Source organism: Oncorhynchus tshawytscha, linkage group LG04 (genome assembly GCF_018296145.1).
Source record: "Oncorhynchus tshawytscha isolate Ot180627B linkage group LG04, Otsh_v2.0, whole genome shotgun sequence".
NCBI lineage: Eukaryota > Metazoa > Chordata > Actinopteri > Salmoniformes > Salmonidae > Oncorhynchus > Oncorhynchus tshawytscha.
In genome coordinates this window covers 16,722,921-16,867,099 of record NC_056432.1, presented here as the reverse complement: position 1 = coordinate 16,867,099, position 144,179 = coordinate 16,722,921, and the positions used below count along the sequence as shown (strand labels likewise).

At 41.5% G+C, this 144,179-nt stretch overlaps 5 protein-coding genes and 1 long non-coding RNA gene across 10 annotated transcripts in view; 3 read left to right on the top strand and 3 right to left on the bottom strand.

Annotated features, from left to right (window-relative positions):
• The window catches only part of fibcd1a (fibrinogen C domain containing 1a), a 99,538-nt gene extending 95,208 nt beyond the window's left edge, over positions 1-4,330 (bottom strand). Inside the window, exons 1-2 of the mRNA XM_024417061.1 lie at positions 3,815-4,330; positions 3,537-3,619 (exon numbers count right to left, since the gene is read on the bottom strand). Of these exons, the coding sequence (XP_024272829.1) occupies positions 3,537-3,608 (72 nt within the window). The 5' untranslated portion in view covers positions 3,609-3,619; positions 3,815-4,330. The remainder of the gene's footprint in view (positions 1-3,536; positions 3,620-3,814) is intronic.
• Positions 4,331-71,557: 67,227 nt separating this feature from the next.
• Positions 71,558-76,475, bottom strand: LOC112248215. Its single transcript, XM_024417060.2, has 6 exons — positions 76,191-76,475; positions 75,379-75,525; positions 74,530-74,595; positions 73,856-74,065; positions 73,547-73,693; positions 71,558-72,508 (listed from the first exon to the last, which is right to left on the bottom strand). Exons 1-6 carry the CDS (start codon positions 76,305-76,307, stop codon positions 72,356-72,358), a joined length of 840 nt encoding a protein of 279 aa, XP_024272828.1. The 5' UTR covers positions 76,308-76,475; the 3' UTR covers positions 71,558-72,355.
• Positions 76,476-81,478: 5,003 nt separating this feature from the next.
• Positions 81,479-98,731, bottom strand: slc2a6 (solute carrier family 2 member 6). Of its 2 annotated transcripts, XM_024416314.2 has the most exons (12): positions 98,577-98,708; positions 98,446-98,454; positions 98,170-98,323; positions 97,781-97,890; positions 87,741-87,837; positions 86,726-86,825; positions 86,401-86,612; positions 86,161-86,310; positions 83,187-83,295; positions 82,767-82,943; positions 82,489-82,634; positions 81,479-81,858 (listed from the first exon to the last, which is right to left on the bottom strand). In XM_024416314.2, exons 1-12 carry the CDS (start codon positions 98,621-98,623, stop codon positions 81,697-81,699), a joined length of 1,473 nt encoding a protein of 490 aa, XP_024272082.1. In that variant the 5' UTR covers positions 98,624-98,708; the 3' UTR covers positions 81,479-81,696. The 2 variants fall into 2 exon arrangements, with proteins under 2 accessions (XP_024272082.1, XP_042176312.1); XM_042320378.1 differs by lacking the exon at positions 98,446-98,454 and having other exon boundaries at positions 98,577-98,731.
• Positions 93,181-107,452, top strand: LOC112248216. 2 transcript variants are annotated; one of them, XR_002953202.1, is made up of 3 exons: positions 93,181-93,192; positions 103,334-103,337; positions 107,317-107,452. It is a non-coding gene; the product is annotated as an uncharacterized LOC112248216 (long non-coding RNA). The 2 variants fall into 2 exon arrangements; XR_006083197.1 differs by lacking the exon at positions 103,334-103,337 and adding an exon at positions 100,365-100,368.
• Positions 107,453-110,693: 3,241 nt separating this feature from the next.
• LOC112249657 (serine/threonine kinase-like domain-containing protein STKLD1) lies at positions 110,694-117,176 on the top strand. 2 transcript variants are annotated; one of them, XM_024419441.2, is made up of 18 exons: positions 110,694-111,037; positions 111,231-111,317; positions 111,421-111,465; positions 111,679-111,753; positions 111,995-112,099; positions 112,212-112,282; positions 112,406-112,521; positions 112,619-112,734; positions 113,366-113,499; positions 114,099-114,229; positions 114,416-114,493; positions 114,941-115,057; positions 115,174-115,314; positions 115,629-115,757; positions 115,877-116,005; positions 116,505-116,633; positions 116,708-116,848; positions 116,934-117,176. In XM_024419441.2, the coding sequence occupies exons 1-18, from the start codon at positions 111,023-111,025 to the stop codon at positions 117,023-117,025; spliced, it is 1,851 nt and encodes a 616-aa protein (XP_024275209.1). In that variant the 5' UTR covers positions 110,694-111,022; the 3' UTR covers positions 117,026-117,176. The 2 variants fall into 2 exon arrangements, with proteins under 2 accessions (XP_024275209.1, XP_024275210.1); XM_024419442.2 differs by lacking the exon at positions 111,679-111,753.
• A 3,191-nt stretch (positions 117,177-120,367) lies between these two features.
• LOC112248213 (formin-binding protein 1-like) lies at positions 120,368-141,450 on the top strand. 2 transcript variants are annotated; one of them, XM_024417055.1, is made up of 17 exons: positions 120,368-120,607; positions 122,045-122,160; positions 125,099-125,155; positions 126,067-126,214; positions 127,449-127,511; positions 127,596-127,700; positions 130,376-130,390; positions 134,553-134,681; positions 135,021-135,167; positions 135,969-136,157; positions 136,604-136,786; positions 137,199-137,213; positions 137,989-138,098; positions 138,203-138,335; positions 138,698-138,825; positions 139,212-139,348; positions 139,723-141,450. In XM_024417055.1, exons 1-17 carry the CDS (start codon positions 120,578-120,580, stop codon positions 139,899-139,901), a joined length of 1,884 nt encoding a protein of 627 aa, XP_024272823.1. In that variant the 5' UTR covers positions 120,368-120,577; the 3' UTR covers positions 139,902-141,450. The 2 variants fall into 2 exon arrangements, with proteins under 2 accessions (XP_024272823.1, XP_024272824.1); XM_024417056.1 differs by lacking the exons at positions 136,604-136,786; positions 137,199-137,213.
• The last annotated feature ends 2,729 nt before the right edge of the window (positions 141,451-144,179 follow it).

Below are 144,179 nucleotides of genomic sequence, written 5' to 3'. Positions count from 1 at the left end.
AAATGGTGAATGACTGATCCTATATCCACATCTGATCAATTGATCCTATATCCACATCTTGGATCAATTGGCTTATACAATAAGAAGCTAATGCAACAGGCGCAAACATAACAACCCAGCATTTCCATACTGTCATGTGCAGACTGACGACAGTAACGTGGGCGTACTGGGACATCTTAATAGGTCCGACCGTGCAGCAAATGGGAGCTGGCAGATTGTGGGCTAGTCAGTGGATGGGCCAGTGGCAGGACAGGATGCTCTAATGAGCCATCTCCCAGAGATAACTGTCTACTAGACATTACGAGAGGAGGGGGCCCTATTAATATCTCCGCTTCATGTTTCCCTGTAAGCAGACTCCCTCAGCGTCTGCTTTCTCAGTCCAGTCCCCAGCTGAACACATACACACGCGTGCGCGCACACACACGCCGAAGCCATCGTCATCTGCCATCAAGTTACATTAGTTTGGTGTAAAAGTAACCCTGTGGCATTCTTATTGATGTAGAGAAATAAAAACATCCCTTTAAGGTGGGAATAAAAGTTCCCATTTCCAGGTACTGTTACTACTCATTAACCTTGAGCTGTCTGACTTCATTGAAGTGTAATTATTATTATTATTCTACATTTGTTAGGGGTGTGTAATTATGTTTTCTGCAGATATCAAACTTCGTCAACATTGTGCTGCTCACTGAAGTTTGCCGTGTTCACTCATGTCATTATCATGTCATTAAAATCCACAGGCTAAATGCTACATATAAAATTCTAAATTCTGAAAAACTGTTATACATTTTCTTAGCAGACGGTCATGTGATGATGAACAAATTCAATACTGGTCAAATGGCTGCTGTCATAAAACAGAATATATTGGTCAAGGTAGACTCAGTAATATGGCATTATATACAACCGGGCAACTTCCTGCTTACAGCCGCTGTTCGTTCTCCCCAAAGTGGGCATGCCCCAAGGGAGGGAGCAAATTGGAAGAGCAAATGCTGTCTTGGTAGATTTGAGGTCTGTTGTTGTTGATGTCTGCAGGCAGGAAACCACCCTGTTGTGTGTATGATGATGTTATATGGCTGAGTATACCTTTAAGACATATCAGGATAGGAGACAATAGCTAGGATTGACTGACGTGACAGAGAGCACATGAGAACAATATGTAGGCTACCTGTGAAACTACAGCATATAATACAGTACTAATTCCTGTGGAGTACTTTTTATAGGCCTAACTACTGCACTCTGAGAAAGAGCGAGCGAGAGAAAGCGAGAGAGAGAGAGAGAGCGAGAGAGATGGATGGATGGATTGATTCCCTTTCTTCTCTCATTACGCCAAAGGAAGGACAGACAGTTATCAGGTGTGTGTGTGTGGAGTGTCTGTCCGTCTGTCTGTCTGTGTGCGTCCGTGCTCCCTGGTCTGCGGTCAGTGTGTTAACGTACCATCAAGGCCACTTATGGAGTTAAATTCAATCTTACTGGGCCTCATAAGGCTGATAACTTCCATCCAAGAATCTACTCTCATGTCTGCCTCTCGACTGCTATACTTAATTTAGTCCAACGCAGTGATGTAGTGGAGGGTAAATGCAAGTAAACACAGTTTACCAACAATTATTTTTGCTTGACAGTTTACCAACTTTTGCGGAAAGTGTAGGGAGTGTTACTTTTTTCACTGCGACCGGCGATAAGAGTTTACCAGTCTATTTTGTTTTATCACTACATCACTGGTCCAATGTACAGACAGTCCATGTGGAACTATCCACAGCCATGAGTCCAAAAGCTTCACTAGCCTTCCCCGTCAACTCAGCATGCCCTAAATGCATGGTCATTCACTTTACTGGTTCATTTCCTGTATCACTCACAGGATATACTGTAAAGGTGTTGAAGAAGATCTGTCCACAAAATAAACACATTGCTGGCTAACAATATGTGCCAACTGCTGCAGCATTCCAGAAATGCTCATATTGTAGATAGGCTTACAACACTTGGTCACAGCAAACAGTGAGGAATGGAGGCAGACTCTATAAGGCAGAACGGTAATCTCATCTCCTTCCTCTCAACCAAGGCCAGAGTTTCCAGTTAGTTTTAGACGAGCATTCTTTACAACAATTTCAGTTTTACATAAAGCCTTGTAGCAGTCAACCACACAGTGATAATAAATATAGTTATAAACTGGGTGGTTCAAACCCTGAATGCTGATTGGCTGACATATCAGACTATATACCATGAGTATGACAAAACATGTATTTTAACTGCTCTAATTACTGGTAACCAGTTAATAATAGCTTATAATAGCAATAATAGTTTATAATAGCAATAAGGCACCTCGGGGGTTAGTGGTATATGGCCAATATACCACAGCTAAGGGCTGTATCCAGGCACTCCGCGTTGCGTTGTGCTTAAAGACCAGCCCTTAGCCGTGGTATATTGGCCATTTACAACACCCCGTGCCTTATTGCGTAATTATAATTAGGCTTAATTATAACATAGTTATGGGCTATATTTGTACTGCCAGAAGAGAAGAGAGTATCATGCCAACATGATTCATCTCAGACACTAAACTACATTTAAACAATACTACTTGACAACCCTAGCCCAACCTATGCACGCCATTCCACAATGCCAAATACTCCGCTGAGATGGACAACTAGCAGAAAGAAGTGCTCTCACTCATTCACAGTGACTGTTATAAATCAATTTAAATACAATTGTATTTGTCACATGATTCGTAAACGTAGAGTGAAATGCTTACTTCCCAACAATGCTGATAGATAACATGATAAATAATAGAAAACTAGAAAAAGAATAACACGAGGAATAGATCCACAATGAGTAACAGTAACTTGGCTATATACAGTACCAGTACCGAGTATACAGTTAATAGGTGACATAAGGATCACATCACAAAGGCATTCACAGGCAATATTTAAAAAATGCAGATTTGCAGCTGGCTCATGTTGCAATAGATGCACAAATCGTAGAGTAACTGGACCCGACAATGAAAGGTCAACATATTTTTATTTCTAAATATGACAAGCTAAGGGGAAAAAAGCCCGATGGTAGAGAGGGCTTCAATTTCTGTTTCTCCATGGATCATTTGGACATCTTGCCATTTGTCAATTAGAAATCATCATCAATTCATGCGCTCCAATAACAATTGATGAATAGATTACAATAAATGAATGTAGGAAATTAAATAAATAGGCCTACACCATTATGGATCTACCAGCAAATCATATATTATTGGAATTTAACACTCAATTCACATCATATTACCATAACTTTAAAGTCGGACCATGAGATAAACCGTATGTGATAGGTAGGCTATGGTTTTCGTAAAAAGGCACATTTAGTTCCCACGAAATAAATGGTCATTCGTTTTCTATGTGTAACTATGTGCAATAGTTATGCAATACTATGAGCCACTAAAATATTAATGCTATTTTATTAAATACTTTCTGGTACCTGCAGGCTTTTCACCTGCTTTTTTTGTTTGCTTTTGTGGAGAGCAGAGCAATGAATGAATACTTGCAGCATGCAATGCCTACCTGAGATTTATGCTGATGTCCATCTTCGAGTTCTGAAACACTGTTCATGATTTTCCATCGATCATTTACCATTCTCTGAAAATCTTAAAATCCGAGATTTGACATCATTTGTAAAGGGAAAGTGTCAACCAGAGGGTTTATGTTGTTTGAACTATTCCAATAAGAAGGGGAAAAGGTTTACACATAAAAACTACTTCAATCACTGCACAGATCTCTACAATTCTAAAGGAGGTCCAGATGGGAATCTAGTAGTACAAACATGTTGATATCATACATACTTGTAGGACCCCCTGCAAAGAATAGTTGCTTTGAATTTTCGCAGTTAGGAAATTGCTATAACGTTCCTTCGTGTTACTAAAAAACACACATGCACTTTGACAGTAAGCGTTCAATGCGTTGCAGATTCTAATGAATCAAAACTTCACCCGCGTTATTCAGAACCTAGAAGAAAACCTGCTTCTATTTCCTCCGTTCTGACTCAAAATTACACGTGTCCTGTCGAGGTTTTACGCGTGGGCTATGTACGTCCTTCTTAAAAAGTGAAAGAGCTCGGGCAAGAGATAAAACCGCCTCTGGTTTCCCTGGTTGACGTTGATAAACATGAAGCGGCTCTCTGATATGATTCAACGCGCAGTCAGATTAGCAACATATTGCATTGGGCAAGAGCGCCTCGACGTGAAATCCAAGCTTCAGTGATTCCCCTTCGTCGTGCGAGTGCGCGCGCGTGTATGCGTGTATTTTGTATTTTTTTTAACCTTTATTTAACTAGGTAACTGTGAGAGAGGCTGTGTGTGTGTGTGTGGTTGTGTGTGTGCGCGCGCGACTTTGCATGCGTGCATGTGTATGTGTGTGTTACAATAATGCCTGTCTGTAGTCTACCTGCATGGGTTTTATGCACCGTTTCCCCTCCCTCTGAGATGATGCAGGTAATTAATTTCATCTCAACATTTCCACATGAGAATAAGGAGGAAGATAGCTTGTTCAACATTGCCCTTATACCTGTCATTAGCCTACATGGCGTTATACTCAGGGGCAGACTTAGTGATTTGGACGCCCCGGGTACAGGCCAGTCGAAGAGCTGTTCGGTAACAGCTCTTTTCGGTGAACGAATCAGATGAGAATGAAACAGTTAACTGAAAATACTTGAAATGCCGTTCACTAGTAAAGGTCTTTGCATCAATATAGAAGACAAGGAGGCAGGAAAATTGATAAGAGACAAACTATTACTCTTGGATATTTATTCGATATGATGAATAATATTCATAAATATAATATGTATTGTCTGATTCCCTCTTAGGACCTGCTTAGAGTGCTGGAGGTGTGTGTGTGTTAGAGTTCTTATCAGGCCTGAAAAATAGAGCCTGTATTACCCAAGGCCTATGAGCTGAAGCCCGAGCCCTGGTCCGACACATCACAGAAATGTAAGCCAACCCGAATAAAAGCCAGATTTCCAGAAAACTGCCTATCCTGCAGTCAAATGGCATGTTATTAATTGTTTTCATAATTTCATAATTAATAAACATAATTTCACAAAACCTGCCGAAATTCCGGTGTTTCTATGTCAAATGTTATTGTTATATTATAAAAGTTTGGACACACCTACTCATTCAAGGGTTTTTCTTTATTTTTACTGTTTTCTACATTGTAGAAAAGTAGTGAAGTCATCAGAACTATGAAATAACACATATGGAATCAGGTAGTAACCACAAAGGTGTTAAAACTTTTGATCAAAAACAAATCTAAATATAGTTATGTTTTAGATTCTTCAAAGTAGCCAGCCTTTGCCTTGATGACAGCTTTGCACACTTTTGTCAATCTCTAAACCAGCTTCACCTGGAATGCATTTCCAACAGTCTTGAAGGAGTTCCCACATATGCTGAGCACTTGTTGGCTGCTTTTACTTCACTCAGCAGTCCAGCTCATCCCAAACAATCACAATTGGGGTGAGGTCGGGTGATTGTGGAGGCCAGGTCATCTGATGCAGCATTGCATCACTCTCCTTTTGGTAAAATAGCCCTTACACAGCCTGGAGGTCTGTTGGGTCATTGTCCTGTTGAAAAACAAATTATAGTCCCACAGAATGCTGTGGTAGTCATGCTGGTTAAGTGTGCCATAAATCACAGACAGTGTCACCAGCAAAACCCCCCCACACCATCACACCTCCTACTGCATGCTTCACGGTGGGAACCACACATGCGGAGAACATCCGTTTACCTACTCTGCGTCTCACAAAGACACGGCAGTTGGAACCAATAATCTCAAATTTGGACTCATCAGACCAAGGACAGATTTCCACCGGTCTAATGTCCATTGCTTGTGTTTCTTGGCCAAGTCTCTTCTTCTTATTGGTGTCCTTCAGTAGTGGTGTCTTTGTAGAAATTTGACCATGAAGACCTGATTCACACAGTCTCCTCTGAACAGTTGATGTTGAGATGTGTCTGTTACTTGAATTCTGTGAAGCATTTATTTGGGTTGCAATTTCTGAGTCTGGTTACACTAATGAACATATCCTCTGCAGAAGAGGTAACTCTGGGTCTTCCATTCCTGTGGTGGTCCTCATGAGAGCCAGTTTCATCATAGCGCTTGATGTTTTTTGCGACAGTACTTGAAGAAACGTTAAGTTATTGAAATGTTATGTATTGACTGACCATCATGTCTTAAAGTAATGATGGACTGTCGTTTCTCTTTTCTTATTTGAGCTGTTCTTGCCATAATATGGACTTGTTTTTTTACCAAATAGGGCTATCTTCTGTATACCACCCCTACCTTGTCACAGCACAACTGATTGGCTCAAATGTATTATTAAGAAGGAAAGAAATTCCACAAATTAACAAGGGACACCTGTTAATTGAAATTAATTCCAGGTGACTACCTCATGAAGCTGGTTGAGAGAATGCCAAGAGTGTGCAAAGCTGTCATCAAGGCAAAGGGTGGCTACTTTGAAGAATCTCAAATATAAAATATATTTTGATTTGTTTAACACTTTTTGGGTTACTACATGATTCCATATGTGTTATTTCATATTCTGATGTCTTCACTATTATTTGACAATGTAGAAAATAATACAAATAAAGAACAAGCCTTGAATGAATAGGTGTGTCCAAAGTTTTGACTGGTACTATATATAAATATTATTATTATTAATATTAAGATGCAATACTCAAAACTGTATATCTGACATAGTACATGTGTCTTAGAGACCATAACCATGTGTGTGAGGTGTATACCTTTGTATACCTTTTCTTGCAAGATTGTCCTGCTGGCAAGCATTGTAAGACTTGGGAAAAGCAAGCAATTACTAAAGGTGCTGAATTAAGAATCACATTCCTTTAAAAAATGTACCCCGATTTTAGCAGAGATGTAGATAAATATATTTTGTTTCTTTAAAAAAAGAACCACCAGTCAGGAGGATACAGACAGATCAAGAGGTAGGCTTAGATATGCAGAAGAATAGACATATTTTGTTTACATAGATTGAAGCATAATAATTATGGCTCTAGATTGCAGGTAAAAGCTGTTTCACGTGTTTGAAAAATGCAAAATTCTCCAACTCCTAAGATTTTTGGTCCTGCTCACTCCGGCAGAGGATTACTGTAGATGTATACCAGTTATTCAGTTCAATGTTATATAAAGGTTTTGTCGCAAGTCTGAAACAGAAACTTTCACGAACATGTGATGTAAGACCTTTCACAGTCTCACAAACACCACAACTCCATCATGCATTCTTTTTTTTCAAGTCCTCTTCAACACAACCAATCAATTGATCATTCTATGTGAGGAGCCTTCATGCTTCGAGAGGCAGAGGCCTGTAATCATCTGGCAGAATGAGCAGGGCTGTCAATGAAGCAGTCGTCTGATTTTTAAAGTGGCCCTTAAAATGGAGGGAAAAGACTCTCTAAAGTTAAAGCACCAATAAAAAACTGCATGGAGAATAAGAGAATATGATACACATCCCTGAAAGGAGAATTTGTCGATGGAATTTTCTTTAAATTGTTCTATTGTTTGGACTAGAGGCTAAAGGAAAGATTTTCAGATTCTTAAATGGAAAGTAACTACTTATTTGGTACCCCATTCCTTTGTGTGGTGTGAAGGAATTGAGTTCTAAAGTCTGAATATTTTTAAGAAAATTAATTGAATCAGTCAACTAATCATGAATATATATTTTTGTACCTGCTGTAGGCTGGCCTATTATTTACATGGATGGTAAAACAAAAGGTGTTTTATTCTTGTTCTTGTGATAGGATGCCACTGCATTGAACTAAGACATTGGTAGTATCTATTATTGATGTCCCTTGACTTTACTCACACATCAACTGAAAACTTTTAAAAGATTATCCGAGGCTGTGCGACCGGATCGGCAAGAACCTCTATACAACACCGGTGACCAGCTTGTTGTCGTGCTTCCCGAGGGCAGTAGCTTTAGTTAATTGCCATGTCACTGTGACATCCAGATGGTGACCAATATTACAGGTAATTTCTCCCTCACCCATCGAAATAAACAAAATGTATTTTTACAGTTTCAACTAGTGGCCTGCTGTTGTTTTCAACACTTTGACATTAGCTACATCCCTTCTAGCCAAGGGAGCAGCAGCTATGTAAAGAAATTGTCTATAAAGTAGCACTTTGTTTTGTGGAGCCAGGTTCTTTATGGTGGTGGTGGTCTGGAGGTTAGCGAGACAGACTAATAAGTGGGGGGTAGGTGCCACCTACTGCCGTTGTGCCCTTGAGCAAGGCACTTCAGCTTCTCAAATGTGACGATGGACAATAAAGTTGTATTCTAGATAAAGTATTACAAACTATCTCTGGATATCCTTATAGCATTGTTATACTGTAGCATTGTAAAGTAGCTTAATTTTGCTCAAACCCTCTTGGAGTGTGGTGCTTGATCTATCGACAAGATATTCCTATTTCATGACTTGGAAGGACTTTGCTGCTCCAACTTACAGCATATTCAGAAACCCCACAGTAATAACACTGAAACACCAAGGCACTCTTACCAGACTTGAATAAATTGGCATATCCATATTAGAAAGCAGTCAAGAAGAGTGAAGATGAGAGAGATGGACACTTTCAACATGAAATGCACTGATCGATTGCCAAAGTGTACTTATGTCAGAAGACGTCCTTGCATCACGGAGATAAGATAGGGGATCATGGTCCTCTTAGAGTTCTCTCAGATAGCAACTGGTAGACTAAACGATGTATCAGCAATCATTAGGGGTCCATCATCCATTCAGCAGACAAGATGTCCTCTCTAGACTCTATTCTCTTTGATCAGATCAGTGTGATTGCTGATAAGGGGCACAATTAAAGGATGAAAGAGCAGAAATGAAAACAGGGTGAGCCTTTGTTTTGCACAATGTATAATGAGAGCCCACAGGAGGTCCTTGATATGAACGACCAAACAAAAGAGCAACCAGCCAGTGCATTGGGTTGAAGTGGTGGTCAAAAATAAATTCTGACACTATTCTAAGAAACTCATGGATAGATTTACACAAGTTAGGAAAATGGCCACGTGGTGAGTTGTATGTAATACCCCCAACATATCAACTAATTTCCCAAACAATATCTTGAATGACTGCCCAACAAGAGGGATGTAATTCATTTTTCTCCTCTCGTTAATAATATAATTATGAATTACTCAGTGCATTTAAAAAAATCATAAGACCAAATATCACACCAGCATTTACAGAGGCAGTTGAGAAGGGAGTTCTACAGTGAGTAGAAAGACAGAACTATAGAGAGGGCAGATACTGTAGGTAAGGGGAACACCAGGAAGCACTCCTCAGCCTTGACAGCACCGAGGTAGCCTCATTGAGCCACATTTCATCCTCTACACCTCAGTGGGTCTGTAAATAGGCAATTATTTCAGAAGCAGATACTGCCAAGGATTTGCCTTGACAGCTGCATTGCGTTTAGCCGGCGTACTAATAACAAAATAGTGTCCGTCTCCACAATCAGTGGGATAATTTGATAAATTGGAATGACCCAAGACTCACAACCGCCTCCTCACTATAAAGGCTTCTGTCTGGGGTTTTAATAAGACACCAAATGCATTGAGAACAGAAAGGCACTTTCACATCCATTTTTCATTAATCCACCATCACACACCATCAGATGAACACAAAGAGAAAAAGAGGACAAGAACAGTTCAATTCTGACTAAGTAAAAGGGACGCTCCCAAACTTTTGTATAATTTCAGTCAGTAGTTTTGAAAGTGATGCTCACAGGCCAAAACGGGTCCCAGTTTGTTGTGTACTACGTCATCCCATTGTTTACTATATTATCCATGTCATATGATATGTTTAGTCCTGTGATACATTTTTTGGGGGGGTGGGGGTGCAATTTGTATGATATGTTACGAATCCAATTTGTACAATATGTTATGAGTTTGTTGTGCTTAAAGTGGAACTGACAGCATTTTAGCAATATGAAATATTACTTACAAAATCGGTTCATATACAGTACAGTCGTGGCCAAAAGTTTTGAGAATGACACAAATATTAATTTCCACAAAGTTTGCTGCTCCAGTGTCTTTAGATATTTTTGTCAGATGTTACTATGGAATACTAAAGTATAATTACAAGCATTTCATAAGTGTCAAAGGCTTTTATTGACAATTACATGAAGTTGATGAAAAGAGTCAATATTTGCAGTGTTGGCCCTTCTTTTTCAAGACCTCTGAAATCTGCCCTGGCATGCTGTCAATTAACTTCTGGTCCACATCCTGACTGATGGCAGCCCATTCTTGCATAATCAATGCTTGGAGTTTGTCAGAATTTGTGGGTTTTTGTTTGTCCACCCTCCTCTTGAGGATTGACCACAAGTTCTCAGTGGGATTAAGATCTGGGGAGTTTCCTGGCCATGGACCCAACATATCGATGTTTTGTTCCCCGAGCCACTTAGTTATCACTTTTGCCTTATGGCAAGGTGCTCCATCATCCTGGAAAAGGCATTGTTCGTCACCAAACTGTTCCTGGACGGTTGGGAGAAGTTGCTCTCGGAGGATGTGTTGGTACCATTCTTTATTCATGGCTGTGTTAGACAAAATTGTGAGTGAGCCCACTCACTTGGCTGAGAAGCAACCCCACACATGAATGGTCTCAGGATGCTTTACTGTTGGCATGACACAGGACTGATGGTAGCGCTCATCTTGTCTTCTCCGGACAAGCTTTTTTCCGGATGCCCCAAACAATTGGAAAGGGGATTCATCAGAGAAAATTACTTTACCCCAGTCCTCAGCAGTCATATAATATCGGTCATATTCAGTGGGTCTTGGAGGTTCGTAAATTTATCAGTTATTCTGTGCTCTGGCACACTCAAGCTCTGAAATTGGAGTAGATAGCTAGCCATAGTGAATTTGCGACCACGAGAGATATGCTAACTGGATAACAGTTGTTCAGCATAGCTAGCTAGCAAAGTAATTCATATTTCTTGCTAGCTAACCAAATGACAAGTGCATCTCTAGCTGTGTAGCCAACGAAAAACAATACGAGGGGAAAAGTCACTCACTCACCCACTCCACCAATGATATGACGTCCTCCATACGCTAGCATTTTAGCCATGTTATGACTGATTTGTGATCATAGCCCTTGCTAGTTTGTTTGTATTGACATTCCCAGCCTTAGTTACATTCGTTCATTTTTGTCCAAAATATTGAGTCATTGAAACTGAAATAGTACATCCCGAATGGAGGCAGAAACATAATGTACCAGGCCAGCTGTGATTTACAACCTGATAGCAATATTTTTTGGACTACCAAGAAATGTATTGGGTAATTATATTAACCATGCATTGAACTGCATCCATCTATTCTGCCAACAATTCCTTAGTTTACATCATGAAATGTTGAGTCAAATATAACCTATTTTTAAAACCTCTTGTAAAGTTGTTTTTTAGCATAAACTGGCAATGTTATATTTTTCACGGATTGTATGATTGTCTGTTTGTTTCATACCTGCAAAATAGTTAAAACGCTGTCAGTTCCACTTTAAGATCCTGGGCTGCATCTTTAGTACAGAATGTGTGTCCTGGTTGCCTTCGAGCCCTGTCTTCATAATGTCAGCAAACCAATCACACTGTCCAGTAAAATGGTTTTATCAGAGAGAGAGGATGTCACTGTTACTTTTGGAGGTAAGTGTAGAGTACAATCCAGACAACAATATTATTGGTGTGTAGGATCATTAGGTGTCTTGTGCTGAGGACTAGGTCAAATCAAATCAAAGTTTATTTGTCACATGTGCCGAATACAACAGGTGTAGACCTTACAGTGAAATGCTTACTTAAAGGCTCTTACCAATAGTTCAAAAAAGGTATTAGGTGAACAATAGGTAAGTAAAGAAATAAAAACAACAGTAAAAAGACAGTGAAAAACAGTAGCGAGGCTGTAAACAGTAGGGAGGCTGTATACAATAGTGAGGCTATATACAGTAGTGAGGCTATAAAAGTAGCGAGGCTACATGCAGACACCGGTTAGTCAGGCTGATTGAGGTAGTATGTACATGTAGATATGGTTAAAGTGACTGTGCATATATGATGAACAGAGAGTAGCAGTAGCGTAAAGAGGGGTTGGCGGGTGGTGGGTGGCGGGACACAATGCAGATATCCCGGTTAGTCAATGTGCGGGAGCACTGGTTGGTCGTGCCAATTGAGTTAGTATGTACATATGTACATGAATATATAGATAAAGTGAGTATGCATATATGATAAACAGAGAGTAGCAGGTGCCATGAACATTTGGTGAATAGGAAAAACCGAGCAAAAATGCTTCCAGTTGCAAAAACACAGCTAGAAATGTGGTCACGGGAATGCACATTAAAACAGTTATATTTTATGCTTTAAAGCTTTGAATGCTGTTTATAACATTTGACATGTTTTAATAATGTGTCAAGATTTATAGCCTTGTGTTGATCACACAAGTTACATAATATGTGCTATGTACTGTATGTGGAATATGAACAATAGACTTGGATTGGAATTGGCTTGAACCACCCACATCTTTCACATAAAAGACAGAGCAAGTAACTACAGTACAACCAAAAACGATTAAGGAGATGCATTTGCTAACAGGTCTCTTGATGATTATTTTTAGTTTCATTTCTGATATTATGTTCTATTTCCATCTGCGGTGAGTGGACACAGAAGTCTCAGCTTGGCATAAATTTATGAACTCGCATCAGGCTCATTATATGGTGAATAAGGCCTTTCATGTCCGTTCCAGTTTCATTCATTGGAACAGGGACATTTTACTACTCCATGTGGGTCATCTCACTGCTAAACACTCACAAATGCTCGAATAACAACAGCCTGAGAAACGCTCTCATTTTCCAAATCTCAAAACGACCTTAATGTGTACGTGTTAAGATCCCGGACTGCATCTTTTCTATAGTATCTACAGTGATTTGTCAGTAGTTTGGGGGGGGGGGGGGTTGACAGGTTTGTGAAATGAGGATTATGAATGTTTGTTTTTGGGGAGACTGTACAGTACCAGTCTCTTGGGTATCATCATAGACATGTACCTTTATGCATACATTTTAGCTCATACTAGAAGGAAGGTGAGTGTTTGTCTTTTTTTGATAATTATTAACATACAGATGGGGTTAGCACATGATCTATCTCCCGCAGATGGAGATGAAGACAATGTATTAAAAGAAAAAGAGTGACAATCAGACAAAGAAGGTAGAGAGAAGAAACCAAGCAGAAGGGGCTGCTTCGGAGCCAGTGAATGTTGATAGAGGATTAATAGTAGAAATGTAGTGATTTTCTTTCGATTGCTTTGGTGATTTCGTATTGTTTACATTGCTTTGTGGAGGCCCATAAACGGCAGCAGTATCTATTGCATTGTCACTGTGTTGATACATGAAAATTAGAAAAGGCCCAAGACAGTGGATGTTCAGTCAAGTAGAACGCCATTACGGCTGAATGTTTCCTCGAAGCCTCATTATACGATATGGAATGCATAAACAGCCCTGATTATGATTGGCAACGGTGAACAGTAGCGGTGCGTGGGAAGCCAAGACAGAAAAAAAGCCATATTACAACCTATGTGTTGTGATAATTGTGTTGTTTTCTCTATAACCTGTTAGTTCATATGAATTACCACAGTGATATATAGTCCTAAGGCCAAGAGCAATAAGAAGACACAGTGGCAGAATAAATTAAACCACACCTGTGTTTCATCACAAAACCGGAGATAAGCCTATGTCCAGTGAAGTCCACAAAGCATATTGCATGTAATAAACAGCTACATGACCTACAGCATGGTCAAGCAAGTTAATGTTACCGCAAGTCCCAAAGAACTGGAGCTGCCTCCACTATTCCATCACCATTTCAACTTCAACATTTCAACATCATCAAATCACCATTCGTGCAAGTAGAAAAGACATGTTGACTCACTCTACTTATAGAGAAATGTCAATGCCATCCTACTCTCCTTCATGTTTACGAAAAGGTCTATGACTCTGTCATACAGTACAAGCTTTCATTTTTTGTGTCCTATGCTACCTGGCTAAAAGGCTTTCTCGCTAGCCTAATTTCCTTTCATGGGCAAAGTTAGCTAGTTAACATTAGCCTTCTACATCTAGCTACATATTGAACTTCCATCCTCTCAGGCCAGGGGTACAACAATGTATGAATTTATGTATGGGTCAGAATCGCTGTTATAATCATTGTCCAGTACGGAGAATGTTTATTGGCTATTATTTTATATTTTTATCACATACAGAGACAGAGGGGTGCTGTTTCGCTCGCTCGGATGCTTATGAAACACAGAGAGACAAAATATAAATGATTTTCTATGTTTTTTGGGGGTTTTGTTGGCACATTTTGGGGGAATCCTGGCTTCTCTTGGCATCCCTGAATACACACCACTGATGGTGAATGAAACCAATCATAACCTCAGAGGGGCTTACAACTTTGACCCAAGAGGGACAAACATTTATTTAAAAACAAAACGTAAGCAAGGGCTTGGCAGATCCTGTTTGGAGTGTGTGTCCTTGAATCTGCTGCACATTGACAAAATACCATTACAGTTGACTAGTTGGCTCAGGACCCACTGGGCACACACTGGTTGAATAAACATTGTTTCCACATCATTTCAATAAAATTACATTGAACCAACATGGAATAGAATTTGAGTTAATGTCTGTGCCCAGTGGGGAGACTGCTGCCAATGAGAGAGTGGGAGTGTTCCAAATGCACACATACTACAAACGCTGGCAAAGCATTACCATATTTTCAGTTACATTGAGTGAATAAAGAGCAATCTTGGACTGGAAAAGGCATAAAATGAAATGCATATCTATGTTTCCCGCATATACATTTTGTCACTGTCTGATAAAAACCTTGTTACTAAATTTCTGCCGATGTATTATTATTTTTTACATTTGTTGAAAGCAGTAACTCCCCTCAATGTACTCTGAACATTTCATGACTCTAGGAACAAGAAAATACAGTGAGTTTCGAAATTATTGACACTCTTGATAAAGATGAGCAATAATGCCTGTATAAAATAATACATATACAGTAAATACTGAGCTATGTTGTATGCTCCAAAAAATTGTAGAATTATATTATTTTACACCAATACAATTGCTCACACTTATACATTGATGTGGATGCTACCATGCTTATGGAATAAATTGTGAAAAATTATGAGTGACAAGGTTTCAGGTGGTCAAAGATCATATCTCCAAGACATACTAACCTCTCACCATTAACAATAACAGGGGAGGTTATGTCTTGAGGGTAGGATTTTTGAACCTCTGTAACTTTCTCACTAATCATTTTTCACGATTCATTCAAAATTATCCATAATCATGGTAGCATCCACATTAATGTCGATGTGTTTAGAAACAAATTATATTATTATTCACAATAAAAGTGACTCGAAAATGCAGAGTTACAATCTTGATGTTGTCATTGCGTGCTAGGAATATTGGACTAAATGCTAAACTTTTGTCTACTTTATGTATAAGTATCTTTAGGGGTGTTAATCAATTTGACCCTAAGTTTTTGAGACAAAAAACATTACTTGTAAAACTAAATCTCTTTCTCTGAACAATTGTATTAGTATAAAATAAGTGTGAATATACTCTACAGTATATTCAAATTAGCTTCTGAAGTTTCATAATTGTGTGCTCGTTAATGGGAAAATATGTACATGTTTTTCAATTTCTCGAAAAGTTTCTGTTTTGGAGATAAAAGGTTTTCATCAGACAGCAACGATTTGTTAATGAAAATAGCCAAGTCAAAAAAAAATGGGGATGGATTTCCATTGGTTGGTCTCGACTAGAGCACCTGGCTGGAGTCCACAGGGAGTGGTCTAGTGGAATGGACTGAGTCACTGAGAGACAGATGGAGGCCCCAGATGGAATCCTTGTATTGACTGGACATTCAGCGGGAGGGTCAACTATTGGTAATACTGCTGAACCTGATGGTGATCACTTGCGGTGATGCCAGAGGAGAGAGCGAATCAGAGAGTATCACAACAGTGGAAGCAGCAGCTCAATAATGTGAAAGGTTTTGTCATCTCAAAATAACCCACAGACGTTACCTTAATGGATTCCCAGGCTGACTATACCTCTCCAAAAGCTCTGGGGTGCAGACAGAAAAGGTTCATGCCTTCAGGAACTGGATCAGAAGAATAGACACTTGCTGCTTTGCTTATTGGAGTTGACATTTGCTCCCTCGCCTCTCTTATACAGTAGTGTGAAGTCAACCATCCTATCAGTTATGAAGACATTTCAAAGAATCAAATCAAATCCAATTGTATTTGTCACATGCACCAAATACAACCTTACATTGAAATGCTTACTTACAAGCCCTTAAACAACAAATGCAGTTTTAAGAAAATAGAGTTAAGAAAATATTTACTAAACTAGCCAAGTAAAAAAAATCAAAAATAAACAATAAACAATAAAAGAACAGTAATGAGGCTATATACAGGGGGTACCGGTACTGAATCAATGTTAGTCCAGGTAGTTTGTACATGTAGGTAGGTGTAAAGTGACTATGCATAGATAATACACAGAGAGTAGCTGCAGTGTAAAAAGAAAGGGGGTTGTCAATGCAAATGGTCGAATCAAATCAAATCAAATCCAAGTTTATTTGTCACTTGCGCTGAATACAACCTTACAGTGAACTGCTTACTTACAGGCTCTAACCAATAGTGCAAAAAAGGTGTTAGGTGAACAATAGGTAAGTAAAGAAATAAAACAACAGTAAAAAGAAAGGCTATATGAGGCTATAAAAGTGGCGAAGCTACATACAGACAATGGTTAGTCAGGCTGATTGAGGTAGTATGTACATGAATGTATGGTTAAAGTGACTATGCATATAGTCCGGGTGGCCATTTGATTAATTATTCAGCAGTCTTATGGCTTGGGGGTAGAAGCTGTTAACAAGACTTTTGGACCTAGACTTGGCGCTCCGGTACCGTTTGCCGTGTGTTAACAAAGAGAACAGTCTATGACTTGGGTGAATAGAGTCTTTACAGTACATACACAGCCTAGTATGTACTGTAGGTCCTGGATGGCAGGAAGCTTGGCCCCAGTGATGTACTGGGCCGTACGTACTACCGTCTGTATTGCCTGACGGTCGGATGCCGAGCAGTTTCCATTCCAGGCGATGATGAACCGGTCAGGATGCTCTCGATGGTGCAGCTGTAGAACGTTTTGAGGACCCATGCCAAATATTTTCAGTCTCCTGAGGGGGAATAGGAGTTGTCATGCCCTCTTTACGACTTTCTTGGTGTGTTTGTACCATGATATTTTGTTGGTGATGTGGACACCAAGGAACTTGAAACTCTCGACTCACTCTACTAAATCCCCGTCGATGTGAATGGGGGCGTGTTCGGCCCTCCTTTTCCTGTAGTCCAAGATTATCTTCTTTGTCTTGCTCACATTGAGGGAGTGTTTGTTGTCTTTGCACCACACTACCAGGTCTTAGACCTCCTCCCTATAGGTTGTCTCTTCATTGTCGGTGATCAGGCCTACCACCGTTGTGTCGTCAGCAAACTTAATGATTGTGTCCTTTGAATAAAAGGTAATCATACAATGAACTCGAAATAGGAAGCGAAAGCATGGACATCAACATGCAAAATGCAGATTTGGTTAAGAGGGGAATACTTGAAAGTAAATAAGCGGCTAAATTGAGTGGGAGTTTATTAATCCACAAGAGATGGCATGCCACTCAATCACACAGGCTCACTGTGTTGCTCCTGCTGCTCTTGTTCGTGGAGCAAGGCAATTCCCATGGTGAGATTTCAGTGGGCACAGAGCCCTGTGTAAGGGCATGTTAATGACAAAGGCTGGGAGGTGACACATTTCGTCCCACCATTTATGTACAATGTATGAAGTAATTGATTTCTCCCTCAAAATAACAACTGTTTTCATGAAATGCTATATTTTATGTATATATATTTTATAGTGCATTTGAAAAATATTCAGACCCCTTGACTTTGTCCACATTTTGTTAAGTTACAGCCTTATTCTAAAATTGATAAAATTGTTTAAACTGAACTATCACCTTTACATAAGTATTCCAACCCTTTACTCAGTACTTTGTTGAAACCTGTAGATCTTTATTATTTCTGGTCACAACTTACAGACTTGTTTACGTGCTGCTGTGCGTTTTGTTGCCAACCTTACTTTGCTACCTTACAACTTTATGGTTTTTACTTTTTAATTACCATTTCTATTTTTATTTTTTACCTCACTCAAATTTTTTTCATTCAACTTTTTCACTCCGGACGTTCATCAGGACCTCCAACAGCCGAAGCTAAGTAGTAACATTAACATGATGCCTTCTAATTGCAGTCACTGTACTCATAATATACATGAGAACGATCGCCTTACAGTGAGGATAGCTGTGCTGCAGGCCCAGCTTCAGACGCAATCGTTAGGCAAGGGTAATTTCAGTGGAGGAAAAGATGAAACAGCGTCTGTGCCACCTGTAAGTACAGATAGTAACGTTAGTATAAATCCCCTCCCACAGCCGGACAACTTTCTCATGGCTTCTGGAGGGAAATGCTGCTGTAGGAATGCTCAACTGGTGTCGCTCATTCAGCTGACAGAAACGTTCAACCGGTTCTCCCCATTAAGCAGCGAGTTGGAGTCAGAGGCCGAGCCTTCTCTGGTCTAAACTCCTCCCGTTACGGGGTCTGAGACGTCCCACCATTAGCTCTGACAATTTGAAAACACTAGTCATTGGCGACTCCATTACCCGCAGTATTAGACTTAAAACGAATCATCCAGTGATCATACACTGTTTACCAGGGGCAGGGCTACCGACGTTAAGGCTAATCTGAAGTTGGTGCTGGCTAAAGCTAAAACTGGCGAGTGTAGAGATTATAGAGATATTGTTATCCACATCGGCACCAACGTTGTTAGGATGAAACAGTCAGAGGTCACCAAGCGCAACATAGCTTCAGCGTGTAAATCAGCTAGAAAGATGTGTCGGCATCGAGTAATTGTCTCTGGCCCCCTCCCAGTTAGGGGGAGTGATGAGCTCTACAGCAAAGTCTCACAACTCAATCGCTGGTTGAAAACAGTTTTCTGCCCCTCCCAAAATATAGAATTTGTAGATAATTGGCCCTCTTTCTGGGACTCACCCACAAACAGGACCCAGCCTGGCCTGCTGAGGTGTGACGGACTCCATCCTAGCTGCAGGGATGCTCTCATCTTATCTACGAACATAGACAGGGCTCTAACTCCCCTAGCTCCACAATGAAATAGGGTGCAGGCCAGGCAGCAGGTAGTTAGCCTGCCTGCCAGCTTAGTGGAGTTTGCCACTAGCACAGTCAGTGTAGTCAGCTCCGCTATCCCCATTGAGACCATGTCTGTACCTCGACCTAGGTTGGGCAAAACTAAACATGGCAGTGTTCGCCTTTGCAATCTCACTAGAATAAAGACCTCCTCCATTCCTGCCATTATTGAAAGAGATTGTGATACCTCACATCTCAAAATAGGGCTACTTAATGTTAGATCCCTCACTTCAAAGGCAGTTATAGTCAATGAACTAATCACTGATCACAATCTTGATGTGATTGACCTGACTGAAACATGGCTTAAGCTTGATGAATTTACTGTGCTAAATGAGGCCTCACCTCCTGGCTACACTAGTGACCATATCCCCCGTGCATCCCGCAAAGGCGGAGGTGTTGCTAACATTTATGATAGCAAATTTCAATTTACAAAACCCTCCCCGGTGTTTTCATCTTTTGAGCTTCTAGTCATGAAATCTATGCAGCCTACCCAATCACTTTTCCTAGCTACTGTTTACAGGCCTCCTGGGCCATATACAGCATTTCTCACGGAGTTTCCTGAATTCCTATCGGACCTTGTAGTCATAGCAGATAATATTCACATTTTTGCTGACTTTAATATTCACATGGAAAAGTCCACAGACCCACTCCAAAAGGCTTTCGGAGCCATCATCGACTCAGTGGGTTTTGTCCAACATGTCTCTGGACCGACTCACTGCCACAGTCATACTCTGGACCTAGTTTTGTCCCATGGAATAAATGTTGTGGATCTTAATGTTTTTCCTCATAACCCTGGAATCGCAACAAATAATCTGCTCAGACCCCAACCATGGAGCATCGAAAGTCGTGCTGTAAATTCTCAGACAACCCAAAGATTCCTTGATGCCCTTCCAGACTCCCTCTGCCTACCCAAGGACGTCAGAGGACAAAAATCAGTTAACCACCTAACTGAGGAACTCAATTTAACCTTGCACAATACCCTAGATGCAGTTGCACCCCTAAAACTAAAAATATTTGTCACAAGAAACTATGTCCCTGGTATACAGAAAATACCCGAGCTCTGAAGCAAGCTTCCAGAAAATTGGAACGGATATGGTGCCACACCAAACTAGAAGTCTTCCGAATAGCTTGGAAAGACAGTTCCGTGCAGTATCGAAGAGCCCTCACTGCTGCTCGATAATCCTATTTTTCCAATTTAATTGAGGAAATTAAGAACAATCCCAAATGTCTTTTTGATACTGTTTCAAAGCTAACTAAAAAGCAGCGTTCCCTAAGAGAGGATGGCTTTCACTTCAGCAGTAATAAATTCATTAACTTCTTTGAGGAAAAGATCATGATCATTAGAAAGCAAATTACGGACTCCTCTTTGAATCCGCTTATTCCTCCAAAGCTCAGTTGTCCGGAGTCTGCACAACTCTGCCAGGACCTAGGATCAAGGGAGACACTCAAGTGCTTTAGTACTGTATCTCTTGACACAATGATGAAAATAATCATGGCCTCTAAACCTTCAAGCTGCATAGTGGACCCTATTCCAACTAAACTACTGAAAGGAGCTGCTTCCTGTGCTTGGCCCTCCTATGTTGAACATAATAAATGGCTCTCTATCCACCGGATGTGTACCAAACGCACTAAAAGTGGCAGTAATAAAGCCTCTCTTGACCCAAACCTTGAGCCAGAAAATATTTAAAAAACTATCGGCCTATATCGAATCTTCCATTCCTCTCTAAAATGTTAGAAAAAGCTGTTGCGCTGCAACTCACTGCCTTCCTGAAGACAAACAATGTATACAAAATGCTTCAGTCTGGTTTTAGACCCCATCATAGCACCGAGACTGCACTTGTGAAGGTGGTAAATTACCTTTTAATTGCGTCAGACCGAGGCTCTGCATCTGTCCTCGTGCTAATAGACGTTAGTGCTGCTTTTGATGCCATCGATCACCACATTCTTTTGGAGAGATTGGAATCCCAAATTGGTCTACACGGACAAGTTCTGGCCTGGTTTAGATCTTATCTGTCGGAAAGATATCAGTTTGTCTCTGTCAATGGTTTGTCCTCTGACAAATCAACTGTAAATTTCGGTGTTCCTCAGGGTTCCGTTTTAGGACCACTATTGTTTTCACTATATATTTTACCTCTTGGGGGATGTCATTCAAAAACATAATGTTAACTTTCACTGCTATGCGGATGACACACAGCTGTACATTTCAATGAAACATGGTGAAGCCCCAAAATTGCCCTCGCTAGAAGCCTGTGTTTCAGACATAAGGAAGTGGATGGCTGCAAACTTTCTACTTTTAATCTCAGACAAAACAGAGATGCTTGTTCTAGGTCCCAAGAAACAAAGAGATCTTCTGTTGAATCTGACAATTAATCTTGATGGTTGTACAGTCGTTTCAAGTAAAACTGTGAAGGACCTCGGCATTACTCTGGGCCCTGATCTCTCTTTTGACGAACATATCAAGACTGTTTCAGGGACAGCTTTCTTCCATCTACGTAACATTGCAAAAATCAGAAACTTTCTGTCCAAAAATGATGCAGAAAAATGTATCCTTGCTTTTGTTACTTCTAGGTTAGACTACTGCAATGCTCTACTTTCCGCCTACGAGGATAAAGCACTAAATAAACTTCAGTTAGTGCTTAATACGGCTGCTGGAATCCTGACTAGAACCCCCCAAAATTATCATATTACTCCAGTGCTAGCCTCCCTACACTGGCTTCCTGTTAAGGCAAGGGCTAATTTCAAGGTTTTACTGCTAAAATACAAAGCATTACATGGGCTTGCTCCTACCTATCTTTCCGATTTGGTCCTGCCGTACATACCTACATGTACGCTACGGTCACAAGACGCAGGCCTCCTAATTGTCCCTAGAATTTCTAAGCAAACAGCTGGAGGCAGGGCTTTATCCTATAGAGCTCCATTTTTATGGAATGGTCTGCCTACCCATGTGAGAGACACAGACTCAGTCTCAACCTTTAAGTCTTTACTGAAGACTCATCTCTTCAGTAGGTCATATGATTGAGTGTAGTCTGTCCCAGGAGTGTGAAGGTGAACGGAAAGGCTCTAAAGCAACGAACCGCCCTTGCTGTCTCTGCCTGGCCGGTTCACCTCTCTCCACTGGGATTCTCTGCCTCTAACCCTATTACAGGGGCTGAGTCACTGGCTTACTGGTGCTCTTCCATGCTGTCCCTAGGAGGGGTGTGTCACTTGAGTGGGTTGAGTCGCTGACGTAGTCTTCCTATCTGGGTTGGCGCCCCCCTTGGGTATCTCTATAATACCTCAGGATCTTATTCTGGGGAGATCTTTGTGGGCTATACTCGGCCTTGTCTCAGGATGGTAAGTTGGTGGTTGAAGATATCCCTCTAGTGGTGTGGGGGCTGTGCTTTGGCAAAGTGGGTGGGGTTATATCCTGCCTGTTTGGCCCTGTCTGGGGGTATCATCGGATGGGGCCACAGTGTCTCCTGACCCCTTCTGTCTCAGCCTCCAGTATTTATGCTGCAGTAGTTTATGTGTCTGGCGGCTAGGGTCAGTCTGTTATATCTGGAGTATTTCTCCTGTCTTATCCGGTGTCCTGTGTGAATTTAAGTATGCTCTCTCTAATCCTCTCTCTCTCTCTTTCTCTCTTTCTTTCTTTCTTTCTTTCTTTCTTTCTTTCTTTCTTTCTTTCTTTCTTTCTTTCTTTCTTTCTCTCGGAGGACCTGAGCCCTAGGACCATGCCTCAGGACTACCTGGCATGATGACTCCTTGCTGTCCCCAGTCCACCTGGCCATGCTGCTGCTCCAGTTTCAACTGTTCTGCCTGCGGCTATGGAACCCTGACCTGTTCACCGGATGTGCTACCTGTCCCAGCCCTGCTGTTTTCAGTCCTTGGTACATACTTCTTTTTCTTTTGTCTGAGCCGTTGAATTGCGTCTGTTTGATTGCCTTATGGAGGGCTTAACTGGACTGTTTGTATTCAATCATATTCCCTGTCACCTTGCCGTGATTAAATGCGGTGGTTGGCGCTTTCAGTTTTGCACAAATGCTGCCACCTATCCACGGTTTTTGGTATGGATAGGTTTTAATCATCACAGTGGGAACAACATCCCCTATACACTTCCTGATAAACACAGTCACTGTGTCAGTGTATATTGCAATGTTATTCTCAGAGGCAACCCCGGAACATGTCCCAGTCATGGATTCCGATTGGCCAGACCAGCGTTGAGTAGTCCTTAGCATGGGTACTTCCTATTTGAGTTTCTGCCATAGGAAGGGAGGAGCAAAATGGAGTTGTGATCAGATTTGCCAACGGGAGGGCCTTGTAGGCATTTCGAAAAGTTGAGTAGAAGTGGTCCAATATTTTTCCAGCACGAATACTACAGTCAATGTGTTGGTAGAACTTCGGTAGCGTTTTCCCCAGATTTGCTTTATTAAAGTCCACAGCTATAATAAATATGGCCTCGGTCCAGTGTAGTTCCTTGAGAGCTGTCGTGGTATTGGCTTGAGGGGGGATATACATGGCTGTGATGATAACCAAAGAAAATTATCTTGGGAGGTAATGCGGTCGGCATTTGATTGTGAGGTATTCTAGGTCGGATGAACAAAAGAACTTGAGTTCCTGTACGTTACCACAATCACATGAGTAGTTAATCATGAAACATACACCTCCGCCTTTTGTCTTCCTGAAGAGTTGTTTATTTCTATCCGCACAATGTATTGAAAACACAGCTGGCTGTATGGATGGGGACAGTATATCTGGAGAGAGCCATGATTCCGTGAAACAGAATATGTTACATTCCCTAATGCCTCTCTGGAAGGAGATCTTCAACCTGAGTTTGTATCCTTTATTGTCCAGGGACTGAACATTAGCATGTAATATACTCCGAAGTGGTGGATGGTCTGCACGCCTCCTGAGTCGGACTAAAAGTCCATTCCGAAGACCTCTTTTCCGCAAGCGACATCTTGTAGCAGCCTCTGGGATAAGTTCAATTGCCTTGGAAGGTACGAACAAAGCATCATAGAAAGTGAATGTCATTCTAGTTCTGTGAGAGATACAGGTGCGCTTCTCTCTCTCTCACCAAAGAAAAGGAAATACTGAGCCACCACAGCATGATTCTGGTCAGCACGACAGTGTGAAAATGTTTTCATGCTAATCTCAATTACAAACGTATACTGTAGTAGCTGTCAAGTGTGATGAACAAATGTGTTCCAAAAACATCAATATAATATAATAAGTATAGCTGTATGAAGAGGAGATGGTGGGTACCGAACTTGATTAAACTCGTCTTCTGGTAGTAAAACCACCTTGTGTAGGTCGATGCCCTTAGATCGCAAAATCTACCAAACTACCATATGGATGTTTTAATTTAATTTTAAACCCTGTTTTAAAATCTATTTTGCATGAAGAAACAACCTGTCATTCATCACAAACTTTGTGAATATCTGGGTTTTCCCTCTTCACAATGCAGAAAGACTCCATTTAATCAGTGGACACCACTCGTTTTTATTACAACACACCTGTCATAATTGTTTTCTTTACTAAAGTAGAGGTTTATTATTTATATTGCTAAAGGTACTGCATAGGTGTAAACATTTCTTTTTTAGCAAGAGATAGCACTTGTATAGCCTAAGAAAGTAGCAGAAATGCGCAGAAAGTAGTTTTAAATGCATTTTATTGAAGGGAAACAATTTTTTTGGGCAACATAGTGATATATTCTTATATACTGTACAATGAGGAATTCAACTACAAAATACTAGTCTTCTCCCATTTTTTTAAACAATTGCCACCACCCACAAGGTGTATAAACAACAACAAAAAATAAGAATAAAATAAGATAATAGATACAATACAAAAACATGAAGAACATAAATCATTCAACTCTAGTTAACACATGTAGGACAGTATGCAAGTGTCTGTGCATGGACTTTGCAGATGTATTTTTCACATGTGCAGCACATATTATTTGTTTTACAGTCCTTCTTTGGGGGATTGGCATCTCCTCCTCTTGCAGCTTCAGCCTCAGGTGGATCAGGACACGCTGAGGTCTGTCCAACGCTGGTCCGACCAAGCTGACTCCACACTCCAAGACTGCTTCCATCACGTGGACTGGGAGATGTTTCGTATTGCGTCAGACAACAACATTGACGAATATGCTGATTCGGTGTGCGAGTTCATCAGAACGTGGGTTGAAGATGTCGTTCCCATAGCAACGATTAAAACATTCCCTAACCAGAAACCGTGGATTGATGGCAGCATTCGTGTGAAACTGAAGGCGCGAACCACTGCTTTTAATCAGGGCAAGGTGTCTGGTAACATGACTGAATACAAACAGTGCAGCTATTCCCTCCGCAAGGCTATCAAACAAGCTAAGCGCCAGTACAGAGACAAAGTAGAATCTCAATTCAACGGCTCAGACACAAGAGGCATGTGGCAGGGTCTACAGTCAATCACGGACTACAGGAAGAAACCCAGCCCAGTCACGGACCAGGATGTCTTGCTCCCAGGCAGACCAAATAACTTTTTGCCCGCTTTGAGGACAATACAGTGCCACTGACACGGCCTGCAATGAAAACATGCGGTCTCTCCTTCACTGCAGCCGAAGTGAGTAAGACATTTAAACGTGTTAACCCTCGCAAGGCTGCAGGCCCAGACGGCATCCCCAGCCGCGCCCTCAGAGCATGCGCAGACCAGCTGGCCGGTGTGTTTACGGACATATTCAATCAATCCCTATACCAGTCTGCTGTTCCCACATGCTTCAAGAGGGCCACCATTGTTCCTGTTCCCAAGAAAGCTAAGGTAACTGAGCTAAACGACTACCGCCCCGTAGCACTCACATCCGTCATCATGAAGTGCTTTGAGAGACTAGTCAAGGACCATATTACCTCCACCCTACCTGACACCCTAGACCCACTCCAATTTGCTTACCGCCCAAATAGGTCCACAGACGATGCAATCTCAACCACACTGCACACTGCCCTAACCCATCTGGACAAGAGGAATACCTATGTGAGAATGCTGTTCATCGACTACAGCTCGGCATTCAACACCATAGTACCCTCCAAGCTCGTCATCAAGCTCGAGACCCTGGGTCTCGACCCCGCCCTGTGCAACTGGGTACTGGACTTCCTGACGGGCCGCCCCCAGGTGGTGAGGGGTAGGCAACAACATCTCCTCCCCGCTGATCCTCAACACTGGGGCCCCACAAGGGTGCGTTCTGAGCCCTCTCCTGTACTCCCTGTTCACCCACGACTGCGTGGCCACGCACGCCTCCAACTCAATCATCAAGTTTGCGGACGACACAACAGTGGTAGGCTTGATTACCAACAACGACGAGACGGCCTACAGGGAGGAGGTGAGGGCCCTCGGAGTGTGGTGTCAGGAAAATAACCTCACACTCAACGTCAACAAAACGAAGGAGATGATTGTGGACTTCAGGAAACAGCAGAGGGAACACCCCCCCCCATCCACATCGATGGAACAGTAGTGGAGAGGGTGGCAAGTTTTAAGTTCCTCGGCATACACATCACAGACAAACTGAATTGGTCCACTCACACAGACAGCATCGTGAAGAAGGCGCAGCAGCGCCTCTTCAACCTCAGGAGGCTGAAGAAATTCGGCTTGTCACCAAAAGCACTCACAAACTTCTACAGATGCACAATCGAGAGCATCCTGGCGGGCTGTATCACCGCCTGGTATGGCAACTGCACCGCCCTCAACCGTAAGGCTCTCCAGAGGGTAGTGAGGTCTGCACAACGCATCACCGGGGGCAAACTACCTGCCCTCCAGGACACCTACACCACCCGATGCTACAGGAAGGCCATAAAGATCATCAAGGACATCAACCACCCGAGCCACTGCCTGTTCACCCCGCTGTCATCCAGAAGGCGAGGTCAGTACAGGTGCATCAAAGCTGGGACCGAGAGACTGAAAAACAGCTTCTATCTCAAGGCCATCAGACTGTTAAACAGCCACCACTAACATTGAGTGGCTACTGCCAACACACTGTCAATGACACTGACTCTACTCCAGCCACTTTAATAATGGGAATTGATGGGAAATGATGTAAATATATCACTAGCCACTTTAAACAATGCTACCTTATATAATGTTACTTACCCTACATTATTCATCTCATATGCATACGTAGATACTGTACTCTATATCATCGACTGCATCCTTATGTAATACATGTATCACTAGCCACTTTAACTATGCCACTTGGTTTACATACTCATCTCATATGTATATACTGTACTCGATATCATCTACTGTATCTTGCCTATGCTGCTCTGTACCATCACTCATTCATATATCCTTATGTACATATTCTTTATCCCCTTACACTGTGTATAAGACAGTAGTTTTTTGGAATTGTTAGTTAGATTACTTGTTCGTTATTACTGCATTGTCGGAACTAGAAGCACAAGAATTTCGCTACACTCGCATTAACATCTGCTAACCATGTGTATGTGACAAATAAAATTTGATTTGATTTGATTTGACTAGATTCATCCCCCTGAATTGCTTTCACAAGCGCTGCAGAGGCTGCTGTGCGGGGGATGCGCTCCCTTCTTTGAATGTGTCTTGTTCCATATCACGAAGGCATTGTATGACACATCAATGATGTTATGGAAGATGACCAGGGGCCAGCAGGCAGTCATCCTCCTGCAGCTGTAAGTTCCAATCACCTTGTCCAGGTTGTTAACACCTCCTTTGTTGTTTAGTCCAGAATGATGGCTGGCTTCCTGTCCTCCCGATCACTGATCTCAGCCGTTTTGTGCGGTGTGCTCAGGAGGACCACATTCTTGTTCCTCTTCGGGTGGTGGGGGAGAATGCAAACTTTACAAGAAGGCCTCTCTCGTAAAGTGCAGGGCGGAGCTCAGGCTTGTTTTTTCTAACTATGCCAACCATGGTGATCTTACTCTTCAGGAGCTGCTGGCTGAGTTCATAAGAGGTGAAGAAATTGTCACACGTGACATTGTGCCCCCTCAATCCACCTGTCACATCAAGCACAACCCCTATCCCTTCTCCAGGCCTCCACTGGTCATATTCCCTGTGTAGACTTGCATCTTCCAAGCATAGTTGGATTGTGCATCACAGGCCACCCATATATTGATGCCATACATTGCTGGCTGGCACTGACAGCAACCTTTTATTATTTATTATTTAAACAGGCAAGTCAGTTAAGAACAAATTCTTATTTTCAATGATGGCCTAGGAACAGTGGGTTAACTGCCCGTTCAGGGGCAGAACGACAGATTTGTACCTTGTCAGCTCAGGGGTTTGAACTCGCAACCTTCCGGTTACTAGTCCAACACTAACCACTAGGCTACCCTGCCACCCTTTTGACAAAAGAGATTTACTATCTGCAATTAGTATCAGTGTCACAGAAAAAAATCACATAAATCAATGATATTACAGCAATACATAATACAATTAACAGTGAAAATCACTGACATTACAGATATGAAAATCTCATAATTTATCTCTTGCTCATCCACTGTTACTTCAGGCCCAGGGTTGTAGAGGTATGGCAGACGATCCACCCACTTCTCCCAGACCTCTCTTATGTCCGCAAGTTTGTCTCTCACACATCTTGCAGGTCTTGAGTTACGGTTATCAAATCGTAACATTCTTGAGAAAGTGTGAAAGACTTTCAGTTGTATAGTGGCACGGAAAATCGTCCTTCCACTCTCTGCATCCTAGAGACTACATGTAGCCTCGCCTCGGGACCCATACACACCTGCTAAGATTAGCAGCCCTATGTAGGCATGCAGGTCAATCTCATCCATCCTTTTCCAGTTGTCTCCATATTTACGGAAAACCCCTCCAAATTTGTCATCTCCAGGATAATTTTTTTGATGGCTGGTGTGATGAACATGTAGAATGTTGAGGCGATGTCCTGGGCATGGGCAACTGCATGTCTTGTGGGCCCTGGGGTCATCCTTGTGACATTTTGTGCTGCCATCCTTCCCTGGTTGTCATATGGTGACAAGGACCATGTTATTTTGCTGTTCTTTGACAAAAATGTCTCTCTTTGAGCTTGGGGGATTTCTTCTTCATCTGAAGATGATGCATCATGCTCTGAGTTGTATTCTTCCCCATCTTCTTCTTCAGATACCTCCTCCTCTTCTAAATCATTGTTCTCTTGTTGTTCCTGGACATCTGAAAAAATCAGATCTACGACCTGTTGGGCACTGAAAAATGCACTCATGGCTTCAGCAAAGAGATAACTGGGGGGACTGTCATCTGCAGAACCTTTATAGCCTCTGACTGCATTCCCCATTAGTAAACAATTGTTTCAATTGATTTATTTTTTGTCAGAAATGTTGTTTATTTTGTCTGTGAACTTGAGTCATGTGTGGGGTTATGGAGTTGAGATGCTGCACATGCACAAGAAAGTGTTAGTTTTATCTGAGTTCAATCAGTAGCAGACATAATCTACATTTCGCATTGTGTGTGTGTTTTTGTGGTGTTTAAATTATTTTATAACTGCCGGGTCAAAAATGACCCTAAGACAATCTTTGTACCCTGGTGGTGTACAGCTTTCATGGAAATATGAACAAAGGCGATGTTTCACTTTTTCTAATGTTGGGGTCACTCTAGGAAAAGTCATAAAATTTCAAGTTAATCATAGTGGCGGGTAATTTTTGACCCTTAAGACAAAACTAGGGTTAAGCTACTTTATTTTAGGGGTTTAGTGAAGGAGGGTAATTTTTGACCCTTAGAACTAGGGGAGTATACAGAATGTTAAGACTACACAAGGGTTAATATGGTCATAAATCTGAGAGATATAAGAAAACCTTTGAATAGACCCATATTTGGTCATGTTATTTTTGGCACATTTTACAGTTCGGTTTTTACAGACGATTTGTCATGATTTTCTTGTCTGGATCCTCTCATGTGTAGAAAAAGGCCACTTTCACAAGCCCCATGTAATGGAATAGGTGCACACTTTATATCAGCGGAAGGAGGGGATTGCACTGCAGCCACGACAATGAACGGTAAGTCTCTAGCATAAACACACAGGGAAATCTGTTCATGTACAGTATTTGTGCCAGTCATGCATAGAGCAGTGGAGGGTTGCTACTAGGCCTGTTCTATTACTGCCAAGGAGAAGTGAAACAATGCAACGGCAAATGGAATTTCTATTGTTCCTGGGGGATCTCTGGCAGCAGAGCCAATCTCAGAATAATCAGGCCGATTGGAGCAGCTTCAGAACTCCTGAATGTGGTGGCATCTGATAATCAACTGTGTGTGTGTGTTTGTGTGTGTGTGTGTGTGTGTGCGTTGTGTGTGTGTGTGTGTGCGTGTGCGTGTGTGTGACAGGCACTCTTATACAGTCTCCCAGCACCTTTCCCTGTCAATGTAGCCCTGGGGCAAAGAGGTCTGGTACCAGTCAAAAGTTGGGACACACCTACTCATTGAAGGGTTTTCTTTATTTTGACTATTTTCTACATTTTAGAATATTAGTGAAGATATCAAAACTGTGTCAGTCTATTTATGTCTATTCATGTTCTGAGAAATGAAGGCTATTCCATGCGAGAAATTTCAGAGAAACTAAAGGTCTCATACAACGCTGTGTACTACTCACTTCACAGAACAGCGCAAACTGGCTCTAACCGGAATAGAAAGAGGAGTGGGAGGCACAACTGAGCAAGAGGACAAGTACATTAGTGTCTAGTTTGAGAAACAAATAGTACCCACAAAACACCAGTCTCAATGTCAACAGTGAAGAGGCGACTCCAGGCAGAGTTCCTCTGTCCTTTTGCCCATCTCGGCCAGTCTGAGATATGGCTTTTTGTTTGCAACTCTGCCAGCATCCCGGTGTCGCCTCTTCACTGTTGAGACTGGTGTTTTGCAGGTACAATTTAATGAAGCTGCCAGTTGAGGAATTGTGAGGTGTCTGTTTCTCAAACTAGACACTCTAATGTACTTGTCCTCTTGCTCAGTTGTGCAACGGGGCCTCACACTCCTCTTTCTATTCTGGTTAGAGCCAGTTTGTGCTGTTCTGTTCTGTGAGTAGTACACAGCGTTGTACAAGATCTTCAGTTTCTTGGCAATTTCTCGCATGGAATAGCCTTCAATTCTCAGAACAAGAATAGACTGACGAGTTTCAGAAGAAAGTACTTTGTTTTTAGCCTGTAATCGAACCCACAAATGCTGATGCTAAAGATACTCAGTTAGTCTAAAGAAGGCCATTTTTTTTTGCTTCTTTAATCAGAACAACAGTTTTCAGATGTGCTAACATAATTGCCAAATGTTTTTTTAATGATCAATTAGCCTTTTAAAATAATAAACTTGGACTAGCTAACACAATGTGCCATTGGAACAAGGGAGTGATGGTTGCTGACAATGAGCCTCTGTACACCTACCGTAAGTAGATGTTACATTAAAAATTTGCAGTTTACAGCTACAATAAACATTTACAACATTAACAATGTCTACACTGTATTTCTGATCAATTTGATGTTACTTTAAAAAACAAGGACATTTCTAAGTGACCCCAAACTTTTGAACGGTGGCTGCTTTTCCTTCACTCTGTGGTCCAACTCATCCCAAACCATCTAAATTTGGTTGAGGTTGGGTGATTGTGGAGGCCAGGTCATCTGATGCATCACACCATTACTCTCCTTCTTAGTCAAATAGCCCTTACACAGCCTGGAGGTCATTGTCCTGTCGAAAAATAAATGAGTCCTACTATGTGTAAACCAGATGGGATGGCGTATCACTGCAGAATGCTGTGGTAGCCATGCTGGTTAAGTGTGCCTTGAATTCTAAATAAATCACTGACAGTGTCACCAGCAAAGCACCCCCACACCATCACAACTCCTCCTCGATGCTTCACGGTGGGAACCACATATGCAGAGAACATCAGTTCACCTACTCCGCTTCTCTGAAAGACACGACTGTTGGAATCAAAAATCTCAAATTTGAACTCATCAGACCAAAGAACAGATTTCCACCGGTCTAATGTTCATTGCTTGTGTTTCTTGGCCCAGGCAATTCTCTTATTGTTAATGGTGTCCTTTAGTAATGGTTTCTTTGCAGGAATTCGACTATGAAGGCCTGATTCACGCAGTCTCCTCTGAACAGTTGATGTTGATATGTGTCTGTTACTTGAACTCTGTGAAGCATTTATTTGTTTTTTACGACTGCACTTTAAAGAAACTTTCAAAGTTCTTGAAATTTTCCAGATTGACTGACCTTCATGTCTTAAAAAGTAATGATGTACTGTCGTTTCTCTTTGCTTATTTGAGCTGTTCTTGCCTTAATATGGACTTTGTCTTTTACCAAATAGGGCTATCTTCTGTGTACCACCCCTACCACCCCTACATAACTGATTGGCTCAAACACATTAAGAAGGAAAGTAATTCCACAAATGAACTTTTAACAAGGGACACCTGTTAATTGAAATGCATTCCAGGTGACTACCTCAGGAAGCTGGTTGAGAGAATGCCAAGAGTGTGCAAAGCTGTCATCAGATTGGAAAGCTGCCGCGGTCATCCCCCTCTTCAAAGTGGGTGACACTCTAGACCCAAACTGCTACAGACCTATATCTATCCTACCCTGTCTTTCTAAGGTCTTCGAAAGCCAAGTTAACAAACAGATTACTGACCATTTCGAATCCCACCATACCTTCTCCGCTATGCAATCTGGTTTCAGAGCTGGTCATGGGGTGCACCTCAGCCACGCACAAGGTTCTAAACGAAATCATAACTGCCATCGATAAGAGAAATTACTGTGCAGCCGTATTCATCGACCTGGCCAAGGCTTTCGACTCTGTCAATCACAACATTCTTATTGGCAGACTCGATAGCCTTGGTTTCTCAAATGATTGCCTCGCCTAGTTTACCAACTACTTCTCTGATAGAGTTCAGTGTGTCAAATCGGAGGGCCTGTTGTCTGGACCTCTGACAGTCTCTATGGATGTGCCACAGGGTTCAATTCTCGGGCTGACTCTCTTTTCTGTATACATCAATGATGTTGCTCTTGCTGCTGGTGATTCTCTGATCCACCTCTACGCAGACGAAACCATTCTGTATACTTCTGGCCCCTCCTTAGACATTGTGTTAACTAACCTCCAGACGAGCTTCAATGCCATATAACTCTCCTTCCATGGCCAACTGTTCTTAAACGCAAGTAAAACTAAATGCATGCTTTTCAATCCATTGCTGCCCGCACCTGCTCGCCCGTCCAGCATCACTACTCTGGACGGCTCTGACTTAGAATACGTGGACAACTACAAATACCTGGGTGTCTGGTTAGACTGTAAACTCTCCTTCCAGACTCACATTAAGCATCTCCAATCCAAAATTAAATCTAGAATCGGCTTCCTATATCACAACAAAGCATCCTTCACTCATGCTGCCAAACATACCCTCGTAAAACTGACCGTAACTCTGTGTTGTTGTATGTGTCAAATTGCTACGCTTTATCTTGGCCAGGTCGCAGTTGCAAATGAGAACTCGTTCTCAACTAGCCTACCTGGTTAAATAAAGGTGAAATAAATCAAATAAAAAATAAAAAGGCAATGGGTGGCTGCTTTGAAGAATCTCAAATATAAAATATTTTTTGATTTGTTGTAATGGCTGTCTTGGGAAGAAGGAGAGGACCAAAGCGCAGCGGTGTTAGTGTTCATCTTATTTAATAATAATCCAAACTGAACACTTCAAATTACAAAACAACAAAGTGAAACCCGAAACAGTTCTGTCTGGTGCAGACACACAAAGACTGAAAATAACCACCCACAAAACACAATGGAAAACAGGCTACCTAAATATGGTTCTCAATCAGGGACAACGATAGACAGCTGCCTTTGATTGAGAACCATATCAGGCCAAACACAGAAATAGAAAATATAGAAAAACTAACATAGACAACCCACCCAACTCACGCCCTGACCATACTAAACAAAGACAAAACAAAGGAAATAAGGTCAGAACATTACATTTGTTTAACACTTTTTTGGTTGCTACATGATTCCATATGTGTTATTTCATAGTTTTGATATCTTCACTATTATTCTACAATGTAGAAAACAGTACAAATAAAGAAAAACCCTTGAATGAATAGGTGTGTCCAAACGTTTGACTGGTATGGGAATCTAACGTCCAGGCGTATTACACAGAACTACTGCGTGAAACTGCCTATCTCAGAGTAATCATAAAAGTCCATTATGAGGGGGAGTCTAGTTTTTTGTGATGTTGAAAGGAAAAGGCTCAGAGTAGCATAATCAATATTTTCATTATTGTGACAATTTTGTCATTTGGGATATATAAACGACTGCACTAATAAAAAGAGAGCTGAGCATGGTAGAGTACAGGTTTTTGTATTTCTCACCCAACTTTATCACAACCACTGAATTAAAGCTGCAAAAACACTTTGGAGACAATGAATTTCAGGTGCAATCCTGTGGAGGACTGCTCACCACCACCTACAGTAGGCTTTAGCTCAGCGGGCAAACTCCGGCCATAGGCTTGTAGTGTGGAGAAGCCTTTGGTTTGAATGCCGCTCACTCACATGGGCCTTTACATTTCCTCCACTCTGACTCTCAACAGTTGATTGCAGGAATGAAAGTGAAGATGTATGGGGAAAGTATACAGATGTATGGGGAAAGTATACAGATGTATGGGGAAAGTATACAGATGTATGGGGAAAGTATACAGATGTATGGGGAAAGTATACAGATGTATGGGGAAAGTATACAGATGTATGGGGAAAGTATACAGAAAAAGAACAAACAATACGGCATTTCTTCATCTTTGCACTCAAGATGTATTGTTTCTTTCTGGTTGAAGTGGAATTACTGCAAACATACCGTAGTGCATTTTGGAAAAACATATCAATACTTAATAACAGAAAATAAAATCTCTCTTTTAGTGGAAAAATATATAATTTAATTTATTTGTTCACTAGAGCGCTGACTCGACAACTGCTAGGTTTGTTGTAGAAGCCACTTTACCTTCGGTTTGTAGCTTTGCAGAGGGGAGGGGCACTTTGGTCTCTCTCAGGGTGAAGCAGTAATATGGTCTCTCTCAGAAGGGAGCAGCACTGTGGCCTCTGTGTTCTCTCTCAGATGGGAGCAGCACTGTGATCTCTCTCAGAGAGGAAGCAGCACTGTGGTATCTCTCAGATGGGAGCAGCACTGTGATCTCTCTCAGAGAGGAAGCAGCACTGTGGTATGTCTCAGATGGGAGCAGCACTGTGATCTCTCTCAGATCGGAGCAGCACTGTGGTATCTCTCAGATGGGAGCAGCACTGTGTTCTCTCTCAGAGAGGAAGCAGCACTGTGGTATCTCTCAGATGGGAGCAGCACTGTGGTATCTCTCAGATGGGAGCAGCACTGTGATCTCTCTCAGAGAGGAAGCAGCACTGTGGTATCTCTCAGATGGAAGCAGCACTGTGTTCTCTCTCAGATGGGAGCAGCACTGTGATCTCTCTCAGAGAGAGGAAGCAGCACTGTGGTATCTCTCAGATGGGAGCAGCACTGTGGTCTCTCTCAGAGGGAAGCAGCACTGTGTTCTCTCTCAGATGGGAGCAGCACTGTGATCTCTCTCAGAGAGGGATCAGCACTGTGTTCTCTCTCAGATGGGAGCAGCACTGTGATCTCTCTCAGATGGGAGCAGCACTGTGATCTCTCTCAGAGAGGAAGCAGCACTGTGGTATCTCTCAGAGAGGAAGCAGCACTGTGGTATCTCTCAGAGAGGAAGCAGCACTGTGGTATCTCTCAGAGGGAAGCAGCACTGTGGTATCTCTCAGAAGGGAGCAGCACTGTGATCTCTCTCAGAGAGGAAGCAGCACTGTGGTATCTCTCAGAGAGGAAGCAGCACTGTGGTATCTCTCAGAGAGGAAGCAGCACTGTGGTATCTCTCAGAGAGGAAGCAGCACTGTGGTATCTCTCAGAAGGGAGCAGCACTGTGGTATCTCTCAGAGAGGAAGCAGCACTGTGGTCTCTCTCAGAGGGAAGCAGCACTGTGGTATCTCTCAGAGGGAAGCAGCACTGTGGTATCTCTCAGAGGGAAGCAGCACTGTGGTATCTCTCAGAGGGAAGCAGCACTGTGGTATCTCTCAGAGGGAAGCAGCACTGTGGTATCTCTCAGAGAGGAAGCAGCACTGTGGTATCTCTCAGAGAGGAAGCAGCACTGCTGTCTCTCTCAGAAGGGAGCAGCACTGTGGTATCTCTCAGAGGGAAGCAGCACTGTGGTCTCTCTCAGAAGGGAGCAGCACTGTGGTCGCTCTCAGAAGGGAGCAGCACTGTGGTCTCTCATAGCCTTGATGGGTACAACGATGTTCTAAGAGTGTTGGGGGAAATGAGGATGAAGCAGTGCCAGTGGTCTGGAAGATGGATGGAGTATGGATGAGAGTACTTTTTATTGGTAGTAGGCATTCATCAAAAGCTTCATGCAACGCTCTACCCTGTCTCCACTGTTACAAGTGTGTACAAAAATGTTGGCATTTTAATTGATCCTCTTACATTACATACAAAATAATGAAAATGATGCCAATTACTGGGCAAATCTACTTTTAATACAGTGATTTATAAGAATGGCGAGTTATATAGGAACTGTAATGGCAATGGATTTCCTAATGCAAGATGACCAGTGTGTTCTTATTGCTGGTTTAAAATGTGCTTTCTGCTCCAATGTGTAATGATTGTGATAAGAGAGATGAATCAAATGTATAAACAATTCTAGCCTAATCCACATTTCATTCTATTTTTAAAGCAGACCCAGGTTTTAGTCAGAATATTGCAGGGGAGCTGTCATCCTATCACTATGCTATTAATTCTGAGAGATAACGGTAACCATAACATACAGCTCACGACCATGCAGGCCATGAGTGAAGGATGGGGCTATAGGCTCAGATACAAACACTTCATCATAGAGTTGTTTTCCCCCATTGATCTATTAATTACACAATTATAAGTGGCATGCATTATGTTATTAATTAACCCTGGCTGTCATAGGCCCCCAAATAATTTTTCAGGACAACAAGGCCATCAGAACACCACCAACACCCTACATGAAGTTGAACAATCATAGTTTTAATGAAAGTTGAAAATATAGTTTTGTTGATCAAACCCACGTTATAAAAACACACAATTATAATAAAGCATCACAAAAAAAGTACATATTGGTAACACATATTTCCTTAAAAAATACCAGATAAATACAATTTGAAACAGATCTATAAAGAAAAGTTTTCCAACAACAACCATATATGAATCCTGCTCTTTACACACTGGCTCCTACAAACACACTCATCCTACGTTGAAGTCCTGTGCATGAAGTGAGTGACATCATACGGAGCAGAGAGAGAGACAGAGACTGAGAGAGGGGGAGAGGGACAGAGATGGAGAGAGAAAAACGGTACCACAGTACAGTGACGTGGGAATGTAATGGTTTCAGGCAGAGGGTACTTTTTTGGGGGGGTAGTAGATCAGCTTTAATATTGCAGATAGATAGATTGTGGCTTCAATCAATGTAATTGACTGCACATTTTCAATCCCCCATATATTTTGGGGTAAATATATATTTATTATATACAGTACCAGTCAAAAGTTTGGACACACCTACTCTTTGGGGCTCCCGAGTGGCACAGCGGTGCAAGGCACTGCATCTCAGTGCTAGAGGCGTCACTACAGACGCCCTGGTTGAATCCAGGATGTGATTGGGAGTCCCATAGGGTGGCACACAATTGGCCCAGCATCATCTGGGTTTGGCCGGTGTAGGCCGTCACTGTAATTAAGAATTTGTTCTTAACTGACTTGCCTAGTTAAATAAAGGTTACATATTTATTTATTTTATGTTTTGCTATTTTCTGCTTTGTAGAATAATAGTGAAAATATAAAAACTATGAAATAAAACATATGTAATCATGTAGTAACCAAAAAAGTGTTAAACAAATCAAAATAGATTTTATATTTGAGATTCTTCGAAGTAGCCACCCTTTGCCGTGATGACAAGCTTTGCACACTCTTGGTATTCTCTCAACCAGCTTCACTTGGAATGCTTTTCCAACAGTTCCCACATACATGTATGCTGAGCACTTGTTGCGTGCTTTTCTTTCAGTCTGCGGTCCAACTCATCCCAAACCATCTCAATAGGGTTGAGGTCGGTTGATTGTGGAGGCCAGGTCATCTGATGCAGCACTCGATCACTCTCCTTCTTGGTCATATAGCCCTTACACAGCCTGGAGGTGTGTTGGGTCATTGTCCTGTTGAAAAACAAATGATAGTCCCACTAACCACAAACCAGATGGGATGGTGTATCGCTGCAGAATGTTGTGGTAGCCATGCTGGTTAAGTGTGCCTTGAATTCTAAATAAATTACTGACAGTGTCAGCAGAAAAGCACCCTCACACCATCACACTTCCTCCTCCAAACTTTTGACTGGTACTGTATTTTCCTTCTTTATTATTTCCCGCTAACCCTAACATCCCTATTGGCTGCAAGAATTCTATACAGTATAATCATTTACATTGAAAAACTCTAATCTGGCATAATTTTGTGTATCAGTTCATAAAGCATGTGCCATGGAATCAGTACATCGAAAATCTCTTCCCAACTATTTTACAACCTGTATCGCACAGCTGTCAATTTGTTGGTCCTTAAATGAAACTGGTATATTTTTTTATTAATCACAATTTTCTTTAACCAATTTTGGGTTCTTTGGACAGGAATGGTTGGGGGGGAGGGGAGGGGGGGTTGGTGGCAACAAGACAAATGGGTGTGGATAATTACAGTAACAGGCAGCCACAGTGGACACCTGCTGTTCCTTCCCAGAGGCCCCTTTTGTTACACAGTTTCCACTTTGATCCCAATGCAGCTCCAGTAAACATGACCGCCAAACGACACATAAAACAGGTGGTGGGGGTGCATATAACCAGGAGGCCCAAAGGATAGGACGAGGGACGTGCTCACCCCAGGCTCCAGGAACAGGGAAGAACCTACAGGCCTGGCTGAAACCACACAGTCGGCACTGTTTCATCACATTATGTCATCGCTTTACTAAATAATTAAGGGAAACCTGAAACAGTAAGCTAGAATAGAGTTGAAAGGCTGCAGTCTCCTTTTTTTTCTGTAGGAACTTGGTTTTCAGTATACTGGTATGTATGAACACTGGTGAAACTGAGTGCTATCCTTCCCAAGCTGATGAAATGAAGCTTTGCCACAGGACTAAGCTACAGCTTCCTCCCAGCAGCACAGTCTATTACAGTTTGCAAACAGTTATAAGCTGTACTCATTTCACCGCCTTCTGTGAGGGATTTGAGTTCAGACACGATGCAATCTGGGTTCTAAATCAAAACATTGTGTTTAGGGGATAATCTCACAGTGATTTGTGTAGGAGTTGGTGGAATCAAGGCAGCAGTACTCTGAAGACAGGTATGGGTCTTTTGGGGCTGGCTTATAGCAGGAAACATACATATAGCAAACTAGGGAGAAAGCAAGCTCTCGAGGTGGAGTTCAGCCATTCCTAAATCGGGAAATGAAGTCAACCGTGACCCTTCCATGACCAGATGACCCACAGCCACACATTCATAAAGGAAGTGACAGAGAGCCTTGTGAAGTGTTAAGTGACCGTTCTAGCTGTGTGATTAGAAAGGCCTGTCCTGTTCAACATTAATCATGGAGATGGCTGCAGATGAATTAACTTGGAGACATGGGGTTTTATTAGGAGGAGGCAAATCCCGGCGTAAACTCACATCTTTGATTACATCTCGTCGCCTGAAACTTAAACTGACAGTCCTGATCTGATCTTATCCTCGCTGGCCCAATTTAGCTAAGTCCTCCAGAGAGTCTGTTGACCCTGTGTTTCCAGACCTGTTGTCCGTGTGAAGGTGTTGGACCTGGGGCTCTGGCCAGGCCAGCTGGACAGGTCAGATTGGATAGGACACTTCAGGACAAGTCGTTAGATTGTTTATGACTTGGACTGTGTGTTGGAGGTGAGCTTGTTGTGTTGTGCAGCTGCCATGGTAATTCTCTGGAGCTGGGAGGTCAGCCTGGCAACAGAGAAGAAGCTTTAACTTCTTCTTAGAAAGAACTACTGATTAAGTCAAGGTAATCTGCAAGTGAGGAATAACCAGTGACAGAGGCCTTTCCAGGCTAAACCCCAGCAGAGTGTGAGAATAGTTGGGATACCCTGCCAGTGGTCACAAAGAACCCCAGGATATGGAAGTGATCTGGTTAGCTGAAATAGAGGATATAAACTATTCCTGTTTTGTTCCTTCTGAAAGCCCTGTCAAAATATTGCAGAATACTAGTGCTATGTCAAAGACTTCATTCAGGTCTTTGACAAGTTGTTTATCCAAATTGAAAACAACAACAACAACAATGTGTAGGAGTGTACAAAACATTTTCTGGCAACATGCAGCAGTAGCGTACCTTTTGTTTTGTGCTGTTAGATAATTCAATACAAGACATTTAGACAAGAGCTGGTCGCTAACAGAGTGCCAATTGATTTCTCATTCATAGATAAATAATTATTACGCTCTTTTATAGTATTATTAGCCATCTGAATATGAGTATAAATTATAATTGCGTTTTGTTTGAATGTATGGATGTGTATCGTTTTAGCACATTTCTAGGCTCCCAGGGTCAGATGGTTGTTAAGTCATGTTGCCAGGCGGGATAGCTAGCTGAGAGGATTACAGAGCTACGTGAAATCAAAGAGAGCATTAACACCAACGACAGACGCCATCGGCCAACAGCTTTTAACTTGAAGGATTTAAGTAAAGGATGAATACTCAAAAGTGTTGTGGAAATAATCCTAAGTAGAACATGCGTGTGTACAGTGTGTATCACGGGATGCTGGTGGCACCTTAATTGGGGAGGACGGGGTCATGGTAATGGCTGGAGTGGAATTACTGGAATGGTATCAAATACATCAAACACATGGTTTCCTCACCATGGGTATGTGGCATGTGGTATGTGTATCTAGTAATATATGTGGTTTGTGTATCTAGTTGTACATTCTAATGGTGCATTTGACATGAACTTCAATAGCATTGAAACAGCACAAGGTGCCACAGGTAACCAGGTCAAAGTTAAACATTAAACATTAATTTAAAGGTGTCCAAGTCCCTTAGGGATGCTCAGGTGATAGATTGATTGGGATTGCTTGGTGTTGCATCCATTCATTTAATTATTGTACATCAACATCAACTTGATATATAGTTTACCAACTGAGCTATTCAAATGTCAACAAGAGGCCACACATGTTGTATTAAGGTTTGGCAAGTATACAAAACATACAAAAATAACTGCAAAAGTCTGAAAATAATGGCCTGAGGGCTTTTCAGGAACCATAGTTGAAGCTCTCACCCTTGGCCCTAAACATCCTCCCACACTACTTCATTAACCCCAGCTGCCCTTGGCTCATCCCAACACAGCTGGAAGCTATGTTGCTCCAAACTGGGAATAAGCAATTCAGCCCTTTCATCTTCACTGTCCCATGAGCTCAGAGCCACAGGATATTTTTTTTAACCTTTATTTAACTAGGCAAGTCAGTTAAGAACAAATTCTTATTTTCAATGACAGCCTAGGAACTGCCTGTTTAGGGGCAGAATGACAGATTTGTACCTTGTCAGGTTGGGGGTTTGAACTTGCAACCTTCCGGTTACTAGTCCAACGCTCTAACCACTAGGCCACCCTGCCACCCATATGTCTCAGCCTCACCCAGCTGCTTGTTAGGGACGATGTGACAGAACCCTATAATCTCAATAACAGGTTGTGAGGAGGCCCCTCTGATCTCTGTCTGATGGTCACCTTCTACGCGTGCCTGTTGACCAGATCTTGATAGCCAACAACTGCTTTGTAGTCGAAAGTACATTTATTTGACAGGTAACGAGGACAATTTCAGTGGGGATACATACTGTAGATAAAACATGGATATAAATCAATATCTCCCTGCAAAATATATGTATTCTAACGTAATCTTGAGTATTCTTTTTGCAACGCAATGGTGAACCCTCTCAACTCTTGAAGAGGGAAGCCATGGGGAATTACATTGACCTAGCACCAGTAGAAGGCATTTCATGCCAATATGTACATCATATCCATCACTTTCAGAGGTGGTTTCCTACTTTACACATGCCAAGTATAGCCAAACAGTGGTTATTTTCTAATTAAAAAACAAAGAAGAGAAAACCCTGTGTACAGCAGTGAATTGGCTTCTGGTTTTGGGAGGAATTACTTTGGATCAACTTGACCATCTCTACAGCAACTTGAAGCCATTACTTCTAAAGTGAATGGGCCCATGGTGCTACTGTAGACTTAATTATGCACTCTGAATTCTGCCTCCAAGGAAATTGTATATATATTGTCTGGCAGGTCTGATACTCTACATTTCCTTGCTGTGCTGTAAACCCATGTAGAAATGCACTGCATATAATTGCACTCTAATGTAATATAACACAGAGCAGGTCTGGCACCAGAACATATCAGTTACATGGGCCTTTGATTTCCATAGGCAGGCATGTTTTTTTTGGTTGTGAATAGTAAAGACCATATGCAGCTTGTGAGTTTTAATTTTGGAGGAGCTTACAATTTATGCTACGATTTCTACCAATCGGTGTGCCAGGAATGATTATTTTGTATTCACATTTTCGTGGAACACCCTGACTTAACCAAATTGTAAAGAAAACAAAGATAACTAAGGTCAGGGCGTGACAGTACTGATTCCTTGGGGTGTTGCTTCAATATATCTACATAATCATACCACATGATGTCATCTATTTTGTGAAGTGCACCAGTTCCTCCTGCAGCAAAGCACCCCCACAACATGATGCTGCCACCCCCGTGCTTCATGTTTGGGATGGTGTTCTTCGGCTTGCAAGCCTCCACCCTTTTCCTTCAAACATAACGATGATCAATATGGCCAAACAGTTCTATTTTTGTTTCATCAGACCAGAGGACATTTCTCCAAAATGTACCCTCTTTGTCCCTATGTGCAGTTGCAAACCGTAGTCTGGCTTTTTTTATGGCGGTTTTGGAGCAGTGGCTTCTTCCTTGCTGAGCGGCCTTTCAGATTATGTAAATATAAAATTAGTTTTATTGTGGATATAAATACTTTTGTACCTGTTTCCTCCAGCATCTTCACAAGGTTCTTTGCTGTTGTTCTGGGATTGATTTATACTTTTTGCACCAAAGTACGTTCATCTCTAGGAGACAGAACGCATCTCCTTCATGAGCGGTATGATGGCTGCGTGGTCCCATGGTGTTTATACTAGCGTACTATTGTTTGTACAGATGAACATGGTACGTTCAGGCATTTGGAAATTGCTCCCAAGGATGAACCAGACTTGTGTAGGTCTACACATTTTTTTCTGAGGTCTTGGCTGATTTCTTTTGATTTCCCATGATGTCAAGCATAGAGGCACTGAGTTTGAAGGTAGGCCTTGACATACATCCACAGGTACACCTCAAATTGACTCAAATGATGCCAATTAGCCTATCAGAAGCTTCTAAAGCCATGACATAATTTTCTGGAATTTTCCAAGCTGTTTAAAGGCACAGTCAACTTAGTGTATGTGTCACGCCCTGATCTGAGAGATCCGTTTTATTTCTCTATTTGGTTAGGTCAGGGTGGGATTTGGGGTGGGCATTCTATGTTGTCTATTTCTTTGTTTTTGGCCGAGTATGGTTCCCAATCAGAGACAGCTGTCTATCGTTGTCTCTGATTGGGGATCTTACTTAGGCAGCCCTTTTTCCCACTTTCTGTTGTGGGATCTTGTTTTTGTTAGTTGCTGATTTAGCGTTACATTACTTTACGTGTTGTTTATCTTTCTTGTTTTTTTGGGTTGTTCATTTAATAAATTCAAAATTTACGTCTACCACGCTGCACCTTGGTCTCATTCTGTAACAGTATGTAAACTTCTGACCCACTGGAATTGTGATACGGTGATTTATAAGTGAAATAATCTGTCTGTAAACCATTGTTGGAAAAATGACTTGTGTCATACACAAAGTAGATGTGCCAAAACTATAGTTTGTTAACAAGAAATTTGTGGAGTGGTTGAAAAAGGAGTTTTAATGACTCCAACCTAAGTGCATGTAAACTTCAGACTTCAACTGTAGCCTCGTTACTGTTATTTTATATTTTGTTTATTGATTTAAATCTGATAGTTATATGTGTTGCTATAGACTCACCTGTTAAATCTGATAGTTATGTGTGTTGCTATAGACTCACCTGTTAAATCTGATAGTTATGTGTGTTGCTATAGACTCACCTGTTAAATCTGATAGTTATGTGTGTTGCTATAGACTCACCTGTTAAATCTGATAGTTATGTGTGTTGCTATAGACTCACCTGTTAAACCTGATAGTTATATGTGTTGCTATAGACTCACCTGTTAAACCTGATAGTTATATGTGTTGCTATAGACTCACCTGTTAAATCTGACTCACTCTGTTAAACCTGTTATGTGTGTTGCTATAGTTATATGTGTTGCTATAGACTCACCTGTTAAACCTGATAGTTATATGTGTTGCTATAGACTCACCTGTTAAACCTGATAGTTATATGTGTTGCTATAGACTCACCTGTTAATGTTTACTTCAGTTTATTTAATTATTTCTTAATTAACACTTATTTTTTTCTTAAAACGGCATTGTTGTGTAAGGGCTTGTAAGTAAGCATTTCACTGTAAGGTATTCGGAGCATGTGACAAATAAAATGTTATTTTATTTGATCCTTTTTGGCTGTCATGCTCCCAGGTGAAGTATTTTGAATGATTTTATTTAGACAGCAGTAATTATATAATTTTGGCGTAACATCATTTTACTTTAGGGCAACCCAGCATTCAAAAAGTGCAGTGCACCAGCCAACTTTCCTTTCCAATTCGCAAGAGGCTGAAACCAGGTATCTGTATATAATGACGAGATGCTCATGTCCCCGCCCTTACAAAAGGAGTCTTTGTCCCAAAGGCTGGAAGGCAGGTGATAAGGTTAGGTCTGCATATTATGCCCATAGAAACACATTGGGCCTATTCTGGACAGATGTTGGTGAGTGAGCCCTCACGCTTTTGCCTCTCCTCTCTGCTGAAACTATGTTACCAGAGAAAGCAACTGAGCGAGCAAAACAGTGCCCCTTTACATGTAGCCCATGTAACTGATGCTGTCTGGACAGAAATTGTATGACATGACATACTCTTTTGGTCCAGACAGCATCAGATACATGGTCTACACATACTGAGACAGGGGGGGGGGCGCTGTTCCACTCACTCGGATGCTTTAACTGAGATGGATGCGTCTTTCTGTCGGCCTGCGTTTCTGTCAAATAAATGATCAATATTGAAAATATTTTATCTGGAAGGAGAAGGGTGTACGGTAGGGCGGACCAGGCCCCCTGGGGCTCACCCATAAAGCCAACCCTGCCACCGAGGAGAATATCTAATGCACATACACTTTTTAATACCCAAATCTGTTTTGTATTTATTTGATTTACCCTTCATTTAACTAGGCAATGTATGCAGCTAATGTATGTGGGCTAGGCCTAATGATCAACTTAGGGAATAAAAAAACACTACATCTGTAATTAACTAAGGTAATCAAAAAATCACAATTATCATTTCCATGATAGAGCATACGAGTATTAAATAATAGTTTTAGCTGGACAGTAATATATTCTACATCCAGTAGACATTTATCATGAATTTCAATTAGAATAATTGACTTAACATTTGATTATTAAATATTATTATAATGTAATAACAATTGTATGTTTGCCAAAGGTCTTGCAAAGCAACACTGTTGGAAAAGCATTGGACATGTCTTTTCCTTAAAGGTATTAAATAATTACAAGCTTTCAACTGTACACTGCTCTCTAACATCTTCCCATACAGATAACTCATATTCAAACCGGTGAGGAATGTAGACTCGTGAGATGTGATTTCTCTTGCTCTTTTTGACACACTCTAAAACCCATCCATAAAATGGGAGTGTTGAGCTGGCACTGCCAGCTGGGTAATTGCAGAGAAAACACACAGAGCAACAAACTGCAGCAAAGGTCACATCTGCTGCAGAGAGCAAAGGCAATGGGGCTGTCTTTTCTGTCCTCTACCCTGAGCTAATTGTGCATACCATTACACTCATCAGTTTCCAACACTCTACAGCGCTAACACATTTATAAAATCGAATCAAATCAAATTGTATTTGTCACGTGCCATGACAAATGTGTAGACCTTACCGTGAAATGTTTACTTACAAGCCCTTAACCAGCAATGCAGTTCTAAGAAAATAGAATTAAGAAAATATTTACTAAATAAACTAAAATAAAAAATAAAAAAGGTAATACAATAAAATAACAATAATGAGACTATATACAGGGTGTACCGGTACCAAGTCAGTGTGCGGCAGTACAGGTTAGTCTAGGTAATTTGTACATGTAGGTAGGGGTAAAGTGACTATGCCGGGTGGCCATTTGATTAATTCTCCAGCAGTCTTATGGCTTGGGGGTAGAAGCTGTTAAGGAGACTTTTGGACCTAGACTTGGTGCTCCGGTACCACTTGTCATGTGGTAGTAGACAGAACAGTCTATGACTTGGGTGACTGGAATCAATTGACATTTTTGGGGGCCTCCTTCTGACACCGCTTAGTATATAGGTCCTGGATGGCAGGAAGCTTGGCCCCAGTGATGTACTGGGCGATACGCACTACCCTCTGTAGCGCCTTACGGTCAGATGCCGAGCAGTTGCCATACCAGGCGGTGATGCAACCAGTCAGGGTGCTCTCGATGGTGCAGCTGTATAACTTTTTGAGGATCTGGGGACTCATGCCAAATCTTTTCAGTCTCATGAGGGGGAAAAGGCATTGTCGTGCCCTCTTCACAACTGTCTTGGTGTTTTTGGACCATGATCGTTTGTTGGTGATGTGGACACCAAGCAACTTGAAACTTTCGACTTGCTCCACTACAGCCCCATCAATATGAAAGGGTCCTCCTTTTTTCTGTAGTCCACGATCATCTCCTTTGTCTTGCTTACGTTGAGGGAGAGGTTGTTGTCCTGGCACCACACTGCCAGGTCTCTGACCTCCTCCCTATAGGCTGTCTCATCATTGTTGGTGATCAGGCCTACCACCGTTGTGTCATCAGCGAATTTAATGATGGTGTTGGAGTTGTGCTTCACCACGCAGTCGTGGGTGAACAGGGAGCACAGGATGGGAGTAAGCATGCACCCCTGAGGGGCCCCCATGTTGAGGATCAGCTTGGCAGATGTGTTGTTTCCTACCCTTACCACCTGGGGGCGGCACGTCAGGAAGTCCGGGATCCAGTTGCAGAAGGAAGTTTTTAGTGCCGGGGTCCTTAGCTTAGTGATGAGCTTTGTGGGCACTATGGTGTTGAACACTGAGCTGTAGTCAATGAACAGCATCCTCAAGTAGATGTTCCTTGTCCAGGTGGGAAAGGGCAGTGTGGAGTACAAGTGAGATTACGTTATCTGTGTATCTGTTGGAGCGGTATGCGATTGGAGTGGGTCTAGGGTTTCCGGGACAATGGTGTTGATGTGAGCCATGACCAGCCTTTTAAAGCACTTCATGGCTACCGATGTGAGTGTTACAAGATGGTAGTCATTTAGGCAGTTTATCTTCGATCTCTTGGACACAGGGACTGTAGTGGTCTGCTTGAAACATGTAAGCATTACAGACGCGGCCAGAGAAAGGTTGAAAATGTCACTGAAGACACTTGCCAGTTGGTCTGCAAATGCTCTGAGTACACTTCCTGGTAATCCATCTGACCCCGCGGCCTTGTAAATGTTTACCCGTTTAATTTAGGGCTGAAATCCCGTTAACGGGATTGATATGACAACAGCCAGTGAAAGTGCAGGGCACCAAATTCAAAACAACAGAAATCTCATAATTAAAATTCCTCAAACATACAAGTATCTTATACCATTTTAAAGGTAATCTTGTTGTTAATCCCACCACAGTGTCCGATTTAAAGTAGGCTTTACAGTGAAAGCACCACAAATGATTATGTTAGGTCAGAGCCAAGTCACAAAAACACACACAGCCATTTTTCCAGCCAAAGAGTGGAGTCACAAAAATCAGAACTAGAGATAGAATTAATCCCTAACCTTTGATGATCTTCATCAGATGACACTCATAAGTCTTCATGTTACACAATACATGTATGTTTTGTTTGATAAAGTTCATATTTATATAAAAAAATCTCAGTATACATTGTGCGCGTTTTGTTCAGTAGTTCCAAAAACATCTGGTGATTTTGCAGAGAGCCACATCAATTTACAGAAATACTCATTATAAATGTTGATGAAAATATGCATGGAATTAAAGATATACTTCTCCTTAATGCAACCGCTGTGTCAGATTTCAAAAAAGCTTTACGGAAAAAGCAAACCATGCAATAATCTGAGAACGGCGCTCAGAGAACAAATACATATATCCGCCATGTTGGAGTCAACAGAAGTCAGAAATAACATTATAAATATTCACTTACCTTTGATGATCTTCAACAGAATGCACTCCCAGGAATCCCAGTTCCACAATAAATGTTTGATTTGTTCGATAATGTCCATCATTTATGTCCAAATAGCTACTTTTGTTAGCGCGTTTGGTAAACAAATCAAAACTCATGAAGCGCGTTCACTAGTTGCAGACGAAATCTAAAAAAGTTCTGTTACAGTCCGAAGAAACTTGTCAAACGACGTATTGAATCAATCTTTAGGATGTTTTTAACATAAAACTTCAATAATATGGGAGATACCTCTCATGTGAAATGCGCATGACCAGCGCGTGACTGCTGCCAGACCTCTGACTCATTCCCCTCTCATTCAGCCCCCCTTCATAGAACAAGCCTCAAACAAGTTTCTAAAGACGATTGACATCTAGTGGAAGCCTTAGGAAGTGCAAAATGACCGATATCCCACTGTAACTTCAATAGGGGCTGAGTTGAAAATCGACCAACCTCAGATTTCCCACTTCCTGGTTGGATTTTTTCTCAGGTTTTTGCCTGCCATATGAGTTCTGTTATACTCATAGACATCATTCAAACAGTTTTAGAAACTTCTGAGTGCTTTCTATCCAAATATATAATATGCATATATTAGCAACTGGGACTGAGGAGCAGGCAGTTTACGCTGGGCACATCTGGGCACCTTATTCATCCAAGCTACTCAATACTGTCCCCCAGCCATAAGAAGTTAACCCTTTCACACGTACCATCACACGGGTGTGATCGTTCTACAGTGGTCCCTGAAGCGTACCATCACACCTGTGTGATTAGAACACTCATTTAGAATGCTCGTTTAGAACGGCCAGTTTCGAATGACGCAACAATCAGCGTTTGAGCTGGCCACACTTTTTTCAGAAACTATTTACACAAACACAGTCCTTACAAAGTTATGTCCAGAATGTGAGCAGTTTATTTTTGGATGCAATGTCCAGATATTCACAAAAGTATATATAGCATAACAGAATCATCCTAACCGGAAAAATGTAGGCTACATTTGTCCTTGCGCTAACTGAGGAAAAATTGACCCAACACAAGCAGTCATATTTTCTAACTCTCGGCTGACATAAACTACAATATGAATTAGCTAATAGCAATTACTATGTATAATTAATCACATCACGGGTGAGCTCACCATTGATCGAAATAACTAGGTAAAACACTTTATAGAAATTGAAAGTAATCCGACGATTAGTTTTAGCGCGCAGCCATGCATATTTTCCTCACAGAAACAAAGATAATAAGAGAAGACGAGATGAGTTCGGTCTGTTTATAGTATGCAGGTTGAAGGGGTGTGTCATCTACCATCGTTCACATCCCACCATTAATTTCCAGAAGTCCTCAAAAAATTTGTGAACTCTTACTCACCTCATTTTGCTATTGCATCTTTGGTCCGACAGACGATCAAGTGAAACCCAGAATGCATTGTATGTCAACAAACATGGCTCCACACGCATAGCTGGAATTAGCTTAGCTCATAATCAGTACAACCTTCAAAACATTATTTTACACACATACTATGTGCCCTTTACAATCTATGCAAAAATCAGAATGCATGATTTATCACCGGTAATTGAAAAACGTGAATAAAATAGTAAATATATCAACACCACACAAAACATTTTCTGAAAGTGATTTATTGATACAAATGGCACGTGCAGGCAGTCAATCACGTATCCTCTCACTCCCACTCTGAGCTATTCAGTGTTGTTATGTACGTAGCTAATGAGCTAAGCTGTAGCATTAGCAATGTCTTTCAAAAGGAGACAACTCAGAAATGCAGAAATGGAGATTTTTTAAAAATTCTGCCAATGAGTCTGAAAGTCCGGAATCAGATTCTGACAGTGACAGAGGACCGACCCCTTGTCCACTGACAAAGTCCCAGTTCCCTTCGAAGATGCTGGTGGTGATGGAGGCAGACCGATAATACAGGAGTTCTGTGGTAGCTGGAAGGTTGCCAGCCATTTCACCCCTCCTGGCCCTGCTGTTTGTGTTGATGAGTCCCAGTCTGGAGTGCAACGCCCCTTGCAATTTCCATCTGAGGCAGAGTGCTTCAAGATGTTTCTGACAGAGGAGCTGGTGGGAGACATAGTAGAGACCAATCGCTATGCCTTGGAGCTACAGGAGAAGAGAGAGCCAGGAGTGGGGGGACAGCCACAATTAGTGAAATGTATACATTCCTGGTGACAGTAAAGAAGAACTCCCTAAGAGAATACTGGAGCAGAGATCCTATGTTTGCAACTCCCTTCTTTGCCACCCTCTTTTCCCAAGACTGCTTTCTAGTTCTGCTGCTATGACTGCATTTCATCAACAACGCTACTGCCATTCGAAATGACCCGTTATACAAAATAAAAAATGTTAACAGCTGGCAGTAAAGTTCCATGACAAACGAGACATCCATGGCCTCTCCTCTGTCCATACAACAACCATGTCGGCCACAGGGAAGGTGGACCACCTGATGGGAGAGAGAAATGAACCAGACAGAGAAACATCAAACCAGACTGTGCTTGACTATAACCTCAAAATGGGGGCAGTGGATAAGGCTGACATGATAAACAGCTTTGTGGAATGCACTCAGAAAACGACCAAGTGGTATAAGATATTTTTTTATTTTTCCAGGGTAGCGTCAAAATACAACATCTTCTTCTGACGCGTTTAGCATTGTTTTACAGAGCTAATAGAAGAATGTAACTAGCTACATAAGCACGATTGAATATAACACCATAAAAGGTGAGTGACGTTACCTAGCGTGTCCGCGGTTATAAGGAATATACACAAATATATTATGCTCCATACACACAGTGAGCAGTAGCAATACAGTAGAACCGGTATAACACGACACACAGAAACTATTATAACGTAATAAGGCACTTACTTTGATAGAAACGCAGTCTGGATTTGAAGATGGGTGTCTGTAGTGATGCCTCTAGCACAGAGACGCTGTGCCACTTGGGAGTCATAAGGCCAGGGTAGCTTCAAAATACAACACATGCTAATACTTCCCTGACGCAATTAGCATTGTTTTCCAGAGCTAATAGAAGAATGTAGCTAGCTACCTAGTCATTGAGCATAACCCCATAAATGTTCTGAAATGATTAACGTTACATCGCATGTCCGCGGTTATAAGGAATATGCACAAAAACATTATGCTACAGTAGAAACGACATGCAGAAACTATTATAGCGTAATAAGGCACTTTGATAGAAACGCACACTTTTCCAAAGTTATTATTGGTAACGAAAACAACTTTGATTGCGATGCAGGCGACAGTTGGAAAATATGAACACGTGTGTGCAGGACGGCAGATGAGCAAATGTCTGCAGACTTGAACTGCACAAACAATTGAGAAGTGTTTGGGGAATTTTGTCCGGGTCAGAAATGTCCAAAAAATTAATTGGTCCGCAAAAGTAAAAATGACTACCTGTATGTGAATGAATGAGGCGGAACACACCTCAGTTCAAACTGTTATTAGAAAATAATAAAAAATTGACAAATAAAAACAGGCTGCGTGCTTTGGTTTGAGGGCAGCGCCGATTAAATGTACTGTTACCGAACAATCACATTCTGGAATGGAGAGAACATTCTAACATCACGTGCATAAAAAAACTCACGCTGGGGCGACCGTTAGAGATATTTGGAACTCACGCATGTTAGGGTTAAAGGTCTTGCTTACATCGGCTACGGAGAGAGTGAACACTTAGTCATCCAGAACAGCTGCTGCTCTCATGTATGCTTCAGTGTTGCTTGCCTTGAAGTGAGCATAAAAGGCATTTATCCCATCTGGTAGGCTTGCGTCACTGGGCAGCTCGTGGCTGGGTTTCCCTTTGTAGTCCGTAATAATTTGCAAGCCCTGCCACATCCGACAAGCGTCAGAGCCGGTGTAGTAGGATTCAATCTTAGTCCTGAATTGACGCTTCACCTGTTTGATGGTTCGTCTAAGGGCATAGCGGGATGTCTTAAAAGCGTCCGAATTAGTTTCACGCTCCTTGAAAGCGGCAGCTCTAGCCTTCTGGTTGGCATATGTACATATGGTCCCTGTGGGGATGACTTCGTCAATGCACCTATTGATGAAGCCGGTGACTGAGATGATATACTCCTTAATGCCATTGGATGAATCTCAGAACATATTCCAGTCTTTGCTAGCTTTAGTTTTTGCTTGTAAGCAGGAATCAGGAGGATAGAATTAGGGTCAGATTTGCCAAATGGGTTGGAAATTACACACTGAACAAGAAAAACATTAATATTAATATTGTGTGCTTGTATGGGGTGGAATTGAGGGGATAAAACTCAACATAAAATCCCAATGTGAATCTATTCATGCAACAGACTAAAGCATAGATAATAAAGCTGTCTGTATTTTCTTGCTTATGTGCTGTTTGGCCAGATATGAGCAGATTGATTTAGCTTTGGCCCAACTGAATACACTGCCTGGAGATTGACATGAATACATTCAGCAGGTTGCTGCTGAGTCAGTGGACAAGGAGAGGCTGAGTTTTTTTGAAGAAATCAAATCTCTCTCTCTCTCTCCAGAAAAAGGCTATGCACTCCATTGTCCTCCATAGCTCTCTTTGCAAATCACACGTCCTTCTACAAAAGGCTCTTGGATAAGTGTTTGTACCCATCTTTCCCTCTCTCTTGATGTATGCTGAACACAATCAACACAACAACGCATAATGAAAAAGCATGCTGGTGGTTCGGTGATTTAACCCCAATAAGAGAAGTGTTGACTACCCACATGCAGGTCGGTCGATCCCACAGTACCTCCTTTTAAAATGTCCCAGCGGAGGAAGTAATGAGGATTTTGCATAGTCCACTGTGCTTGGGTCTCCACAATGTCTGACGATCACAAAGGATGAGTGTCTTGTTTTAAGGGACAAAGGAAAACCTGGTAGGATAGAGGTCTAAAACATACATTTCACCGTGCTTTTACACCTGCATTGCTTGCTGTTTGGGGTTTTAGGCTGGGTTTCTGTACAGCACTTTGAGACATCAGCTGATGTAAGAAGGGCTTTATAAATAACTTTGATTTGATTTGATATCTGGTTGAAATTACATAATTGCAACCATATTGATATCTGGATGAAATTATGTCATTGCAATATCTGGTTTGCTGCCAGCGACTGAGGGAGAGCATCTCTCGAGGTTATAGTATGCGTCACCTTTGTTGCTGGAAGGCTACACAAGCATTGTGGCCACATCTTGCATTGTTGTACTGTCAAAATGTCACCCTGTGAGTTTAAATAATAAATAAAGCCTTGAGCAAATGCAGACTGTGATAACAGCCCTCTAGCTGTGATGAAGAGGATCACATTTCCCAGCGACATAAGGAAGGGGCTAAGCAGCGTCTCTCAAGGACTTTCACTGCTCCTTTTCTACAGGCAGATGTCGTTGAACAAGCCCCATGTTCTGAACGCATTAGAGGGAAATAATTAATCAAGAAAGAAATAGAGAGAGAGAGAGGAAGAGGGAGAGAGTATCTCCCCATAGTAAACATCACCCAACCATTGATGTAATAAATGACTATTATGAACTACCACTTTTTTTCTACTGTCAAATACAACAGAACTTTCAATAAAGCAACAAAGCTCTAAAATGCACTTAACAGAGCCAATAACACTTTCAAGCTCATGCATAATTAATTGTGGAAACTCATTTAAAATGCAGATTACAGTCCAAAATAAAGGGAACATTTAACTACCCAATCACTGACTTATTCAGCATGATAAAGAGTCTTGACCGTATAGCTACCTCTAGCTGCTACAAGTGGTCAGTTAAAGGAGTAATTTACCTCATCTTATGGGAACCAAGAAAGCAGTCTATGAATCCAGAGTAGATCCAAGGTGTAGCATTGTTGGGTGCAAAACAATGGGAGTCGTAGGATGCTCCAAGTGATATGCCTCTGAGTGGCACAGCGGTCTAAGGCACTGCATCTCAGTGCTTGAGGTGTCACTACAGACACCGTGGTTCGATTCCAGGCTGTATCACAACCAGCTGTGATTGGGAGTCCCATAGGGCAGTACACAATTGGCCCAGCGTCGTCTGGGTTTGGCTGCTGTAGGCCGTCATTGTAAATAAGTATTTGTTCTTAACTGACTTGCCTATTTAAATAAAGATTAAAACATGCATAAGTTTGGAAACAGATTCCGTCTCACTCAGAAGTAAAGTGTGGCCCAGTTAAGTATGTGAAGGGGGAGGAGATTTGATCATTCTGGCAGTTTTGTTTTTGTTCCTGCATGCATGCTGTGGTTGTGATTTTAGCCGTGCACAGAGAGACTACATACATCCCTCTACTGAAAGTGGCAGCGAGGGCAGAGGAAGAGAATACGAGGAAATTACTTCCATATTAGCCATAAAAAATCTCCACTAGAGGTTAACTGAGGATGCTGGGGGGATTACTAAATGGTGTTGATCTACAATGTCTATGACTACAATGAGCCCCGAATATTGGCTCAGTGAGAGCGCCGCCAGCCTTTTCTCTCCACAGACTTTCTAATGCAGACAGACGACCACACTGTTTTTATAGTGACAACAGGTCAGAACACTGTCACTAGGTCGTTCCTCTGCAACATAGCCATGGCCAAGAATATGGTACCAACCCATCCTTTATATACTTTACAGGACATGAGCCTTTCATCTTGAACTGAGTTTAGCTGCAGTTTATACCATGGCATTGTTGAATACTCATTTGTGGCTGGCTTAATGGCATTCTAGAGTGTGCGTTATTTACCTGTAATGCAAGGTATATTTGCACAGTAGAATTCAATGGCAATAGTTAATTCCTACATGTTCTATATTTGAGCAGTTGAATTGAAAACAATAATCTATTATGTTAAATGTTGCATTGATGGCCCAATAACATACATTCCAATGGTGGATTGCTAAACATCTGCAGCCAGTAATACCTATTCCATCAAACACTTAACAGAAAGCAACCATATATGTTGCAGCTGCAGTGGGCTGGCTGATAGTGTCAAAGTGCTGAGAACACAGAACACAACAACAGAAAACACTTCAAGAGAGAACACAGAACTCAGCAACACAGAACATGGAAACCCAGAACACAACAACACAGAACACAACAACACAGAACACAGCAACACATAATACAACAACACAGAAACACAGAACACAACAACACAGAACATGGAAACCCAGAACACAACAACACAAAACACAGCAACACATAATACAACAACACAGAAACACAGAACACAACAACACAGAACTAAACAACACAGAACACAGAACACATCAACGCATAATACAACAACACAGAACAAAGAACACAGCAACACAGAGCACAACAACACAGAACACAACAAAACAGAACACAACACAGAACACGGAAACACAGAATACAACAACACAGAACATAGCAACACAGAACACAGCAACACAGAATACAACAACACAGAACAAAGAACACAGCAACACAGAGAACAACAACACAGAACACAACAACACAGAACACAACACAGAACACGGAAACACAGAATACAACAACACAGAACATAGCAACACAGAACACAGCAACACAGAATACAACAACACAGAACAAAGAACACAGCAACACAGAGAACAACAACACAGAACACAAGAACACAGAACACAAACCCAGAATACAACAACACAGAACATAGCAACACAGAACACAGCAACACAGAATACAACAACACAGAACAAAGAACACAGCAACACAGAGAACAACAACACAGAACACAAGAACACAGAAACCCAGAATACAACAACACAGAACATAGCAACACAGAACACAGCAACACAGAACAGAGCAACACAGAACACAACAACACAGAATATAACAACACAGAATACAACAACACACAAACAACACAGAACAAAGAACACAGCAACACAGAACACAACAACACAGAACAAAACAACACAGAACACAACAACACAGAACACAATAACACAATACATGGAAACACAGAACACAGAAACACTGAACACAGCAACACAGAATACAACAACACAGAAACACAGAACACAATAACACAAAACTAAACAACACAGAACACATCAACACAGAATACAACAACACAGAACACAGCAACACAGAACACAACAATACAGAACACAACAACATACAATACGGAAACACAGAATACAACAACACAGAACATGGCAACACAGAACACAGCAACACAGAACAGAGCAAGACAGAACGCAACAACACAGAACACAACACAAAACACAGAATATAACAACACAGAATAAAACAACACAAAAACACAGAACACAGCAACAGAGAATACAACAACACAGAACACAGAACAGAGCACACAGCACACAACAACACAGAACACAGAACATAGCAACACAGAATACACAATACAGAACACAGAACACAGAACAAAACAACCCAGAGCACAACCCAGAACACCAAATGCAGAAACACACAATTCAACAACAGAGAACACTGTCATGACTTCACTTTCAATAAACTGATGACTGCTTTTTATTTAATCCACTAACTATGTTTAATTGTTACCCAATGAAAATAATCACGTGACAATTAACTCATTGGTATTTGGGGCACCACAGAAGAAGTTGTTTAGAGAGTTACCATCTCCCAAATTAAACTCTATAACGTCTTTCCCTATTTCATCGATAAACAGTTATCTTATTAATTATTACCTCTTTATCATATCATCATTCTGAACGATCGTAACCTTCTTGGATCTGCAAAAACCCAAGCCTTGCTCATTTTTCAGTACCATACAAATAGGTTTAATTATGTATTTACTAGCTAACTAAATAGTAACACAGAATACACATACACCCTTTACATGAGACAAAGGTCCCTAGTGGACTGACAAAATATGACAGCTTGTTACAACATAGATGGAGAGGGGGGAACAGAAAGATAGAGAGAGAGTTTTTTACATTTTTAATAAACCTTTATTTTATACTCAAGTATTAACACAAATAATGGCACACTGTGCCTTTTCAGAAATTAAACAACACATGTGTAATTCTTAAATAAATAAAAAAAATATATGTTTTTAAATAAAAAATAAGAAAAGCATTCAACTAATTTCATCAACAAAAAATACATGTAGTTCCCCCTCCTGCACAAAACTCCTTCTTAAGCCCACTTCTCCTCAAACAATGGGAAATATTTTACACCCGAGAAGAACTCAAAATCCCCTTTTATTCTCGCTTTGACTCAAAATCCCCTTTTATTCTCGCTTTGACTAATCAGACTGCACTTGGGTCTTACCTTGACTCCTGATAGACACACCACCTATATAAATCCTTCCCATTCACCTCATCCAAACCCACCTCTTCCAACCCTCTCAAATCCAGTAATAACGCCTTTATTTCTGACTCTGAAATATTGGGTGTAATCCCTAATCTTGGAAATGGGACGTTTTCATCTTGTACCTTTTTTTGTGACTGTTAAGCATAATACACTCTTCTGCTGACAGATCCTTCCTGCAGCTTCCTAGAAGTTATCCGACAATCCTTTCCGACCTCACCCCCAAATGTTCAGCCACCCTAACTCCATCCATTAAGGTTTTTGCCCTTCACCAGAATCTTGGAGAGATGTGGAACAGCTGCAATTGTACAATCCAGTCTTGCCCCATACACCAGAGGGTCCTCCAGCAGCCAATGCACTGACTCCGCTGTAGTACTTCTGGACACCTTCATTATACTACAAACCCTAAGAAGGCCTCTATAAAACGGAGGTACTCCCTCCCTAGAAATCTGGCTACTATCAACCAAAAAAAGCCTTCTTTAAACCGAATCCCCCTTCCTGCTATAATAGAAGACCTGCCAAACCTCTCCAAACCACATTTTCCAGTCCATAAAGCAACCTTTGAATAAACTGGAACCGGAAAACAACAGCCCTACTTGCAAGATGTACAAGACCTTGTCCCCCCCTTTTTTTTAACAAATACAAAACACTTTGTGGAACCCAATGATATTTATCCCAAAATAAATCTACAATAATTGCCTGTATCTTAATTAACCAGAAGGACAGATGGTGTCTCTTATCATGACAACCATGCCACAGTGTAGATCACATTGTTAACAAGAATAGTGCGCCCCCTATATGACAAGCGAGATAACAACACCATCTCCTCATCCCCCCTTCCACAATTTCAACCACCCCATTCCAAATGTTTTCAATAGTCCCGTCATCCCCTAGGTACACTCCAAGATACTTAAAACCCCCTTTACACCATTCCAGACCCCCTGGCAAAGCCATGATCCCTACCGACCATTTCCCAATCTGTAAAGCACAAACTTTTTTCCCAATTTACCTTTGCAGAGGATATTCCTCTAAACCGATCAACCATGAGACTCAAACTATCTACCCCCGCTTGATTTTTCACTAAAATAACTACATCAGCATAGGCTGAGAGACGAATAGGAAGAATATCCTCTGAAAGGTTCAGCCCTTCAATGTGACTTTAACGCTATTTAGTAGTGGCCCTATAGCGATGGTATATAACATTCCCGACAACGAACACCCCTGCCTAATACCTGTACACACTTTAAAATGAGCACTCAAGCCACCGTTAAATTTCAATACACTATCAATGTCACCATATATCACCCTGATCATGGCAATAATACCAGAGTTGAAACTAAATTCCTCAGAAGGTGCGTCATAAGTATTGATGTTCAACTCAGTCAAATGCCTTTTCCTGATCATTTAAGATAAAAAATAAAATAAAAAATAAATAAAAAATAAGACCAGAATCCAACCCAATATCCCTAGATACGTCCAAAAAAATTCAGAATCAGGGAAATGTTATCCCCTATATGCCTGCCGGGAACCCAGTAGGACTGGTAAGTGTGTATGATTTGCCCCATCACCTTCCTCAGCCTGTTGGACAAAGCCTTGGACAATATCTTAAAATCAGTACACAATAAGGCCACCGGCCTCCAGTTCTTCACCGCCCTAGGATCACCCTTTTTTGGCATAGGGTGAGTACAGCCCTTCTGCAGTTTATCGATAGTAACCCTCCGGTCCAACTATTGTTAACTACTGCTTGCCAATCCTCTACCAACATAGCCCAAAAAGACGGGAAGCCCATCAATGCTCGGTGCCCTTCCATTTTCCATGCCTTTTAATGCAGTGTATAGCTCCTGCAAAGACCATGGTTGATCTAGCTCAACCTGAGCTTCTGCAAAGACCATGGTTGATCTAGCTCAACCTGAGCTTCTGCAAAGACCATGGTTGATCTAGCTCAACCTGAGCTTCTGCTGCCACCTGTGGGAGCCCATCAAGGAACTGTTGTGTCACTGTTATATCCTCTTCGTACTCACACCTGCAGAGCTCAGCATAGAACTCTACTGCCCTCTTTCTAATTTCACTTGGGCTAGTGAGCTCCTGTCCAACAACTGATTTGAGGGAATTAATCATTCTTCTTTGTCCATTCTTCTTCTCTAAACCCAAGAAAAATTTGGATGAGGCATCCATTTCAGAGATTCCCTGAAACTTACTTCTCACCAATGCCCCCTGTGCTCTGATACCCAGCAGGTCTGCCAATGCAGCTTTTTTTCTCTTGAGGGCCTGAATATGGCCTCGATCTCCTGTGGTCTCAACCAACGTCAGGAGTTCCACTATTTCAGACTCTAAAGCGTTCATTGATCTGGTGATATCTCTGGTGACACTCACTGTGTATTGATTACAGAATTGTTGAATCTGGATTTTCCCTATATCCCACCACTGTTGAAGGGATAGAAAACTATCCTTTTGAGACCTCCACCTCTCCCACAAAAAACTAAAACATTTCCTGAAGTGAGCATCACTCAATAAAGTTATATTAAATGCCAGTATGCACTTTGGGGTTTTACAGCATTAATGTACACCACCTCTTTTATTAAACAATGATCAGAAAATCGCACTGGGGTTATCACACTTGATTTACAGACCTGAGATTGATGCTCAAAACAATAAAACGTATCTAATCTGGCCAGACAGATGTTCTCTCTCACTTGGCCCAATGTGTTCTGTCTCGTGCCTCCATGTTGGTTCCGCCAAATATCACACATTTCATGTTACAATAAGGCGTTTTTAAAAAAGTCCTTGAGGCTATATGAGGTTCTTTGTGGTTTCTATATAAATCACAGACTGCACAGTTAAAATCCCCAGCAAGAAATAAATCATCCTCAGTGTTACATTTCTCAATGGTATTTCATAATGTCTCCAAAAACATACCCTCTCAACTGGGCATATACATTTATTAAACACATAGTGATGTTTTCATACCTCGCTCTAACTTTTAATAAACTCCCCTCAACTACCTCTTCAACCTCATATGACAAAGGCAAAAAACCCTTTGAGGACAGGATAGCTACACCCCCACTGTTTGAGCTTTTATGACTACACACCACTGTCCCCCCACTCCTGTTGCCACATAACTTCATTTTCAATATTACTATGCGTTTCCTGTAGAAAACGTATGTCACTTCCCTTTCCCTTCATTAACTCAAACACCATAGCTCTTTTTTTAACGTCTCTCGCCCCATTTACATTTAAAGAAGAAATCTTAAAACTGCTCATGGCTGGAAAAAATACAGAGGAAGAGACAGAAAACACATCTCTTTACAGAGTTAAGCCTGTGACTGAACTCTTTCATTTCCTTTATAATCTAAATAACTTGTCATAACAACTTTCTTGAGTCTAGCTATTTCAGGGCTTGTCAAACCTCCCCTGTTATTTTTTATATCAAAACCTTTGCTGATTCAATAAACAAATTACTTTCAGGAAAAAATCTGTTAAATGATTAGCCTGCTTATATTTATTTTGTCAATTTCAGAAATTGACACAAGTTCTCAATCCCATAGCTCCCTTCCACTCCATTTCTCTCACTATTTTGTTATGATACAGCAGGTGACTCACTCTCGCTATCCTCCCCTGAGGAAACTCCACCATCTCTACAACCTGTTTATTCTCAACTGGTTTATCAATCTCTACCTTTCTCTTAGAATTCTAACATTCATCACCATTTGAATTCTTCCTCTTAATCCTCTGTTTTTTAAATACAGCTGCTTCATTTTCCATTGTTTCAATCTCGTCTTGAACTCCACTTTCATTTTCCAACACAGACTCAGCGACTGGTCAGCAACCCCAGTCGCAGTCTCACTGGCTATTTGCCCTCTATCTTTGCTCTGGTCCACCACAATTTCCCCCGTAGTCACCCCGCTCTCCTTTCCTACTTTTCTAACCATATCTGCCCACCTTCTCCCTTCCCCTGCATCCTTGGCACATTCATCCCTTCGCGGTGGTGCATTAGCTGCACCAGCGCTAGAGCTGCTACCGGGCTCTGCGAGCTCGTTCTCAGAACAATAAAGTACCAAATGCCCCTCTCTTCCACAGCGAAAGCATTTAATTGATTCAGTAGAAGTGTATAACACATAATCAAATCCGTCAATCTTAAAACTGAATGCTAAATACAGTTCGTCAGTATCCTTCTTTAAAATCATGTGCACTTGTCTCCTATGAGACATGACATGTTTCAGCAAAGGAGATTTGCATCCAAAAATAACCTTTTTTATTGTAGATACAATTTGACCATGAGGAGATAACTCTCGCTCCAACACTTCATCTCTAATGAATGGTGGCACATTATAAAGTATAACTTTCTGTGCCAGATTCATAAGAGGAAATATCAACGTCTGCGTATCCCGTAATACAACACCACACTCAACTATCATATTCACCTTTTCAATGGAATCTAAGAATATCACTACAGCGCTATTCATCCTTGAGGCAGATTTTATCATACCCAATAATAGCGCTAGCTGCTAAGCTGCATTCTTCCACCGAACACCCTGCTGCAGCAGGAATCTTTACTCCATGCCGCTGACTAAGCTTTTCAAACCCCAACCCTCCGTGAGGGGCCATTGCAACCAGCCCCATATGCTGGTTGCGCCCTTGAGAAAAACAACCTGAACTATCACACCTCCCCTATTAATGCTTAGTGACAATGAGACAAATATAACCATACAACAAATAAACAAATCAATATATAGATATATACACACTGAAAACACCGAAACCCAATAAAGTGAAAACATTTCAGTTGCTCTCACAATAGTTCCTGCTTCCCGACTCACTCCCAGCATGCACTCCGACGATAGAGAGAGAGAGAGAGCGAGAGAGAGAGAGAGAGAGAGAGAGAGAGAGAGAGAGAGAGGGGGAGAAATGCACACTTATTGTTGAGACATTTCAGAATTATTCTCACAGTAATGTCAGTCAGTGGCTCAATGCTATAGATAAGGGCAGGCTTTTGGGTGTACTATTTTTAGATTTTAATGCAGCATTTGATTTAGTGGATCAATTTTGACCAAATGAATGCATTATGGTTTTAAGGAGGTAACATTTAATTGGCTACAGTCATATCTAACTGACAAGAACAGTCCACCTATATCAATGGTTAATTTTCTCCCCCTCGTGCTTTAAACTGTGGAATACCGCAGGGCAGCTGCCTTGGGCCACTTCTTTACTTAATATATACCAACCACCTTCCTTATGCCTTATCTGAAACTCAGGCTACTATATTTGCAGATGATACTACAATTTATACAGCAAGACAATCGGTTCAACACGTACATCAAGCTCTAGCCACTTTAATAATTAAAAATGGGATGTAATAAATGTATCACTAGTCACTTTAAACAATGCCACTTTATATAATGTTTACATACCCTACATTACTCATCTCATATGTATATACAGTACTCTATACCATCTACTGCATCTTGCCTATGCCGCACGGCCATCACTCATTCATATATTTATTTGTACATATTCTTATTCATTCCTTTACACTTGTGTGTGTGTGTATAAGGTAGTTTTTGTGAAATTGTTAGATTACTTGTTAGATATTACTGCATGGTCAGAACTAGAAGCACAAACATTTCGCTACACTCACATTAACATCTGCTAACCATGTGTATGTGACCAATACAATTTGATTCGATTTGATACAAGTAGATTTGTATCAAGAAAGTTACGATGGTCTGTTCCAGCAGGAAAAGGCCAACACAGCATGGGATACAATTAAGTATCGGGGGAGTAGAAATTGAGGAAGTGGCAGAAACCAAAATACTAGGAGTGCAGCTAGACAACTGCTTATCATGGTCGTCTCAAATAACTAATCTATGTAAAAAAATTACAAAAAAACTGCATGCATGATCGGAAGGATAGCTAAATATTTACCAGGAAAGTCTAAGCAAATAACCCAAGCATTAATTGGGAGTCAGGTGAACTACTGTTCTGTGGTCTGGGAAAATGAACGTGAAATTAGGAGGCTGCAAATTGAACGGAACAAAGCAGTAAGGATTGCTTTAAGGTGGAGATATGGTTCTTCTGTTGTAGTCATGCTCAATTCTCATGGTTGGTCATCAATCAACAAGATAATCGAAAAACATGCTTATTTTATTTCATAATATACACAATTTAAAACGGCCAAACTCTAGTCACAACAGTATTAAGTTGGTAAGAGACAGACATTCAGCAAATACTAGGAATCAATTGTCCATGTGTTATCCAGACAGAAAAGTGAAATGGGAAAAATAACATTTTGATTTAGATCAATAAAGAAATGGAATAATTTATTTGAGCAAATCAGAAACCTTTCAATATATAAATTCCAACAATACTTTAAAACCATTTAAATATAATACATAGGACAGTTGTGCTGGACAATGGTAGATGAAGAATCAATCTATATTTTTAGACTGTTAGAGTATTTATCTGGTCAATATGTTAGCGTATTATGTCTGTTTGTAACAGTGTGTTATATGTGAAAATGTGATCCTATTATAAGTTGTATTTTAATGTTTAAGGACTCTTGGAATATCAGTCCAAATAGGGACCAAAAGAGATTCTAACAAAATAAAATCATATAGTTTCCACACGAACCACCGCCCATTATGGAGTAAGAAATCATTAATGCATTTATGTGGGATTTCTTTTATTTTTACCTTTATTTAACTAGGCAAGTCAGTTAAGAACAAATTCTTATTTTCAATGACAGCCTAGGAACAGTGGGTTAACTGCCTGTTCAGGGGCAGAACGACAGATTCGTACCTTGTCAGCTCAGGGATTTGAACTTGCAACCTTGCGGTTATTAGTCCAACGCTCTAACCACTAGGCTACTCTGCCAAATGCCTTCAATCGTTGTTTATCTCTGTCAGAACCAAGCCTTCTTGGAAAGGGTTTGGTGGGCCTTTCCTGTGGGCCACTTGTACATGCTCTGATTGTCCATCTGAGGTCGCAATGTCCTTCTTCTTAGTTGTCCGGTATCCATCGGTGTTCATTCCTCAGAACAGCTACTTAGCTGTACCAGTGGTAGCTAGTCAAAGTTCCAAATCACTTTACACGTGCAGCTGCAGACTGGCAGTGTCCTGGTCTGGTAGTTGAGTTAATTTTCTTCACCTCTTGCTGAGGTTGAAAGTTTCAACTTTTTCAAATGTGTAGCTCTCCGCTGCACGTTTCCTGGTCTAAAGGTTGATTCCTCTTCCAAGCCTTTATGCAATCTTGGTCAAAAGGTGTGTTCCGTCATGCTGACAAGCTCTGTGACCTCATTTGGGGCGTGGCTACTTAATGTGCAAAGGATATCAAAACTATTATCTAATTAGAAAACTAAAATCACATTCATATCTTAACATAAATTCCTTCATAATTTTTCATATTGTTTTCACAACATATTGAATGAAAACTTAACAGATAAAGGGTGTATGCTTTACAAGTTACAGTATTTGGTCCGTACAGATTTTAGAACATCACAAAATGACAAACAATTGGAATTCGTTTTCCATAGTTCCCCACTGACTACTTCCCACATTGGTAGGTTAACAATATCGTTCCATTATCACTTTTTGAACATTCGATTTTGGGCTGGCAAAAATGTTTGTGAACAAAGACATTCCTATGGTTGATACTAAAGAGCAAGAGAGAGAACCTCCCTCTCTTGTAATTTATGACTGAGTGTGAACTGTCGCCCACCCAGCAGTTCCCCCTCTCCCCTCTGTGGGAGAGAGAGAGAACTGGTTACTGTCACAATCTCGCCGGTCTGATCTGACCCATTCTGATCCTCACAGGATAGATATGACAACACAGAACACAGCAACAAAGCAACACAGAACACAACAACACAGAACACAGCAACACAGAACACACCAACAAAGAACACAACACAGAAACACAGAAAAAATAACAAAGACACAAAACAGCAACACAGAACACAACAACACAGAACAAAGTAACACAGAACACAACAAAACATAACACAACAACACGGAACAAAGAATTCAACAAATAGAACACAGAACACAACACAGCAACACCGAACACAACAACACAGAATACAACAACACAGAACACAGTAACACAGAACACAGCAACATAGAACACAACAACACAGAACACAACAACAAAAAACACAACACAGAACACAACAACACAGAAAAAAGGAACACAGAACACAACAACATAGAACACAGCAACACAGAACACAGCAAAACAGAACACACAACACAGAACACAACAACACAGAACACAGCAACACAGAACGCAGCAACACAGAGTAACACAGAACACAACAACATAGAACACAATAACACAGAACACAGCAACAAAGACTATAACAACACAGAACGCAGAAACACAGAACAGAACACAGAAACACAACAACACAGCAACATAGAACACAGCAACATAGAACACAACAACACAGAACACAGCAACACAGAACACAACACAGAAACACAAAACACAGCAGCACAGAATACAACAGCATAGAACACAGCAGCAAAAAACACAGAATGCAGCAACAGCCCAGGATCTGGTATGACAGCATCACTGTTCATATAGCTCAAACAGTGTTAGCAGGGTGTAGATGACCTCTGCTCATCTCTCACACACATTCAGCAGCATTCTGTATATTTCATAGATTCATATTTACAGTATAATCCCTTGGTACTGGCAGTAACTGTATACCTATATCATTGTACATATTGGGACAACATACTGTATGAAAGTTTTGATTGCCTTCTTTTTTAACCTAATTTTTGTTAATGTTTCCCCTATGGCAAATCAAATCAAATGGAACTAAATGACAGGTGAATGTAATATTATAGAGTATTATACAAATGCAGTGAGAGGTGATAATACCTAAAGGGATATGTCAAGGAAGATCACTATATTCAAATTATGTTTTCCTGACCTCTGGATCATTAGTGAAGGTGAAAAAATTGACACTGGCCCAAAAGTACATTATACGTTTGCTATAATTGTAACTTTCAATGCCAGAAATCTTTCTACAACCCCTTAAATGTGTTTCATTTCTATTAATCTTGAGATTTGGCAGCAGACCTCTAGTCATTTTGAGAGACACACTTACAGTAGATTAAATGAGCAGCTCGCAAATCTCAATAAAACATTTGGAAAAGACTACGTGAATTTCCCAGAGTTTGCCTTTTTAAACAGCTGCCAAACGCACAGAGAAATTGCTACAAATGAATTACAAAACTGAACCTGGTCCTCTGAGCTCTCCTGCCCGGAACCAGGCAACTCCGGCCATACATCTTTGAATTGCAATTGGAAAAATGACCGGTTAGATTCAGACCACCAGAGCTGTAAGGATGATTATGGTTCTCACAATGTGCTAGTACTAGAGACCAATGATACCTCCTTCAGCTGTGCAGAATTCATTTGTCATTATAATTCATACAGGAGTGTTTAACAGAAGGGCATTGCTAGAACAGCTCAGACAATAATCTTAACTCCATCACAACCACTCTTGTCTCTTCTGACCTTGGAAGGCTAGAGCAGTCATTTGTTTAAAAGATGGGAAATTAGTATATTTACTGTATGTATGTTTGGGCCATGGGGTTGGAAGGCCCTGGGACAGAAATCACAGGTTGAATACATGGAAACCTACAGCAGTAAGGTGGTCAGCTGGTGATTGGGGGATGACAGTGGTAATGCTCTGTAGGTTACTCTACCTGAAGTTGTTGTTCATCCATAATTTCACTCAACCCCAAACACAAGAATCTTGAGGACACTTTCATACAACACAGGTATACATATACACTGAGTGTACAACAATTTTGCTCTCAGAACAGCCTCAATTCGTCGGGGCATGGACTCTACAAGGTGTCGAAAGCGTTCCACAGGGATGCTGGCCCATGTTGATTCCAATGCTTCCCACAGTTGTGTCAAGTTGGCAGGATGTCCTTTGGGGCGTGGACCATTCTAGATACACACAGGAAACTGTTGAGTGTGAAAAACCCAGCAGTGTTGCATTTCTTGACACACTCAAACTGGTGCACCTGGCACCCATCATACCCCATTCAAAGGCAATTCAATATTTGGTCTTGCCCATTCACCCTCTGAATGGCACACATACACAATCCATGTATCAGTTGCCTCAATGCTTAAAAATCCTTCTTTAACCTGTCTCCTCCACTTCATCTAAGCTGATTGAAGTGGATTTAACAAGTACCATCAATAGGAGATCATAGCTTTCACCTGGATTCACCTTATTTGTACACTCAATGTACATCGTCGCTGTCTGATGAAAACCTTGAAACTCAATCTTTGACAATTTTAATTTTGTTTTACATGTATTCAAATTAGTAACTCTCCTCAATGTGCTCTGGACATTTCATGACTCTAGGACAAATACAATTAATTTAAAATAGCTTCTGAAGTTTTGAAATTCTTTGTTGTTAATGGTAAATATAGCAATGTTTTTTCTCAATTCTTCATCCGTTTTCATCCGACAGCAACAACATGCGTTTTTCAGCTGGCAAATTCACATTGTTAGTGGAAAATAATACCTTTGAAAGCAAAGGCCTATGATCAACATACGATATAGGTTCCAACTCTTGTCTCCTATTGTATTTTTATTATACAGATAGGAATGAGAGGGCAGACAGATTAGAGGCGAATGCGTGCATGTGTTGATCGCTGAGGCAGACCAGACTTGGTCACAGGCTACCAAATTTTCATGATGATTCCCTACTCATTAGCATAAAAGACCGGGGTTTGAATATTATTTGTTTTCTTTTTAAAATGTTATGTGTTTGATTGAGCCTACCTGGAAGGCTTAGATGGGTTTTCCACTTTCGGGACTACTCCATTGACTACTTTGCGCCAGGCAAGCTCAATCAAGTGCAGCTAAAGTATTTGGCAAGCAAATACTAATTGAATCCTGTCTGTAGCAGCAGGGTGATGATACTTTGGGAAAATGTGGGTTTTCTATCTATCTAGAAATTTTGGCAGACAGGAAGAGTGAGTCACAAGGAGCAAAGTGCTGTACAATAACGTTAACATTTTTTATTTTCAAAATGTTTTTCAGAACTCAGAGTTTAATATTATTGACATAGGATAATTTATTGCCAGATTCTTATTAGAACTGTTGGGGAAACAAACATTGACAGGGTTCACAGGATCATTTTATATATAAAGTTGTGATTTGTGAATTGTTACATATAAATGAGTGGAAGAGCGAACAGATGCCATTGAGAAGAAGATACACACACTGAAACATTATGTCACGGGAGTGCAGTTTGAAGCAACTGATTGCCTTTGCCTTTCAGATTTGTGTTTGTGTGCTATCAGCACAGTCTAATCCTCCCACACCAGGAAATGATTGGTGTGCAAAAGCCTTCCCACTGGGCAAAAACTGGTTGAATCAACGCTGTTTACACGTCATTTAAACAAAATAAATTCAATGTGATGACGTTGAATCAACTTGGAAAACTGATTGGATTTGATAAAAGTCATCAACGTAAGGGAATTTTGCATTTTTAACCTAAATCCAATGACATGATGATTTTGTTGTTGTTGATGATTGTTGTTGATGATCATTGAATTGACATCTGTGCCTAGTGGATTTGCATTAATGGGGACATGTTTAATTGCATATATCAACTATCCCTTTGTTAGGGATTTAAGTTATCTATCAGGATTTTGCCTATTGGATAGGATTGAAATGAATAGAATGGACAAATAATTGACTAGAATGGGGACTCGAGTTCTATTCATTATATTTCTATGCATTTAATCTTATCCTATAGGCGTTAATCCAGATAGACAACTTTTGAATTGCTGGGCTCTGGGGATACTTTGCTGCCAATGCCTTTGCCATGTGATTGTGAATCACTAAGTGTGATCACACTGGCTCTAACAACCTCACTGGCTCTTATTGACTTGCGAGCGCAACACTCCAAACTCCAAACATATAGAGTGCTACTTCCTGCTTGACCTCTTGATGAGAGGAAAGCAGCTTTATTACATTTTTTAAATATCTGTTATAACCAAGTACACTTGTGTTGTTATTATTCACAGAATATCTGCATCATTCATGAGGATGGATCATTCTAACCCACACTGATTTATTTGAAATCTGTAAGGACATGTTGTGACTTAGACGTTGTCTGAAATGGCACCCCATTTCCTTTTGTAGTGCTCAACTTCAAAAGTTGTGCACTACGTAGGGAATAAAGTGCCATTGCAAGATGCACCCATTTCCACCCCACAGTAAGCAAAACTTGTTAAAAATACGCATTTTCAAAGTCAAAAGACATCTTTCCAACCAGTTTTGCTCATTGTCCCAGGTTTGTCCTCTCCTCTGTAAACTGCTTACCTGCTTCATTTGTGTGCTCATTAGACACCGGAGCACAGTCGGTCATTTGGTATCCGTTTTTCAGGGTTCAGTCACCGTTTCTTAGGGTGACTACAAAGGATGTGGCCAGCTGAGAGAAGTGCACATGAAGAGCAATGGAAATTTGGTAATCCAACCACATCAGCAGTCAGGACCAGTGGAGCCAAGTAACCTTTTCCTCAACCTCAATCTTCTCTGCTGTACTCAACTGGCAGTTGTACTGATTTAAATAACCTCTATAGTTCTCTGATGTTGTGTTGTTGTGAATTTTTATAAGCATGATCATGGTCAAGGTCAAGGTGTCAGTATTGACTAACAGTTGTGAGGATGTTTTATAGAAAGACAGAGCACCTGTCAGTGTTTTTAGCTCACAACCAAAATTGTCCTATGAAGTGAGTGTACCTATTACTGTCAATGCACAATCATCAAAATATATACTCATTGTGCTATATAATTTGAAGTATTCACAACAGCTAACATATACACTGAGTGTACAAAACAGGAACTCCTTCCTAGAATTTAGTCGCACCCCCTTTTGCCCTCAGAACAGCTTCAATTTGCCGAGGTATCAAGGTGTCAAAAGCATTCCACAGTGATGCTGACCCATGTTGACTCCAATGCTTACTACAGTTGTGTCAAGTTGGCTGGATGTCCTTTGAGTGGTGGACCACAGGAAACTGTTGAGAGTGAAAAACCCAGCAGTGTTGCAGTTCTTGACACACTCACCTACTACTACCATACCCCGCTCAAAGGCACTCAAATATTTTGTCTTGCCCATGTAACAGTATAACTTTAGACCGTCCCCTCGCCCATACCCGGGCGCGAACCAGGGACCCTCTGCACACATCAACAACAGTCACCCACGAAGCATCGTTACCCATCGCTCCACAAAAGCTGTGGCCCTTGCAGAGCAAGGGGAACTACTACTTCAAGGTCTCAGAGCAAGTGACGTCACCGATTGAAACGCTATTTAGCGCGCACCACCGCTAACTAAGCTAGTTGTTTCACATCCGTTACACCCATTCACCCCGTACACAAGCCATGTCTCAAGGCTTAAAAATCCTTCTTTAACCTGTCTCCTCCCCTTCATTGATTGATTGAAGTGGATTTAACAAGTTACATCAGTAAGGGATGATAGCTTTCACCTGGATTCAACTGGTCAGACTATGTCATGGAAATATAATGATAGGAACGATGGGCTATTAAAAGCTAGATTCCCTATGATTCAAATCCATTCAGAGGCACTCCATGGCCATGTGCATAGCACCATCTAGTGGTTACAGAGAGTTCAAGCCTTGGAGCAGGATAAATAAAAAGGAAGCACTAGATTAGAATATCACAATGTTTCTGAGTAACATTTCCCTTCACTTTTATTCCTTGACAGAATTTCAACGTCAGTTACATCTATTTAGTCATATGGGTGCAGCTACAACACCTCCACGCTTCCCATCAATAGTTACTAAAAAGTTATTTCATAATTATGTTTCTAAGGCTGAGCCTGCATACTTACTATTCACTTCTGTACAGTGGAATGGTGGGGTCAAGTGTCTTTTACAATCTCCGATGGCTTCTAACCTCCTCTCAGAGGAGTTACACATTTACAAATGTACAGTACAGTATATTTAGACATTTAGATTTCCAAAGAGTCTCTTTCCACCTCTGTCAGCAATGACCATCACCATCTCATTCATGGTGAAGTATGAAAATCATAAGACTGAACAACATAGGATGGAAATTGTTTAACAATAAATAATCACTCATTCTAAGTCACTCCAGGTTCCCAGAGAATCTGCCTCTGCTTTCTGTGCAACAGCTGTGGTTTGATTAACCATGCTCACGTGATCAACTTCACTTAAGCGGCTAACAGTCTTGTGGGACACAGAAGAGGGTTCAATGTAACTTCTGCCTGTTATGTTGTGACTGTTGTGTTCAGTGTCTATGTGAATGGACTTCTTACATATTTTGTTGTTTAGAGCTGAGGTAACCTAAGATGGAGTTTCCTGTCCAGAGGCTGGCTCCCACCAGGCCAAACCAGATCTGGGCAGGGGCCCAGGCAGAGGTGGTCAGCTGAGAGTGGACCAGGAACACCAGCAGCACCAAGCTGCCCTGAAAAACCAAGAGAAAACACTGCAGTCACCTTTCACATAAATTATTCAGTGACATCAATGGCAGACTTGCATGATAATTCCAGTTAAGCATGCAGGTCTCAAGTCAGAATAGGGAGGAGCATGGCATGTAGGCCTTCATTGTGTGAAACTGCCACCTAGTCATAGCTTTGCCTGACATTAACTTATTTTGTGGGTGGGGAGGGGTGTGTATGATGGGGTGTTATTCTCAATTGATTCTATGTATTTATATGGAAGCATCAGAAATCAAATCAAATCAAATCAAATGTATTTATATAGCCCTTCGTACATCAGCTGATATCTCAAAGTGCTGTACAGAAACCCAGCCTAAAACCCCAAACAGCAAGCAATGCAGGTGTAGAAGCACGGTGGCTAGGAAAAACTCCCTAGAAAGGCCAAAACCTAGGAAGAAACCTAGAGAGGAACCAGGCTATGTGGGGTGGCCAGTCCTCTTCTGGCTGTGCCGGGTGGAGATTATAACAGAACATGGCCAAGATGTTCAAATGTTCATAAATGATCAGCATGTTCGAATAATAATAAGGCAGAACAGTTGAAACTGGAGGCAGAAGGTAGTCCTGGGGCATGGTCCTAGGGCTCAGGTCCTCCGAGAGAGATAAAAAAGAGAGAATTAGAGAGAGCAGTTGAAACTGGAGCAGCAGCACGGTCAGATGGACTGGGGACAGCAAGGAGTCATCATGTCAGGTAGTCCTGGGGCATGGTCCTAGGGCTCAGGTCCTCCGAGAGAGAGAAGGAGAGAATTAGAGAACGCACACGTAGACTCACACAGGACACCGAATAGGACAGGAGAAGTACTCCAGATATAACAAACTGACCCTAGCCCCCCGACACATAAACTACTGCAGCATAAATACTGGAGGCTGAGACAGGAGGGGTCAGGAGACACTGTGGACCCATCCGAGGACACCCCCGGACAGGGCCAAACAGGCCCAGAACTCTCTATTGTAAAAAAATTAATTAAAATAAAATAAAAAAAAGAGATTGCTGAAATATCACATACCACTGCTCGGCTTATGAACACGGATGGCTTTTCTTTGTTGGGTTGGAAATTCTGTGTTGTAAAAGAGACAAAACTGTCACCCACCATCATGGCGCCAAAGGCTCTACTGAGGTGAAGATGGAAGGTGTCCTCAGAACCTGTAATGGGCTGAAAGAGTGAAGCAAACATTTATTCCAGAAACATTCTTCACCTCTTGTAACAGCACATTCTCAAACTGGAACCTGGAAGCTACTGACTTTTCTTAGTCATCCCGCATCTCCACAATGTGAAATCTTGCTTCATTGTATTTTTATGGTACTAAGAGCCTACCTGGAATCCTAGGAGCCAATCGGGGAAGGCCAGCCAGAGGAGGCCAAAGACAAAGGTGGCAAAAAAGTCCATCTGAAGGAAGAACTTCTGAGAGTCACTGAAGATCATGCGCAAGTCCACTCTGCTCTGCAGCTGGCTGTGGTCCAAAAAGAAGAGGACAACACTGCTCACTATGAAGAAAGAACACATGGCCATGTCCACTGTAGGCCGCTAGGAAGGAGAAAAAAATGACTGTCAGTGAAAACAATCGCAATCCAACATCTAATCATTAAATCATTAAAACATTAGAGAAAAAAATATTTATGCACTTAAAACCTGACATACACATATAACCTAACCCAGGGTTTCTTATTAAACTATGGGTCGGGAGCCAAAGTGGGCCCTGGGCATGGTGGGTTGCGAGTTACGAGAATACATCTATAATACACACAATTTCTTCTTAAATTGGGTCGTTGGAGGACGATTTTGGTCATGGTATGGTCAATTTCTCATTTTGGACTCGTGCTCAAAACGTTTAAGAACCCCTGGCTTATTCTATTCATAGTTATATGGCACTGCTGAGAATAATAATCTATTACCAACTTGAAATAACATTTGCAGTAGCAAGTAGCCTATGATAAAAGCATTTCTAAGCTTTCAATACTATATCAACCAAATAATAGTGGGTGACTTACTTCGTTAGTATATAGTCTCTGATAATTAATTCCGTAGCAGCTATCCAGTAGAAGTGCCAGAAATGCCTGTAAATAGACAATTACTCAATAAATCAATCAATTTACTGAAGACAATCCCCCTTTTTTTTGTCCATCAATCGCTTTTGAGGATTTCAGTGTAGGCTACCTGCATATTTATACAAGTCATGACTTTATTGTAACCCAATGAACGAACCAGAAGATGACCTCTTCGAATGAAATAATACCTGCTAAACTTGCTGCAATTTGTTTTTTCTTAGCAGAGTGATAACATAAAAGGTTGTATCAATCAATCCGTCTTTCGGATGGGACGTTAAACGGGAGACCTGACTGTCTGTGGTCACTAAAGACCCCATGGCACTTATCGTAATTGTAGGGGTGTTAACCCCGGTGTCCTTGCAAATTTACAGTCTGTCCCTCATACCATCATGGTCACCTAATTTGTATTTATGATGGATCCCCATTATCTGCTGCCAAGGCAGCAGCTACTCTTCCTGTGGTCCAGCAAAATTAAGGCAGTTCTACAATTTTAAAATCATTCTAATAAATTCACAACAGATTTCGCAACATATTAAGTGTGTGCCCTCAGGCCCCTACTCTACTACCACATATCAACAACACAATATTGTGTTTTTGTATGCATGTGTCCGTGCCTATGTTTGTGGTGCTAATCATTCCCAACTTCCAATTGGCTCATTCATCCCCCTCCTCTCCCCTGTAACTATTCCCCAGGTTGTTGCTGTAAATGAGAATGTGTTCTCAGTGAACTTACCTGGTCAAAAACAAACAATCAATGAATTAATGAATTCAGGAGAGATTTGGAGTACTCACAATCAGCCTGGATGTTGAATGTGCAGACAGTGAAACTGGATTGCTGTTGCATTTAATGAGTAGGAACTTTATGTTGCTTGCAAGCCATACACACACTAGTGACCTTGTTAGCTCAAACTGTTCACTGTCAACAGGTTGACTCTCCTCCTAAGAAATAGAAAATAAATGCACAGATTAAAGTCACAATCCTGAATTCAAGCAAACAAATGGCAGCCCTGCCACTTGGTTTGCTATTAAGATGAGGGATGTGTCTGAAGAAATGGAAACAATGTCAAATTCATAGATGATGGATGCCAGAAGCACTTACATGATAGTTTTTTATATATATATTTTGAAGCTACTGTATACACTGTTGGTTTACAAGGTTTACAAAGACTCACATATGCCGCGTTCCAATGCTAGTCGGGAACTAGGACTCTTGGACATCTTCGACTTACTGGTTGTTGTTATACGTGCCGCGTTCAAACATACTGTATTTGCAAGTAGAAAATGTAAGTTTCCTAGTTCCGATTAGCACATGAACGCAGCAATAGATCTAAATCAACCGTATGGGGGTTACTGATGTTATAAGAGAAAAGCTTCTTCAAGAATCAATAGACAAGAAACATTGGGCTATAATTTGAAATGATCATGAACAAAAGGGACAATAACACTTTCAAAATGCATATGTCAAAAGACAAAAACTAGGCCTATTGATTTCTTACTCATGCATTAACATCTTACATTTTCATTTTATCTTTCTCCTAACCCCTACCTAATACCTTACCATTATAAATTCAGCTTGTATCAAAAGTAATGTAAACATAGCCTACCTGTTGACTGAAAATGTTCTTCGAAATTATCCGATATGCTGTACACAGAACAAGACCTAAAGCAATTTCTGCCGAAATAATTTGACTATCCATTGCACTTTTTCTTTTCGGATACATCTTCACATGCGACGTGAGCGACTGACAATTTTCCGGACTTCTGGAAACACTGTAGATAGCTACTACATATATATGTAATAGCCATTGAAGACTATGTAACAACAGCCTTACACAAGATCCTTACGAAACTCACGGGTGGAAGCTATGTCGATGGCAGGCGGTGGGGGATTCGCTCTACAGGGGACAATCCTCCTGTTTCTGGTCGACCAATCGCTTTTGAGGACTCGAGTGTAGGCTACTTGCATAATTATATAAATCATGACTTTAGTGTAACCCAATGAACGAACAAGAAGATGAACTCTTTGAACGAAATAATGCCTGCTAAACTTGCTGCAATTTTTTGTTATCTTAGCAGAGTGATAAGATAATATTTGGTATATATTTCAAACATGTCAGTTATTGATCAATAATTCCAGAACAATTAGGGTAACCCCCCCAACCAAAACAAATCTGGTCTATTTCACTTTAATGACCAGCAATTATTTTTCCACCAGTAACACCACTAAAGTAAAATGCAGTGTCACAATTTAAACTTATCATATAATCTTAGTCACTTGGTTGTGTGATGGGGTGTGTGATTATACATGCATATTGCACAGGTATACTAGGGCTAGGCCTATAATTTAGAATGTTTACCTCTGACCTGTATAACATTACAGTGTTTACACAGGGTAAAATACTGGACAATCCTCTTAAATCCACAGTACACTGATTATCACATGATTTGCCATTTGTGTTTTGTGACCTAACAGGATTACAATTGCCCATAGAATGAGCTAAAGTCATTAATTTAGGAACTCTGTGAGGGGAAAGAGGAAATGTGGCCTACTAACATAAGCAGAATGTGTGTATAGAGTTGGCTTCTGAGTTCCTTCCGAGTTGGCTTCTGAGTGGAATAATTTCTGTTTTTGTTATGACACATTTGATATTTGTGACAAAGTTCTGGGAGTGGGAGGTCTGGAGTAAAGACTGGAAAATATCCATGAACCAAAGTGTTGAAACAAGCAAATATGGAAATAGTGGTCATCTGTGCATACAGTACCTCTTCCCAATCTATTGCCTTTATTGAATATATATGTTTTATATTGGTACTGCACTGTTTGAGAGGATAGCTCACAAGTAATTATGTTATTGTACCGTATACACCCTGCTGTATCCTGTGCATATGACAACTAAAAATGTGATTTGATATATATGTTCAACGCAACAGCAGGGTGCGCTGTTCTTATATCTTATTGGCTCTGTTGCTAGACCTTGAATCCACCCATAGAGATGGACAGTGGGCGCACTTGCAACAACGCCTTTTTCAGAAAGGTTCTACGTAGAAAAAAAGGTTCTATATAGAATCCAAAAGGTTTCTATCGTGTACTTCATATCTGACACCTCTAAAGGTTCTATATAGACTATTTCTTGAAATAAGTTTTATTTTGAGTTTTATATAGAACCTTTAGGGGTGTCATATATGAAGTACACTATTGATTTCTTGAGGAAAGGGTTAATTGGGCTTTGTATAGAACCTTTAGAGGTGCCATATATGAAGCAATTGATAGAGTCCTTTTGAAACCTTTTTTTGTAAGAGTGTAGGTAGGAGGTGTGCCCTCTTTCCAGCTCTATGACCGCTAGTAGTTCAGGTCTCAGGTGATAGAAATGAGCAAACGAACCCAGATTATAAATGGGAGAGGACGACAGTCTGCCCTCTGTTGACAAAAAACTCCAATGAACACACAATACATAATAATATAAGTAAGGTACTTAACCAGATATTATTTGATATTGAGATAAAAGCGCCTGCATTGGAATTTTTCCAAGGCAGTACCTGTGTACTTCTAACTATGCATTTTTGTCCCTTAAAGCCAGCTATAACATCTGATCTGAACCCTGTTACTGATGCTTTATTGCTTCATCAGCCAATGGTCAAGTGATGAGGAGAATTTCCTGAATGAATTTCAAAAGACAAGCGAGGAAGAATATTGCCAAGCAATGATCAACATCAACAAATCCTGTGTCATCAAAGGGAGGCAAAGCAGGTACAGTTACTAGACCTTCCAGCTAAACAGCATGCAGGTTACTGTAGGTTACATCCCACTGTGACATCACCTTTAAATTGTCACTGAAAGATATACAGTGGGGTCCGGGAATTATTGGATCCCTTGATAAAGATGAGAAAAAAAGACTGTAATAAATACATACAATATAGCTCAGTATTTGTATGCTCCAATTTTATACTAATACAATTGCTCAGAGAAAGAGATTTTGTTTAACAAGTAATACAAAAGGAAAATAGAATATAGGTTATTGGATCCCCTGTTTCCCCAGTTTTTTACAGTAAGGACTAGGATATTTATGCATATTTTTGCAAAGACCAAATCCACTGCAGGTTTGGATGGACAAAGACCTCTATTTTCATGTCTTTTGACCATAGCACCGGTTCCAATCCAAGTGCCCATGCCGTTTTACACTCTCCAGGCGGTGTTGTTGTGATTCCACTGGTCCTGGGGCCCTTGTTAAGTTAAGGTCAACGGCATCATGAAGTTTACCAACTACCAGGACATTTGATCATGTACTGGCCATGTATCATGGCGCCTGAGAAGATTGCAGACGTTTTACGTGCTCCTAACCAACTATGTTTGTTTTTTGCATTGTTTTTAACTTACTTCTTTACTTATTCTGTACATAATGTTGCATTTACTGTCTCTTATGACCAAAATAACTTCTGGACATCAAAACAGTGATTACTCACCACAAACTGGCAGAAGCTTTTTTTTCCTTTAACGAGTCCGACGAGCCAGACTATGTATATTTGTAAACAACAACTAGTGCACTAAGGAAGTCTCGAGGTTTTGCTCGCCTGAGGTAGAGTATCTTATGATAAGCTGTAGACCACACTTCCTAGTTAATTAAAGTTTACATGATTAGTTTAATCACGTAATAATAATTACACATAGAGAGTTGATAGTCACAGATACGACAGTAGATAGTGTAGTCACAAACACGACAGTAGATAGTGTGGTCTACAGCTTAACATGAGATACTCTACCTCAGGCGAGCAAACCCTCGAGACTTGTGGGACCTGATGTGGGAGAGAGAGTGAGAGGGGGAGCCACAATATACACCCCAAAAGGGCCACATTGTGACACTACCTAGAGAGTTTTCATCTTTATTTTTCGTAGCTGTCTACATACCACCACAGACCGATACTGGCACTAAGACAGCACTCAATGAGCTGTATTCCGCCATGAGCAAACAGGAAAATGCTCATCCAGAGGTGGCGCTCCTAGTGGCCGGGGACTTTAATGCAGGGAAACTTAAATCTGTTTCACCAAATTTCTATCAGCGTGTTAAATGTGCAACCAGAGGGGAAAGAAAATTCTAGACCACCTTTACTCCACACACTGAGATGCGTACAAAGCTATCCCTTGCACTCCATTTGACAAATCTGACCATAACTCTATCCTCCCGATTCCTGTTTACAAGAATAAATTCAAGCAGGAAGCACCAGTGACAATGTCAATAAAAAAAGTAGTCAGATGAAGCAGATGCTAAGCTACAGGACTGTTTTGCTAGCACAGACTGGAATATGTTCCAGGATTCTTCCAATGGCATTGAGTACACATCAGTCATTGGCTTCGTCAATAAGTGCAATGACATCATTCCCACAGTGACCCTATTTAAAAAAAATGTTCCCTTTATTTAACTAGGCAAGTCAGCCTAGGAACAGTGGGTTAACTGCCTTGTTCATGGTCAGAACAACATATTTTTTACCTTGTCAACTCAGCAATTCGATCTTGAAACCTTCCGGTTAGTAGTCCAACGCTATAACCACTAGGCTACCTGCTGCCCATGTGGACAGTTGATGTCGGACGTTTACATACACCAGCTTCAATTGGCGGCAGCCTAACATTCTCCTGCAAAATGTCTTGATAAACTTCAGAATTAATTTTCCCGTCGATGATAATAGCAAGCTGTCCAGGCCCTGAGGCAGCAAAGCAGCCCCAAACTGATGCTCCCTCCACCATACTTTACAGTTGGGATGAGGTTTTGATGTTAGTGTGCTGTGCCTTTGTTTCTCCACACATAGTGTTGTGTGTTCCTTCCAAACAAATCAACTGAAGTTTCATCTGTCCTCAGAATATTTTGCCAGTAGCGCTGTGGAACATCCAGGTGCACTTTTGCAAACTTCTTACGTGCAGCAATGTTTTTCTTGGACAGCAGTGGCTTCTTCTGTGGTGTCCTCCCATGAATACTATTCTTGTTTAGTGTTTAATGTATCGTAGACTCGTCAACAGAGATGTTAGCATTTTCCAGAGATTTCTGTAAGTCTTTAGCTGACTCTCTAGGATTCTTCTTAACCTCACTGAGCATTCTGCGTTGTGCTCTTGCAGGACGGCCACTCCTAAGGAGAGTACCAACAGTGCCGAACTTTCTCAATTTATAGACAATTTGTCTTACTGTGAACTAATGAACATCAAGGCTTTTATAGATACTTTTGTAACCCTTTCCAGCTTAATGCAAGTCAACCATTCTTAATCTTAGGTCTTCTGAGATCTTTTGTTTGAGGCATGGTTCACATCAGGCAATGCTTCTTGTGAATAGCAAACTGAAATTTTGTGAGTGTTTTTTTATAGGGCAAGGCAGCTCTAACCAACATCTCCAATCTCGTCTCATTGATTCGACTCCAGGTTAGTTGGCTCCTGACTCCAATGAGCTTTTGGAGAAGTCATTAGCCTAGGGGATCACATGCTTTTTCCAACCTACACTAAGAATGTTTAAATTATGTATTCAATATAGACAAGAAAAATACAACAATGTGTGTGTTATTAGTTTAAGCACAATATGTTTGTATATTGTTGTGACTTAGATGAAGATCAGATCAAATTTGATGACCAAATCCAGGTAAATCCAAAGGGCTCACATACTTTTTCTTGCCACTGTAATTGTGTATGATCATCTTCACTTTTGTTTTGTAAAAGGAAACGTCTCATTGCTGTTTGTAGAAGAAGGCAAAAGGGTAAGGGTGAGTTTGAATACCTAAAGGGAATTGAGACGTCTAATTCTGAAACTGGTTTATGGTTCATTTGTCTGTGTGTTACTTTGAAAGTCTAACCTCCATTCCCAATGTTAAAATCTATAACCTTTTGTTAGAGGTACATGAAGTTGACAGGCAGACAATGGTATTTTCACATGTGTATGTATGTAAAGTCCTTTTACAATTAAATATATGTATGAGTGATTAATACAACTATATCATTAAGATTCAAGAACAGTGCCTTTGTCCTTTAAAAAACATTTAAATCCCGGAATTGAACACCTGAATAAAATCAATTCATACAAATGACTGCATCATGTTGATGAAGTCCACAATGCTCCAGTAAGCAACAGCAAAGAGGTGCTATGTGTCAATGATGGTGAAACTACGTCCAGTCCGGAAATAGTTCTCAATCTCCTCCAGTGATCTGTTCCTGGTCTCAGGGACACACACGGCGGTGAAAATTATGTTCACCACACACACCACCGAGAAGAACAGGAACGGAACAAACAGTCCATAGGTCTCCTGTAGAAAACATGGACAACATCTCATTACAAGAGCTTTGTAACACAAAACCATTTTCTATTAGTCGTTGAATGTAGGATTGTAATTTGGGATGTTGTTTGGTGGTGAGTAATAATGTATAAGGGACAAGGATGAATATTTCACATTAACAACATACATGGATGGGATTAGATTTAGCTGGGCTATGGCCCGTTACGTGACCGGTAATCTGCAGCTGCTCTATCATAATTTCAACAATGCAACAGTGCATCATTCAGATACATACATCTCTTTTCCATAAAATACATGCTCTAATTTTAAAACTAGTTTAAAACTAGATTTTCATTGGGAAGGCAGATAAAGCAATCACTTTTTCATGTGAAAACACAGAATCATACTGAATCATACTTAACCAACTTCGCAGTTGGCCAGAACAGGCACCCAGCTCAAGCCCAGGAGGCAGCCCGGTTCCAAATTGAATGCAATAAATGCTAACCCAGATCCCCTCAAGTTCAGTTAAAGAGATGGGTAGGGAAATTACAGTCTTTGAATGTAAGAGGATTTATGTTAATTGTAGTATGTTAAATGTTTGTCATTAAAATGTACCCACACATAGGATTAGTGGTCAGGGTAATGGAGCAATGAACTCACCACCACATGAATAAAGACATGACTCAAGACAAAGGCAGTCAACCAGCTGACCCCCACACACAGGCCTGACGCGACCCCCCGTGCTCCCAGAGGCAAGATCTCAGACATCAGAAGCCAAGTGATTGGGCCCCATCCCAGAGCATAACCTTGATGAGAAAGGAGCAGCACGGGCAAAAAAGATTACAGCAGGCCTATGTGAAACCACCCAAGTGTGTTGAGTGTGTTTGGGAAATTACGCATTAAATGTGTATTTCCTCAATCAAGACTCAGAATCTTACCAAATATAAAGACCATGGTGCTTATTAATGGGATGAGGGTGATGGTGTTGAAGGCAGCTTCCCCCTGCTGTGCTATGAGGTCTGTGGGGAGCACAGTACCAGTCACGTTACCGGAGGGGCAGGGTGTGGTGTGGGAGTACATGTTCATTGTAAGGGTGGCGAGAAACATCAGGAACCCTGCAGAGGAAGAACAATTGAACAGAAATGAAGTCAAATAAAAATGTTATTTTTTTATTTAAAAAATTCACGATAACACAGTTACACTTATGGTACACTGGTTAAATCTGTGGGTCACTTCTGAAGGGCCTATTCGCAGAGCTCAGTGATGATTTTATGGCTTTACTCATTTGAAAATCATGACTCTGGTCCCTGTCAGAGTACGGAACATGTTATTGTCACTTGGCCTACGAACGCACCCACCTGAGGTATAGAGGAGGGCCTTCCTTCCGGCCTTGTCCATCAAACTGGCAGCAATCACCACAGACAGCAGTCGAATTGCTCCCACCAGCGCAGCATCATACTTAGGTTCCTAGATCGAAGTGGATGCATTTTTTTCAACTGGCAAAGGTAATATAAAATGTCCTGGGTTATAAATGACATGTTCTGTAACATCAAGGTACTGAGGTAAAGGAGCCATTTCCTGATCTAACAGATTGTGTCGTAAGCTCACCCCACAGCTTGAACAGATTGTGTCGTAAACTCACCCCACAGCTTGAACAGATTGTGTCGTAAACTCACCCCACAGCTTGAACAGATTGTGTCGTAAGCTCACCCCACAGCTTGAACAGATTGTGTCGTAAACTCACCCCACAGCTTGAACAGATTGTGTCGTAAGCTCACCCCACAGCTTGAACAGACTGTGTCGTAAACTCACCCCACAGCTTGAACAGATTGTGTGGCGTAAACTCACCCCACAGCTTGAACAGATTGTGTCGTAAACTCACCCCACAGCTTGAACAGATTGTGTCGTAAACTCACCCCACAGCTTGAACAGATTGTGTCGTAAGCTCACCCCACAGCTTGAACAGATTGTGTCGTAAACTCACCCCACAGCTTGAACAGATTGTGTCGTAAACTCACCCCACAGCTTGAACAGATTGTGTCGTAAACTCACCCCACAGCTTGAACAGATTGTGTCGTAAACTCACCCCACAGCTTGAACAGATTGTGTCGTAAGCTCACCCCACAGCTTGAACAGATTGTGTGGCGTAAACTCAACCCACAGCTTGAACAGATTGTGTCGTAAACTCACCCCACAGCTTGAACAGATTGTGTCGTAAACTCACCCCACAGCTTGAACAGATTGTGTCGTAAACTCACCCCACAGCTTGAACAGATTGTGTCGTAAACTCACCCCACAGCTTGAACAGACTGTGTCGTAAACTCACCCCACAGCTTGAACAGATTGTGTCGTAAACTCACCCCACAGCTTGAACAGATTGTGTCGTAAACTCACCCCACAGCTTGAACAGATTGTGTCGTAAGCTCACCCCACAGCTTGAACAGATTGTGTCGTAAACTCACCCCACAGCTTGAACAGATTGTGTCGTAAGCTCACCCCACAGCTTGAACAGATTGTGTCATAAACTCACCCCACAGCTTGAACAGATTGTGTCGTAAACTCACCCCACAGCTTGAACAGATTGTGTCGTAAACTCACTCCACAGCTTGAACAGATTGTGTGGCGTAAACTCACCCCACAGCTTGAACAGATTGTGTCGTAAACTCACCCCACAGCTTGAACAGATTGTGTCGTAAACTCACCCCACAGCTTGAACAGATTGTGTCGTAAGCTCACCCCACAGCTTGAACAGATTGTGTCGTAAACTCACCCCACAGCTTGAACAGATTGTGTCGTAAACTCACTCCACAGCTTGAACAGATTGTGTGGCGTAAACTCACCCCACAGCTTGAACAGATTGTGTGGCGTAAACTCACCCCACAGCTTGAACAGATTGTGTCGTAAACTCACCCCACAGCTTGAACAGATTGTGTCATAAACTCACCCCACAGCTTGAACAGATTGTGTCGTAAACTCACCCCACAGCTTGAACAGATTGTGTCGTAAACTCACCCCACAGCTTGAACAGATTGTGTCGTAAACTCACCCCACAGCTTGAACAGATTGTGTCGTAAACTCACCCCACAGCTTGAACAGATTGTGTGGCGTAAACTCACCCCACAGCTTGAACAGATTGTGTCGTAAACTCACCCCACAGCTTGAACAGATTGTGTCGTAAACTCACCCCACAGCTTGAACAGATTGTGTCGTAAACTCACCCCACAGCTTGAACAGATTGTGTCGTAAACTCACCCCACAGCTTGAACAGATTGTGTCGTAAGCTCACCCCACAGCTTGAACAGATTGTGTCGTAAACTCACCCCACAGCTTGAACAGATTGTGTCGTAAACTCACCCCACAGCTTGAACAGATTGTGTCGTAAACTCACTCCACAGCTTGAACAGATTGTGTGGCGTAAACTCACCCCACAGCTTGAACAGATTGTGTCGTAAACTCACCCCACAGCTTGAACAGATTGTGTGGCGTAAACTCACCCCACAGCTTGAACAGATTGTGTTGTAAGCTCACCCCACAGCTTGAACAGATTGTGTGGCGTAAGCTCACCCCACAGCTTGAACAGATTGTGTGGCGTAAGCTCACCCCACAGCTTGAACAGATTGTGTCGTAAGCTCACCCCACAGCTTGAACAGATTGTGTCGTAAACTCACCCCACAGCTTGAACAGATTGTGTCGTAAACTCACCCCACAGCTTGAACAGATTGTGTCGTAAACTCACCCCACAGCTTGAACAGATTGTGTGGCGTAAACTCACCCCACAGCTTGAACAGATTGTGTTGTAAGCTCACCCCACAGCTTGAACAGACTGTGTCGTAAGCTCACCCCACAGCTTGAACAGATTGTGTCGTAAACTCACTCCACAGCTTGAACAGACTGTGTCGTAAACTCACCCCACAGCTTGAACAGATTGTGTCGTAAACTCACCCCACAGCTTGAAATGTCTCCACTGGCGCAGCCGAATTGCTAGCTTCTCTGTGGCGCAGCTGGTTAGTACGTTGTCAAACAGGGCGGATACGTGTGTTGGCGAGGCAGAGGGCACGAGACCAAGTACCGGTAAAGATGTGAGCGGAGAAGCAATACTGCTAAGCAGCACAATGCCTGTTACACCGATACAGTTTAACTTGATCCCACCTAATCCATTACCCTTTTTTCACGATCGTTCCAACCTGAACCAAACTGAGCTGACTCAGATATTTCCAAATATTCCAGCAGTTTCAGAAACTATGGTAGATGCGTAACCAGACCAGCTCAGTGCAGCTTGGTTTGGCTCAGTAGTGTGAAAAGCCCCATAGCAGGGAGACAAAAGACACGTACCAGGAAGACATCAGTCTTGTGGAAGATGGGCTCCAGATACACCAGGATGGGAGTTATGCCAGTCATCTGCTGAAGGAACCTCATCACTATGGAGATCAGGATGGGCTTGTAGTAAAATGGCGTTGTCAAATCGGACCACCTGATTCTCCCCTGGAGGAAAGGAGAAACACCAAATGTATTCAATCCGAACATCTACAGTAAGTCTTTGGAGGCAGTCAAACCAAAGTACTGTCTGTGTACCTGAGACGAGATACTGAGTTCAATCCTGTTGTACTCTGTCATGAAGTCTGAGTCGGGCCCCCTCAGAAACTCCAGGGCCTTGCAGGCCTGCTCCTGTTTGCCACAGATGATGAGGTAGCGGGGAGAGTTGGGCATGAAGCACAGCAGCAGCAGCATGAGCAGAGCTGGGATCTCCCCCACCACAGCCAGCCACTGCCATGGAACCACCAGCCCTTCACCAAACGCATACAAATTGAAAGATCTTAACAGCAACATAGACCTCCTGGATGGCCACCTACAGTATCTACCCATGTACGAGATGTGTCAGAGGGAGATTGGTTCTTACCAAGGGCATAGAGTGACAGGGCTCCAAACACAGCAGTGATTTGAGGGCACGATCCCAAAGCCCCCCTAACTTTGGGGTGGGAGATCTCCGATATATACACCTGGAGCAGTGCAAGAGAAGAGAACACAACAACATCATCATCATCACTAATGTAAGGTGTGACAGTAAGCCCATAAGCCCATAAGCCTGTTGTCTAAGATGGGTTTATATTTCCTGGAGAGGGGATTTTTTTATTTTTTTATTTATTTAACCAGGCAAGTCAGTTAAGAACAAATTCTTATTTTCAATGACGGCTTAGGAACAGTGGGTTAACTGCCTGTTCAGGGGCAGATCAGGTTAACCAGTTTACTAAGGACATATTCTGAAGTCCACAGCAGTATCTAAATGGTCCAAGTCTTTGTTATTGGATAAAGTATCAGAAGAGCACACAGTGGTATAAAGTACTTATGTAAAAAATACTTTAAAGAACTATTTAAGTACAGATACCCAAAAATGACATAACTGTTTATATTTTTGACAACATTTACTTTACCACATTACTAAAGAAAATAACGTCATTTTTAATCAATACATTTTCTCTGACACCCAAAAATACTTGTTACATTTTGAATGCTTAGCAGTACGGGAAAATGTTCCAGTTCACACACTTATCAAGAGAACACCCCTGGTCATCCCTACTGCCTCTGATCTGGCGGACTCACTAAACACAAATGCTTCACTTGTAAATTATGTCTAAGTTTTGGAGTGTGCCCCTGGCTATACATAAATAAATAAAAAAAACATAAAAATGGGTAATATAAGGAATTTGAAATGATTTATACTTTTACTTTTGATACTTAAGTATATTTTAGCAATTCCATTTACTTTTGATAGTAAAGTATATTTAAAACCAAATACCTTTAGACATTTACTCTAGTATTTTACTGGGTGACTTTTATTTGAGTCATTTTCTATTAAAGTATGACAATTGGGTACTTTTTCCACCACTGAGAGCACACAACATTATCAGACCTACAGGTATGGAAGCAGCAGTCATGCCACCAGCGATACCAGTCAGGAACCTGCCTAGGTGTAGCATCCAAGTAGCTTGTGCCCCTCCCATCACAATGTACCTGTAAGGGTTGGAAGGAGGTATACAACAAATATTTTTATTTTTATCCAAACCACTTTGTTAATAATTACCTTATGATGTAATGTGGCCTAATGCATTGGGGCTTTTTGTAAATACAATCAAATCAAATGTTATTGGTCACATACACATGGTTAGCAGATAAATAATCAAAATTACATAATAATATACATACACATGATATATATATATATACAGTGCCTTGCGAAAGTATTCGGCCCCCTTGAACTTTGCAACCTTTTGCCACATTTCAGGCTTCAAACATAAAGATATAAAACTGTGTTTTTTTGTGAAGAATCAACAACAAGTGGGACACAATCATGAAGTGGAACGACATTTATTGGATATTTCAAACTTTTTTAACAAATCAAAAACAGAAAAATTGGGCGTGCAAAATGATTCAGCCCCCTTAAGTTAATACTTTGTAGCGCCACCTTTTGCTGCGATTACAGCTGTAAGTCGCTTGGGGTATGTCTCTATCAGTTTTGCACATCGAGAGACTGACATTTTTTCCCATTCCTCCTTGCAAAACAGCTCGAGCTCAGTGAGGTTGGATGGAGAGCATTTGTGAACAGCAGTTTTCAGTTCTTTCCACAGATTCTCGATTGGATTCAGGTCTGGACTTTGACTTGGCCATTCTAACACCTGGATATGTTTATTTTTGAACCATTCCATTGTAGATTTTGCTTTATGTTTTGGATCATTGTCTTGTTGGAAGACAAATCTCCGTCCCAGTCTCAGGTCTTTTGCAGACTCCATCAGGTTTTCTTCCAGAATGGTCCTGTATTTGGCTCCATCCATCTTCCCATCAATTTTAACCATCTTTCCTGTCCCTGCTGAAGAAAAGCAGGCCCAAACCATAATGCTGCCACCACCATGTTTGGCAGTGGGGATGGTGTGTTCAGGGTGATGAGCTGTGTTGCTTTTACGCCAAACATAACGTTTTGCATTGTTGCCAAAAGGTTCAATTTTGGTTTCATCTGACCAGAGCACCTTCTTCCACATGTTTGGTGTGTCTCCCAGGTGGCTTGTGGCAAACTTTAAACAACACTTTTTATGGATATCTTTAAGAAATGGCTTTCTTCTTGCCACTCTTCCATAAAGGCCAGATTTGTGCAATATACGACTGATTGTTGTCCTATGGACAGAGTCTCCCACCTCAGCTGTAGATCTCTGCAGTTCATCCAGAGTGATCATGGGCCTCTTGGCTGCATCTCTGATCAGTCTTCTCCTTGTATGAGCTGAAAGTTTAGAGGGACGGCCAGGTCTTGGTAGATTTGCAGTGGTCTGATACTCCTTCCATTTCAATATTATCGCTTGCACAGTGCTCCTTGGGATGTTTAAAGCTTGGGAAATCTTTTTGTATCCAAATCCGGCTTTAAACTTCTTCACAACAGTATCTCGGACCTGCCTGGTGTGTTCCTTGTTCTTCATGATGCTCTCTGCGCTTTTAACGGACCTCTGAGACTATCACAGTGCAGGTGCATTTATACGGAGACTTGATTACACACAGGTGGATTGTATTTATCATCATTAGTCATTTAGGTCAACATTGGATCATTCAGAGATCCTCACTGAACTTCTGGAGAGAGTTTGCTGCACTGAAAGTAAAGGGGCTGAATAATTTTGCACGCCCAATTTTTCAGTTTTTGATTTGTTAAAAAAGTTTGAAATATCCAATAAATGTCGTTCCACTTCATGATTGTGTCCCACTTGTTCTTGATTCTTCACAAAAAAATACAGTTTTATATCTTTATGTTTGAAGCCTGAAATGTGGCAAAAGGTCGCAAAGTTCAAGGGGGCCGAATACTTTCGCAAGGCACTGTATATATATATATATAAACTCATATATAAACGCACTGTCAACTGCATTTATTTTAAGGAAACATAACATGTGCAAATATTTGTATGAACATAATAAGATTCAACAACTGAGACATAAACTGAACAAGTTCCACAGACATGTGACTAACAGAAATGGAATAATGTGTCCCTTTCTGGAGAGGAAACAAAACTCCCTTAAAAATATAACAATAACAAACAGATTTGAGTATACTGTAACGTGCCGCAATTCACAATAACCCCTTTCAAAACACCCAGTTCAACCAGCTCTTATTGCTAAAATAGCAGGGCTGTGCAGGTCAATAATTATACCATGAACCTGTATGCCCTTGGTTCACTCCAGACCTGACTGCCCTCGACCAGCACAAAAACATCCTGTGGCGGACTGCAATAGCATCGAATAGTCCCCGCGATATGCAACTGTTCAGGGAAGTCAGGAACCAATACACGCAGTCAGTCAGGAAAGCTAAGGCCAGCTTCTTCAGGCAGAAATTTGCATCCTGTAGATCCAACTCCAAAAAGTTCTGGGACACTGTGAAGTCCATGGAGAACAAGAGCACCTCCTCCCAGCTGCCCACTGCAATGAGGCTAGGTAACACGGTCACCACCGATAAATCCATGATTATCGAAAACTTCAACAAGCATTTCTCAACGGCTGGCCATGCCTTCCGCTTGGCTACTCCAACCTCGGCCAACAGCTCCGCCCCCCGCAGCTACTCGCCCAAGCCTCTCCAGGTTCTCCTTTACCCAAATCCAGATAGCAGATGTTCTGAAAGAGCTGCAAAACCTGGACCCGTACAAATCAGCTGGGCTTGACAATCTGGACCCTCTATTTCTGAAACTATCCGCCGCCATTGTCGTAACCCCTATTACCAGCCTGTTCAATCTCTCTTTCATATCGTCTGAGATCCCCAAGGATTGGAAAGCTGCCGCAGTCATCCCCCTCTTCAAAGGGGGAGACACCCTGGACCCAAACTGTTACAGACCTATATCCATCCTGCCCTGCCTATCTAAGGTCTTCGAAAGCCAAGTCAACAAAAAGATCACTGAACATCTCGAATCCCACCGTACCTTCTCCGCTGTGCAATCTGGTTTCCGAGCCGGTCACGGATGCACCTCAGCCACACTCAAGGTACTAAACGATATCATAACCGCCATCGATAAAAGACAGTACTGTGAAGCCGTCTTCATCGACCTTGCCAAGGCTTTCGACTCTGTCAATCACCATAGTCTTATCGGCAGACTCAGTAGCCTCGGTTTTTCGGATGACTGCCTTGCCTGGTTCACCAATTACTTTGCAGACAGAGTTCAGTGTGTCAAATCGGAGGGCATGCTGTCCGGTCCTCTGGCAGTCTCTATGGGGGTGCCACAGGGTTCAATCCTCGGCCGACTCTTTTCTCTGTATATATCAATGATGTTGCTCTTGCTGCGGGCGATTCCCTGATCCACCTCTACGCAGACGACACCATTCTATATACTTCCGGCCCGTCCTTGGACACTGTGCTATCTAACCTCCAAACGAGCTTCAATGCCATACAACACTCCTTCCGTGGCCTCCAACTGCTCTTAAATGCTAGTAAAACCAAATGCATGCTTTTCAACCGTTCGCTTCCTGCACCCGCACGCCTGACCAGCATCACCACCCTGGATGGTTCCGACCTTGAATATGTGGACATCTATAAGTACCTAGGTGTCTGGCTAGACTGTAAACTCTCCTTCCAGACTCATATCAAACATCTCCAATCGAAAATCAAGTCAAGAGTCGGCTTTCTATTCCGCAACAAAGCCTCCTTCACTCACGCCGCCAAACTTACCCTAGTAAAACTGACTATCCTACCGATCCTCGACTTCAGCGATGTCATCTGCAAAATTGCTTCCAACACTCTACTCAGCAAACTGGATGCAGTTTATCACAGTGCCATCTGTTTTGTCACCAAAGCACCTTACACCACCCACCACTGCGACTTGTATGCTCTAGTCGGCTGGCCCTCGCTACATATTCGTCGCCAGACCCACTGGCTCCAGGTCATCTACAAATCCATGCTAGGTAAAGCTCCGCCTTATCTCAGTTCACTGGTCACGATGGCAACACCCATCCATAGCATCTCACTGATCATCCCTAAAGCCAACACCTCATTTGGCCGCCTTTCGTTCCAGTTCTCTGCTGCCTGTGACTGGAACGAATTGCAAAAATCGCTGAAGTTGGAGACTTTTATTATTATTATTATATTAACCTGTAAAAGAAAAGGGTTCATATTGAAACAAAAAGGATTGAATTCTTTGAATTGACTTTTAATATACTTTTATCTCCCTCACCAACTTCAAACATCTGCTATCTGAGCAGCATACCGATCGCTGTAGCTGTACATAGTCTATTGGTAAATAGCCAACCCATTTTTACCTACCTCATCCCCATACTGTTTTTATTTATTTACTTTTCTGCTCTTTTGCACACCAATATCTCTACCTGTACATGACCATCTGATCATTTATCACTCTAGTGTTAATCTGCAAAATTGTAATTATTCGCCTACCTCCTCATGCCTTTTGCACACAATGTATATAGACTCCCCTTTTTTTCTACTGTGTTATTGACTTGTTAATTGTTTACTCCATGTGTAACTCTGTGTTGTCTGTTCACACTGCTATGCTTTATCTTAGCCAGGTCGCAGTTGAGAACAGAAATGAGATGCAGAAATGAGAACTTGTTCTCAACTAGCCTACCTGGTTAAATAAAGGTGAAATAAAAAAATAAAAATGTAAATGCCCTCTAGTGAATTTAGTTGGTATGACATGTAGCGCGAAGATTTGTAGAAATGCCTCATGGCTACGGGCTACACTGAGCTACATAATAACGGAGGGGAACTAAGAACTCGAACTAAACCAATGAAAGTAGAGAGCCCATGATCTACAACGATAACTTAGATGTATAACTCCAAAATATGCAGGGGAAAGACAACAGCTATGGCTGCGTTGCGCCATGGATTAACGATACAGAAGCAAAAGACCAGCATTAAACCAAAAAAGGGAAACGCTTTGCTGTAAATTATACGTAAATAATGGTTGCCTCAAAAAATGACAGCTAAACAAACTAGTGAGATCGTTAGATGTACATAATTTCCAATATATGCTCTACTATGTAGCCATCTAAGCAAAATAACAAGATTACTAAAGTATTATTTCACTTTTGGTCTAAGCATCATGAATATTAATGCTGATGTGCTCTTGTCCGAATGATCTAAGACTGAGAACAAGTGATGTCAGCTAAAGTTAGATAAAAAGGTCAGATCTGTAACATAAATGTTAGCTAACTAACTAATCTGGCATTAACATGGGCCATCATTATCAAAAATTATGATTACTGGGAAAATTCACATAATGTCATAGCTAGCTACCCATCTTCTCCAGGTGGAGTTACAGTCCCTTGCAGCACAAGTAACCAGTCTGTTAACAGATCAACAACAGTAATGCCCATGCAGCTGGATGACCCAGTTCAGTCCTTAAACTGGCTAGCATAGTTTACCTCCTGATTGCCAAATAGCCCGTTGCTTCCTAGCTTGGTTTGTTAGGCTAAAATTTCACCCAACATTAGAAAGAGAACTGAATTACTGTTGTGTTCGATCTTCACTTGTGTGTCAAATTTTTCAGAATGAAACCCTTAGCTAGCGCTGGATCTGAGATGCTTTTCCGAACGCCATCTGGGGTTGTTATCCTCAAATCCACAGGGTACCACAGGGCATAACAGATTCCCTCACAGCCCCTGATCATCTGCTTGGTAACCGCTTGAGTGTAGTCAGGGTAGATTCGAATCCAAATGTGGATATTGTTTGAATGTTAAATGACGAGACAGAGGCATTGATGCGAGTAACCAGTCTTGTTCAGTACATCACAACACATCCGGGTATCTCAAGCACCCCGGTAAAACACAAGAGTTGCAGTAATGAACATTTACCAACAGATGGGATCACTGTGCCATCTTACACTCATAACATTTTCCATTTAATAAAATAGGACAGGAAGTGTCAATTCACTAACAAAACAAACCTAGTAACAATTTCCAACATGAACAGTTTTGTATTTTTTTCTCAGGTAACAACAACACATTTTGATATTCTCTTCACTTTTATCTCTGTCTGTCAACAATCCATGATGGGAAACCTAGAGATTAAGTATTTTTGGTGGCTGGGACAGACGCCTGCAGCGTGAAAAGACAGGGGGCTTGTCTGCGAGGACTGCGGGTTCCCGCACAGGCGTGTCACCTGAATGTCTAAGGGGAGAATTGATGGGCGAGGGAGCGGCCAACCTGTGATCCCCTGGCTCTTCGCCCAGTGCCTCAGGCCCCATGTGACTTGCTGGGGTTCCGTCTTTTGTCATGCGACCCCCTTGACCATCAGGGTTCTGAGTAGGTGCTGGCTCAGCAATCTGAAGGTCAACCCTGTTACGACGGTACAGTGATCCATTCACTTCGATCAAGTAGGTGCGTGGTGCCACTTTCTGTACACAGGATCCGAGTCTCCAGAGGCCTGTCCGGTCCCCTGGCAGTGGCTTCATTCGCACCGTTTCACCCACCCTGAGCTCAGGTAAGTCTTTTGCTGATTTGTCGTAGATTAACTTGGAGACCTGCCTTCTGTGACGTAGCTTCACCAGCACTTCTGTCACCACACATGGCTCCAGGAGAGTGCTGGCTACTGGCAGAGCTGCTTTTAAGCGCCGTGCCATGAGGCGCTGTGCCAGGCTGCTATCCATGCCTTCTGTCGGGGTATTGCGCCACTGCAGGATTGCTTTCCAGGCATCTTTGCCCTGTCGCAGAGCCTTTTTGCAGAGGTTCTTTGCGATTTTTACTGCGGACTCCGCCTTCCCATTAGCTTTTGGGTGTCGTGGTGATGAAGTGACGTGCTCGAATTCCCATCCTGCAGCAAATTTTCGGAACTCAACTCCAGAAAATTGGGGTCCATTGTCTGAAATTACCCTATCTGGCTGGCCATAGCAGGCAAACTGAGCCTTGCAGCGTTTGAGCGCTGGTCCGTAACATTGAGGGAGTCAGCCTGGTTGATGTGTTCAACATCCACTTGCTCTGTTTGTAAGCTGCACACTGCGTGTTGTTCATGCATGGAGCGTGTGTGAGTGCCTGATGCACTAGCCCTGCTGAGTGTGTCACTCACATACATCTCTGGCCCTGGCTTATACACCACCTTGAGGTTGTAGTTTTGTAGGGCCAGTAGCATTCTCTGCAGTCGTTTTGGGGCATTCAGGAGAGGCTTGCTGAATATAGCAATAAGGGGCTTGTGATCTGTCTCTGCGGTAATATTGTCGCGCCCGTACAGGTAGTGGTGGAAGCGTTAGCATGCAAACACAAAGCTTCAACCACCTCTTCCTGCCCCAGGGTGTCCAAAAGGTGGTCATGTAGCTGCTGGGCTCGTCGAGCTTGCACTGCAGGAAGGCATCTCTGGCATCCACAAGCGTGAAGACTCTGGCCTTTGGGAGCTTGTAAAGAACATCCTCCAACGTGGGCATAATGTAATGTGAATGTCGCAGAGCCCGGTTGAGGTGTTTAGGATCAATGCATATCCGTAGCTTGTCTGGTTTCTTGACGATAACCATATTACTTATCCAGTCCGTAGGCTCGGTGACGGATATGATGTGGCCATCTAATTCGTATTTGTCAAGCTGAGCCTTCGTAGCTGCTTTCATGGCCACTGGTACATTGCGGGTGCACACTGGACAGGCTGGATTGCTGCGTCCAACTCAAAGTGGACTTCCCCGGGAACTGACTCAAGCATTGAAGACATCATGGTACTTGCTTAGGAGTGTCTCCTTGCTCAGGGGCCCAGCCTGGACTTTGTCTATAATGTTAAGATCAGCTGGGATGGTGAAGTTAATAAGTCCAAGGCGCTCGCATGTAGAACCTGACAGCAATGGCTGTTGACTAGCCTCAACTATTTCAAACTCAAGGGTGTATTTCTGGTCACGTAAAACACACTCTGTCACAAACAGGCCTAAAGAGGTCATGAACTGGCCTGAATACAGTTTCAGCTTGGTGCTACTCTGTGTGAGTTTGTCTCTGGGCGCGAGCCTCCTTTTGACTTTAAGGCTCATAACGTTGCATGTGGCCCCTGAATCTAGCTGGCATTGCTGTGGTTTATTATTAAGTAGCAGAATGACAAACCACTTTTGTCCTTTTGCCCTCACTGCCCCTATGCACTCGCTAGAATGTACATCCTCTGTGCTGCCGTTCCCTTCATCTGTGTTTGTTTCCATGGAGTGCACTTTACCCTCCTTTCTCTTGCTTTTCATGCAGACCCTTGCGAAGTGATTAGCTGTACCACAGGATTTGCATATTTTTCCATAGGCTGGGCAGTGTTCTTTTCCTCTTCCATGAGAAATGCCACAATATCGGCATGTATTGGGTTTGTCTACTGCAGAGTTGGCTGTAGTATTAGCATTAGCTGTGGCAAAGGGGAATTTCTTTACTGGCTGCCTGAATGTAGCATTGACATTGTCCGTATGTTGCCTTTCTAGCTCCATGGACCTCATCCCTATATCAGTAAGCTCTGCTGCACGGCATGTCTCCACTGCCAAGGCCAGCGTCAGGTCACGTTCTCTCAGCAAACGTCTGCGGGTGCCCTCATCAGATATGCCAAGCACAACCTTATCTCTGATCAGTTAATCTCTTAAAGCACCATAGTCACATGTAGCTGCCTTTTCCCTTAACCTAGTGACAAAGCTGTCAATGGACTCCCAGTCCTCCTGTTTGCAATGACTGAAAACATAACGCTCGTAGATGACGTTCTTTGCTGGCGTAAAGTAATGTTCAAGAGCATCAAGAATAGCTGCAGCGTTACCTTGCTGAGCTGCTGTTAGGTTCAGGTTGTGTTTGTATACGTGGCGGCATTCAGTTCCCATTATAGTCCTCAAAGTGGCAGCCACTACCTCATCGTCCTTTTCCAGAAGTCCCGTTGCTAGCGCATAGTCCTCCCATTCACCTCTAAACGTATCCCAGTTCGTGCTCCAATCCCCGCTGAGCTTCATAACAGCGGGATGGGGAATGTTCGCTGCCATGTCTAACCGGTGCTAACAACACTGTAGCTAACTACCAAACTCACTCTAGCTAAGGCCAATTCCGGGCGAAATTTTACACAAATAAGCATTTGTTTGTAAACCAGAGCAGGTGACTCTGATTATTGCGGTTGGTGCATGGCATCGTCGACAAAGACATGAAAGTAAGGTATTTTGATCAAAATTACAAAATGCCCATGTTTTGGAACAAGCCAATCAAATATTTAAATGTTCTAGTGGGGAGCTCAGAAAAGTACGACTCACATGGCACCACTCCACACTTGAGCCTTTGGAAGGCAAATATTGCCCTGATTTTGACTTTTTTAACTTAGGGATTGAACATTAACGAGTAGTATACAGTACTAGGATGCGGTGGGTGGTGGGCACGCATCCGAAGCCTCACTAGAAGACCGCTCCGGCACCCTCAACTCCGGCAGCGTTGTTTTGGGTCAGCCTCTGGAATCAGTTCAAATGGGTCCGCTTTGGGAAAGTGGTATTCCTGGTCGTAGTGCTGGTTGTGATGGTAAGTTGACATCTCTCTGGTTGGATCTAGCCTGTTCAGTGGAAGTTTTCAGCTCCTCTCTCAGCTGGCTAACCTGAATTTGTAGCTCTGCCAACTGCATCTCTGCATTTTCCTCCATTTTGTCAATGAATTCCTGCTTAATTTCAGTTAATTTTATTCAATAGTTCTTCCCGGCTGTATGTAATAACACGTAAGGTTTTCTGGGCTAACAATGTAAGAAATAATACATTAAAAAAACAATACTGCACATTTTCTTAAGGATTAGAAGCGATGCTGCCATCTCTATCGGCGCCATCTTGGTAGTAGTGTATATGAGTATTCAGACCCTTTCCCCTTTTCCACATTTTGTTACATTACAGCCTTATTCTAAATTGGATTAAATTACTTTCTTTCCCCTCATCAATCTACACTTAATGACAAAGTAATGTATTTGTTCCTTGTTCTTTCAGTAATTAACCAGAAAATGTATATTTCCATCCAGAACATGTGTACATAGCTTACGTACCCTACTGTTGAGGGGACTGCTGACACCATGATGCTCAACTTCCGGCCAATCAGGTCATTCAGAAGCATGGCACCAAGTCCTCCTGCTGCTGCCCCCAGTGTGAAAATAGACTAATAAAAGAAACAGTCACTGCACAGTCAAATAGGGACATGCTTAAAACTAAAGAGGAATGTTTCAGGACATAGTGCTACTTACACTTACATCTCACACTTTATAATGAATGGGTCAAGTATATGGATTGTCTGATTGACTTGACAATATAGCTGTACTTTTATTTAAAAAAAATATATATACATTATCATTGAGTTAAGGCATTATCTTATTGGCTGTCATCGGACACAGAATGAATGAGAAGACATCTGTTGTTTTTCCCGCTTTGTCTCACTCACCCCAAACCAGGCTATCTGTTCTGTGTCCATTCTCAATTGGGGGTTATCACTGTTTTTGAGTTGAGGGATCACTGGGGAGGGGTACACCAAGGCATAGCCGAAATTGAAATTCCCCAAAACAGCAGAAAAAACAGCGAGGTATAGCCTGGCATTGCTGTGAATGAAAAAAAGGAAGTAATACGAATAAACAACTTCTTTTATTTTAAATAGCATTTGGTCAGAATCTCTGATGGCTTTGATAGAAAGCAGCACATAAATTATACGATTGTAGCCTACCTGGCATTGCTGTGAATGAAAAAAAGGAAGTAATACGAATAAACAACTTCTTTTATTTTAAATAGCATTTGGTCAGAATCTCTGATGGCTTTGATAGAAAGCAGCACATAAATTATACGATTGTAGCCTACCTTGTGCGCGATGTGGGCTTGATTATTAGCGGTGTTTTCTCGTCCATTTTCCTTGTAGCAACCTGTACGAATAAGTCTTAAACTAGTTCTAATGCTATTGTCATTTAACAAGCTGAAAGTGAAACTAGAGTTTTGCAATCACAACTAATTCCATTGTGTCATCATAGGAAGGAAGGAAGGGGAACATAAATCCCCAGTCTGTGGGAAAGTGTACACTTGTGTGTCATATGATCATAATTCCTTGGTTGAGCAACAGACCTAAACATGTGAAAGGTTGTCTTATCTCATATAGCACACACATTGTTCAGTCATTACAGACTTGTCATTTACCAACAAATTATTTTAGTTTTTGTTTTAGGGGGTAGATCAGCTTTAATATAGCAGATAGATTATAGCTTCCATCAATGTAATTGTCTGCATCATATATTTTCTTTGTAAATATATATATATATATTTTTTCTCTTTATAAATAATAATAATACGGGGCGCTACTGAGCACCACATGGCGTAGACGACTACCTTCTCCTCACCCCTGCTTAAATTTGATTTAAATTCTACTTTTGCCCGACCAAAATGTTACAATGAGCAACTCCATGAGAAACAAGGCCAAGAGAAAACTAATTAATCCAAAAACAGAAATGAAAGACGGCAAAGTCCCCACCACAGACGAGGATGGCGATGCTTGCGTTAGCCTGGCCGTAATTGCTAGCATGGCTAACCCTGAACTCGGAGCCCTCACCGACTATTATATTAGCAGCTATCAAGAAAATGGAAGAGGACATGAACACTCGATTTAATCATCTCGACTCATCCTTACAGTCAGTGCAAGCCTCCCTGGCTGAACATACAACCCGCATTATTGATCTGGAAGGAAACGCAGGTGACCACGAGACACGCATCGCCACCCTCGAGGGACAGTATGAAGAGCTACTAACAGCAAACAAAGCTATGAAACTCAAGCTAATTGACCTTGAGGGACGTTCAATGCGTTCAAATATCAAAATCACAGGCTTGGAAGAAAAAATTGAGAAGGGCAGACCAACACAGTTCTTGGCAGTATTTATACCAAAACTGTTAGGGATTGACCATTTCCCCCAAGGCCGAAAGTGGCTCTCTGCTGCGCTGCCCGCATCATAATTGCCAAAATACACCACGGCCCCGAGAGGGAAAAGATTCTGCGCCTGTCCCGCCAGCAATTCCCCATATCCTTCAACGGAGCTCGGGTTAACATATACCCAGACTACACTGCTGAGGTAACCAAGTAGCGCCAGGCCTTTGATGGAGCTCGGAAGAAGCTCAGAGATGAAGGAATCAGACATGGCCTCCTCTTCCCTGCTTGGCGGATACTTACCCATGGTACGGTAGAGAATGTGTTTTAAAAACCACAGGATGCCGAGTCTTTCATTGACAGGATTACTTCTATAGCCACCAACGCCTAGGACGGCCAGAGCAGCTGTTCACAGTGATCGGTAGGCCGGGTTATCCCGCCGTTTTCAGATATGACAGTGCTGTCATAGTCCTACAGGCGGGTAAAACTGCACCTGACCGATTTCCCTGTTTCAGTAGGGACATATTGACAACATTGTTTGGCTCAATTCAGTTATTTTATAAGAGCAATTGTTATAGACATAAGAGTGAGGGGGCCCAGTCGGACCACCTGAAGGTACACTAATTTAGTTTCACTATACATTGGTTAGCAAACCTATGTCTCCCTGTAGTGTCCAGCAGTTCCACAATGTTTATGTGGGAATGTATATTCCACTTCGTTTGGGGAAGTGGACGGGGGAGGGAGGTGGAGAATGTTTTTTCATTTTTTAAAATTTGTCCTTTGCTCTTTACATGTTGCACCAACCCTACTGTTACAATTATAATGTATTTGAGGACCAAATAATTATTTCTTATGACTACTGATAATTACTTCTTTACATTACCCTTCTTTCGTGGAATGTACAAGGTTTGAGAACAAATTTGAAAAGAGGAAAAGATTTCTCACATTTGAAATCTTTATCTGGAGATATTGTGTTTCTACGAAAAACTCACATGAAGCATACAGAGCAATGGAGATTAAAATGTAGTTGGGTATCACAGATTTATCAATCACCTTTTTCATGCAAGACTAGAGGTGTAGCCATATTATTTCGAAAAACTGTCCCATTCAAACATATTTCAACTATAAGCGACCACAATGGCCGCTTTATTATAGTAATAGGCCACATTCTATCACGACATGTAACATTTATAAATCTTTATGCACCGAACCTCGATGAACCAGGGTTATTTTGGAATGTCTTCAGTCTCTTACCAGATTTATCAACCACACATTTAATTACAGGCAGAGATTTTAACTGCATTTTGGATCATTATATGGATAGGCTTCCTGCTCGCCCTACCACTTCACTGAATTCCACTACTGTCTTGAATAATTTAATTGGAACAATGAACCTTGTTGATATGTGGAGATTACAACACCCTACGGATAAGGATGATTCTTTCTTATCACATGTGCATAAATCATACACAAAAATGTACTACTTTTTAAACAGGCTCTAAATTGACATCTAACGTCACCTCTATAATATAATAACTTCCGATCACAGTCCCATTTTATTCCAAATGGATTTCGGCAGAACAAGGCCTCAATTCAGTTGGCGATTTAATCCAACATTACTCAATGATGAACAATTTCACCAACAAACACTATTGTCTTTGAAAGCCAAGTTAACAAACAGATCACTGACTTTCGAATCCCACCGTACCTTCTCCGCTATGCAATCTGGTTTCCGAGCTGGTCATGGGTGCACCTCAGCCATGCTCAAGGTCCTAAACGATATCATAACCGCCATCGATAAGAGACAATACTGTGCAGCTGTATTCATCGACCTGGCCAAGGCCTTTCGACTCCGTCAATCACCACATTCTTATCGGCAGACTCAACAGCCTTGATTTCCCAAATGACTGCCTCGCCTGGTTCACCAACTACTTCTCAGACAGAGTTCAGTGTGTCAAATCGGAGGGCCTGTTGTCCGGACCTCTGGAAGTCTCTATGGGGGTGCCACAGGATTCAATTCTCGGGCCGACTCTTTTCTCTGTATACATCAATGATGTCGCTCTTGCTGCTGGTGATTCTCTGATCCACCTCTATGCAGATGACACCATTTTGTATACTTCTAATTATTTCGCCACAATGGCCTAATTATTGCCTTTACCTCGCTTATCCTACCTCATTTGCACACACTGTATATAGACCTTTTCTATTGTATTATTGACTGCATGTTTGTTTATTCCATGTGTAACTGTGTTGTTTGTGTTGCACTGCTTTGCTTTATCTTGGCCAGGTCGCAGTTGTAAATGAGAGCTTGTTCTCAGCTAGGCTACCTGGTTAAATAAAGGTGAAATAAATAAAAATGGTTCCTTCCCTAATGAAAAAGCGTCTGGCCCTGACGGCTTTGGTATCGAGTTTTACAAAGCTTACTCAGAAAAGGTTACTCCTCTTATGTTAAGGATGTTTAAACACTCTATTGAAACTCACAGACTCCCAGAATCTTTATACTCCGCTAATATCTCCCTAATACCTCCCTAATATTAATGAAAGATAAAGAAGAAACAGATCCATCTTCAAAAAACCGTCCTATTGCCTTCCTCGGATGCGATCAAGATTTTTACTAAATTACTCGCGAACAGACTAAATAAATGCATTTCGACTATAATTCATCATGACCAAACTGGTTTTATCGCAGGCAGATTTTCATTTTCCAACGTTAGGCAACTGGTGAATATCATGTATTCCAAACATGACAAAGATTCTGAAGTTGCAATACTTGCACTTGACACTTAAAAAGCATTTGACCAAGTGGAATGGAACTACATCCTGACAGTAATAAATGAGTTTGGTCTGGGCAAGAGTTTTGTCTCTTGGGTTGAAATAATATATGCGTGCCCGATGGCTTCAGTTCTCACTGATTACAATAAATCACCTCCGTTTTCACTTCAAAGGTTGATCACAGCATCTCGCTCTATGCGGATGATATCATCTTGTTCGTCTCACGCCCCGAAGAGTCACTTCCACCACTGTTGGAGCTCATTGAATCATTTTAGAGAACTCTATGGATACACCAAAAACTGGGATAAAAGCGAATGTATGCCTTTTAAAGGTGACTTAAACCCAGAGTTCCTTAAACATATTCATTTTAAAGTCACAGAAGACAAAATTAAATATTTAGGGGTTGTCATCCCCAAGGACCCTAAATTGATTTATAAATTGAACTACCTCGACATGATAGAGAAGTTGAAGCGTAACATTGAGATCTGGAGAGTGTTGCCTCTATTTATGATAGGCCGTGTTAATGCTATTAAAATGGTTACACTCCCTAGATTCCTGTATCTCTTCAGAATCTGCCTATATTGTTTGAGTAAAGCTTTTTTTAAATCCTTGGATTCTATTATCTTGCCTTTTGTGTGGGGATGCAAAGTACACCATATCTCTAAAAAACATAAAATCAAGCCCAAAGAATTAGGGGGCCTGACTCTGCCAAATATTCAGCATTATTATTGGGCAGCAAATACTAGAGCACTGGTTTATTAGCAGGATGCATACCCTGGCGTGGTGGATCCCTCCACCCCTTCATGGCTCGCTATTGAACAAGATATACACAACACCTCTCTTCCAGCACTTCTCTTTTCATCAGCTAAATCCCATACATGTATTCCTGGCAATAACTTTACGCAAAAAATGCATTAAAAACTTGGTATCAAATAAGGAAAGTATTTGGTCTCCCAGAGACCCCTGTCTGTACACCTACTTGCCATAACCATGCTTTCTCCCCCTCACTAACTGACAACACTTTTTATGCTGGAAGAGAAAGGGCATTACTACTATTGCAGACCTTTACATCAATAATATGTTTGCCACATTCGCACAGTTGAGGGAAATGTACGATCTCCTGTATCTGACTTCTTCCGATATCTTCAGATAAGAAACAACTTTGGTTTAAATATACCACATTTTGAGGCAATTACACCTGCCCACGAATTGTATATTTTCATGAACCTCGCTCCTGGATCCATGAGTTTGATTTCCAGATTTGTAGATCACTTTACAGCATATTACTCTGTATCCACACAACATTTGAGGTAGACCTGGGAGGAAAACCTTGGTATGGAGATTACTGATGACTGTTGGTCTGATTGCCTTCGAGATTTTCACTTGTGCTCGATAAACTCCTGACACCAACTTAGTGATTCACAGACTACACTATTCCTGTACCAAATTGCACTCGTTCTACCCCTCGGTCTCACCGATATTCCCTAAGTGCACATCTGCAGAGGGTACCCTGGGTCACCTCTTCTGGTCATGCCCCAAACTGCACACATTCTGGCAGAATTTTTTAAGTGCTTCTCAGGTGTATACAGCTTTAACCTCAAACCAGCCCTGGACACTGCAGTTTTAGGCAGGTCACCTCATCTAATGACTTTAACCCATTGGGAACAGATACAATATGTCATGGTTATTGCAAAAATAAACATTTTAAGCCTTTGGAATAAGGAGACAGTACCTGTTTTTAAAACCTGGTTAGCTGAAATCACCAGCTTGCTACATGTAGAAAGGATTCCAAATGATATCTCTGGCAGATCTAATACAATTTGAAGTCAGAAGTTTACACACACCTCATCCAAATACATTTCAACTCAATTAGTATTTGGTAGCATTGCCTTTAAATTGTTTAACTTGGGTCAAATGTTTTGGGTAGCCTTACACAAGCTTCACACAATAAGTTGGGTGAATTTTGACCCATTCCTCCTGACAGAGCTGCTGTAACCGGGTCAGGTTTGTAGGCCTCCTTGCTCGCACACGCTTTTTCAGTTCTGCAAACAAATGTTCTATAGGATTGAGGTCAGGGCTTTGTGATGGCCACTCCAATACCATGACTTTGTTGTCCTTAAGCCATTTTGCCACAACTTTTTTTTACTTGGGGTCATTGTCCATTTGGAAGACCCATTTGTGACCAAGCTTTAACTTCCTGACTGATGTCTTGAGATGTTGATTCAATATATCCACATAATCTTCCTCCCTCATGATGTCATTTATTTTGGGAAGTGCACCAGTCCCTCCTGCAGCAAAGCACCCCCACAACATGATGCTGCCACCCCCGTGCTTCACGGTTGGGATGGTGTTCTTCAGCTTGCAAGCCTCCCCCTTTTTCCTCCAAACATAACGATGGTCATTATGGCCAAACAGTTTTTTGTTTCATCAGACCAGAGGACATTTCTCAGAAAAGTATGATCTTTGTCCCCATGTGCAGTTGCAAACCGTAGTCTGGCTTTTTTTATGGCGGTTTTGAAGCAGTGGCTTCTTCCTTGCTGAGCGGCCTTTCAGGTTATGTCGATATCGGACTCGTTTTACTGTGGATATATATATACTTTCGTACCTGTTTCCCCAGCATCTTCACAATGTCTTTTGCTGTTGTTCTGGGATTGATTTGCACTTTTCGCACCAAAGTACCTTCAGATTTGTGGAATGGTTGAAAAACTAGTTTTAATGACTCCAACCTAAGTGTATGTAAACTTCCGACTTCAACTGTACATTTGTTAGGATATGGCAGCCCTTTATCGCATATCTTTCATATGATGATGGGAAACACAACACACAACCTGCAACCAACCCTGATCCACTGTCATTATTTTTAATGCCCAGCATAGTCCTTATACTTTACAGTAGGTCAAATATCAACGAAGCAAGGTGCCAATTCCTTAATTCCTTATTTATTTATTTTTCAGTTGAGGGGTGGGGGGTATTCTCAATGTATTGTTTTCTGTCATTATCTGTATGTTTATAAAACCGAAAATTCATAAATAAAATATGTATATAAATAAATGATAATACACAATATATATATATATATATGTATATATATATATACAAAATATACATACAGTGCATTTGGAAAGTATTCAGACCCCTTCCCTTTTTCCACATTTTGTTATGTTACAGCCTTATTCTAAAATGGATGAAATTACTTTCCCCCCCTCATCAATCTACACATAATACCCCATAATTGTCACGTTCTGACCTTTATTTCCTTTGTTTTGTATTTAGTTAGTATGGTCAGGGCGTGATTTGGGTGGGCAGTCTGTTTGATTTTCTATGATTTGGGGATTTCTATGTTTCGGCCTAGTATGGTTCTCAATCAGAGGCAGGTGTCATTAGTTGTCTCTGATTGAGAATCATACTTAGGTAGCCTGGGTTGCACTGTTTGTTTGTGGGTGATTGTCTATGTTAGTGGCTTGTGTCAGCACAGGTGTCATTTGTAGCTTCACGGTTGTATTTGGTTTATTGTTTTTTTGTTACTCTTTTGTATAGTGTTCAGTGTTCTCTTTATTAAAATTCACTATGAACACATACCACGCCGCATATTGGTCCTCTGATCCTTCTCGCCTCTCCTCTTCAGATGAAGAGGAGGAAGACCGTGACAATAATGACAAAGCAAAAACAGTTTTTTTGAAATGTTTGCAAATTCATAACAAATAAAACAGAAATACCTAATTTACATACATATTTAGACCCTTTGCTATGAGACTAGAAATTGGGATCAGGTGTATCCTGTTTCTATTGATCATTCTTGAGATGTTTCTACAACTTGATTGGAGTCCACCTGTGGTAAATTCAATTGATTGGACATGATTTGGAAAGGGGTAGGCCGGGGTAGGCCGTTTGGCCGGGGTTGTAAATAAGAATTTGTTCTTAACTGACTTGCCTAGTTAAATAAAGGTTTAATAAAAAATAAATTAAAATAGGCACACACCTGTATACACCTGCACACACCTCTATATAAGGTCCCATAGTTGACAGTGCCTGTCAGAGCAAAAACCAAACCATGAGGTTGAAGGAATTGTCCGTTGAGCTCCGAGACAGGATTGTGTCGAGGCACAGACCTGGGGAAGGGTACCAACCATTTCTGCAGCATTGAAGATCCCGAAGAACACAGTGGCCTCCATCATTCTCAAATGGAAGAAATTTGGAATCACCAAGACTCTTCCTAGAGCTGGCAGGCCCCGCCAAACTGAGCAATCGGGGGAGAAGGGCCTTGGTAAGGGAGCTGACCAAGATCATGATGCTGACAGAGCTCCAGAGTTCCTCTGTGAGGATGGGAGGACCTTCCAGAAGGACAACACTCCACCAATCAGTCCTTTATGCCAGACAGAAGCCACCCCTCAGTAAAAGGCACATGACAGTCCGTTTGTAGTTTGCCAAAAGGCACCTAAAGGACTCAGACCATGAGAAAGAAGATTCTCTGGTCTGATGAAACCAAGATTGCGCTCTTTGGCCTGAATGCCAATTGTCGCATCTGGAGGAAACCTGACACCATCCCTACGGTGAAGCATTGTAGTGGCAGCATCATGCCGTGGGGATGTTTTTCAGCGGTAGGGACTGGGATACTAGTCAGGATCGAGGGAAAGATGAACAGAGCAAAGTACAGAGATCCTTGATGAAAACCTGCGCCAGAGTGCTCAGGACCTCAGACTGGTGTGAAGGTTCACCTTGCAACAGGACAACAACCCTAAGCACACAGCCAAGACAACGCAGGAGTGGGTTCGGGACAAGTCTCTGAATGTCCTTGAGTGGTCCAGCCAGAGCCCGGACTTGAACCTTATCAAACATCTCTGGAGAGACCTGAAAATAGCTGTGCATCGATGTTCCCCATCCAACCTGACAGAGTTTGCGAGGATCTGCAGAGAATGATAGAAAAACCCACAAAATAGAACCAGAGTCCTATTCCATTATTCCTAGCTGCGGTATTCAGGCGACCGGGCCTGCTTTGAACACTCTAATTTTTCCAAAGTAAACGCTTCGGACCCCGCAGGACACTCAGTTAAGAGCATCGAGGGGGCGCGGAGAGGCAGGGGCTGGGACAGGTGGTAGCTCGCCTCGCGGCGGACCGCCAGCTCGATCCCGAGATCCAACTACAAGCTTTTGGGGCGGCAGGGTAGCCTAGTGGTTAGCGTGTTGGACTAGTAACCGGAAGGTTGCAAGCTCAAACCCCAGAGCTGACAAGGTAACAATCTGAACAGGCAGTTAACCCACTGTTCCTAGGCTGTCATTGTAAATAAGAATTTGTTCTTAACTGACTTGCCTAGTTAAATAAAGGTAAAATAAAACATTTACTGGTTTATCCACTTGTCCTTCAGATGAAGAGGTGACTGAAAATTGTGTTGTTTGGGCTCCCAAGGGGCGTAGCTATCTCAGTGCAAGAGGTGACACCTGGTTTGAATCCAGGCTGAATCACATCTGGCCGTGATTGGGAGTCCCATAGGATGGTGCACAATTGGCCCAGCATCGTCTGTCTTTGGCTGGGGTAGGCCGTCAAGAAAGATGCAAAGATTTGAATTTGATCTTAACTGACTAGTAAAGGGTAAAAGAACCCATATGATTTTAGAAGAACCCATTGTTGAACCCATAATTTAAATATACGGCTCTGGAAAAAATGAAGAGACCAGAGACCACTGCAAAATGATCCATTTCTCTGGTTTTAAAATCAAAATCAAATCAAATTTTATTTGTCACATACACATGGTTAGCAGATGTTAATGCGAGTGTAGCGAAATGCTTGTGCTTCTAGTTCCGACAATGCAGTAATAACGAGCAAGTAATCTAACTAACAATTCCAAAAAAAAACTACTGTCATACACAGTGTAAGGGGATAAAGAATATGTACATAAGGATATATGAATGAGTGATGGTACAGAGCAGCATAGGCAAGATACAGTAGATGATATCGAGTACAGTATATACATATGAGATAAGTATGTAAACCAAGTGGCATAGTTAAAGTGGCTAGTGATACATGTATTACATAAGGATGCAGTCGATGATATAGAGTACAGTATCAACGTATGCATATGAGATGAACAATGTAGGGTAAGTAACATTATATAAGGTAGCATTGTTTAAAGTGGCTAGTGATATATTTACATCATTTCCCATCAATTCCCATGATTAAAGTGGCTGGAGTAGAGTCAGTGTCATTGACAGTGTGTTGGCAGTAGCCACTCAATGTTAGTGGTGGCTGTTTAACAGTCTGATGGCCTTGAGATAGAAGCTGTTTTTCAGTCTCTCTGTCCCAGCTTTGATGCACCTGTACTGACCTCGCCTTCTGGATGGCAGCGGGGTGAACAGGCAGTGGCTCGGGTGGTTGATGTCCTTGATGATCTTTATGGCCTTCCTGTAGCATCGGGTGGTGTAGGTGTCCTGGAGGGCAGGTAGTTTGCCCCCGGTGATGCGTTGTGCAGACCTCACTACCCTCTGGAGAGCCTTGCGGTTGAGGGCGGTGCAGTTGCCATACCAGGCGGTGATACAGCCCGCCAGGATGCTCTCGATTGTGCATCTGTAGAAGTTTGTGAGTGCTTTTGGTGACAAGCCGAATTTCTTCAGCCTCCTGAGGTTGAAGAGGCGCTGCTGCGCCTTCCTCACGATGCTGTCTGTGTGAGTGGACCAATTCAGTTTGTCTGTGATGTGTATGCCGAGGAACTTAAAACTTGCTACCCTCTCCACTACTGTTCCATCGATGTGGATGGGGGGGTGTTCCCTCTGCTGTTTCCTGAAGTCCACAATCATCTCCTTAGTTTTGTTGACTTTTACTCTTTATAGGTATGTGTTTAAAAATGTTGCTTTATTCTATAAACTACTGACAACATTTCTCCCAAATTCCAAATAAAAATATTGTCTTTTAGAGCATGTATTTGCAGAAAATGACAACTGGTCAAAATAACAAAAAGATGCTGTGTTGTCAGACCTCGAAAAATGCAAAGAAAATAAGTTCATATTCATTTTTAAACAACACAATGCTAATGTTTTAACTTCAGAAATCAATATTTGGTGGAATAACCCTGATTTTCAATTTCAATTCAATTCAATTTCAATCACAGCTTTAATGCGTCTTGGCCTGCTCTCCACCAGGCTTTCACATTTATGTTGAGTGACTTTATGCCACTCCTGGCGCAAAAAAATCAAGCAGCTCGGCTTTGTTTGATGGCTTGTGACCATCCATCTTCCTCTTAATCACATTCCAGAGCTTTTCAATGGGGTTCAGGTCTGGAGATTGGGCTGGCCATGACAGGGTCTTGATCTGGTGGTCCTCCATCCACACCTTGCTTAACTGGCTGTGTGGCATTGTCCTGCTGGAAAAAAACAATCCTCAGAGTTGGGGAATGTTGTCAGAGCAGAAGGAAGCAAGTTTTCTTCCAGGACAACCTTGTACGTGGCTTGATTCATGCGTCCTTCACAAAGACAAATCTGCCCGATTCCAGCCTTGCTGAAGTACCCCCAGATCATCACTGATCCTCTACCAAATTTCACAGTGAGTGCGAGACCTGGAGAGGCCTATAAGCCACAGCGTCTCGCACCTACTGTGAAATTTGGTGGAGGATCGTAATAGTAAATTCAGAGAAACTGATAATTTTGCAGTGGTCTCTTCATTTTTTCCCAGAGGTGTAGAACTACATGTGAAAATGTAACAAGGTTCATTCAAGGTTCCTTTAAGATGTTCAAGAGTGGCCTGAAGTGTTTTTCTAACCTAAAAGAATCCCCCCCACCGCCCCTCCAGAAAAAGTATAGGGCTCGCAGTCCGGGTAAGTAGTCTGGCTTTCAGTGACTTGCTCAACGCTCTTAACGCCTAGGCTACCTGCCGTCATCTGGCGCCACCTGGCGGCAGCAAGTCTAACACACACACATACAGGAATAAATATTAAAAAGGTGGAACTAAGGTGTGCCATGCATGGCCAGCCCTTAGATAAAAAAAAAAAAATGTAATAGCCAATATATCATACATAAGAATGACCTTTATTGGCAGTCTCCAAGTCCAGTAAAAGACATGGTGACACCACAAAAAAAGATAATAGCGGTGCTGACTACCTGTAAAAGGCTATACAATAAAGAGAGTCGCTAACTTGATACATTCCAGAAATGTACTGGGCAAACCACCAACGTTTCGGGCATTACATTGTCTTCTTCAGTCTTCAAGTACACACAGCCACCTGCAACCAATCACACGCTCGCAGCCGGTAGGTCACAATCACATGACTACCAACTGTTCTGTTAATTTTATCTCAAAGTATAGCCTCGGCTCCCAACCTTCGCTCACGTTTAAAAAAAAAATTGTTACCAACATAATGGCAACATTAACATTACTGAAGATGAACTGAAAGTCTGTGGCAAAGGCTAAACTGAATGTGATGTATCCTGAACGGTTAAACATAATTGTGGAGTTGTTGTGTCCCAGGCTGAGACGTTATATTGATTAATATCTGAATACGCGTGTGCGCAATTGAGCATGCGCATGTTGAATCCCCTCATAACCGTCACAGTCTTGTTTCTATGCACTTATTCGAAACACAACACTGAACACTGCTGCCAAAACAGCGCACAGATTTCTACACCTTGAACACACTGCACCATGGACGATTATATGGTAAATATATATATTTTCATGGTTCAAGTTTCTGCCTCAACATTTAACCTCAATGTAGTTTTCTGACAGACGTGATATCAAGGGGTTTGCAATGGTTACATTAAAACGTACCCATTTGTTACAGCATAATTATTAGCTTATGTTTTTGTTTATTTGCATTACTGTAACATGTAAGGTAAACATTGTTTTTAAGATTTTGGATGCAATGTGCCCCGGATGCTTTGGGACAGTTCTATTTGTGAAGGAAAGAACGTCTGATCTGGAGTTTACACTAAAGAAGGTAACGTTATACAGTAGTGTAGTGGGCACACATTTGATAAGGATTTGCATTGTTTTTTTTTAGAATAGATGTTGACATGCTGATATAATTCTGCACCCCACAGGTTGAGTGTTTGGATGAAGGCAGAGCCAACCAAGCATACCAGGAGGTGAGATCCTGTAGGCCTCTCACAAAACTAGTATTGATACTATGCAAAGTTACTTAATAATCTACGTTGCAATAGTACAGTAGTAAGCCTAGTATATGTCAGCTACTTGATCCACATGTCACCATCTGGCTATTCCATCTGATAGGCCTATCTGTTGACATTTTGGTACACACGGTCTCTGTGTCCATCAAAGTCATGTGTTTTTTCCATCAGGCTCATTGTCTGCTGAATGTGAGACATCCCAACATTGTCACGTATAAGAAGTTATTCATTTTTTGGGATGAAAGTGTAAGTTTGTTATTTACAGATGAAGTATATGTCCTGTATATGACACATAGGGCAGCAGGTAGACTAGCGGTTAAGAGTGTTGGGCCAGTAACTGAAAGGTTGCTGGTTTGAATCCCAGAGCCGACTAGTTGAAAAATCTGTAAGTTGCTCTGGAAAAGAGTGTCTGCTAAATGACTAAAATTAACATTTACAAATGTTAAAACATGAATGTCAGTCTCATTAAATCATTTTGCCTTCTCAGGTATCTTCTGTCTTTCTTTCAATGGTAATGGACTGCCCATACATGACAACCCTGTCCACTATGGTCACTTATCACAGACAGGAGGAAAAGAAGATTAAAAAAAAGGTCATCAACAACTCAGTAGATTTTCCCATCACTAGTTGAACAAGTATTAACACATACTGTATGTTATCAACCCCTTAAGCATTGAGGGCAATGAGTGTTGTTTTCCAAGCAGGTCATCAAGACATTTTTGGGACAAATGGTGGATGCTTTGGCCTACTTGCACAAACGGAGTATTGCTCACAGGTAACCTGCCCCTCACATTTAAATGTACTGCCAGGCAAGCCTGTATAGTTTGTGTGAATGAATAGCCTATGGTTTCTAAAAATTATAATTTCAGAGTACAGTTTCTCTTCTTTTTTTTTGTAGGAATTTGAAGCCATCAAATATTCTGATCACAAAAGAGGCCAAGTTTGTCATATTTGATTTTGGAACTGCCTCCATCACAGGAGATAGAGTAAAGTTACACAAAAGAGTAAAGGACTGTATGTATAGAATATTTCTTTATTTTATTAAATGGAATTATGTAGTAATTAATAACAGTACAGTTGACTTTGTTTGCTACTTACTGTATCGCTATAGGTGCCAAACGATGGATGGCTCCAGAGAGCCTGACCCATCATCAGATGCCTGAGAAGTCCGACATTTGGTCCCTGGGGTGTGTCCTTCTCGACATGCTGACCTGTCACATGCTTGATGTACGTCTATCACTGACTAGTTACTCTTCATTTACCATAGAGGTGGGATTGATTTGTAGATCAGCATTTCCCAAAACGCTCTCCTCGAGTATCCCACCTATGTACTGTAAATCATTTAATCTAGTCCAGTACTATCGGGGGCGGTAAGTAGCCTAGCGGTTAGAGCATTGGGACAGTAACCATAAAGTTGCTTGTTCGGATCCCCGAGCTGGCAAGGTGGAAAAATGGGCCTTTCCGCCTTTGAGCAAGGCAGTTACCCGACACAACAACTGCTCCCCGGGCGCCGGTGACATCAATTTAGGCAGCCCCCCAAACCTCTGAGTTGGGGGTTGGGTTAAATGCAGAAGACACATTTCGGTTGAATGCATTCAGTTCTGCAACTTTCCCAACTAGTATACCTGGTTTGACTAGTTGAATAAGGTGTGCTGAAATGAATCAAAGAAGTGGGAAGGCTGATGGTACTGGAAGAGAGGTTTCAGAAACACTACTGACGGTTGGCACCAAACAGAAGAAAGCGGACTGAAACAGGGAACTTGTCCCCCCACCCCCCCAAAAAAATCCTTGTTTTCCGTTGCAAAACATTTTGCTACAGTGTGGACTAATGAATAAGACCCTGATCTCCCATCCACAGGTGGAGGGATCTATCTCTCAGCTGCTGAGGATCAGAGAGGACCAGACATCACTGAACGTCATTGTCCTCAAGGGCCTCCACCAAGTCCTCACTATGATGTTGGACCGCAACCCAAAAACCAGGACCAGCGTGTGGTGAGTAGTGTAGTCGCCCTTGACCATGGGTGTCAAACTCATTCCACTGAGAGCTGAGTGTCTGCGGGTTTGTTTTTTCCCTTTCAATTAAGACTTCTATAACCAGCCGAGGGGAGTTCCTTAATAATTAGTGACCTTAATTCATCAATCAAGTACAAGGGTGGAGCGAAAACCCGCAGATACTCGGTCCTTCAATGAGTTTGGGACATGTGCCCTAGACTGTCAGCTGTCACAGTTTGGTTGAAATCTGGTTGAGCTCATCACAGAGACATTCCAAGGTTGAAGTCTGGTTGAGCTCTCATCACAGAGACATTCAAAGGTTGAGGTCTGGTTGAGCTCTCATCACAGAGACATTCAAAGGTTGAGGTCTGGTTGAGCTCTCATCAGAGACATTTCAATGTATGTATTGTACTTATTAATGGCAATATAAATTAAACTTGAACTTTAGTTATAGATACAGGGGGGATAGGATGAACTAGTGTTATGCTATCCCTTCACTAATGTCTTGTGAACAGACTATGTAAACATACATGGTACCATCTGACAAAATGACACAAGATTTTAGTTCTGGGTCAACTGAGATTATCTCTCCAATAAAGGGAACTGGTGAATGAGGATCTGGTGAAGCATTGTCTGCTGTTGTGTGGCTCCCCTCTACACGCCATGAAGAAAACACTGCCCCCTGGTGTCCATGGGCTGCCATTCCACCAAGGCTTTGACAGTGTGCTCGGTTGGTACTTCCTTTTACTGTCCTCCGTTCCCTACTAGTTTTATTAAAATTGTGTATGTTTTTGTACAATACTGTGCGAATGAATGTACCTGTCTAAATTACTGCAGAGGTTAATCCCTATAGCCTACTTGTCCTCAAGAGTTTGCAGTTGTGTTCTGACGAATAGTGGTCCATTGTAATTTGCAGAGTTCATGCAGACCCACAGAGATGTGGAATCTGTCCAGATGTCAGCTCTGTCATACCTGCTGTCTGAGGAAAGGAACGGTAAGGCTGTTTACTTTGCTCATTATGGGCGATATGATCTTTAAAATTCTTATCATATAAATCTAGCCTGGTCCCAGATCTGTTTGTGCTATATAGGTTGGGCTCCCGAGTGGCGTAGTGGTCTAAGGCACTGCATCTCAGTGCAAAAGGCGTCACCACAGTCCCTGGTTTGATTCCAGGCTGTATCACATCCGGCCATGATTGGGAGTCTCATAGGGAGGGCACAATTGGCCCAACATTGTCCGTGTTTGGCCTGGGTGGGCCATCATTGTAAATAAGAATTTTTTCTTCACTGATTTGCCTAGTTAAATAAAAGGTTAAATAAAAAATAAAAATAGGTAACTCATGGTCCTTGTCATGCCAAACAATCCGATCTGGGACCAGGATATTACAAATGTTCCTCTAGAAAAACATGGCCTCTACTTTAACTTTAAATTGTTATGGTAGTATTCTACAGGGTAACTGACGTTGTTATAGCCGTCACCACTGCCATGCAAAGTCACATGGACTGTGCAGGTGTTCAGCAAAATGGTTGCCAGGTCCTACACCAGCGTTTAATTGCAGGTAGGTGAACACTTGGGGTGGGTTGCACTAATATGGGTTAGATTCCTCTGCCATGTTGGTATTAGGTTTGGTTGTATAGACGACAAGGTTGTCATCTCTCTGCAATACCCTTGAAGTGCTGGGCCAAGCTGGGGATGGCTCCTGTCTGCTTACCAAGGAAGTGATCACCTGTGTCCTGAACGCCGTGCACAGTCACCCTGAGAAAGCACCACTGCTCACTCATGCCTTTCAGCTTCTCTTCTGTATCACCGGGGATGGTCAGTAATACTTTAATAATAGGTCATCTACCATTTTAGATTCAGGTTACCCGGATTTTCCCAAATGCACAGTGTGCTAATACATTCTTTACTTGGGGATGCACAGTCTGTTTAGCTATCATTCCACTCCTTCCCACTCCTTGTCATGCTAAACATGAATTTGGCATATGTCATGGAGTACTATGAGTGAAATATTAGCTATCAGTCTGGTACTCAGGTTAGTGCAAATGGGGGTGCTAAGCCTATTGTTGAGGGTACTTCAGCACTGGCAAGCCCCTCCCTATATTATTACTGACATACCTCCCTTTCATCAGAGCAGGCAGCCAGAGATGTGCTGGACCTGGACGGTATCAGAGAGGTGCTGAACACACTGAGGAAGTTTCCAGAGGATTGTGACATTGTCGTGCCCTGTTGCAAATGCTTATGGAGCGTACTGACACAAAGTGAGAGCTGTCATTGTGTAAATTAAATTATCTGCAATTTCTTGATAATTTGCACACACCATGAGCTCTACCACCAGCCAAAGTGTTGTATGTGTGAACAGCATATTGTGATTTTTCAGGACTTTGCCTTGGAGCTGTACCTTTGAAAGATGCTGTGGAGGCTGTGTGTGTGGCAGCAGAGGCACACATGCAGGACAGCACAGTGATGGAGGCTGTGTGTGCAGCCCTGTCGTCCCTGACCCTACAAGGTAGGCTAAGACCTTCAGAATATTAAGGGCGCTTTCACATATCCCCTTATGACCCAGACCCAGATCCATGCTATAAAGCATGTGTGAAACGCAAACGAACCCTGGCTTAAACAAATCCTGGACCTGCTTGAGTAGCGGGTCCAAGATCCAGGTATTGTGACACGGCAGCGTGAGTTGCATTATTTTTTTTTGCCCGTTGTAAATAAGCTAGCTCGCTAGCATCATGTAGAATGTGCTTGTTGCTGATTGCACCCTCAAACTGTTATTTTCAGGTATTGTGAAAGCAAAACATGTTCTGTAGAATTCTCACAAACGCTCCAGGAAACCGAACCAGGGTACTACATTTTATATGTGAAAACGCCCTAAGTCAAATTATACAAATTAGTCAGAAATGTAGTTTCCACAGCTTGTCTTTGCACATCAGCACACCCAAATGATTGATTCATCACCAGATTGATCGATTGATTGACTAACTGATTGGCGGATTCTCCACTGATAGGTTTATCTGAAGACCAGGACATTGAGAATTCCACCCTTCTGTTGATGCACGCACTCCAAGCACATTTAAAGCATAGCTATGTGGTGAAGTATGCTTTCCTTGCTCTGGACAGTCTTGTCAAAAGCTCAGGTGAGTCAACATAAACATTGAGACTTTTATATCAGAACATATGAGAACTGTCCCTGTTCCTCTATTCCTTTTAGAGTTGGCTGCTTTCAGGCTTCTCCTCGCCCCCAATGGAGGAAGTGGATTAGCTATTGTCAAGGAAGCAGAACTCCAACACCATGACAACCCAGAGATCGTAGGGAACTTTTGTAGCCTCCTCAGTGCTATGGCCCGTTATGGTTAGTGTACACTCCTCACCTTGAATGTGGTGCTATAATTTTCCCTTCAGAAAACCATAGCCCCTGTATGTGACTGTTTTCCCAGGTGATGTCATACCCGAGTTAGTTGCTGAGAAGATACCAGATGTCTTGGAGCAGATTGAGAGGCAGTTTTCATCAAATAAGGGAAGTCATTGACTGTGCCTAAAATGCAGTTAATGTAGACTAAGATTGATTTTAAGGTATTTATAAACTGGGTGGTTCGAGTCCTGAATGGTGATCGGCTGAAAGCCATGGTATGTAAGACCTTATACCACGGGTATGACAAAATATAACTTTTTACTGTTTTTAATTACGTTGGTAACAAGTTTATAATAGCAATCCGGCACCTCGGGGGTTTGTGGTATATGGCCAATATACCACAGCTAATGGCTATATCCAGGCACTCTGCGTTGCGTCATGCTTAAGAACAGCCCTTAGCCGTGGTATATTGGCCATATACCACACCCCCTCGGGCTTTATTGCTTAATTATAAACTGGATGGTTCAAGCTCTGAATGCTGATTGGCTGACAGCCGTGGTATATCAGACCGTATACCACAGGTATGACAAAATATAACTTTTTACTGCTTTTAATTACATTTGTAACCAGTTTGTAATAGCAATAAGGCACCTCGTGGGTTTGTGGTATATGGCCACTTCGCGTTCCATTGTGTATAAGAACAGCCCTTAGCTGTGGTATATAGGCCGTATACCACACCCTCTCGTGCCTTATTGATTAAATATAACAAAAGTTACATTTGGGGGGGGCTCAGATGTAATCTACTACACGTCTGATTCTTATTGCTTTATTGTATAGGTCAACGCTCTCCAAGTAATTGATCAGCTAAACCTCTAAACAACCTCTCTCTGATCCCACAGGAGATAGCTCAATTGGCAAAACATGCCCTCCACAGCACAACAAGCTTTGGAAGAGTCAACATGACAAGCTCTACATAATTCAAAGTGTCACGTTGTGCTTCATGGATTGCTATAGTGACAGTCAAAATGGTGGTTATTTCAGTTGTTTGTTTTTATTATCAGCTGTACTAGTTGCTATACTGTATAGGCCTACATGTCCAAAGAGTAAGCTGTTGGTTATTAAACTTATCCAGAAAAACGTATCACCTTATCTGTTCAACAGTTTTATTGCCTTATCTAGGTGATTTAGCTGTCACATTATCCTAGAAAATGAAAAACATTACATTATTAAAATGATTAAAACTTATTACGTTAGCCAGTGTTATTACATACTGTACCAGTTGAAGATCTTACAGTATAGAGACAGATAGGCCAAGTGGTGGGAAAAAGTAATCAATTGTCAAACTTGAGTAAAAGTAAGGATACCTTAAATAGAAAATAACTCAAGTAAAAGTCACCCAGTAAAATACTAAAAGTCTAAATGTATTTGGTTTTAAATATACTTAATATACAAAATGTACGAACAAAGCATTTGTTTAGTGAGTCCACCAGATCAGAGGCGATACAGATGGACCAGAAGTGTTCTCTTGATAAGTGTGAATTGGACCATTTCCTGTCCTGCTAAGCATTAAAATGTATTTTTGGGTGTAAGGGAAAATGTATTGAGTAAAAAGTGCATTATTTTCTTTAGGAATGTAGTGATGTAAAAGTTGTCAAAATATAAATAGTAAAGTAGAGACCCAAAAACTACTTAAGTAGTACTTTAACGTATTTTTACTTAAGTACTTTACACCATTGCATAGGCCTGTATGTATCATGTTTATTTTGTATTTATGTCCTACTGTATTTGTGGTCTACAGCTACAACTTCTGTACAGTGCAATCGGAAAGTATTCAGACCCCTTGACTTTTTCCACATTGTTACGTTACAGCCTTATTCTAAACTTGATTATTGTTTTTTTCTCCCTCAATCCATACACAATACCCCATAATGACAAAGAAAAGTTTTTTAGCCATGTTTGCAAATTTTATAAATAAAAACTGATATTCCATTTACATAAGTATTCAGACCTTTTACTCAGTACTTTGTTGAAGCACCTTTGGCAGCAATAGCCTCAAGTCTGTATTTGGCTAGTTTCTCCCATTTCATCTCTGCAGATCCTCGCAAACTGTCAGGTTGTATTGGGAGTGTCGCTGCACAGCTATTTTCAGGTTTCTCAAGAGATGTTAGATTAGGTTCAAGTCCGGGCTCTGGCTGGGCCACTTAAGGACATTCAGAGACTTGTCTTGAAGCCTCTCCTGCATTGTTTTGGCTGTGTGCTTAAGGTCATTGTCCTGTTGGAACGTTAACCTTCGCCCCAGTCTGAGGTCCGGAGAGCTCTGGACCAGGTTTTCATCAAGGATCTCTCTGTACTTTGCTCTGTTCATCTTTCCCTCGATCCTGACTAGTCTCCCAGTCACTGCCTCTAAAAACATCCCCACAGCATGATGCTGCCACCACCATGCTTCACTGTAGGGATGGTGCCAGGTTTCCTCCAGACGTGACACTTTGGCATTCAGGCCAAAGAGTTCAATCTTTGTTTCATCAGACCAGAGAATCTTGTTTCTCATGGTCTGAGAGTCCTTTAGGTGCCTTTTGGCAAACTCCAAGCGGACTGTCATGTGCATTTTACAGAGGAGTGGCTTCCGTCTAGCCACTCTACCATAAAGGCCTGATTGGTGGAGTGTTGCAAAGATGATTGTCCTTTTGGAAGGTTCTCCCATCTCCACAGAGGAACTCTGGAGCTCTGTCAGAGTGATCATCAGGTTCTTGGTCAGCTCCCTGTCCAGGGCCCTTCTCCCCCGATTGCTCAGTTTGGCCGGGTAGCCAGCTCTAAGAAGAGTCTTGGTGGTTCCAAACTTCTTCCATTTAAGAATGATGGAGGCCACTGTGTTCTTAGGGACCTTCAATGCTGCAGACATTTTTTGGCACCCTTCCCCAGATCTGTGCCTCAACACAATCCTGTCTCTGAGCTCAACGGACAATTCCTTTGACCTTGTGGCTTGGTCTTTGCTCTGACATGCACTGTCAAATGTGAGACCTTATATAGACAGATCTGTGCCTTTCCAAATCATGTCCAATCAATTGATTTTTCTACAGGTGGACTCCAATCAAGTAGTAGAAACATCTCAATGATGATCAATGGAAATAGGATGCACCTGAGCTCAATTTCACGTCTCATAGCAAAGGGTCTAAAAACGTATGTATGTGTTTTTTATTAATTTGCTAAACATTCTAAAAACCTGTTTTCGGTCTGTCATTATGGGGTATTGTGTGTAGATTGAGTAAAAATGTAATTTAATCATTTTAAGAATAAGGATGTAACATAACAAAATGTGGAAAAGGGAAGGTGTCATTTCCCGAATGCACTGTGGTAGGCTATGGGTTGAATAGTTTCACGTTTAAATAATATTCACAGTTTAAATAACAAATATTCACCGTTTTGAGTATCACAACGTCTATCCATTCATTATACATCACAACAAGCGCTCTATACTACCGGTGAGCAGCAGCTAGAAGAGATTCCCCAGTGAAGCGCGCGGCCGCGTGCTGTTATCGGGCTACACGGATGGGTGCCCCACATGTAGGAGCAAAAATCAACCCGATATCTGACGGCAAATCACCATTTTTAATGACTGGATGTGTCGGTGAAAAGCTACACAAACCTTTGTACTCAGATATAGTTCTGAACAATACCATTGGGCGCATGCTTAGAAATCGTGGATAATTTGGTAGAAATTGCTCTGAGACCATGAGTTGCAGATGGGGGACGGAGCTGTGGGTACGTAGAACTGCGTAAATATTTCCGTTAATGAAGCTCGTTCTTGCTTTTATCTGATGGTCAACCTTATGATCAGTTGAGGTACTAAGTATTTGTGTATGTCTTTACAACAAAGTAGCGAGGGAGCATAACGCTCACGATGCTTCTCTGCGCGTGCATGCAGGCTTCATTATCGGAGGTATAGGCTAGTAACAGTGGCGGATTCTATACTGGTCGACTGTTGCGCTGTTGGCTACAGAATCGGGTTTTAGTCACGGTGATGGATATACTTATTTCTAATGAACCTCAATATCTATCCCACATGTTGTCCACGTGTAAAGCTAGAGTTGCTTACAATATAATTCCCTATTAACCTATTATAATCACTAAGAAGCCATTGCAAATGGGGTTCATACCACTGGTCTATACTCTGCAGATACAGTAGCTACGCTACAGCTGCATTGAGATACAGTAGCTACAGCTACATAGTAGCGACTCTGGCAACATGTTTCATTTGTAACCTTGTAGCGAGCGCGGTATTGTAGGCAACGCATTTGGGAATGTGTTTCTTCCCAGTTGTCTGTCTCATTTCACCTTATTATAATAATTATGATGATAATAATAATAATAATAATAATAAATCAAATGGCTATTGCCACTCTAGAACAGCGAACACGACGTTTTTGTGCTCACAAAAGGCAAATCTCGGAGAGGGTGAAGTCCAACATAACGAATTCAATATTTGCAACGATTGTTTTCTTTTAGAAAATGAAATCTAGCCTATAGTTCAATAGGATTGCTCTTTTATTTTACTGAGTTGTTTAGATGTGGCAGCCTACGCGTGAGCACAAATAGGCAATTGAATGCATTGCATAGATGCAAAAGTAACCCGCCACCACATTATTCATTTGAGTGCATAACATATAATACATATCCCACCGCACTGACTGAACGAAAATAGTCCTATTATGTTCACAATTTGCCTCCTGTATCTTATGTTGTAGGCCTACATACAGTTGTAGCTGTACAACAGCAGAAAGTAAAGTAGCAGCAGAATTACAGACCTAGTGTTGCAACAAAGACTGCTGTACACTATCCCTCTCTAATTTAACCATAATAGCTCATTGCTATTCATTTTTCATAAACATTGTCTCAAGCCTGCAAAATAAAATAATGTTCTTTAGGAAGAAAAGCCACTGAGATAATTTACCAGACACTCTGGAGCGATTTACAGGAGCAATTAGAGTTAAGTGCCATGCTCACATCGGCAGTATTGTCACCTAGGGGATTCGAACCAGCAGCCTTTCGAATACTGGACCAACGCTCTTAACTACTAGGCTACATGCCGCTTCAGAGCCAGTCTTGCCAGGGCTAGCTATTTTTTGTGAGTTTTAGAATTAACTTATTGCTTTGTTTTAGAATTTATTCTCATTTTAATTTCTCTTACTTTTCTTACAGGACCAGTTTGACAACTTGGAAAAACACACCCACTGGGGCATTGAGTTTGTGGAGAAGTATACAAAATTTGTCAAAGAGAGATCTGAAATTGAAATCAGCTATGCAAAGCAAATCAGGTAAGGGCTGGGAAAACATTATCCTCATCACTCGCCATTTTGATACTGTCTCTCTCATGGCGGAGGCGTGACCGCTTGAGTACAGGACTACTAAAACATGTTTTGGTATGTTTAGTTGATTTGAGTAACTTTGATAAAACACTACAGAGCCTGTATCACCAATGTCATCTATGTCATGTTACAATCAAGTGCAATGTCACAAGGTAATGCTCACAAAGAGTGACACCATTTTTTGATAAACTTTTCTGACATGCATACACAAGGCCAACAGGGCCCAGTGGTACAGTAATATTACGTTGCGCTAGTCCATCACTGCACATTACAATGTTGTAGTTGAAAGAGAATGCCTTTTCAATAAAGGGCACAAATAAAGGTATAAATATCAGCCCACTTCAAAGTGATGTTCTAAATTCAGAGGTGAATTTAGAACACATAATGGTGGTAGTTTATGTAACAACAAAGTGAGATGGATTAGAAACAGATACAGGTCTTTAACTCGATGCAACCAGAAGTGTAGGTTGCATAGGTAACACAATACCATGGTTACTAGGTTATCCATAGCAATGACCCACATTTGTTATCCTGCGATGGTCTTGGGAGCTTCCCACTGTATAATATGGGAGTACTTGCCAGACAGTGATAGTCTCTGACAGAGTCGTCCCCGGGGACAGTGGATGAGTTGCATCGCTGTCTGCCGTTCACTCACCAAGGAATACACACCAACATATTCCTGCATGCATAATCAACCAACATTAACCTTGTATCTGGAGAACATTATATGGTGTTTTCTGTGCCTCAGCAATAGTGCTGCAATCAGCTCTGAACTGGATTGTCCTATGGGTGTGTTTTGTTCTCTAGCCAGTATCACTAATGGCACCATTTTAGATTGCATATGAGGTGTCTTGTTAAATTGTGACTTTTCAACACCAACCATAATAGATTTGAATTCTTTACATATGTTGATTGTACAGTTGGTAGTATATTGATTTAGGAAACCATAGACTAAACACATCAGAATATGGACAGCACGGAATGGACACTGAATGGAGGAATTAAGCCTTTATAAATTAGGCAAAAAGCCCCAAAACAAAAGCAGGGGTTTAAACTGGCCTGAGAAGACAGACTAGGGTCTTATGAGTCATTTTATTTCCAAAGGGTTAACGTGAATCTGGGCGTATGGAATTTGCACCATGTGCTGTTGTGTCAGGATCCAGATTTGTCATGTGGCTGCAAGCAGACAAAAAGGTGGCTGGCACGTCTGGCAATCTGCTTAGCAACACATAAGAATAGATGGTCTGGAGCAGAGCACAGTGAGTGGAGGCTACCAGTGATTCATGGGGAGAAATGTATTCTGGAATTCTTGCCCCTGTGTCATTTCATGGTAGCCTCTATCTGCTTCCGATAGTCCACTCAGAAGATGCATATTATATTACATGATGTGAAATATCTTTCATTTTTCTTTTGAACCATAAGTGTCATTGTACAGATTAGAGGTCGACCGATTAATCTTGAATGGTCTATTAATTAGGGCCGATTTCAAAGTTTCATAACGGAAATCAGTATTTTTGGGCACCGATTTGCCGATTTAAAAAAAATATATATATATATTTTTTATACCTTTTATTTAACTAGGCAAGTCAGTTAAGAACACATTATTATTTTCAATGACGGCCTAGGAACGGTGGGTTAACTGCCTCGTTCAGGGGCAGAACGACAGATTTCCACCTTGTCAGCTCGGGGGATCCAATCTTGCAACCTTACAGTTAACTAGTCCAACTCAATAACGACCTGCCTCTTTCTAGTTGCACTCCACAAGGAGACTGCCTGTTACGCGAATGCAGTAAGCCAAGGTAAGTTGCTAGCTAGCATTAAACTTATCTTATAAAAAACAATCAATCATAATCACTAGTTAACTACACATGGTCGATGATATTACTAGATATTATCTAGCGTGTCCTGCGTTGGTATAGAGGGAAATAGTCCTATAATTCCTATAATAACTACAACCTAAAACTTCTTACCTGGGAATATTGAAGACTCATGTTAAAAGGAACCACCAGCTTTCATATGTTCTCATGTTCTGAGCAAGGAACTGAAACGTTAGCTTTCTTACATAGCACATATTGCACTTTTACTTTCTTCTCCAACACTTTGTTTTTGCATTATTTAAACCAAATTGAACATGTTTCATTATTTACTTGAGGCTAAATTGATTTTATTGATGTATTATATCAAGTTAAAATAAGTGTTCATTCAGTATTGTTGTAATTGTCATTATTACAAATAAATAAAAAAATCATCTGATTAATCGGTATCGGCTTTTTTGGTCCTCCAATAATCGGTATCGGTATCGGCGTTGAAAAATCATAATCGGTCGACCTCTAGTACAGATAGTATGATGATATTTCAAGATGAATCTTGCACACACAGTTGTGCTTTCACAGGAAGGCTCTATCCCCAGTCGGATTAATAATCCTGAGTTTCACATTAAAGCTAAGGGATGACTTCCCCTCTCATGCTGCTCTTTCTTGTCCAATCACGCTGTTGTTCATAGAGATCTGTACATATGAGACCCAGATGCAGAGGTACACAGAGGATAATCTGTCACTTGTCAGGATCAAAATTCTAGTTGCCCATTAAATATATTAGTAGGCCTCTGGATTACCCCTCTCTGTTAGGGGTCGCCATAAAGCAGGATTTAGCACTGTGAGTGACCTTCTCCTGAGGCTTAGGCAGGTGGCTGTCACTCCGCTAAAGGCCCGTCCATTCATCAGCAGATTTTGACATCCTGCCACTGGGCGTCCCTTCCCCATGAGTACACAAATATACTATATTTTTGTTTACATGTGTCCCTCTGTATCTCTCCACAGTGACCCCATTTACAGTGTATTGAATGTTTTCTACACCTGTACTGAATATTGTTTCCATTCCGTAACAGAAATCTATCGAAAAAATATCAGCCCAAGAAAAACTCAAGAGAGGAAGATGAATACAAGTGAGTGAAATGTAAATGCATCAAGGATTAATGTTCACTATATCAGGTTGACCGTGCACATTAATGTGACTATTCTTTTTGTGATGAATTCATGAAGTCATGTAATTAATTAGCTGATTTCCCATCTCCACTCGTTACCGGCTGTTAGTGGGTAAAAATAGCTATTTCAGATTAACATGGCTAGACTTTCATGGCTTGCTGTGAAACACTCCATATCTGCCCTGGAGGTTACTGTGTAGCTAAAGCCAAGGTTATTTCCAGATGGATACATTTTTTTCATCAAGAAGTTATCCTTTGTTGTATGTGCTAAACAGTTGGACAATTCCAAGACACGTGTGCATAGTGACTGTTTGAGAGAAAATTAGAGTCATTTCTTAAGGCAAGGGAGGAAGCCTTTGAAGAAAGTAGTGCCAGATGAGGGGGGAAGGGCTATACGGACTCTCATGACGCTTAAACCGACTAGCCACCCTTAACCCTGACCCTAATCCTTACCCTAACCGTGACCTAATTTTAACCAATTCTGAAGTGAAATATCGGTTTAAGCATCAGTGGTGTCCATATAACCTTTTCCAAATGAGGGTGTTATCCATGTCTTATTTCCCCTCCTTAATCACAAAATCACAAAAACCGAATTCTAAGTATGTCCTGTCGCTCAAAGACCCTGTCAAAGTGGTCTGTAAATTCTATAATTTTGAATATTATATAGTCCATAATCTACAGTACTTATACATTTTTTCTTATCATATTATATGACCAAATATATTCCTCTCTGATAGTGGAATGTGCTGATAACCTTCTGGAGAAGTATGACATTAATATTTCTCAGGATGTATGATAATAAAGCTGTCGTGATTTAAATGTGAAAAAAGTTTTTAAACACATTTTGTGGTCACATCTCGTCTTGTTACCAGGTACACGTCCTGTCGGGCCTTCCTGATGACCCTGAACGAGCTGAACGACTATGCGGGACAACACGAGGTCATGGCTGAGGATCTCACCACTCACATCATCTGTGAGCTGACGCGATACATCCAGGAGTTAAAAGCAGAGAGGAAATCGGTAAAACATGCCTTTTCCTGTGTATCGCTCCTTCAGACATGACTTGAGCTCTCCCAGATCGTGATCATTGGCAGCTCAACCATTTTGTAGTGAGGCTATCCAGAGATTATGGATGTCACATGATCTGAACCAAACCAGCCAATTCTGGGTCAACCACTGCATGGTGCTTCGGACAACATAACAATCAGATCCACAAATGTGCAAAATTAATTGCTGGAGCTGATACAAAAATGCTATTATGTCATTGGTGTGTCCGACACAGCCAGGGATCAAGCTGATAATCTGTCATGGTGTTGATCATCATTTTACACCAGCCCATCCAGTAAATCCTGGGGGTAGAACTGGGTCAAGTATCCAGATCAAGGGATTGGGAGCAGGTTGACCCTAGTGTCCCCACCCATTCATAGTAGCCTCCACTGCTGATAAGTGGACCAGGCCTTTGTCTGGAGCTGGGTGGCTGGAACTGATATGACATGGGGGAGGGGTGTGTATGATGAAAGCAATGTATAGCACACACACTTTTGTAAAGCTTTGGTTTTGGCCTCTTGTCTGACCGAATGTCTTTGACCATGGCTCAGCTCAGAGCGAGAGAGTTAGTCCTTTTTAGTTTTTTGAAACCAGCTTATTTCAGGCCTGCCATTCCTGTTGCATTATTTTGATTTTCTAACCTGTAATAAAGGTAGATTTGATCGATAGCTCACTCCGATGTATGTTTTTGTCATTGATAAAATTCCCAACTAGAACATGGCGTAGTTAAATGAGGTCCTGATACCAGGCATTGAACATTAGCTTTGAAAGCCACACCAATGGTTTACGTCTCCTATCATTTAAATTCAACTCGCAACAAAAGCAGAGGTGCCTTTTGAGCCTTCAGTGAGATTCCGTAAGGGCCCTTGGAGGTGGTTGTATATGCTGTGAGGAGCATTACATTAGTCAAGAATAAACACATCAGCAAATCTCTTTAGTCAGTTTAGTTTTGGCTCAGTAGTTTTGATTCCATGGAATGACTAAGGATTAGATGTGTCTTTTTGGTGGGGATGTTATGTGCTTGTAGTCTACAGTGCGTAGCTCTTCCATTCACCATAAGGAGTGTCATAAGATATTTCATAAGAGATGTAGATGTCTCTTGACTGTCTAGTTCTAGATACTAAACTGTTCAGGGTTCAAACCACAAATGATTCTACTGCTGTTTATGCGCCTTTTAACAGATTAACATATACAATTATTTTTGCAGCATTTCCATGATGGCCGCAGAGCTCAGCAACACATTGAGAATTCTTGGAAACAACTAGAATCCGTAAGTGTCCTCCTGCGGTAGGAGTAATTGAAGAGATACATGACTGAACCATTCCAACTTGACATGTGAATTGCTTCTTTTCAGAGTAAACGGAGATTTGAGAGAGACTGTAAGGAGGCGGATAGAGCCCAGCAGTACTTCGACAAGATAGATGCTGACATCAACGTGACTAAAGCAGACGTCGAAAAGGTAAGTTATAGACTGACGTAGAAATGTTCACTCCTACACACAATTGACTTGAGCTCATCACATGTGTGTGGGTGTGTGTGTGTGTGCAGCTACTTTTAGTCGCCACTCCACTCCTACTCATAAAGCTGTGAACATGGTTTGCGTGGCAACAGCTGCACTGACAAGAGAATGCTGTGGCCCTCTTGGAAGTAGGGTAGGAGCCAAATATGAATCACTGCTGGTAGACAATGGTATAGTGCTTCATGGCGCTCCAGCAATGGGCTTTTCTCATTGTTCACTCTATACTCTATTCCTCAGATGTTATCCAAGCCGTGTTACTGTACCAGTGCAATGCCGATTCCAAAAAACATCGCTATTATTTCAGTACTGATTAGATAACGGTGGTAATTCACTATTGATTGCAAAAAACAGTTTACCATGTCTATCAGGTATCTGATCTGTCCAACGTAGAAACAAAGCTAGCTCAATGTACAGTAGTGCCAACAGAATTGAGTTTAAACAGCCACTGCTAATTCCAGTTAACATGAACCACCACTAACCAAACATCAATGGTAGGGATGGGGGCAAATGTGCAGTGTTAAAAACATTTAGCCAAATCACCTGTAACTTTAAACCAAGTCAAAGAGTTGATTTCAGTTGATTTAGCCATGACATTGTTGCCTACAACTGTACAAAGATGCAAACAGTTTGCAAACCTTCTCAGGCACTATTGACATCACGCAGTGAAATGTACCACCTAAAGTCAAGAATCTCAGAAAGCTAACATGGACTAACGAAACAGAATAAGTTATCATTAAACGTTAATATACATTTTCGTGTCATTTACTGTTGTACAAAGTCACCTTCCCTATGAAATTAGTTGAAAACCATACAAGCAATGCCATAGTCAAAGTATAAAAAACTATATTCCACATTAGGTACCAGTCAACAGTTTGGACACACCTACTAATTCAAGGTGTTTTCTTTATTTGTACTAGTTTCTACATTGTAGAATAATAGTGAAGACATCAAAACTATGAAATAACACATGGAATTATGTAGTAACCAAAAAAATATTAAACAAATCAAAATATACTTTAGATTATTCAAAGTGGCCACCCTTTGTCTTTGACAGCTTTGCACACTCCTGGCATTCTCTCAACCAGCTTCATGAGGTAGTCACCTGGAATGCATTTCAATTAACAGGTGTGGCTTGTTAAAAGTTGTAGGATTTCTTTCCTTCTTAATGCCTTTCAGCCAATCAGTTATGTTGTGACAAGGTAGGGTGGTATACAGAAGCCCTATTTGGTAAAAGATCAAGTCCATATTATGGCAAGAACAGCTCAAATAAGCAAAGACAAATGACAGTCCATCATTACTTTAAGACATGAAGGTCAGTCAATTCAGAAAATGTCAAGAACTTTGAATGTTCCTTCAAGTGCAGTCGCAAAAACCATCAAGCGCTATGATGAAACTGGCTCTCATGTGGAACACCACAGGAAAGGAAGACCCAGACTTACCTCTGCTGCAGAGGATAAGTTCATTAGAGTTAACTGCACCTCAGATTGCAGCCCAAATATATGCTTCACAGAGTTTAAGTAACAGACATATCTCAACATCAGCTGTTCAGAGGAGACTGCGTGAATCAAGCCTTCATGGTGGAATTGCTGCAAAGAAACCACTACTAAAGGACACCAATAATAAGAAGAGACATGCTTGTCCCAAGAAATACGAGCAATGGACATTAGACCAGTGGAAATCTGTCCTTTGGTCTGATGAGTCCAAATTTGAGATTTTCGGTTCCAACCGCCATGTCTTTGTGAGACACAGAGTAGGTGAACGAATAATCACCGCATGTGTGGTTCCCACCGTGGCGCATGGAGGAGGAAGTGTGATGGTGTGGGGGTGCTTTGCTGGTGACACTGTCAGTGATTTATTTAGAATTCAAGGCACACTTAACCAGCATGGCTACCACAGCACTCTGCAGCGATATGCTATCCCATCTGGTTTGCGCTTAGTGGGACTGTCATTTGTTTTTCAACAGGACAATGACCCAAAATACACCTCCAGGCTGTGTAAGGGCTATTTGACCAAGGAGAGTGATGGAGTGCTGCATCAGATGAACTGGCCTCCACAATCACCCGAACTCAACCCAATTGAGATGGTTTGGGATGAGTTGGACCTCAGGGTGAAGGAAAAGCAGCCATCAGTGATCAGCATAATGTGCAGTCCAACTCATCCCAAACCATCTCAATGTTTGGGAACTCATTCAAGACATTTGGAAAAGCATTCCTCATGAAGCTGGTTGAGAGAATGCAAAGAGTGTGCAAAGCTGTCATCAAGGCAAAGGGTGGCTACTTTGAAAAATCTCAAATAGAAAATATAGTTTGATTTGTTTAACACTTTTTTGGTTACTACATGATTCCAGATGTGTTATTTCATTGTTTTGATGTCTTCACTATTATTCTACAATGTAGAAAATAGTAAATATAAAGAAAAACCCTTGAATGAGTAGGTGTGGCCAAAATGTTGACTGCTACTGTAGTTCAAGCCTTTTTGCAGTCTAGATGTTCATTAGTAGTTCATTCAGTACATTACTAATAAATTAATACAACTTTCACATAATTAGGACATCTAAAACCTGTCTGTAGTGCTCTGAAACTAACTCTGTTTTTGTTTTCCATCACGTCTTATAGCGGTGCTATCTCAAGGTAGGTTTACCAGGCGTCTGTATGTCTCTAAGGATCTGTCTCTATGTTCAATGTACACCCGTAGACATACACTACATGGCCAAAAGTATGTGGGGACCCCTGCTTGTTGAGCATCTCAATCCAAAATCATGGGCAATAATATTAGAGTTGGACCGATTAATCGAAATGGCCGATTAATTAGGGCCGATTTCAACTATCGGAAATCGGTATTTTTAATTTTTATATATATTTTTTTATACCTTTTATTTAACTAGGCAAGTCAGTTAAGAACACATTCTTATTTTCAATGACGGCCTAGGAACGGTGGGTTAACTGCCTCGTTCAGGAGCGGAACGACAGATTTTCACCTTGTCAGCTTGGGGGATCCAATCTTGCAACCTTACAGTTAACTAGTCCAACGCAAAAACGACCTGCCTCTCTCTCGTTGCACTCCACAAGGAGACTGCCTGTTACGCGAATGCAGTAAGCCAAGGTAAGTTGCTAGCTAACATTAAACTTATCTTATAAAAACAATCAATCATAATCACTAGTTAACTACACATGGTTGATGATATTACTAGATATTATCTAGCGTGTCCTGCGTTGCGTATAATCTGACTGAGCATACAAGCATACAAGTATCTAAGTATCTGACTGAGCGGTGGTAGGCAGAAGCAGGCGCGTAAACATTCATTCAAACAGCACTTTTGTGTGTTTTGCCAGCAGCTCTTCGTTGTGCGTCAAGCATTGCGCAGTTTCTGACTTCAAGTCTATCAACTCCCGAGATGAGGCTGGTGTAACCGAGGTGAAATGGCTAGCTAGTTAGCGCATGCTAATAGCGTTTCAAACGTCACTCGCTCTGAGCCTTCTTTTAGTTGTTCCCCTTGCTCTGCATGGGTAAAGATGCTTCGATGGTGGCTGTTGTCGTTGTGTTGCTGGTTCGAGCCCAGGGAGGAGCGAGGAGAGGGACGGAAGCTATACTGTTACACTGGCAATACTAAAGTGCCTATAAGAACATCTAATAGTCAAAGGTTAATGAAATACAAATGGTACAGAGGGAAATAGTCCTATAATTCCTATAACTACAGTATAAAATGTCTTACCCGGGAATATTGAAGACTCATGTTAAAAGGAACCACCAGCTTTCATATGTTCTCATGTTCTGAGCAAGGAACTGAAACGTTAGCTTTCTTACATAGCACATATTGCACTTTTACACTCTTCTCCAACACTTTGTTTTTGCATTATTTAAACCAAATTGAACATGTTTCATTATTTACTTGAGGCTAAATTGATTTTATTGATGCATTATATTAAGTTAAAATAAGTGTTCATTCAGTATTGTTGTAATTGTCATTATTACAAATAAAGGAGAAAAAACAAAAAGCGACCGATTAATCGGCATCGGCTTTTTGGGTCCTCCAATAATCGGTATCGCGTTGAAAAATCCTAATCGGTCAACCTCTAATTAATATGGAGTTGGTCCCCCCTTTGCTGCTATAACAGTCTCCACTCTTCTTGGAAAACTTTCCTCTAGATGTTGAAACATTGCTGTGGTGACTAGCTTCCATTCAGCCACAAGCATTAATGAAGTCGGGCACTGATGTTGGTCAAGTCGGGCACAGGAGCATTCTCATGCTGAAACAGGAAAGGGCTTTCCACAAACTGTTGCCACAAAGTTGGAAGCACAGAATTGTCTAGAATGTGGTAGCGTTAAGATGTCCCTTCACTGGAAGTAAGGGGTCTAACCCAAACCATTGAAAAAAGCCTCAGGCCATTATTCCTTCTCCACCAAACTTTCCAGTTTTTATTTATCCATTATTTTACCAGGTAAGTTGACTGATAACACGTTCTCATTTGAAGCAACGACCTGGGGAATAGTTACAGGGGAGAGGAGGGGGATTAATGAGCCAATTGTAAACTGGGGATTATTAGGTGACCGTGATGGTTTGAGGGCCAGATTGGGAATTTAGCCAGGACACCAGGGTTAACACCCCTACTCTTACGATAAGTGCCATGGGATCTTTAATGACCTCAGAGAGTCAGGACACCCATTTAACGCCCCATCTGAAATATGGCACCCTACACAGGGCATTGTCCCCAATCACTGCCCTGGGGCATTGGGATATTTTTTTAGACCAGAGGAAAGAGTGCCTCCTACTGGCCCTCCAACACCACTTCCAGCAGCATCTGGTCTCCCATCCAGGAACTGACCAGGACCAACCCTGCTTAGCTTCAGAAGCAAGCCAGCAGTGGGATACAGGGTGGTATGCTGCTGGCAGGTAGTGTTCTCCTGGCATCACCACAACCAGATTTGTCCTTCGGACTGCCAGATGGTGAAGTGTGATTCATCACACCAGAGAACGCGTTTCCACTGCTCCAAAGTCCAATGGCGGGGAGCTTTACACCACTCCAGCCGATGCTTGGTATTGCGCTTGGTGATCCTAGGCTTGTGTGCGGCTGCTCGGCCGTGGAAACCCATTACGTGAATCTCCCGACAAACAGTTCTTGCTTCCAGGGGCAGTTTGGAACTCAGTAGTGAGTGTTGCAACTAAGGACAGACAATTTCTACACACTATGTGCTTCAGCACTTGGCGGTCCTGTTCTGTGAGTTTGTGTGGTTTGTCACTTCGCAGCTGAGCTGTTGTTGCTCCTAGACGTTTCCACTTCACAATAACAGCTCTTCCATTTGGCCGAGGCAGCACATTTGTCTGACTGACGTTTTGGAAAGTGGCATCCTATCACCTTGCCACGTTGAAAGTCACTGAGCTCTTCGGTATAGCCATTTTACTGCCAATGTTTGAGATTGCATGTTTGTGTGCTCGATTTTATACACATGTAAGCAATGGCTGTGGCTGAAATAGCCGAAGGGTGTCCACATACTTTGTATATATAGTGTACTATTGCTGGTTTCACTCGGAACGTCATTTCAAAATAAGATCTCCAAAGACTTGGAAGGGACACAGTTATGAATTGGAATGGGTATTTAAAGTAAGAAACTGCTGTGGTTAGTTAGTGGGTGCATTATTCCTAAATGGTAATTGAATGACACTACAGTGAATAGACGCATCTATAAACATATTCATATAGAAACACATAATAAATATAGGCACAAATAAAATGCATAATTGTTTAGATTGCAAGGTATAATGTCATGCATACAAAATGTTTTGTTTGACTAATCTGAGTCCTGTTATGCTATGGATACAGTCCTCAACGGTCTGCTGAAACAACATCCAGATCCTGTCCTGTCAGTGTACAGTTTGTCTGTGTTCATACTGTATCTTTGTGGAGTATGTGCATGCTAAATGAACCTGTTTTCTTTTGTTATTGTTGTTTGTTATGGTCAATGTTTCCTTCGTCTGGTCATCATAAACATTAAATGTGAATTGAGGAGCTGCATTACATGACATTAACTAATGGTCTTGACTTCCTGGCGGTAAAATACACATTCTTGACACTATAGGGGAGGCCCACTCCCAGCAAAGTACCACCGCATAGTTCAGCTTTGAAACACATACTAACCCTCAGGTCATCATTTGTATAACTCTACTATGCTTTACTATATCCACTATCAACACTCCTCTCTCCCTCCAAGAGGAAAGGAAAGCCACAGAATTCTCGTTTCCTTCCACTAATGTATCTATGGCCTAAGCGCTTCCCTAATCCGTGTTTCCTTGTCTTGTTCAAAGTGGCAGAGCCATATGAAATATTCATTGACACTGTTAAGATCCTGAAATGTCAGGTGCATAAAATGTAACTGTAATAAGAGGATAAGGGTGGGTTGGCTCTACTCTCTCGTGATCATTTGATGAAAATATTTATTTTGGGGGTGAATAAAGTCTCCACACTGTATACCGTCCTAGGCCACGCTTGGCTATTTTTTTACAACACGCTGTGGACCATAACGACAGTGGTACTTATATGTGTGGTTTTGAGATTTGTGTTGTTTTTGTGCTTTAACTCAAGCATACTATATGTCTGTATGGGGATTTCAGTTCAATATTATTCACATTCTGTTTATAATTTTTAAAATATTGACTTTGCTTTGTTCAGTGTTATGCGTGTTAACACACAATGTACTGTGTCAATGTTCTGTGGAACTACGCACGGTTTTACAGTCCCACTTGTTGGCGTACGTGCAAATGTTTAAACCCTCTCTGAACTCCCTCTCGGTATACAGGCCAGACATCAGGCCCAGATGAAACACCAAGTGGCAGAGGACAGCAAGAATGAATACCTCACCTTCCTGCAGAAGTTCAACAAAGAGCAGAATGCACATTATCATACCCTCATACCTCACATCTTTCAGGTAGTTCACCTCACTCACAGTACAGGTTGATTGGAAGCGCTTCGGGGAGAAACTCATTGCATTCACCAGTGCTCAGTGCTTGACTTGGGCAGGAGCTCACTGGAGCTCCTCAACATCTCTACTGCTTGAGCAACTGCACCTCATAGAGGATTTGCTCAAAACTATTATGGAGCTCCTGCACCAATACATCAACAGTACAGGCACCCAAAATGAGTACTATTTCAGTCCTAGTAAAGTACTGCCAGTACTCACATCCACCCTGTTCACAATATAACTGATTTGTATGTGTTTTGCAACTCACAATTCTATTTTAATCTAAGAATGTCTTCTTTACTGCAGAAACTACAGGAGATGGAAGAAAAACGTATAGAGAGAGTGGGAGAGTCTATGAAGACTTACGCAGAGGTCGATCGGAAAGTGCTACCTATTGTTGGCAAATGTTTAGATGGCATGACCAAAGCAGCAGAATCCATAGAGCCAAAAATGGTTAGTAGGGCTACTGCATGTTTATAACATGGTTCTTGTTATGTACATCATTTTACATAGTGACAAACTGCCAGGAAAGTGCATAGAAAAATCAGTTCTACATTTCAGTGACATCATTTGACTGGATTTCTATATAAAGGAGCGGAGAGAATATTATTGCAGTTGTTCGTGGTTCTATTTGCTGAAGCGGTAAAGGGTTAGCAGCCCACTAAATATAGGAGGAGAAGATCAATTATTTACACCATCAAAACGCTGACTTTGGTGTTTCTTTAATGGCTGTCCCACTTTCACATGAATGAAATGTGATTGTTGCTAAAGTCAACACAGGTGTCGTAACCGATAGTGACCAGTTTTATTCTATATGTCAAAGGAATCCAGTTTTGGGGCATTTGTTGACACATACATTTACCTATGATAAAAAAATACAAATAAATACACTAGTGTGAACTCAGTTTTACTATGTATCTGAGATCAGTGTTGGTCTAGGATCAGCCCCCCAACCCTCATTAATTTATTATAGCGAAGATAAAACTCATCCTAGATCAGCCCTTGTGCTCTAAAATGCTTTCTGTGGTGTGTTTGAAGAGCCATGGCTTTGCTGTAATTGTGTCTCCCTGCGCCAGATAAGAGTTTAAAATGCCGTAGTTTTGAAGTCGGCTTCCGTGAGGAATACTTGTACTTCAAAGTGCAAATGAGTTTCTGCAATTTGGTTCATTTTGGTGCCCTCAAGCTGAAATGCATTTGGTAAATATTCATAATATTCTGTCTGTTATACATTAATGAACTAACAATCCCCAACAGGACACCAAGCATGTGGTGGAATCCTACAAGTCTGGCTTCGAGCCACCCGGCGACGTAGAGGTTGAGGACTATAGTCTGTCTATGAGGCGGACAGTGTCAGAGTCCAGCTATCTAAACTCGCAAGGGGAGAGCAAGCCCAGCCGCAGCAACAGCAGGGGAAAACTGTGGCCTTTCATCAAGAGAAACAAGGTAAGGATAACACCATCAGTCCACAAGACTGTCCTCAACCTACTGTACTAGCCAGGGTCACGTTCGGCAGGGCACCACGCTGTGGAAGGTTCAGGCACAAATACATGTTGACGAACACACGCACATCTCTGACATGAAGAATAAGGAATCCTGTCCACTCTCACCATTGAACGCGGCCCTGGTGTCTGACTCAACGCGGCCCTGGTGTCCGACTGGACTGCAGAAGGATACTTTTTTTCCTAATATGAAATAAATGCTTGTTGGTAACACTATTTATCTAAATGTTTAACTTGAACTGGACACAGTGTCTGAACCGCTGCCGTCTTAAGTGTTGGTAACCATATTCTTTGTTGTTCTTCCATCATTTCATTATTTTTGGTGTTACTTTTCCTGATTTTGTTCTGTTATTGTTTTGTTCCATACCACTCCATGACCCTTACCCATAGCTTATGTCTTTGTTAGCTTCCCCACGCCAACCACCCCCTCCCCCACCTACCTCCCCATCACCTGCTGCCGTGCACAACGGCCCCCAGTCTCCCCAGCAACCCAGTGAGCCCCTCTCCCACCGCCTCAACGAGTTCATGACCTCCAAACATAAAATGCAATGCTTAAGGAGTCTGAAGCGTGGGGTAAGTTGATTGTGTACAGGGAGATTGACTCTGTGCTTATGACATTGACGTGGTGCCTATGGGCTACTGATAGTGGCTCCTACTGTTGCTCGTTCCCTTTAAATGGCATCTGACCTGGCCTATCACCTGCAGACAATCGTATGGAAGTTGTGTTTATTCTGGCACTGTGTCCAAATTTCCAATTTACGATTTGTGTGTGTGTGTGTGTGTCATGTGGTTTAAGATTTGTTTATACTGTAGGTGGACAAAATGCTGCAAACGGCGAATTAACTGTTCAGACTGACATGCCATGTACCTTAATATCCACAACCCTTCATTGCTGCTTGTACAGTGTCATACTTCCGTCTCAAAGTTTCAAGCGTATGTTGACATTGTGTCTTTTTCGTCCCATTGTCTCCCCTCACTTGGAAAGCTTTCTCTCAAGCTGGTAAGCACTACTGTTTTCATAACTCTTCAGATGGTTGATGATTGTGATTTTGTAATGCACACATTACAAATGCAATCTACATCACTATAGATGAATCTAAAGGGTGTACTTTCAACTAAATATGCTCATCTCAGATCTCATTGTTGCTGACAACAATAAAGTGCAGTGAAAAGCTATTTTCCCCCTTTCAGAATTTTCTCTATGTTTGCATATGCTTGACACTGAATGTTATCAGATCTTCAACCAAAACCTAATAATAAATAAAGGGCACCTGAGTTTACAATTAACAACAACAAAAAAGTATACTTATTTTATTTATTTAGCTAAAGTTATGCAATGCCAAATTCCCCTGTGTGAAAACATTATTGCCCCCTTACACTCTAACTGGTTGTGCCACCTTTAGCTGCAATGACTGCAACCAAATACTTCCCGTAGTTGTTGATCAGTCTCTCACGTCCCTGTGGAGAAATGGTGGCCCACTCTTCCATGCAGAACTGCTGTAACTCATTTATCGGTTTTCAAGTATGTTAATTATTGTGTTCTTCTTTTTTCACTCAGGTTCCCTTGAACTAATATTAGGTTTTGGTTGAAGATCTGATAACATTCAGTATAGAAAATGTGCAGAAGTAGAGAAAATTAGAAAAGGAGCAAAAACCTTTTCACAGTAAGGTAGATAAAGACAGTAAACATATATAAAAGTCACTGCTCCATGGCGTTAGGCTTCTTTTAGTAGGAGGATGTCTGAGTGTTTATTTGGTGGTTTGTTTTTTCATAGGGTTCTGGCCCTGAAGATTGTAGTCACCTGCCTCCTGAACAGAGGAGGAAGAAGCTCCAGGCCAAAATCAATGACATCAACAAGGAAATACAAAAAGAGATGGATCAGAGGTAGAGTACATGTGTGAAAGTCCAATTGTGAATCTAGATAAGGAGTTTTAAACTAACTAAAAACGGGAACAATTGTTCAATATGAATGTATGAATGCGTTGTAGGGATGCTCTGTCTAAAATGAAGGACGTGTACGTGAAGAACCCACACATGGGGGACGCCAACAGTGTGGACCCACGATTAGAGGAGATCTGCCAAAATACTGACAAGTTACAACTGGATGCAAGGAAATATGAAGTAAGTTGAAATGTTACAAAGGATCCATGTCGATGCATGTTAGATATTTTATGTTTGCCAGAGTATGTTCTAGTGGTGGTGCTGACGACTCCAGACCACACACTAAGATCTGGGCTTGAATCCTGTGTCTGAGTCTTTCACTGCTGACTTTCCCTTCATTTTCCCACGCCGATCCAAAATAAAGAAGAAGGGAGTGGTGTTCCACACGCTAGTTCATGTATGTCCGTATTCTTATCTTTTATTGTGGTTGTTGCATTGTCGAGAAGGTGAGCATTTTGTTGGACGATGAATAAAACTTGAAATGTATCATCAAGTACAAATCAAGTACTGTTGAGTCTAAACCTTTTGATGTCTGTCTGCAGGCCTGGCTGGTAGAGGTGGAGACCAGGTTAGCAGAGAAGAGTGACAAACACAGACCACCAAGTGGATTGTACAACTCCCAGACTACTACAACAGTGAACAACAACTGTGTACATGTCAACCGAGAGAGGTAGAACCTATGTGCCCCTTACTATATCTCAGAAACAGTGGATTAGCAGACAGGGAAAAAACACAACCAAACCTCGCACTAGCTAGCTAACAATGTCTGTCACAAGAGATTACCATATGTTTTGACTAAAACTTGTTTCTGGGCTTGTTGCACATGATCTATTATGCTCTAAATATAACTGACAAGGACTGTCAATTGACTCAATGTATGCGTATTAATACTGCTTTAAATGTATGAGTTTATGGATTTGACAAATCTCACCAGGGCCATATGTGTAACCTTGAATGATATATTTGGGTTTGCACCAGTGGAGGCCGGTGACTTGAAAAATGACACATATAGTATTCCATGTTGTTGGTCTTTACTGTTGCTCTTCATGTGGTTAGCCCGGACGGAAGCTACACAGAGGATCATAGCACAGAGCATCACCTCAAATCTCGGAGCACCGACTTTGATGACGACTTTGATTACGAGGACCCACTCCCCACTATCGGAACCTGCAAATCACTCTACCCTTTCGAAGGTATGCCAAGGCCCCTTCTGGAAATGTGTGTTGTTGTTGTTAGATTGGGGTTTGATGTATTTTTCAGAACAGATGTCTCACCTGGATCAAATAACAGGGAAGCGGCTTCTTCCGTCATGTTAAAAAAAAGGTCTGCAAAGAGGATTTAAATCATCGGGGCATATTCAGAAATGTAAACTTTATATCATTACATAGGTTATTGTTAAATGATTGCAAATGAACTTGGTGCTTTGCATCACCCTGCGAGAGTTTTTCACATTAACGATCTACTGTTGGTGCAGCATAGGCATTTTGGATGTGAGTAACATTTTAACACAGTCAGCTGCAAAATAACAGTAACTTGCTGTTTTCTCTTTCCTGTTTCCCCTTCTCAGGTCAGAACGAAGGCACCATTTCCATGACCGAGGGGGAGCTGCTGTATGTCATCGAGGAGGATAAGGGTGATGGGTGGACGCGGGTGCGCAGGAACGAGGATGAAGAGGGATACGTACCCACATCTTACATCAAGGTCTTTTTCGACACAAATGCCAAAGGTGCTATGACATACATATAATTGTCATTGTTTGAGAGAGGGGAAATGGGTGGAGCAGCAAAAACAAATATCCTGACATTTCAAACCCCCTGAACTCTGGTGTTTCAGAAATATCACAGAATCATTTGAGACGGAACTCTCAGAACAACGGACTGTATTTACATTTATACTTTATGCTTTTTAAGTTCTACCATTTTGCACCCGTTGAAACTGATTTTGGAAAAGTGTTTGTTTGTGTGTATGAAGACGTGTGGATGTGATAAGTTGTCAGAACCAAGTTAAGTTGTCTCGACCCCACTGTCGACATCAGCTACGCCTTGCTTCTAGCACTAATAATAATAACCAATGTCAATTTATTGATTTATTTGACCAACAAAATACAGTTTCTCATATTAGAGAGTATTGCATCTAAACATATCAATTCCTATTTGGAATAGCTATTATTGCATGCCTAAAGGGAGGCTCGTTATGCTCTGCCAGCCTGCACTGCATATCAGCTACGCTTTGCTTCTAGCACTAATAATAATAACCAATGTCAATTTATTGATTTATTTGACCAACAAAATACAGTTTCCCATATTAGAGAGTATTGCATCTAAACATATGAATTCCTATTTGGAATAGCTATTATTTCATGCCTAAAGGGAGGCTCGTTATGCTCTGCCAGCCTCCACTGCATTGCATTAACAGTACATCGCAAATCTGCACTTGAGCAACCGTCATTGGCAGGAGATTACTGAAAGATTGCCTCTCTGCTTCACAAATTAAATCAGTTGTTGCATGTGGCATGTTTCAAAGAGGACATGCCTGTTTACACAGTAAAGGTAAAGAACATGGCTTGCATGTTATCTTGATTAGGATGGTACAACAGACTAGTAACATATTCTCTTCTACAAACTGTTGTTGACTCTCCTCCAAAATCTGACAAAGGGGCTTCATTGAAGCGCCTAAATTACTGAATGCTGTGCCAGGTTTACAGTGGTGTTCTCGACAGACAAACGTTCATTTCATTCTGAGACACATGGTAACGCACCCACCACCATTCTATCATTGGCATGTGATTCATTTATTTTTTTAGAATGAATAATATATCCCTGCTTTGCTTTTTTTATTTGATACGAAGTTGTTCTGCATGCTTGAGCCAATTGATAAGTCAAAGTATGTCAAATCAGATGAATGAACATAGTATGGCAACCAGGTGATATTCCTCTGTTTGGAAAATGATTAACACATGTAGCCTGAAGTTTTCAACTCTAGAGAAACGTAATCTGCCACAATCATTTTCAGAATGTGAAGGAATGTCATGGAATGACTTTCCTCGTGTCTTGATGCATCACCTCTAACATGTCGTGTCATTTTTGTTTGTTTGCTTTTTTTGTTTGCTTTTTTTCTTATTGCAGATTCCTAAAAGTCTTTGGCTCGCACAGGGATGGCAGGGCACAGGTCCTTCAAAAAGCGCCCTCCTCTTAAAACTGTAGTCAGAGAGACGACAGACTAAAGGGACAAGTTGCAAGGCAGTCCAGTTTGCGACCCAGTACAGGAATCCATTGTGGGGTTCTGTTGAATGGAGCAAAAACAACACACATTGCGGGGCAACCACCATTTCTAGTCATTTTCCTATTGATTGTTTCTGCAAGCTTGCTTGTTGTTTTTCTAACTGCAGATGAGTATGTTCATGTTGTGGCTGCTTGCTATTCTACTGTACCTTGAGCCCAGGGGCGGTACCTGTTTAAGGGGAGAGGGGAGTCTGAGCCGGCCTTGTTACATATTGACTATTCCAAACCTGCCTTCAAGCTATCATCACAACAAACACTACAACTTAGGAAAATACCCATGGAAAACACCACTACACTTGGGCTGGAATTCAATTGCTTAATCCCCATGGCAAAGCCACTGTGTCTGCGCCACAAAAAAAACATGTTGACAGTAATGTCAATTAGATAAAATAGTCCACGTCTTTCTTAGCACTGGAACAATGTTGCTGATTTTCCATGGGAATTCAATTCCAGCTCTTATTCAACACAGTAATGCCTCACGATTACTGTACACACCCATGTTTCTATTTTGGGGTATATAGGTTATATACCGATCATACTTAAATGACACCGATTGTTGGCTTGCAACAAATCTGCACAAATTTGTTCTGGCACCAATTTTACTTTTGAGTTTTAGTTGGAAGCTTTGACAAATGAGTGCATTGTGTTATAGTCTAACTCAAGCACTCAGTGCAGGTCTACTGGTAAGCATACAATCTGAGCGGAGATGACGGATCTCTCATTTTGCTTTCTCCTATTGCCTTTCAATATGAGTGACAGCTGCTCTCTCTGGCTACACCGCCATACATGCAGTAACTATGGTGATTGTCTCACAACTCTTTGTCCGTCTCTCACACTTTGTTTTTCCTTTTCTCTCTCTCTTTCTGGCTACTTGTGGTGGCGGAAGCTACTCTTCGGTTGGCGCTGTGTTTCTCTACGCATGCATGCTCGCCCTGTCATGCCTGTGCCAGTCCTATGGGGAGTCTGACTATCTATTATGTTAACTCATCACTTATGGGATCCTACCTTGTTCCTTTCTTACCCTGTGTTTGTGCCTGTGGTTTTGTCATTTTAACAAAACGTGTCTGTGATTTCTTTTGTCAATGCAAGCATGACCATTTTGCTTCCTCAAGGAATTATTGATATGTCCATGCAGTTTTGCCATCTTCCAGAGAGACACTGACAGTTTCATATCTCACTTCTGTTTAAAAGCTTATTTTCACTGAAGTTAATCTGGGAGCTGCAGCTCTTTGCATTAGCTGATTACCAACCCAAACTGACAAATGGCAGTATTTGTATGTCTACTGATAGAGATGCATATTACCGAACTGAAGTTTCAGTGTATTCTAGAAGTATTTTGTGCTTTGAATTCACTGTGTACTGTTCCTTATACTGTACAGAACTGGTGTGAAAGCAAGGTTTGTTTCTTGACTGTTGACATTAATGATGTAATTATATACTCTGGTGTGCGATATGTGATAACTATATGCTAAAGCTTGGAATCATGTTTATTTTTTTTCTTAGTCAAATAATGCCAGTTTTATTTATTTTGAGAAGAATAATACCTCTGTTCCATGTTGGGATTTGTTTCACCTAGAAATGTTTTCTGAAATCTAATATACTATGTTGGAGTTTGGAAATAAATGACACTCTGAAATGGAAATAAGGGATGTATTATATTCTTTAGATAAGCCTGATGAATGATGAATACATACCGTTTACATTAGTTTGGAGTAATTAAACTCGTTTTTAAATCACTCCACAAATTTCTTGTTAACAAACTATAGTTTTGGCAAGTCGGTTAGGACATCTACAATGTGCATGAAACAAGTAATTTTTCCAATAATTGTTTACAGACAGATTATTTAACTTGTAATTCACTGTATCACAATTCCAGTGGGTAAGAAGTTTACATACACTAAGTTGACTGTGCCTTTATACAGCTTGGAAGATTCCAGAAAATGATGTCATGGTTTTAGAAGTTTCTGATAGGCTAATTGACATCATTTGAGTCATTTGGAGGTGTACCTGTGGATGTATTTCAAGGCCTACCTTCAAAATCAGTGCCTCTTTGCTTGACATCATGGGGAAATCAAAATAAATCCACCAAGACCTCAGGAAAAAAATTGTAGACCTCCACAAGTCTAGTTCATCCTTGGGAGCAATTTCCAAACGCCTGAAGGTACCACGTTCATCTGTAAAAACAATAGTACGCAAGTATAAACACCATGGGACCACGCAGCCGTCATACCGCTCAGGAAGGAAACGCGCTCTGTCTCCTAGTGACGAACGTACTTTGGTGCAAAAAGTGCAAATCAATCCCAGAATAACAGCAAAGGACCTTGTAAAGAAGCTGGAGGAAACAGGTACAGAAGTATCTATATCCACAGTAAAACGAGTCCTATATTAACATAACCTGAAAAGCCCCTCAGCAACGAAGAAGCCACTGCTCCAAAACCGCCATAAAAAAAGCCAAACTACGGTTTGCAACTGCACATGGGGACAAAGATTGTACTTTTTGGAGAAATGTCTTCTGGTCTGATGAAACAAAAATATAACTTTTTGGCCATAATGTCCACCATTATGTTTGAAGGAAAAAGGGGGAGGCTTGCAAGCCGAAGAACACCATCCCAACCGCGAAGCATGGGGGTGGCAGCATCATGTTGTGGGGGTTCTTTGCTGCAGGAGAGACCGGTGCACTTCACAAAATAGATGGCTTCATGAAGGAGTAAAATTATGTGGATATATTGAAGCAACATCTCAA

Bases quoted from the DNA above. Each gene is read 5' to 3' on its own strand.
- LOC112248215 (XM_024417060.2), bottom strand. From the start codon at position 76,307: ATGTATCCGAAAAGAAAAAGTGCAATGGATAGTCAAATTATTTCGGCA. The intron at 74,066-74,529 runs GTAAGTCACCCA...TCTCCTTCCTAG, and splicing joins AGAGACTATATACTAACGAA to CGGCCTACAGTGGACATGGC. The intron at 73,694-73,855 runs GTAGGCTCTTAG...TCACTCTTTCAG, and splicing joins ATTGGCTCCTAGGATTCCAG to CCCATTACAGGTTCTGAGGA.
- slc2a6 (XM_024416314.2), bottom strand. From the start codon at position 98,623: ATGGACGAGAAAACACCGCTAATAATCAAGCCCACATCGCGCACAAG. The intron at 86,826-87,740 runs GTAGGTCTGATA...GCACTGCTCCAG, and splicing joins TGACTGCTGCTTCCATACCT to GTGTATATATCGGAGATCTC. The intron at 86,311-86,400 runs GTACACAGACAG...CCTTTCCTCCAG, and splicing joins AACTCAGTATCTCGTCTCAG to GGGAGAATCAGGTGGTCCGA.
- LOC112249657 (XM_024419441.2), top strand. The intron at 113,500-114,098 runs GTGAGTAGTGTA...TCTCCAATAAAG, and splicing joins AAAACCAGGACCAGCGTGTG to GGAACTGGTGAATGAGGATC. The intron at 115,758-115,876 runs GTGAGAGCTGTC...GTGATTTTTCAG, and splicing joins ATGGAGCGTACTGACACAAA to GACTTTGCCTTGGAGCTGTA.
- LOC112248213 (XM_024417055.1), top strand. From the start codon at position 120,578: ATGAGTTGCAGATGGGGGACGGAGCTGTGG. The intron at 126,215-127,448 runs GTAAAACATGCC...TTATTTTTGCAG, and splicing joins TAAAAGCAGAGAGGAAATCG to CATTTCCATGATGGCCGCAG. The intron at 138,099-138,202 runs GTAGAGTACATG...AATGCGTTGTAG, and splicing joins CAAAAAGAGATGGATCAGAG to GGATGCTCTGTCTAAAATGA.